Genomic DNA, 144179 nt, shown 5'->3' on the forward strand with positions numbered 1-144179 from the left:
GTTCATACAAATGGCGGTGTAGATATTTCCATGTTCATAGAGATGGCAGTGTAGATATTTCCAGGTTCATACAAATGGCGGTGTAGATATTTCCCTGTTCATAGAGATGGCGGTGTAGATATTTCCATGTTTATACAGATAGCAGTGTAGTTATTTCCATGTTTATAGAGATACCAGTGTGGATATTTCCATTGATATACAGACAGCTGTGTAGATATTTACATGTTCATACAGATAGCGGTGTAGATATTTCCATGTTCATGCAGATAGCGGTGTAGATATTTCCATGTTCATACAGATAGCGGAGTAGATATTTCCATGTTCATACAGATAGTGGTGTAGATATTTCCATGTTCATACAGATAGCGGAGTAGATATTTCCATGTTCATACAGATAGTGGTGTAGATATTTCCATGTTCATACAGATAGCGGTGTAGATATTTCCATGTTCATGCAGTTAGCAGTGTAGATATTTCCATGTTCATACAGATAGCGGTGTAGATATTTCCATTTTCTTACAGATAGCGGTGTAGGTATTTCCATGTTCATACAGTTAGCGGTGTAGATATTTCCATGTTCATACAGATGGCGGTTTAGATATTTACATGTTCATACAGATGGCGGTGTAAGTATTTCCAAGTTCTTACAGATGGTGGTGTAGATATTTCCATGTTCATTGAGATGGCGGTGTAGATATTTCCATGTTTATGCAGATAGCGGTGAAGATATTTCCATGTTTATACAGATAGCGGTATAGATATTTCCATGTTTATACACATAGCGGTGTTGATATTTCCATGTTTATAGAGATAGCGGTGTAGATAATTCCAATTTTATACAGATAGCAGTGTAGATATTTCCAAGTTCATACAGATAGCAGTGTAGATATTTCCACGTTTATAGAGATGGCTGTGTAGATATTTCCATGTTCATACAGATGACGGTGTAGATATTTCCATGTGTATAGAGATGGCGGTGTAGATATTTTCAGGTTTACACAGATGGCAGTGTAGATATTTCCATGTTTACACAGATACCGGTGTAGACATTTCCATGTTTACACAGATAGCGGTGTGGATATTTCCATGTTTATGCAGATAGCGGTGTAGATATTTCCATGTTCATACAGATAGCGGTGTAGATATTTCCATGTTCATACCAATAGCGGTGTAGATGTTTCCATGTTCATACAGTTAGCGGTATAGATATTTCCATGTTTATACAGATGGCGGTGTAGATATTTCCATGTTTATGCAGATGGCGGTATAGATATTTCCATGTTTATACAGATGGTGGTGTAGATATTTCCATGTTCATACAGATGGCGGAGTAGATATTTCGAAGTTTATAGAGATAGCGCTGTAGTTTTTTCTATATTTATATAGAAATCTGTGTAGATATTTCCATGTATATGCAGATAGCTGTGTAGATATTTCCATGTTCATGCAGATAGCGGTTTAGTTATTTACATGTTCATCCAGATGCCGTTGTAGATACATCCATGTTCCTAGAGATGGCGGTGAAGATATTTCCATGTTCATATATATTGCTGTGTAGATATTTCCATGTTCATACAGATAGCGGTGTAGATATTTCCACGTTTATAGAGATGGCGGTGTACATATTTCCATGTTCATACAGAGGACGGTGTAGATATTTCCATGTTTATAGGGATGGTGTAGATATTTTCATGTTTACACAGATGGCGATGTGGATATTTCCATGTTTATGCAGATAGCAGTGTAGATATTTCCATGTTTATACAGATAGAGGTGCGGATATTTCCATGTTTATTCAGATAGCGGTGCGGATATTTCCATGTTTATACAGATAGTTGGGCAGATATTTCCATGTTTATACAGATAGCGGTGTAGATATTTCCATCTTAATACAGATGGCGGTGTAGATATGTCCATGTTCGTACAGATGGCGGTGTAGATATTTCCATGTTCATACAGATGGCGGTGTTGATATTTCGAAGTTTGTAGAGATAGCACTGTAGTTATTTCCATATTTATAGAGAAATCTCTGTAGATATTTCCATGTATATTCAGATAGCTGTGTGGATATTTCCATGTTCATGCAGATAGCGGTGTAGATAATTCCATGTTCATCCAGATGCCGGTGTACATATATCCACGTTCATACAGATGGCGGTGAAGATATTTCCATGTTCATACAGATGGTGGTGTAGGTATTTCCATGTTCATACAAATGGCGGTGTAGATATTTCCATGTTCATAGAGATGGCGGTGTAGATATTTCCAGGTTCATACAAATGGCGGTGTAGATATTTCCCTGTTCATAGAGATGGCGGTGTAGATATTTCCATGTTTATACAGATAGCAGTGTAGTTATTTCCATGTTTATAGAGATACCAGTGTGGATATTTCCATTGATATACAGACAGCTGTGTAGATATTTACATGTTCATACAGATAGCGGTGTAGATATTTCCATGTTCATGCAGATAGCGGTGTAGATATTTCCATGTTCATACAGATAGCGGAGTAGATATTTCCATGTTCATACAGATAGTGGTGTAGATATTTCCATGTTCATACAGATAGCGGTGTAGATATTTCCATGTTCATACAGTTAGCAGTGTAGATATTTCCATGTTCATACAGATGGCGGTGTAGATATTTGCATGTTCATACAGATGGCGGTGTAGATATTTCCATGTTCATACAGATAGCGGTGTAGAGATTTCCATGTTCTTACAGATAGTGGTGTAGATATTTCCATGTTCATACAGATAGCGGTCTAGATATTTTCATTTCCATACCAATAGCGGTGTAGACATTTCCATGTTCATACAGTTAGCGGTGTAGATATTTCCATGTTCATACAGATGGCGGTGTAGATATTTACATGTTCATACAGATGGCGGTGTAGATATTTCCATGTTCGTACGGATGGCAGTGTAGATATTTCCATGTTTATACAGATAGCAGTGTATTTATTTCCATGTTTATAGACATAGCAGTGTAGATATTTCCATTGATATAGAGATAAATGTGTAGATATTTGCATGGTCATACAGATAGCGGTGTAGATATTTCCATGTTCATACAGATGGCGGTGTAGATATTTCCATGTTCATACAAATGGCGGTGTAGTTATTTCCATGTTCATAGAGATGGCGGTGTAGATATTTCCATGTTCATACAAATGGCGGTGTAGATATTTCCAAGTTCATAGAGATGGCGGAGTTGATATTTCCATATTTCTAGAGATAGCAGTGTAGTTATTTCCATGTTTATAGAGATAGCAGTGTAGATATTTCCATTGATATACAGATAGCTGTGTAGATATTTGCATGTTCATAGAGATAGCGGTGTAGATATTTCCATGTTCATACAGATAGCGGTGTAGATATTTCCATGTTCATATAGATAGCGGTGTAGATATTTCCATGTTCATACAGATAGCAGTGTAGATATTTCCATGTTCCTACAGTTAGCGGTGTAGATATTACCATGTTCATACAGATGGCGGTGTAGATATTTACATGTTCATACAGATGGCGTTGTAGATATTTACATGTTCATACAGATGGCGGTGTAGATGTTTCCATGTTCATACAGATAGCCGTGTAGATATTTCCATGTTCATACAGATAGCGGTGTAGATATTTCCATGTTCATACCAATAGCGGTGTAGACATTTCCATGTTCATATATTTAGCGGTGTAGATATTTCCATGTTCATACAGATGGCGGTGAAGATATTTCCATGTTCATACAGATAGCGGTGTAGGTATTTCCCTGTTCGCCCACTTAGCGGTGTAGATATTTCCATGTTAATACAGAAGGCAATGTAGTTATTTACATGTTCATACAGATGGCGGTGTAGATATTTCCATGTTCATACAAATGGCAGTGTAGATATTTCCATGTTCATAGAGAAGGCGGTGTAGATATTTCGATGTTCAAACAAATGGCGGTGTAGATATTTCCATGTTCATAGAGATGGCGGTGTAGATATTTCCATGTTTATACAGATAGCAGTGTAGTTATTTCCATGTTTATACAGATGGCAGTGTAGGTATTTTCATTGATATACAGATAGCTGTATAGATATTTGCATGTTCTTACAGATAGCCGTGTAGACATTTCCATCTTCATACACATAGCGGTGTAGATATTTCCATGTTCATACAGATAGCGGTGTAGATATTTCCATGTTCATACAGATAGCGGTGTAGATATTTCTTTGTTCATTCAGATAGCGGTGTAGATATTTCCATGTTCATACAGTTAGCGGTGTAGATATTTCCATGTTCATACAGATGGCGGTGTAGATATTTACATGTTCATACAGATGGCGGTGTAGATATTTCCATGTTCGTACGGATGGCAGTGTAGATATTTCCATGTTCATACAGGTGGCGGTGTATATATTTCCATGTTTATACTGATAGCAGTGTAGTTATTTCCATGTTTATAGAGATAGCAGTGTAGATATTTCCATTGATATACCGATAGCTGTCTAGATATTTCCATGTTCATACAGATAGCGGTGTAGATATTTCCATGTTCATACAGATAACGGTGTAGATATTTCCATGTTCATACAGATAGCGGTGTAGATATTTCCATGTTCATACAGTTAGGGGTGTAGATATTTCCATGTTCATTCAAATGGCGGTGTAGATATTTCCATGTTTATACAGATAGCAGTGTAGATATTTCTATGTTTATAGAGATAGCAGTGTAGATATTTCCATTGATATACAGATAGCTGTGTAGATATTTGCATGTTCATACACATAGCGGTGTACATATTTCCATGTTCATACAGATGTTGGTGAAGATATTTCCATGTTTATACAGATAGCGGTGCGGTTATTTCCATGTTTATACGGATTGTGGTGGAGATATTTCCATGTTTATACAGATAGCGGTGTAGATATTTCCATCTTATTACAGATGGCGGTGTAGATATGTCCATGTTCGTACAGATGGCGGTGTAGATTTTTCCATGTTCATACAGATGGCGGTGTAGATATTTCGAGGTTTATAGAGATAGCGCTGTAGATATTTCCATATTTATAGAGAAACCTGTGTAGATATTTCCACGTATATGCAGATAGCTGTGTAGATATTTCCATGTTCATACAGGTAGCGGTGTAGATATTTCCATGTTCATAGAGATAACGGTGTAGATATTTACATCTTCATACGGATAGCGGTACAGATATTTCCATGTTCATACAGTAAGCGGTGTAGATATTTCCATGTTCATACAGATGGCAGTGTAGATATTTACATGTTCATACAGATGTCGGTGTAGATATTTCCATGTTTATAGAGATAGTAGTGTAGTTATTTCGAAGTTTATAGAGACAGCGTTGCAGATATTTCCATGTTTATAGAGACAGCGTTGTAGATATTTCCATGTTTATAGAGATAGCGGTGAAGATATTTCCATGTTTATACAGATAGTGCTGTAGATATTTCCATGTTTATACAGATAGCGGTGTAGATATTTCCTTGTTGATAGAGATAGTGGTGTAGATATTTCCAATTTTATACAGATAGCAGTGTAGATATTTCCAAGTTCATACAGATAGCGGTGTAGATATTTCCATGTTTATAGAGATGGCGGTGTAGATATTTCCATGTTCATACAAATGGCGGTGTAGATATTTCCATGTTTATAGAGATGGCAGTGTAGATATTTTCATGTTTATACAGATGGCGGTGTAGATATTTCCATGTTTACACAGATAGCGGTGTAGACATTTCCATGTTTACACAGATAGCGGTGTGGATATTTCCATGTTTGTGCAGATAGCGGTGTAGATATTTCCATGTTTATACAGAAAGCGCTGCGGATATTTCCATGTTTATACAGATAGTGGTGCAGATATTTCCATGTTTATACAGATAGCGGTGTAGATATTTCCATCTTAATACAAATGGCGGTGTAGATATTTCTATGTTTATGCAGATAGAGGTATAGATATTTCCATGTTTATACAGATGGTGGTGTAGATATTTCCATGTTTATGCAGATGGCGGTATAGATATTTCCATGTTTATACAGATGGTGGTTTAGATATTTCCATGTTCATACAGATGGCGGTGTAGATATTTCGAAGTTTATAGGGATAGCGCTGTAGTTATTTCTATATTTACATAGAAATCTGTGTAGATATTTCCATGTATATGCAGATAGCTGTGTAGATATTTCCATGTTCATTCAGATAGCGGTGTAGTTATTTCCATGTTCATCCAGATGCCGGTGTAGATACATCCATGTTCATACAGATGGCGGTGAAGGTATTTCCATGTTCATACAGATGGCTGTGTAGATATTTCCATGTTCATAGAGATGGCAGTGTAGATATTTCCATGTTGATACAGATAGCAGTGTAGTTATTTCCATGTTTATAGAGATAGCAGTGTAGATATTTCCATTGATATACAGGTAGCGGTGTAGATATTTGCATGTTCATACAGATAGCGGTATAGATATTTCCATGTTCATACAGATAGCAGTGTAGATATTTCCATTTTCATACAGATAGCGGTGTAGGTGTTTCCATGTTCATACAGTTAGCGGTGTAGATATTTCCATGTTCATACAGATGGCGGTGTAGATATTTACATGTTCATACAGATGGCGGTGTAGATATTTCCATGTTCGTACGGATGGCAGTGTAGATATTTCCATGTTCATACAGGTGGCGGTGTAGATATTTCCATGTTTATACAGATAGCAGTATAGTTATTTCCATGTTTACAGAGATAGCAGTGTAGATATTTCCATTGACATACAGATAGCTGTGCAGATATTTGCATGTTCATACAGATAGCGGTGTAGATATTTCCATGTTCATACAGATAGCGGTGTAGATATTTCCATGTTCATACAGAGAGCGGTGTAGATATTTCCATGTTCATACCGATAGCGGTGTAGATATTTCCATTTTCTTACAGATAGCGGTGTAGGTATTTCCATGTTCATACAGTTAGCGGTGTAGATATTTCCATGTTCATACAGATGGCGGTGTAGATATTTACATGTTCATACAGATGGCGGTGTAAGTATTTCCAAGTTCTTACAGATGGCGGTGTAGATATTTCCATGTTCATTGAGATGGCGGTGTAGATATTTCCATGTTTATGCAGATAGCGGTGAAGATATTTCCATGTTTATACAGATAGCGGTATAGATATTTCCATGTTTATACACATAGCGGTGTTGATATTTCCATGTTTATAGAGATAGCGGTGTAGATAATTCCAATTTTATACAGATAGCAGTGTAGATATTTCCAAGTTCATACAGATAGCAGTGTAGATATTTCCACGTTTATAGAGATGGCTGTGTAGATATTTCCATGTTCATACAGATGGCGGTGTAGATATTTCCATGTGTATAGAGATGGCGGTGTAGATATTTTCAGGTTTACACAGATGGCAGTGTAGATATTTCCATGTTTACACAGATACCGGTGTAGACATTTCCATGTTTACACAGATAGCGGTGTGGATATTTCCATGTTTATGCAGATAGCGGTGTAGATATTTCCATGTTCATACAGATAGCGGTGGAGATATTTCCATGTTCATACCAATAGCGGTGTAGATATTTCCATGTTCATACAGTTAGCGGTATAGATATTTCCATGTTTATAGAGATAGAGGTGAAGATATTCCCATGTTTATACAGATAGCGGTGTAGATATTTCCATGTTTATACAGATGGTGGTGTAGATATTTCCATGTTCATACAGATGGCGGAGTAGATATTTCGAAGTTTATAGAGATAGCGCTGTAGTTATTTCTATATTTATATAGAAATCTGTGTAGATATTTCCATGTATATGCAGATAGCTGTGTAGATATTTCCATGTTCATGCAGATAGCGGTTTAGTTATTTACATGTTCATCCAGATGCCGGTGTAGATACATCCATGTTCATAGAGATGGCGGAGAAGATATTTCCATGTTCATATATATTGCTGTGTAGATATTTCCATGTTCATACAGATAGCGGTGTAGATATTTCCACGTTTATAGAGATGGCGGTGTACATATTTCCATGTTCATACAGAGGACGGTGTAGATATTTCCATGTTTATAGGGATGGCGGTGTAGATATTTTCATGTTTACACAGATGGCGATGTGGATATTTCCATGTTTATGCAGATAGCAGTTTAGATATTTCCATGTTTATACAGATAGAGGTGCGGATATTTCCATGTTTATTCAGATAGTGGTGCGGATATTTCCATGTTTATACAAATAGTTGGGCAGATATTTCCATGTTTATACAGATAGCGGTGTAGATATTTCCATCTTAATACAGATGGCGGTGTAGATATGTCCATGTTCGTACAAATGGCGGTGTAGATATTTCCATGTTCATACAGATGGCGGTGTTGATATTTCGAAGTTTATAGAGATAGCACTGTAGTTATTTCCATATTTATAGAGAAATCTCTGTAGATATTTCCATGTATATTCAGATAGCTGTGTGGATATTTCCATGTTCATGCAGATAGCGGTGTAGATAATTCCATGTTCATCCAGATGCCGGTGTACATATATCCACGTTCATACAGATGGCGGTGAAGATATTTCCATGTTCATACAGATGGTGGTGTAGGTATTTCCATGCTCATACAAATGGCGGTGTAGATATTTCCATGTTCATTGAGATGGCGGTGTAGATATTTCCAGGTTCATACAAATGGCGGTGTAGATATTTCCCTGTTCATAGAGAAGGCGTTGTAGATACTTCCATGTTTATACAGATAGCAGTGTAGTTATTTCCATGTTTATAGAGATATCAGTGTGGATATTTCCATTGATATACAGACAGCTGTGTAGATATTTACATGTTCATACAGATAGCGGTGTAGATATTTCCATGTTCATGCAGATAGCGGTGTAGATATTTCCATGTTCATACAGATAGCGGAGTAGATATTTCCATGTTCATACAGATAGTGGTGTAGATATTTCCATGTTCATACAGATAGCGGTGTAGATATTTCCATGTTCATACAGTTAGCAGTGTAGATATTTCCATCTTCATACAATTGGCGGTGTAGATATTTGCATGTTCATACAGATGGCGGTGTAGATATATCCATGTTCATACAGATAGCGGTGTAGAGATTTCCATGTTCATACAGATAGTGGTGTGGATATTTCCATGTTCATACAGATAGCGGTCTAGATATTTTCATTTTCATACCAATAGCGGTGTAGACATTTCCATGTTCATACAGTTAGCGGTGTAGATATTTCCATGTTCATACAGATGGCGGTGTAGATATTTACATGTTCATACAGATGGCGGTGTAGATATTTCCATGTTCGTACGGATGGCAGTGTAGATATTTCCATGTTTATACAGATAGCAGTGTATTTATTTCCATGTTTATAGACATAGCAGTGTAGATATTTCCATTGATATAGAGATAGCTGTGTAGATATTTGCATGGTCATACAGATAGCGGTGTAGATAATTCCATGTTCATACAGATGGCGGTGTAGATATTTCCATGTTCATACAGATAGCGGTGTAGATATTTCCATGTTCATACAGATAGCGGTGTAGATATTTCCATGTTCATACAGATAGCGGTGTAGATATTTACATGTTCATCCAGATGCCAGTGCACTTATATCCATGTTCATACAGATGGCGGTGAAGATATTTCCATGTTCATACAGATGGTGGTGTAGATATTTCCATGTTCATGCAAATGGCGGTGTAGTTATTTCCAGGTTCATACAAATGGCGGTGTAGATATTTCCATGTTCATACAAATGGCAGTGTAGATATTTCCATGTTCATAGAGATGGCGGTGTAGATATTTCCATATTTATACAGATAGCAGTGTAGTTATTTCCATGTTTATAGGGATAGCAGTGTAGATATTTTCATTGATATACAGATAGCTGTGTAGATATTTGCATGTTCATACAGATAGCGGTGTAGATATTTCCATGTTCATACAGATAGCGGTGTAGATATTTCCATGTTCATACCAATAGTGGTGTGGATATTTCCATCTTCATACAGTTAGCGGTGTAGATATTTCCATGTTCATACAGATGGCGGTGTAGATATTTCCATGTTCATACAGATGGCGGTGTAGATATTTTGAAGTTTATACAGATAGTGCTGTAGTTATTTCCATATTTATAGAGAAATCTGTGTAGATATTTCCATGTATATGCAGATAGCTGTGTAGATATTTCCATGTTCATACAGACAACGGTGTAGATATTTCCATGTTCATCCAGATGCCGGTGTAGATATTTGCATCTTCATACAGATAGCGGTGTAGATATTTCCATGTTCATACAGATAGCGGTGTAGATATTTCCATGTTCATACAGATAGAGGTGTAGGTATTTCCACGTTCTTACAGTTAGCGGTGTAGATATTTCCATGTTCATACAGATGGCGGTGAAGATATTTCCATGTTCATACAGATGGCAGTGTAGATATTTCCATGTACATACAGGTGGCGGTGTAGATATTTCCATGTTTATACAGATAGCAGTGTAGTTATTTCCATGTTTATAGAGATAGCAGTGTAGATATTTCCATTGATATACTGATAGCTGTGTAGATATTTGCATGTCCATACAGGTAACGGTGTAGATATTTCCATGTTCATACAGATAGCGGTGTAGATATTTCCATGTTTATACAGATAGTGGTGCGGATATTTCCATGTTTATACAGATAGTTGGGCAGATATTTCCATGTTTATACAGATAGCGGTGTAGATATTTCCATCTTAATACAGATGGCGGTGTAGATGTGTCCATGTTCGTACAGATGGCATTGTACATATTTCCATGTTCATACAGATGGCGGTGTAGATATTTTGAAGTTTATAGAGATAGCGCTGTAGTTATTTCCATATTTATTGAGAAATCTGTGTAGATATTTCCATGTATATGCAGATAGCTGTGTAGATATTCCCATTTTCATGCAGATAGCGGTGTAGATATTTCCATGTTCATCCAGATGCCGGTGTAGATATATCCATGTTCATACAGATGGGTGTGAAGATATTTCCATGTTCATTCAGATGGCGGTGTAGATATTTCCATGTTCATGCAAATGGCGGTGTAGTTATTTCCATGTTCATAGAGATGGCGGTGTAGATATTTCCATGTACATACAAATGGCGGTGTAGATATTCCCATGTTCGTACAGATGGCGGTGCAGATATTTCCATGTTCTTACAGTTAGCCGTGTAGATATTTACATGTTCATACAGATGGCGGTGTAGATATTTCCATGTTCGTATGGATGGCATTGTAGATATTTCCATGTTCATACTGGTGGCGGTGTAGATATTTCCATGTTCATACAGATAGCGGTGTAGATATTTCCATGTTCATACAGATAGAGGTGTAGGTATTTCCACGTTCTTACAGTTAGCGGTGTAGATATTTCCATGTTCATACAGATGGCGGTGTAGATATTTCCATGTTCATACAGATGGCAGTGTAGATATTTCCATGTACATACAGGTGGCGGTGTAGATATTTCCATGTTTATACAGATAGCAGTGTAGTTATTTCCATGTTTATAGAGACAGCAGTGTAGATATTTCCATTGATATACAGATAGCTGTGTAGATATTTGCATGTTTATACAGATAGCGGTGTAGATATTTCCATGTTCATACAGATAGCGGTGTAGACATTTCCATGTTCATACAGATAGCGGTGTAGATATTTCCATGTTCGTACAGATAGCGGTGTGGATATTTCCATGTTCATACAGATAGCAGTGAAGATATTTCCATGTTCATACACTTAGCGGTGTAGATATTTCCATGTTTATAGAGATACTGGTGTAGTTATTTCCAAGTTTATAGAGACAGCGGTGTAGATATTTCCATGTTTATACAGATAGCGGTGAAGATATTTCCATGTTTATACAGATAGCGGTGTACATATTTCCATGTTTATACAGATAACAGTGTAGATATTTCCATGTTTATAGAGATAGTGGTGTAGAGAATTTGAATTTTATACAGATAGCAGTGTAGATATTTCCAAGTTCATACCGATAGCGGTGTAGATATTTTCACGTTTATAGAGATGGCGGTGTAGATATTTCCATGTTCATACAGATAGCGGTGTAGATATTTCCATGTTCATACAGATAGCTGTGCAGATATTTCCATGTTCATACAGATAGCGGTGTAGATATTTCCATGTTCATACAGGTAGCGGTGTAGATATTTCCATGTTCATACAGGTGGCGGTGTAGATATTTACATGTTCATACAGATGGCCGTGTAGATATCTCCATGTTCGTTCGAATGGCAGTGTAGATACTTCCATGTTCATTCAGGAGGCGGTGTAGATATTTCCATGCTTATACAGATAGCGGTGTAGTTATTTCCATGTTTATAGAGATAGCAGTGTAGATATTTCCATTGATATACAGATAGCTGTGTAGATATTTGCGTGTTCATACAGATAGCGGTGTAGGTATTTCCATGTTCATACAGATAGCGGTGTAGATATTTCCATGTTCATACAGATAGCGGTGTAGATATTTCCATGTTCATACAGATAACGGTGTAGATATTTCCATGTTCATACAGATAGCGGTGTAGATATTTCCATGTTCATACAGTTAGCGGTGTAGATATTTCCATGTTCATACAGATGGCGGTGTAGATATTTACATGTTCATACAGATGGCGATGTAGATATTTCCATGTTCGTACTGATGGCGGTGTAGATATTTCCATGTTCATAGAGATGGCGGTGTAGATATTTCCATGTTTATGCAGATAGCGGTATAGATATTTCCATGTTTATACAGATGGTGGTGTAGATATTTCCATGTTTATAGAGATGGCGGTCTAGATATTTCCATGTTTATAGAGATAGTGGTGTAGTTATTTCCAAGTTTATAGAGACAGCGTTGTAGATGTTTCCATGTTTATACAGATAGCGGTGAAGATATTTCCAGGTTTATACAGATAGCGGTGTAGATATTTCAATGTTTATACAGATAACAGTGTAGATATTTCCATGTGTGTAGAGATAGTGGTGTAGATAATTTCAATTTTATACAGATAGCAGTGTAGATATTTCCAAGTTCGTATACATAGCAGTGTAGATATTTCCACGTTTATAGAGATGGCGGTGTAGATATTTCCATGTTCATACAGATGGCGGTGTAGATATTTCCATGTTGATAGGGATGGCGGTGTAGATATTTTCATCTTTACACAGATGGCGGTGTAGATATTTCCATGTTTACACAGATAACGGTGTAGACATTTCCATGTTTACACAGATAGCGGTGTGGATATTTCCATGTTTATGCAGATAGCGGTGTAGATATTTCCATGTTTATACAGATAGCGGTTCGGATATTTCCATGTTTATGCAGATAGCGGTGTAGATATTTCCATGTTTATACAGATAGCAGTGCGGGTATTTCCATGTTTATACAGATAGTGGTGCAGATATTTCCATGTTTATAAAGATAGCTGTGTAGATATTTCCATCTTAATACAGATGGCGGTGTAGATATGTCCATGTTCGTTCAGATGGCGGTGTAGATATTTCCATGTTCATACATATGGCGGTGTAGATATTTCGAAGTTTATAGAGATAGCGCTGTAGTTATTTCCATATTTGTAGAGACATCTGTGTAGATATTTCCATGTATATGCAGATAGCTGTGTAGATATTTCCATGTTCATGTAGATAGCGGTGTAGATATATCCATTTTCATCCAGATGCCGGTGTAGATATTTGCATGTTCATAGAGATAGCGGTGTAGATATTTCCATGTTCATACAGATAGCGGTGTAGCTATTTCCATGTTCATACAGAGAGCGGTGTAGATATTTCCATGTTCATGCAGATAGCGGTGTAGATATTTCCATATTCATCCAGATGCCGGTGTAGATATTTGCATGTTCATAGAGATAGCGGTGTAGATATTTCCATGTTCATACAGATAGCGGTGTAGCTATTTCCATGTTCATACCGAGAGCGGTGTAGATATTTCCATGTTCATACAGATAGCGGTGTAGATATTTCCATATTCATACAGATAGCGGTGTAGGTCTTTCCATGTTTATAGAGATAGCAGTGTAGATATTTCCATTGATATACTTATAGCTGTGTAGATATTTGCATGTCCATACAGATAGCGGTGTAGACATTTCCAGGTTCATACAGATAGCGGTGTAGATATTTGCATGTTTATACAGATAGCGGTGTAGATATTTCCATGTTCATACAGATAGCGGTGTAGATATTTCCATTTTCATACAGACAGCGTTGTAGATATTTCCATGTTTATACAGATAGCGGTGAAGATATTTCCATGTTTATACAGATAGCGGTGTACATATTTCCATGTTTATACAGATAACAGTGTAGATATTTCCATGTTTATAGAGATACTGATGTAGATAATTTGAAATTTATACAGATAGCAGTGTAGATATTTCCAAGTTCATACCGATAGCGGTGTAGATATTTTCACGTTTATAGAGATGGCGGTGTAGATATTTCCATGTTCATACAGATAGCGGTGTAGATATTTCCATGTTCATACAGATAGCTGTGCAGATATTTCCATGTTCATACAGATAGCGGTGTAGATATTTCCATGTTCATACAGGTAGCGGTGTAGATATTTCCATGTTCATACAGGTGGCGGTGTAGATATTTACATGTTCACACAGATGGCCGTGTAGATATTTCCATGTTCGTTCGAATGGCAGTGTAGATATTTCCATGTTCATACAGATAGCGGTGTAGAGATTTCCATGTTCATACAGATAGTGGTGTAGATATTTACATGTTCATACAGATAGCGGTCTAGATATTTTCATTTTCATACCAATAGCGGTGTAGACATTTCCATGTTCATACAGTTAGCGGTGTAGATATTTCCATGTTCATACAGATGGTGGTGTAGATATTTACATGTTCATACAGATGGTGGTGTAGATATTTCCATGTTCGTACGGATGGCAGTGTAGATATTTCCATTTTTATACAGATAGCAGTGTATTGATTTCCATGTTTATAGACATAGCAGTGTAGATATTTCCATTGATATAGAGATAGCTGTGTAGATATTTGCATGGTCATACAGATAGCGGTGTAGATATTTCCATGTTCATACAGATGGCGGTGTAGATATTTCCATGTTCATACAAATGGCGGTGTAGTTATTTCCATGTTCATAGAGATGGCGGTGTAGATATTTCCATGTTCATACAAATGGCGGTGTAGATATTTCCATGTTCATAGAGATGGCGGAGTTGATATTTCCGTATTTATAGAGATAGCAGTGTAGTTATTTCCATGTTTATAGAGATAGCAGTGTAGATATTTCCATTGATATACAGATAGCTGTGTAGATATTTGCATGTTCATAGAGATAGCGGTGTAGATATTTCCATGTTCATACAGATAGCGGTGTAGATATTTCCATGTTCATATAGATAGCGGTGTAGATATTTCCATGTTCATACAGATAGCAGTGTAGATATTTCCATGTTCATACAGTTAGCGGTGTAGATATTTCCATGTTCATACAGATGGCGGTGTAGATATTTACATGTTCATACAGATGGCGGTGTAGATATTTACATGTTCATACAGATGGCGGTGTAGATATTTCCATGTTCATACAGATGGCGGTGTAGATATTTCCATGTTCATACCAATAGCGGTGTAGACATTTCCATGTTCATATATTTAGCGGTGTAGATATTTCCATGTTCATACAGATGGCGGTGAAGATATTTCCATGTTCATACAGATGGTGGTGTAGATATTTCCATGTTTGTTCGGATGGCAATGTAGATATTTCCATGTTCATACAGGTGGCGGTGTAGATATTTCCATGTTTATACAGATAGCAGTGTAGTTATTTCCATGTTAATAGAGATAGCTGTGTAGATATTTCCATTGATATACTGATAGCTGTGTAGATATTTGCATGTCCATACAGATAGCGGTGTAGATATTTCCATGTTCATACAGATGGCGATGTAGATATTTCCATGTTCGTACAGATGGCGGTGTAGATATTTCCATGTTCATAGAGAGGGCGGTGTAGATATTTCCATGTTTATGCAGATAGCGGTATAGATATTTCCATGTTTATACAGATGGTGGTGTAGATATTTCCATGTTTATAGAGATGGCGGTCTAGATATTTCCATGGTAACAGAGATAGTGGTGTAGTTATTTCCAAGTTTATAGAGACAGCGTTGTAGATATTTCCATGTTTATAAAGATAGCGGTGAAGATATTTCCATGTTTATACAGATAGCGGTATAGATATTTCCATGTTTATACAGATAGCAGTGTAGTTATTTCCATGTTTATAGAGATAGCAGTGTAGATATTTCCATTGATATACTGATAGCTGTGTAGATATTTGCATGTCCATACAGATAGCGGTGTAGATATTTCCATGTTCATACAGACAGCGGTGTAGATATTTCCATGTTTATACAGATAGTGTTGCGGATATTTCCATGTTTATAGAGATAGTTGGGCCGATATTTCCATGTTTATACAGATAGTGGTGTAGATATTTCCATCTTAATACAGATGGCGGTGTAGATATGTCCATGTTCGTACAGATGGCGTTGTACATATTTCCATGTTCATACAGATGGGGGTGTAGATATTTTGAAGTTTATAGAGATAGCACTGTAGTTATTTCCATATTTATTGAGAAATCTGTGTAGATATTTCCATGTATATGCAGATAGCTGTGTAGATATTCCCATTTTCATGCAGATAGCGGTGTAGATACTTCCATTTTCATCCAGATGCCGGTGTAGATATATCCATGTTCATACAGATGGGGGTGAAGATATTTCCATGTTCATACAGATGGCGGTGTAGATATTTCCATGTTCATGCAAATGGCGGTGTAGATATTTCCATGTTCATAGAGATGGCGGTGTAGATATTTCCATGTACATACAAATGGCGGTGTAGATATTTCCATGTTCGTACAGATGGCGGTGCAGATATTCCCATGTTAATACAGTTAGCCGTGTAGATATTTCCATGTTCATTCAGAGGGCGGTGTAGATATTTCCATGTTCATACAGATGGAGGTGTAGATATTTCCATGTTCGTATGGATGGCAGTGTAGATATTTCCATGTTCATACAGGTGGCGGTGTAGATATTTCCATGTTTATACAGATAGCAGTGTAGTTATTTCCTTGTTTATAGAGAAAGCAGGGCAGATATTTCCATTGATAAACAGATAGCTGTGTAGATATTTGCATGTTCATACAGATAGCGGTATAGATATTTCCATGTTTACACAGATAGCGGTGTAGATATTTCCATGTTCATACAGATGGCGGTGTAGATATTTACATGTTCATAGAGATGGCGGTGTAGATATTTCCATGTTTATGAAGATAGCGGTATAGATATTTCCATGTTTATACAGATGGTGGTGTAGAAATTTCCATGTTTATGAAGATAGCGGTATAGATATTTCCATGTTTATACAGATAGCGGTGAAGATATTTCCATGTTTATACAGATGGTGGTGTAGTTATTTCCAAGTTTATAGAGACAGCGTTGTAGATATTTCCATGTTTATACAGATAGCGGTGAAGATATTTCCATGTTTATACAGATAGCGGTGTACATATTTCCATGTTTATACAGATAGCGGTGTAGATATTTCCATGTTTATAGAGATAGTGGTGTAGATAAATCCAATTTTATACAGATAGCAGTGTAGATATTTCCAAGTTCATACAGATAGCGGTGTAGATATTTCCACGTTTATAGAGATGGCGGTGTAGATATTTCCATGTTCATACAGACGGCGGTGTAGATATTTCCATGTTTATAGGGATGGCGGTGTAGATATTTTCATGTTTATACAGATGGCAGTGTAGATATTTCCATGTTTACACAGATAGCGGTGTAGACATTTCCATGTTTACACAGATAGCGGTGTGGATATTTCCATTTTAATACAGATGGCGGTGTAGATATGTCCATGTTTGTACAGATGGCGGTGTAGACATTTCCATGTTCATACAGATGGCGGTGTAGATATTTCGAAGTTTATAGAGATAGCGCTGTAGTTATTTCCATATTTATAGAGAAATCTCTGTAGATATTTCCATGTATATTCAGATAGCTGTGTAGATATTTCCATGTTCATGCAGATAGCGGTGTAGATATTTCCATGTTCATCCAGATGCCGGTGTACATATATCCATGTTCATACAGATGGCGGTGAAGATATTTCCATGTTCATACAGATGGTGGTGTAGATATTTCCATGTTCATACAAATGACGGTGTAAATATTTCCATGTTCATAGAGATGGCGGTGTAGATATTTCCATGTTCATACAAATGGCAGTGTAGATATTTCCATGTTCATAGAGATGGCGGTGTAGATATTTCCATATTTATACAGATAGCAGTGTAGTTATTTCCATGTTTATAGGGATAGCAGTGTAGATATTTTCATTGATATACAGATAGCTGTGTAGATATTTGCATGTTCATACAGATAGCGGTGTAGATATTTCCATGTTCATACAGATAGCGGTGTAGATATTTCCATGTTCATACCAATAGTGGTGTAGATATTTTCATGTTCATACAGTTAGCGGTGTAGATATTTCCATGTTCATACAGATGGCGGTGTAGATATTTCCATGTTCATACAGATGGCGGTGTAGATATTTTGAAGTTTATACAAATAGCGCTGTAGTTATTTCCATATTTATAGTGAAATCTGTGTAGATATTTCCATGTATATGCAGATAGCTGTGTAGATATTTCCATGTTCATACAGACAACGGTGTAGATATTTCCATGTTCATCCAGATGCCGGTGTAGATATTTGCATCTTCATACAGATAGCAGTGTAGATATTTCCATGTTCATACAGATAGCGGTGTAGATATTTCCATGTTCATACAGAGAGCAGTGTAGATATTTCCATGTTCATACAGATAGCGGTGTAGATATTTCCATGTTCATACAGATAGAGGAGTAGGTATTTCCACGTTCTTACAGTTAGCGGTGTAGATATTTCCATGTTCATACAGATGGCGGTGTAGATATTTCCATGTTCATACAGATGGCTGTGTAGATATTTCCATGTACATACAGGTGGCGGTGTAGATATTTCCATGTTTATACAGATAGCAGTGTAGTTATTTCCATGTTTATAGAGATAGCAGTGTAGATATTTCCATTGATATACTGATAGCTGTGTAGATATTTGCATGTCCTTACAGGTAACGGTGTAGATATTTCCATGTTCATACAGATAGCGGTGTAGATATTTCCATGTTTATACAGATAGTGGTGCGGATATTTCCATGTTTATACAGATAGTTGGGCAGATATTTCCATGTTTATACAAATAGCGGTGTAGATATTTCCATCTTAATACAGATGGCGGTGTAGATATGTCCATGTTCGTACAGATGGCATTGTACATATTTCCATGTTCATACAGATGGCGGTGTAGATATTTAGAAGTTTATAGAGATAGCGCTGTAGTTATTTCCATATTTATTGAGAAATCTGTGTAGATATTTCCATGTATATGCAGATAGCTGTGTAGATATTCCCATTTTCATGCAGATAGCGGTGTAGATATTTCCATGTTCATCCAGATGCCGGTGTAGATATATCCATGTTCATACAGATGGGGGTGAAGATATTTCCATGTTCATACAGATGGCGGTGTAGATATTTCCATGTTCATGCAAATGGCGGTGTAGATATTTCCATGTTCGTACAGATGGCGGTGCAGATATTTCCATGTTCATACAGTTAGCCGTGTAGATATTTGCATGTTCATACTGATAGCGGTGTAGATATTTACATGGTCATACAGATGGCGGTGTAGATATTTCCATGTTCGTATGGATGGCAGTGTAGATATTTCCATGTTCATACTGGTGGCGGTGTAGATATTTCCATGTTCATACAGATAGCGGTGTAGATATTTCCATGTTCATACAGATAGAGGTGTAGGTATTTCCACGTTCTTACAGTTAGCGGTGTAGATATTTCCATGTTCATACAGATGGCGGTGTAGATATTTCCATGTTCATACAGATGACAGTGTAGATATTTCCATGTACATACAGGTGGCGGTGTAGATATTTCCATGTTTATACAGATAGCAGTGTAGTTATTTCCATGTTTACAGAGATAGCAATGTAGATATTTCCATTGATATACAGATAGCTGTGTAGATATTTGCATGTTCATACAGATAGCGGTGTAGATATTTCCACGTTCGTACAGATAGCGGTGTAGATATTTCCATGTTCATACAGATAGCGGTGTAGATATTTCCATGTTCATACAGTTAGCGGTGTAGGTATTTCCATGTTCATACAGATGGCGGTGTAGATATTTACGTGTTCATACAGATGGCGGTGTAGATATTTCCATGTTCGTACAGATGGCGATGTAGATATTTCCATGCTCATAGAGGTGGCGGTGTAGATATTTCCATGTTTATGCAGATAGCGGTATAGATATTTCCATGTTTATACAGACGGTGGTGTAGATATTTCCATGTTCATGGGGATGGCGGTGTAGATATTTTCATGTTTACACAGATGGCGGTGTAGATATTTCCATGTTTACACAGATAGCGCTGTAGACATTTCCATGTTTACACAGATAGCGGTGTGGATATTTCCATGTTTATGCAGAAAGCAGTGTAGATAGTTCCATGTTTATAAAGATAGCGGTGCGGATATTTCCATTTTTATACAGATAGTTGGGCAGATATTTCCATGTTTATACAGATAGCGGTGTAGATATTTCCATCTTAATACAGATGGCAGTGTAGATATGTCCATGATTGTACAGATGGCAGTGTAGATATTTCCATGTTCATACAGGTGGCGGTGTAGATATTTCCATGTTCATAGAGATGGCGGTGTAGATATTTTCATGTTCACACAAATGGCGGTGTCGATATTTCCATGTTCATAGAGATGGCGGTGTAGATATTTCCATGTTTATACAGATAGCAGTGTAGTTATTTCCATGTTTATAGAGATAGCAGTGTAGATATTTCCATTGATATACAGATAGCTGTGTAGATATTTGCATGTTTATACAGATAGCGGTGTAGATATTTCTATGTTCATACAGATAGCGGTGTAGACATTTCCATGTTCATACAGATAGCGGTGTAGATATTTCCATGTTCATACAGATAGCGGTGTTTATATTTCCATGTTCATACAGATGGCAGTGAAGATATTTCCATGTTCATACACTTAGCGGTGTAGATATTTCCATGTTTATAGAGATACTGGTGTAGTTATTTCCAAGTTTATAGAGACAGCGTTGTAGATATTTCCATGTTTATACAGATAGCGGTGAAGATATTTCCATGTTTATACAGATAGCGGTGTACATATTTCCATGTTTATACAGATAACAGTGTAGATATTTCCATGTTTATAGAGATAGTGGTGCAGATAATTTGAATTTTATACAGATAGCAGTGTAGATATTTCCAAGTTCATACCGATAGCGGTGTAGATATTTTCACGTTTATAGAGATGGCGGTGTAGATATTTCCATGTTCATACAGATAGCGGTGTAGATATTTCCATGTTCATACAGATAGCTGTGCAGATATTTCCATGTTCATACAGATAGCGGTGTAGATATTTCCATGTTCATACCGGTAGCGGTGTAGATATTTCCATGTTCATACAGGTGGCGGTGTAGATATTTACATGTTCATACAGATGGCCGTGTAGATATCTCCATGTTCGTTCGAATGGCAGTGTAGATATTTCCATGTTCATACAGGAGGCGGTGTAGATATTTCCATGCTTATACAGATAGCGGTGTAGTTATTTCCATGTTTATAGAGATAGCAGTGTAGATATTTCCATTGATATACAGATAGCTGTGTAGATATTTGCATGTTCATACAGATAGCAGTGTAGGTATTTCCATGTTCATACAGATAGCGGTGTGGATATTTCCATGTTCATACAGATAACGGTGTAGATATTTCCATGTTCATACAGATAACGGTGTAGATATTTCCATGTTCATACAGATAACGGTGTAGATATTTCCATGTTCATACAGTTAGCGGTGTAGATATTTCCATGTTCATACAGATGGCGGTGTAGATATTTACATGTTCATACAGATGGCGATGTAGATATTTCCATGTTCGTACTGATGGCGGTGTAGATATTTCCATGTTCATAGAGATGGCGGTGTAGATATTTCCATGTTTATGCAGATAGCGGTATAGATATTTCCATGTTTATACAGATGGTGGTGTAGATATTTCCATGTTTATAGAGATGGTGGTCTAGATATTTCCATGTTTATAGAGATAGTGGTGTAGTTATTTCCAAGTTTATAGAGACAGCGCTGTAGATGTTTCCATGTTTATACAGATAGCGGTGAAGATATTTCCAGGTTTATACAGATAGCGGTGTAGATATTTCAATGTTTATACAGATAACAGTGTAGATATTTCCATGTGTGTAGAGATAGTGGTGTAGATAATTTCAATTTTATACAGATAGCAGTGTAGATATTTCCAAGTTCATATACATAGCAGTGTAGATATTTCCACGTTTATAGAGATGGCGGTGTAGATATTTCCATGTTCATACAGATAGCGGTGTAGATATTTCCATGTTCATACAGATAGCTGTGCAGATATTTCCATGTTCATACAGATAGCAGTGTAGATATTTCCATGTTCATACAGGTAGCGGTGTAGATATTTCCATGTTCATACAGGTGGCGGTGTAGATATTTACATGTTCATACAGATGGCCGTGTAGATATCTCCATGTTCGTTCGAATGGCAGTGTAGATACTTCCATGTTCATACAGGAGGCGGTGTAGATATTTCCATGCTTATACAGATAGCGGTGTAGTTATTTCCATGTTTATAGAGATAGCAGTGTAGATATTTCCATTGATATACAGATAGCTGTGTAGATATTTGCGTGTTCATACAGATAGCGGTGTAGGTATTTCCATGTTCATACAGATAGCGGTGTAGATATTTCCATGTTCATACAGATAGCGGTGTAGATATTTCCATGTTCATACAGATAACGGTGTAGATATTTCCATGTTCATACAGATAGCGGTGTAGATATTTCCATGTTCATACAGTTAGCGGTGTAGATATTTCCATGTTCATACAGATGGCGGTGTAGATATTTACATGTTCATACAGATGGCGATGTAGATATTTCCATGTTCGTACTGATGGCGGTGTAGATATTTCCATGTTCATAGAGATGGCGGTGTAGATATTTCCATGTTTATGCAGATAGCGGTATAGATATTTCCATGTTTATACAGATGGTGGTGTAGATATTTCCATGTTTATAGAGATGGTGGTCTAGATATTTCCATGTTTATAGAGATAGTGGTGTAGTTATTTCCAAGTTTATAGAGACAGCGTTGTAGATGTTTCCATGTTTATACAGATAGCGGTGAAGATATTTCCAGGTTTATACAGATAGCGGTGTAGATATTTCAATGTTTATACAGATAACAGTGTAGATATTTCCATGTGTGTAGAGATAGTGGTGTAGATAATTTCAATTTTATACAGATAGCAGTGTAGATATTTCCAAGTTCGTATACATAGCAGTGTAGATATTTCCACGTTTATAGAGATGGCGGTGTAGATATTTCCATGTTCATACAGATGGCGGTGTAGATATTTCCATGTTGATAGGGATGGCGGTGTAGATATTTTCATCTTTACACAGATGGCGGTGTAGATATTTCCATGTTTACACAGATAACGGTGTAGACATTTCCATGTTTACACAGATAGCGGTGTGGATATTTCCATGTTTATGCAGATAGCGGTGTAGATATTTCCATGTTTATACAGATAGCGGTTCGGATATTTCCATGTTTATGCAGATAGCGGTGTAGATATTTCCATGTTTATACAGATAGCAGTGCGGGTATTTCCATGTTTATACAGATAGTGGTGCAGATATTTCCATGTTTATAAAGATAGCTGTGTAGATATTTCCATCTTAATACAGATGGCGGTGTAGATATGTCCATGTTCGTTCAGATGGCGGTGTAGATATTTCCATGTTCATACATATGGCGGTGTAGATATTTCGAAGTTTATAGAGATAGCGCTGTAGTTATTTCCATATTTGTAGAGACATCTGTGTAGATATTTCCATGTATATGCAGATAGCTGTGTAGATATTTCCATGTTCATGTAGATAGCGGTGTAGATATTTCCATTTTCATCCAGATGCCGGTGTAGATATTTGCATGTTCATAGAGATAGCGGTGTAGATATTTCCATGTTCATACAGATAGCGGTGTAGCTATTTCCATGTTCATACAGAGAGCGGTGTAGATATTTCCATGTTCATGCAGATAGCGGTGTAGATATTTCCATATTCATCCAGATGCCGGTGTAGATATTTGCATGTTCATAGAGATAGCGGTGTAGATATTTCCATGTTCATACAGATAGCGGTGTAGCTATTTCCATGTTCATACCGAGAGCGGTGTAGATATTTCCATGTTCATACAGATAGCGGTGTAGATATTTCCATATTCATACAGATAGCGGTGTAGGTCTTTCCATGTTTATAGAGATAGCAGTGTAGATATTTCCATTGATATACTTATAGCTGTGTAGATATTTGCATGTCCATACAGATAGCGGTGTAGACATTTCCAGGTTCATACAGATAGCGGTGTAGATATTTGCATGTTTATACAGATAGCGGTGTAGATATTTCCATGTTCATACAGATAGCGGTGTAGATATTTCCATTTTCATACAGACAGCGTTGTAGATATTTCCATGTTTATACAGATAGCGGTGAAGATATTTCCATGTTTATACAGATAGCGGTGTACATATTTCCATGTTTATACAGATAACAGTGTAGATATTTCCATGTTTATAGAGATACTGATGTAGATAATTTGAAATTTATACAGATAGCAGTGTAGATATTTCCAAGTTCATACCGATAGCGGTGTAGATATTTTCACGTTTATAGAGATGGCGGTGTAGATATTTCCATGTTCATACAGATAGCGGTGTAGATATTTCCATGTTCATACAGATAGCTGTGCAGATATTTCCATGTTCATACAGATAGCGGTGTAGATATTTCCATGTTCATACAGGTAGCGGTGTAGATATTTCCATGTTCATACAGGTGGCGGTGTAGATATTTACATGTTCATACAGATGGCCGTGTAGATATTTCCATGTTCGTTCGAATGGCAGTGTAGATATTTCCATGTTCATACAGGAGGCGGTGTAGATATTTCCATGCTTATACAGATAGCGGTGTAGTTATTTCCATGTTTATAGAGATAGCAGTGTAGATATTTCCATTGATATACAGATAGCTGCGTAGATATTTGCATGTTCATACAGATAGCGGTGTAGGTATTTCCATGTTCATACAGATAGCGGTGTAGATATTTCCATGTTCATACAGATAGCGGTGTAGATATTTCCATGTTCATACAGATAACGGTGTAGATATTTCCATGTTCATACAGATAGCGCTGTAGATATTTCCATGTTCATACAGTTAGCGGTGTAGATATTTCCATGTTCATACAGATGGCGGTGTAGATATTTACATGTTCATACAGGTGGCGGTGTAGATATTACCATGTTCGTACTGATGGCGGTGTAGATATTTCCATCTTCATAGAGATGGCGGTGTAGATATTTCCATGTTTATGCAGATAGCGGTATAGATATTTCCATGTTTATACAGATGGTGGTGTAGATATTTCCATGTTTATAGAGATGGCGGTCTAGATATTTCCATGTTCATGTAGATAGCGGTGTAGTTATTTCCATGTTCATCCAGATGCCGGTGTAGATACATCCATGTTCATACAGATGGCGGTGAAGGTATTTCCATGTTCATACAGATGGCTGTGTAGATATTTCCATGTTCATAGAGATGGCAGTGTAGATATTTCCATGTTGATACAGATAGCAGTGTAGTTATTTCCATGTTTATAGAGATAGCAGTGTAGATATTTCCATTGATATACAGATAGCGGTGTAGATATTTGCATGTTCATACAGATAGCGGTATAGATATTTCCATGTTCATACAGATAGCAGTGTAGATATTTCCATTTTAATACAGATATCGGTGTAGATATTTCCATGTTCCTACAGTTAGCGGTGTAGATATTTCCATGTTCATACAGATGGCGGTGTAGATATTTGCATGTTCATACAGATGGCGGTGTAGATATTTCCATGTTCGTACGGATGGCAGTGTAGATATTTCCATGTTCATACAGGTGGCGGTGTAGATATTTCCATGTTCATACAAATGGCGGTGTAGATATTTCCATGTTCATAGAGATGGCGGTGTAGATATTTCCATGTTCATACAAATGGCGGTGTAGATATTTCCATGTTCATAGAGATGGCGGTGTAGATATTTCCATGTTTATACAGATAGCAGGATAGTTATTTCCATGTTTACAGAGATAGCAGTGTAGATATTTCCATTGATATACAGATAGCTGTATAGATATTTGCATGTTCATACAGATAGCGGTGTAGATATTTCCATGTTCATACAGATAGCGGTGTAAATATTTCCATGTTCATACAGAGAGCGGTGTAGATATTTCCATGTTCATACAGATAGCGGTGTAGATATTTCCATTTTCTTACAGATAGCGGCGTAGGTATTTCCATGTTCATACAGTTAGCGGTGTAGATATTTCCATGTTCATACAGATGGCGGTTTAGATATTTACATGTTCATACAGATGGCGGTGTAAGTATTTCCAAGTTCTTACAGATGGCGGTGTAGATATTTCCATGTTCATTGACATGGCGGTGTAGATATTTCCATGTTTATGCAGATAGCGGTGAAGATATTTCCATGTTTATACAGATAGCGGTATAGATATTTCCATGTTTATACACATAGCGGTGTTGATATTTCCATGTTTATAGAGATTGCGGTGTATTTAATTCCAATTTTATACAGATAGCAGTGTAGATATTTCCAAGTTCATACAGATAGCAGTGTAGATATTTCCACGTTTATAGAGATGGCTGTGTAGATATTTCCATGTTCATACAGATGGCGGTGTAGATATTTCCATGTGTATAGAGATGGCGGTGTAGATATTTTCAGGTTTACACAGATGGCAGTGTAGATATTTCCATGTTTACACAGATACCGGTGTAGACATTTCCATGTTTACACAGATAGCGGTGTGGATATTTCCATGTTTATGCAGATAGCGGTGTAGATATTTCCATGTTCATACAGATAGCGGTGTAGATATTTCCATGTTCATACCAATAGCGGTGTAGATATTTCCATGTTCATACAGTTAGCGGTATAGATATTTCCATGTTTATACAGATGGCGGTGTAGATATTTCCATGTTTATGCAGATGGCGCTATAGATATTTCCATCTTTATACAGATGGTGGTGTAGATATTTCCATGTTCATACAGATGGCGGAGTAGATATTTCGAAGTTTATAGAGATAGCGCTGTACTTATTTCTATATTTATATAGAAATCTGTGTAGATATTTCCATGTATATGCAGATAGCTGTGTAGATATTTCCATGTTCATGCAGATAGCGGTTTAGTTATTTACATGTTCATCCAGATGCCGGTGTAGATACATCCATGTTCATAGAGATGGCGGTGAAGATATTTCCATGTTCATATATATTGCTGTGTAGATATTTCCATGTTCATACAGATAGCGGTGTAGATATTTCCACGTTTATAGAGATGGCGGTGTACATATTTCCATGTTCATACAGAGGACGGTGTAGATATTTCCATGTTTATAGGGATGGCGGTGTAGATATTTTCATGTTTACACAGATGGCGATGTGGATATTTCCATGTTTATGCAGATAGCAGTGTAGATATTTCCATGTTTATACAGATAGAGGTGCGGATATTTCCATGTTTATTCAGATAGCGGTGTGGATATTTCCATGTTTATACAGATAGTTGGGCAGATATTTCCATGTTTATACAGATAGCAGTGTAGATATTTCCATCTTAATACAGATGGCGGTGTAGATATGTCCATGTTCGTACAGATGGCGGTGTAGATATTTCCATGTTCATACAGATGGCGGTGTTGATATTTCGAAGTTTATAGAGATAGCACTGTAGTTATTTCCATATTTATAGAGAAATCTCTGTAGATATTTCCATGTATATTCAGATAGCTGTGTGGATATTTCCATGTTCATGCAGATAGCGGAGTAGATAATTCCATGTTCATCCAGATGCCGGTGTACATATATCCGCGTTCATACAGATGGCGGTGAAGATATTTCCATGTTCATACAGATGGTGGTGTAGGTATTTCCATGTTCATACAAATGGCGGTGTAGATATTTCCATGTTCATAGAGATGGCAGTGTAGATATTTCCAGGTTCATACAAATGGCGGTGTAGATATTTCCCTGTTCATAGAGATGGCGGTGTAGATATTTCCATGTTTATACAGATAGCAGTGTAGTTATTTCCATGTTTATAGAGATACCAGTGTGGATATTTCCATTGATATACAGACAGCTGTGTAGATATTTACATGTTCATACAGATAGCGGTGTAGATATTTCCATGTTCATGCAGATAGCGGTGTAGATATTTCCATGTTCATACAGATAGCGGAGTAGATATTTCCATGTTCATACAGATAGTGGTGTAGATATTTCCATGTTCATACAGATAGCGGAGTAGATATTTCCATGTTCATACAGATAGTGGTGTAGATATTTCCATGTTCATACAGATAGCGGTGTAGATATTTCCATGTTCATGCAGTTAGCAGTGTAGATATTTCCATGTTCATACAGATAGCGGTGTAGATATTTCCATTTTCTTACAGATAGCGGTGTAGGTATTTCCATGTTCATACAGTTAGCGGTGTAGATATTTCCATGTTCATACAGATGGCGGTTTAGATATTTACATGTTCATACAGATGGCGGTGTAAGTATTTCCAAGTTCTTACAGATGGTGGTGTAGATATTTCCATGTTCATTGAGATGGCGGTGTAGATATTTCCATGTTTATGCAGATAGCGGTGAAGATATTTCCATGTTTATACAGATAGCGGTATAGATATTTCCATGTTTATACACATAGCGGTGTTGATATTTCCATGTTTATAGAGATAGCGGTGTAGATAATTCCAATTTTATACAGATAGCAGTGTAGATATTTCCAAGTTCATACAGATAGCAGTGTAGATATTTCCACGTTTATAGAGATGGCTGTGTAGATATTTCCATGTTCATACAGATGACGGTGTAGATATTTCCATGTGTATAGAGATGGCGGTGTAGATATTTTCAGGTTTACACAGATGGCAGTGTAGATATTTCCATGTTTACACAGATACCGGTGTAGACATTTCCATGTTTACACAGATAGCGGTGTGGATATTTCCATGTTTATGCAGATAGCGGTGTAGATATTTCCATGTTCATACAGATAGCGGTGTAGATATTTCCATGTTCATACCAATAGCGGTGTAGATGTTTCCATGTTCATACAGTTAGCGGTATAGATATTTCCATGTTTATACAGATGGCGGTGTAGATATTTCCATGTTTATGCAGATGGCGGTATAGATATTTCCATGTTTATACAGATGGTGGTGTAGATATTTCCATGTTCATACAGATGGCGGAGTAGATATTTCGAAGTTTATAGAGATAGCGCTGTAGTTTTTTCTATATTTATATAGAAATCTGTGTAGATATTTCCATGTATATGCAGATAGCTGTGTAGATATTTCCATGTTCATGCAGATAGCGGTTTAGTTATTTACATGTTCATCCAGATGCCGTTGTAGATACATCCATGTTCCTAGAGATGGCGGTGAAGATATTTCCATGTTCATATATATTGCTGTGTAGATATTTCCATGTTCATACAGATAGCGGTGTAGATATTTCCACGTTTATAGAGATGGCGGTGTACATATTTCCATGTTCATACAGAGGACGGTGTAGATATTTCCATGTTTATAGGGATGGTGTAGATATTTTCATGTTTACACAGATGGCGATGTGGATATTTCCATGTTTATGCAGATAGCAGTGTAGATATTTCCATGTTTATACAGATAGAGGTGCGGATATTTCCATGTTTATTCAGATAGCGGTGCGGATATTTCCATGTTTATACAGATAGTTGGGCAGATATTTCCATGTTTATACAGATAGCGGTGTAGATATTTCCATCTTAATACAGATGGCGGTGTAGATATGTCCATGTTCGTACAGATGGCGGTGTAGATATTTCCATGTTCATACAGATGGCGGTGTTGATATTTCGAAGTTTGTAGAGATAGCACTGTAGTTATTTCCATATTTATAGAGAAATCTCTGTAGATATTTCCATGTATATTCAGATAGCTGTGTGGATATTTCCATGTTCATGCAGATAGCGGTGTAGATAATTCCATGTTCATCCAGATGCCGGTGTACATATATCCACGTTCATACAGATGGCGGTGAAGATATTTCCATGTTCATACAGATGGTGGTGTAGGTATTTCCATGTTCATACAAATGGCGGTGTAGATATTTCCATGTTCATAGAGATGGCGGTGTAGATATTTCCAGGTTCATACAAATGGCGGTGTAGATATTTCCCTGTTCATAGAGATGGCGGTGTAGATATTTCCATGTTTATACAGATAGCAGTGTAGTTATTTCCATGTTTATAGAGATACCAGTGTGGATATTTCCATTGATATACAGACAGCTGTGTAGATATTTACATGTTCATACAGATAGCGGTGTAGATATTTCCATGTTCATGCAGATAGCGGTGTAGATATTTCCATGTTCATACAGATAGCGGAGTAGATATTTCCATGTTCATACAGATAGTGGTGTAGATATTTCCATGTTCATACAGATAGCGGTGTAGATATTTCCATGTTCATACAGTTAGCAGTGTAGATATTTCCATGTTCATACAGATGGCGGTGTAGATATTTGCATGTTCATACAGATGGCGGTGTAGATATTTCCATGTTCATACAGATAGCGGTGTAGAGATTTCCATGTTCTTACAGATAGTGGTGTAGATATTTCCATGTTCATACAGATAGCGGTCTAGATATTTTCATTTCCATACCAATAGCGGTGTAGACATTTCCATGTTCATACAGTTAGCGGTGTAGATATTTCCATGTTCATACAGATGGCGGTGTAGATATTTACATGTTCATACAGATGGCGGTGTAGATATTTCCATGTTCGTACGGATGGCAGTGTAGATATTTCCATGTTTATACAGATAGCAGTGTATTTATTTCCATGTTTATAGACATAGCAGTGTAGATATTTCCATTGATATAGAGATAAATGTGTAGATATTTGCATGGTCATACAGATAGCGGTGTAGATATTTCCATGTTCATACAGATGGCGGTGTAGATATTTCCATGTTCATACAAATGGCGGTGTAGTTATTTCCATGTTCATAGAGATGGCGGTGTAGATATTTCCATGTTCATACAAATGGCGGTGTAGATATTTCCAAGTTCATAGAGATGGCGGAGTTGATATTTCCATATTTCTAGAGATAGCAGTGTAGTTATTTCCATGTTTATAGAGATAGCAGTGTAGATATTTCCATTGATATACAGATAGCTGTGTAGATATTTGCATGTTCATAGAGATAGCGGTGTAGATATTTCCATGTTCATACAGATAGCGGTGTAGATATTTCCATGTTCATATAGATAGCGGTGTAGATATTTCCATGTTCATACAGATAGCAGTGTAGATATTTCCATGTTCCTACAGTTAGCGGTGTAGATATTACCATGTTCATACAGATGGCGGTGTAGATATTTACATGTTCATACAGATGGCGTTGTAGATATTTACATGTTCATACAGATGGCGGTGTAGATGTTTCCATGTTCATACAGATAGCCGTGTAGATATTTCCATGTTCATACAGATAGCGGTGTAGATATTTCCATGTTCATACCAATAGCGGTGTAGACATTTCCATGTTCATATATTTAGCGGTGTAGATATTTCCATGTTCATACAGATGGCGGTGAAGATATTTCCATGTTCATACAGATAGCGGTGTAGGTATTTCCCTGTTCGCCCACTTAGCGGTGTAGATATTTCCATGTTAATACAGAAGGCAATGTAGTTATTTACATGTTCATACAGATGGCGGTGTAGATATTTCCATGTTCATACAAATGGCAGTGTAGATATTTCCATGTTCATAGAGAAGGCGGTGTAGATATTTCGATGTTCAAACAAATGGCGGTGTAGATATTTCCATGTTCATAGAGATGGCGGTGTAGATATTTCCATGTTTATACAGATAGCAGTGTAGTTATTTCCATGTTTATACAGATGGCAGTGTAGGTATTTTCATTGATATACAGATAGCTGTATAGATATTTGCATGTTCTTACAGATAGCCGTGTAGACATTTCCATCTTCATACACATAGCGGTGTAGATATTTCCATGTTCATACAGATAGCGGTGTAGATATTTCCATGTTCATACAGATAGCGGTGTAGATATTTCTTTGTTCATTCAGATAGCGGTGTAGATATTTCCATGTTCATACAGTTAGCGGTGTAGATATTTCCATGTTCATACAGATGGCGGTGTAGATATTTACATGTTCATACAGATGGCGGTGTAGATATTTCCATGTTCGTACGGATGGCAGTGTAGATATTTCCATGTTCATACAGGTGGCGGTGTATATATTTCCATGTTTATACTGATAGCAGTGTAGTTATTTCCATGTTTATAGAGATAGCAGTGTAGATATTTCCATTGATATACAGATAGCTGTCTAGATATTTCCATGTTCATACAGATAGCGGTGTAGATATTTCCATGTTCATACAGATAACGGTGTAGATATTTCCATGTTCATACAGATAGCGGTGTAGATATTTCCATGTTCATACAGTTAGGGGTGTAGATATTTCCATGTTCATTCAAATGGCGGTGTAGATATTTCCATGTTTATACAGATAGCAGTGTAGATATTTCTATGTTTATAGAGATAGCAGTGTAGATATTTCCATTGATATACAGATAGCTGTGTAGATATTTGCATGTTCATACACATAGCGGTGTACATATTTCCATGTTCATACAGATGTTGGTGAAGATATTTCCATGTTTATACAGATAGCGGTGCGGTTATTTCCATGTTTATACGGATTGTGGTGGAGATATTTCCATGTTTATACAGATAGCGGTGTAGATATTTCCATCTTATTACAGATGGCGGTGTAGATATGTCCATGTTCGTACAGATGGCGGTGTAGATTTTTCCATGTTCATACAGATGGCGGTGTAGATATTTCGAGGTTTATAGAGATAGCGCTGTAGATATTTCCATATTTATAGAGAAACCTGTGTAGATATTTCCACGTATATGCAGATAGCTGTGTAGATATTTCCATGTTCATACAGGTAGCGGTGTAGATATTTCCATGTTCATAGAGATAACGGTGTAGATATTTACATCTTCATACGGATAGCGGTACAGATATTTCCATGTTCATACAGTAAGCGGTGTAGATATTTCCATGTTCATACAGATGGCAGTGTAGATATTTACATGTTCATACAGATGTCGGTGTAGATATTTCCATGTTTATAGAGATAGTAGTGTAGTTATTTCGAAGTTTATAGAGACAGCGTTGCAGATATTTCCATGTTTATAGAGACAGCGTTGTAGATATTTCCATGTTTATAGAGATAGCGGTGAAGATATTTCCATGTTTATACAGATAGTGCTGTAGATATTTCCATGTTTATACAGATAGCGGTGTAGATATTTCCTTGTTGATAGAGATAGTGGTGTAGATATTTCCAATTTTATACAGATAGCAGTGTAGATATTTCCAAGTTCATACAGATAGCGGTGTAGATATTTCCATGTTTATAGAGATGGCGGTGTAGATATTTCCATGTTCATACAAATGGCGGTGTAGATATTTCCATGTTTATAGAGATGGCAGTGTAGATATTTTCATGTTTATACAGATGGCGGTGTAGATATTTCCATGTTTACACAGATAGCGGTGTAGACATTTCCATGTTTACACAGATAGCGGTGTGGATATTTCCATGTTTGTGCAGATAGCGGTGTAGATATTTCCATGTTTATACAGAAAGCGCTGCGGATATTTCCATGTTTATACAGATAGTGGTGCAGATATTTCCATGTTTATACAGATAGCGGTGTAGATATTTCCATCTTAATACAAATGGCGGTGTAGATATTTCTATGTTTATGCAGATAGAGGTATAGATATTTCCATGTTTATACAGATGGTGGTGTAGATATTTCCATGTTTATGCAGATGGCGGTATAGATATTTCCATGTTTATACAGATGGTGGTTTAGATATTTCCATGTTCATACAGATGGCGGTGTAGATATTTCGAAGTTTATAGGGATAGCGCTGTAGTTATTTCTATATTTACATAGAAATCTGTGTAGATATTTCCATGTATATGCAGATAGCTGTGTAGATATTTCCATGTTCATTCAGATAGCGGTGTAGTTATTTCCATGTTCATCCAGATGCCGGTGTAGATACATCCATGTTCATACAGATGGCGGTGAAGGTATTTCCATGTTCATACAGATGGCTGTGTAGATATTTCCATGTTCATAGAGATGGCAGTGTAGATATTTCCATGTTGATACAGATAGCAGTGTAGTTATTTCCATGTTTATAGAGATAGCAGTGTAGATATTTCCATTGATATACAGGTAGCGGTGTAGATATTTGCATGTTCATACAGATAGCGGTATAGATATTTCCATGTTCATACAGATAGCAGTGTAGATATTTCCATTTTCATACAGATAGCGGTGTAGGTGTTTCCATGTTCATACAGTTAGCGGTGTAGATATTTCCATGTTCATACAGATGGCGGTGTAGATATTTACATGTTCATACAGATGGCGGTGTAGATATTTCCATGTTCGTACGGATGGCAGTGTAGATATTTCCATGTTCATACAGGTGGCGGTGTAGATATTTCCATGTTTATACAGATAGCAGTATAGTTATTTCCATGTTTACAGAGATAGCAGTGTAGATATTTCCATTGACATACAGATAGCTGTGCAGATATTTGCATGTTCATACAGATAGCGGTGTAGATATTTCCATGTTCATACAGATAGCGGTGTAGATATTTCCATGTTCATACAGAGAGCGGTGTAGATATTTCCATGTTCATACCGATAGCGGTGTAGATATTTCCATTTTCTTACAGATAGCGGTGTAGGTATTTCCATGTTCATACAGTTAGCGGTGTAGATATTTCCATGTTCATACAGATGGCGGTGTAGATATTTACATGTTCATACAGATGGCGGTGTAAGTATTTCCAAGTTCTTACAGATGGCGGTGTAGATATTTCCATGTTCATTGAGATGGCGGTGTAGATATTTCCATGTTTATGCAGATAGCGGTGAAGATATTTCCATGTTTATACAGATAGCGGTATAGATATTTCCATGTTTATACACATAGCGGTGTTGATATTTCCATGTTTATAGAGATAGCGGTGTAGATAATTCCAATTTTATACAGATAGCAGTGTAGATATTTCCAAGTTCATACAGATAGCAGTGTAGATATTTCCACGTTTATAGAGATGGCTGTGTAGATATTTCCATGTTCATACAGATGGCGGTGTAGATATTTCCATGTGTATAGAGATGGCGGTGTAGATATTTTCAGGTTTACACAGATGGCAGTGTAGATATTTCCATGTTTACACAGATACCGGTGTAGACATTTCCATGTTTACACAGATAGCGGTGTGGATATTTCCATGTTTATGCAGATAGCGGTGTAGATATTTCCATGTTCATACAGATAGCGGTGGAGATATTTCCATGTTCATACCAATAGCGGTGTAGATATTTCCATGTTCATACAGTTAGCGGTATAGATATTTCCATGTTTATAGAGATAGAGGTGAAGATATTCCCATGTTTATACAGATAGCGGTGTAGATATTTCCATGTTTATACAGATGGTGGTGTAGATATTTCCATGTTCATACAGATGGCGGAGTAGATATTTCGAAGTTTATAGAGATAGCGCTGTAGTTATTTCTATATTTATATAGAAATCTGTGTAGATATTTCCATGTATATGCAGATAGCTGTGTAGATATTTCCATGTTCATGCAGATAGCGGTTTAGTTATTTACATGTTCATCCAGATGCCGGTGTAGATACATCCATGTTCATAGAGATGGCGGAGAAGATATTTCCATGTTCATATATATTGCTGTGTAGATATTTCCATGTTCATACAGATAGCGGTGTAGATATTTCCACGTTTATAGAGATGGCGGTGTACATATTTCCATGTTCATACAGAGGACGGTGTAGATATTTCCATGTTTATAGGGATGGCGGTGTAGATATTTTCATGTTTACACAGATGGCGATGTGGATATTTCCATGTTTATGCAGATAGCAGTTTAGATATTTCCATGTTTATACAGATAGAGGTGCGGATATTTCCATGTTTATTCAGATAGTGGTGCGGATATTTCCATGTTTATACAAATAGTTGGGCAGATATTTCCATGTTTATACAGATAGCGGTGTAGATATTTCCATCTTAATACAGATGGCGGTGTAGATATGTCCATGTTCGTACAAATGGCGGTGTAGATATTTCCATGTTCATACAGATGGCGGTGTTGATATTTCGAAGTTTATAGAGATAGCACTGTAGTTATTTCCATATTTATAGAGAAATCTCTGTAGATATTTCCATGTATATTCAGATAGCTGTGTGGATATTTCCATGTTCATGCAGATAGCGGTGTAGATAATTCCATGTTCATCCAGATGCCGGTGTACATATATCCACGTTCATACAGATGGCGGTGAAGATATTTCCATGTTCATACAGATGGTGGTGTAGGTATTTCCATGCTCATACAAATGGCGGTGTAGATATTTCCATGTTCATTGAGATGGCGGTGTAGATATTTCCAGGTTCATACAAATGGCGGTGTAGATATTTCCCTGTTCATAGAGAAGGCGTTGTAGATACTTCCATGTTTATACAGATAGCAGTGTAGTTATTTCCATGTTTATAGAGATATCAGTGTGGATATTTCCATTGATATACAGACAGCTGTGTAGATATTTACATGTTCATACAGATAGCGGTGTAGATATTTCCATGTTCATGCAGATAGCGGTGTAGATATTTCCATGTTCATACAGATAGCGGAGTAGATATTTCCATGTTCATACAGATAGTGGTGTAGATATTTCCATGTTCATACAGATAGCGGTGTAGATATTTCCATGTTCATACAGTTAGCAGTGTAGATATTTCCATCTTCATACAATTGGCGGTGTAGATATTTGCATGTTCATACAGATGGCGGTGTAGATATATCCATGTTCATACAGATAGCGGTGTAGAGATTTCCATGTTCATACAGATAGTGGTGTGGATATTTCCATGTTCATACAGATAGCGGTCTAGATATTTTCATTTTCATACCAATAGCGGTGTAGACATTTCCATGTTCATACAGTTAGCGGTGTAGATATTTCCATGTTCATACAGATGGCGGTGTAGATATTTACATGTTCATACAGATGGCGGTGTAGATATTTCCATGTTCGTACGGATGGCAGTGTAGATATTTCCATGTTTATACAGATAGCAGTGTATTTATTTCCATGTTTATAGACATAGCAGTGTAGATATTTCCATTGATATAGAGATAGCTGTGTAGATATTTGCATGGTCATACAGATAGCGGTGTAGATAATTCCATGTTCATACAGATGGCGGTGTAGATATTTCCATGTTCATACAGATAGCGGTGTAGATATTTCCATGTTCATACAGATAGCGGTGTAGATATTTCCATGTTCATACAGATAGCGGTGTAGATATTTACATGTTCATCCAGATGCCAGTGCACTTATATCCATGTTCATACAGATGGCGGTGAAGATATTTCCATGTTCATACAGATGGTGGTGTAGATATTTCCATGTTCATGCAAATGGCGGTGTAGTTATTTCCAGGTTCATACAAATGGCGGTGTAGATATTTCCATGTTCATACAAATGGCAGTGTAGATATTTCCATGTTCATAGAGATGGCGGTGTAGATATTTCCATATTTATACAGATAGCAGTGTAGTTATTTCCATGTTTATAGGGATAGCAGTGTAGATATTTTCATTGATATACAGATAGCTGTGTAGATATTTGCATGTTCATACAGATAGCGGTGTAGATATTTCCATGTTCATACAGATAGCGGTGTAGATATTTCCATGTTCATACCAATAGTGGTGTGGATATTTCCATCTTCATACAGTTAGCGGTGTAGATATTTCCATGTTCATACAGATGGCGGTGTAGATATTTCCATGTTCATACAGATGGCGGTGTAGATATTTTGAAGTTTATACAGATAGTGCTGTAGTTATTTCCATATTTATAGAGAAATCTGTGTAGATATTTCCATGTATATGCAGATAGCTGTGTAGATATTTCCATGTTCATACAGACAACGGTGTAGATATTTCCATGTTCATCCAGATGCCGGTGTAGATATTTGCATCTTCATACAGATAGCGGTGTAGATATTTCCATGTTCATACAGATAGCGGTGTAGATATTTCCATGTTCATACAGATAGAGGTGTAGGTATTTCCACGTTCTTACAGTTAGCGGTGTAGATATTTCCATGTTCATACAGATGGCGGTGAAGATATTTCCATGTTCATACAGATGGCAGTGTAGATATTTCCATGTACATACAGGTGGCGGTGTAGATATTTCCATGTTTATACAGATAGCAGTGTAGTTATTTCCATGTTTATAGAGATAGCAGTGTAGATATTTCCATTGATATACTGATAGCTGTGTAGATATTTGCATGTCCATACAGGTAACGGTGTAGATATTTCCATGTTCATACAGATAGCGGTGTAGATATTTCCATGTTTATACAGATAGTGGTGCGGATATTTCCATGTTTATACAGATAGTTGGGCAGATATTTCCATGTTTATACAGATAGCGGTGTAGATATTTCCATCTTAATACAGATGGCGGTGTAGATGTGTCCATGTTCGTACAGATGGCATTGTACATATTTCCATGTTCATACAGATGGCGGTGTAGATATTTTGAAGTTTATAGAGATAGCGCTGTAGTTATTTCCATATTTATTGAGAAATCTGTGTAGATATTTCCATGTATATGCAGATAGCTGTGTAGATATTCCCATTTTCATGCAGATAGCGGTGTAGATATTTCCATGTTCATCCAGATGCCGGTGTAGATATATCCATGTTCATACAGATGGGTGTGAAGATATTTCCATGTTCATTCAGATGGCGGTGTAGATATTTCCATGTTCATGCAAATGGCGGTGTAGTTATTTCCATGTTCATAGAGATGGCGGTGTAGATATTTCCATGTACATACAAATGGCGGTGTAGATATTCCCATGTTCGTACAGATGGCGGTGCAGATATTTCCATGTTCTTACAGTTAGCCGTGTAGATATTTACATGTTCATACAGATGGCGGTGTAGATATTTCCATGTTCGTATGGATGGCATTGTAGATATTTCCATGTTCATACTGGTGGCGGTGTAGATATTTCCATGTTCATACAGATAGCGGTGTAGATATTTCCATGTTCATACAGATAGAGGTGTAGGTATTTCCACGTTCTTACAGTTAGCGGTGTAGATATTTCCATGTTCATACAGATGGCGGTGTAGATATTTCCATGTTCATACAGATGGCAGTGTAGATATTTCCATGTACATACAGGTGGCGGTGTAGATATTTCCATGTTTATACAGATAGCAGTGTAGTTATTTCCATGTTTATAGAGACAGCAGTGTAGATATTTCCATTGATATACAGATAGCTGTGTAGATATTTGCATGTTTATACAGATAGCGGTGTAGATATTTCCATGTTCATACAGATAGCGGTGTAGACATTTCCATGTTCATACAGATAGCGGTGTAGATATTTCCATGTTCGTACAGATAGCGGTGTGGATATTTCCATGTTCATACAGATAGCAGTGAAGATATTTCCATGTTCATACACTTAGCGGTGTAGATATTTCCATGTTTATAGAGATACTGGTGTAGTTATTTCCAAGTTTATAGAGACAGCAGTGTAGATATTTCCATGTTTATACAGATAGCGGTGAAGATATTTCCATGTTTATACAGATAGCGGTGTACATATTTCCATGTTTATACAGATAACAGTGTAGATATTTCCATGTTTATAGAGATAGTGGTGTAGAGAATTTGAATTTTATACAGATAGCAGTGTAGATATTTCCAAGTTCATACCGATAGCGGTGTAGATATTTTCACGTTTATAGAGATGGCGGTGTAGATATTTCCATGTTCATACAGATAGCGGTGTAGATATTTCCATGTTCATACAGATAGCTGTGCAGATATTTCCATGTTCATACAGATAGCGGTGTAGATATTTCCATGTTCATACAGGTAGCGGTGTAGATATTTCCATGTTCATACAGGTGGCGGTGTAGATATTTACATGTTCATACAGATGGCCGTGTAGATATCTCCATGTTCGTTCGAATGGCAGTGTAGATACTTCCATGTTCATTCAGGAGGCGGTGTAGATATTTCCATGCTTATACAGATAGCGGTGTAGTTATTTCCATGTTTATAGAGATAGCAGTGTAGATATTTCCATTGATATACAGATAGCTGTGTAGATATTTGCGTGTTCATACAGATAGCGGTGTAGGTATTTCCATGTTCATACAGATAGCGGTGTAGATATTTCCATGTTCATACAGATAGCGGTGTAGATATTTCCATGTTCATACAGATAACGGTGTAGATATTTCCATGTTCATACAGATAGCGGTGTAGATATTTCCATGTTCATACAGTTAGCGGTGTAGATATTTCCATGTTCATACAGATGGCGGTGTAGATATTTACATGTTCATACAGATGGCGATGTAGATATTTCCATGTTCGTACTGATGGCGGTGTAGATATTTCCATGTTCATAGAGATGGCGGTGTAGATATTTCCATGTTTATGCAGATAGCGGTATAGATATTTCCATGTTTATACAGATGGTGGTGTAGATATTTCCATGTTTATAGAGATGGCGGTCTAGATATTTCCATGTTTATAGAGATAGTGGTGTAGTTATTTCCAAGTTTATAGAGACAGCGTTGTAGATGTTTCCATGTTTATACAGATAGCGGTGAAGATATTTCCAGGTTTATACAGATAGCGGTGTAGATATTTCAATGTTTATACAGATAACAGTGTAGATATTTCCATGTGTGTAGAGATAGTGGTGTAGATAATTTCAATTTTATACAGATAGCAGTGTAGATATTTCCAAGTTCGTATACATAGCAGTGTAGATATTTCCACGTTTATAGAGATGGCGGTGTAGATATTTCCATGTTCATACAGATGGCGGTGTAGATATTTCCATGTTGATAGGGATGGCGGTGTAGATATTTTCATCTTTACACAGATGGCGGTGTAGATATTTCCATGTTTACACAGATAACGGTGTAGACATTTCCATGTTTACACAGATAGCGGTGTGGATATTTCCATGTTTATGCAGATAGCGGTGTAGATATTTCCATGTTTATACAGATAGCGGTTCGGATATTTCCATGTTTATGCAGATAGCGGTGTAGATATTTCCATGTTTATACAGATAGCAGTGCGGGTATTTCCATGTTTATACAGATAGTGGTGCAGATATTTCCATGTTTATAAAGATAGCTGTGTAGATATTTCCATCTTAATACAGATGGCGGTGTAGATATGTCCATGTTCGTTCAGATGGCGGTGTAGATATTTCCATGTTCATACATATGGCGGTGTAGATATTTCGAAGTTTATAGAGATAGCGCTGTAGTTATTTCCATATTTGTAGAGACATCTGTGTAGATATTTCCATGTATATGCAGATAGCTGTGTAGATATTTCCATGTTCATGTAGATAGCGGTGTAGATATATCCATTTTCATCCAGATGCCGGTGTAGATATTTGCATGTTCATAGAGATAGCGGTGTAGATATTTCCATGTTCATACAGATAGCGGTGTAGCTATTTCCATGTTCATACAGAGAGCGGTGTAGATATTTCCATGTTCATGCAGATAGCGGTGTAGATATTTCCATATTCATCCAGATGCCGGTGTAGATATTTGCATGTTCATAGAGATAGCGGTGTAGATATTTCCATGTTCATACAGATAGCGGTGTAGCTATTTCCATGTTCATACCGAGAGCGGTGTAGATATTTCCATGTTCATACAGATAGCGGTGTAGATATTTCCATATTCATACAGATAGCGGTGTAGGTCTTTCCATGTTTATAGAGATAGCAGTGTAGATATTTCCATTGATATACTTATAGCTGTGTAGATATTTGCATGTCCATACAGATAGCGGTGTAGACATTTCCAGGTTCATACAGATAGCGGTGTAGATATTTGCATGTTTATACAGATAGCGGTGTAGATATTTCCATGTTCATACAGATAGCGGTGTAGATATTTCCATTTTCATACAGACAGCGTTGTAGATATTTCCATGTTTATACAGATAGCGGTGAAGATATTTCCATGTTTATACAGATAGCGGTGTACATATTTCCATGTTTATACAGATAACAGTGTAGATATTTCCATGTTTATAGAGATACTGATGTAGATAATTTGAAATTTATACAGATAGCAGTGTAGATATTTCCAAGTTCATACCGATAGCGGTGTAGATATTTTCACGTTTATAGAGATGGCGGTGTAGATATTTCCATGTTCATACAGATAGCGGTGTAGATATTTCCATGTTCATACAGATAGCTGTGCAGATATTTCCATGTTCATACAGATAGCGGTGTAGATATTTCCATGTTCATACAGGTAGCGGTGTAGATATTTCCATGTTCATACAGGTGGCGGTGTAGATATTTACATGTTCACACAGATGGCCGTGTAGATATTTCCATGTTCGTTCGAATGGCAGTGTAGATATTTCCATGTTCATACAGATAGCGGTGTAGAGATTTCCATGTTCATACAGATAGTGGTGTAGATATTTACATGTTCATACAGATAGCGGTCTAGATATTTTCATTTTCATACCAATAGCGGTGTAGACATTTCCATGTTCATACAGTTAGCGGTGTAGATATTTCCATGTTCATACAGATGGTGGTGTAGATATTTACATGTTCATACAGATGGTGGTGTAGATATTTCCATGTTCGTACGGATGGCAGTGTAGATATTTCCATTTTTATACAGATAGCAGTGTATTGATTTCCATGTTTATAGACATAGCAGTGTAGATATTTCCATTGATATAGAGATAGCTGTGTAGATATTTGCATGGTCATACAGATAGCGGTGTAGATATTTCCATGTTCATACAGATGGCGGTGTAGATATTTCCATGTTCATACAAATGGCGGTGTAGTTATTTCCATGTTCATAGAGATGGCGGTGTAGATATTTCCATGTTCATACAAATGGCGGTGTAGATATTTCCATGTTCATAGAGATGGCGGAGTTGATATTTCCGTATTTATAGAGATAGCAGTGTAGTTATTTCCATGTTTATAGAGATAGCAGTGTAGATATTTCCATTGATATACAGATAGCTGTGTAGATATTTGCATGTTCATAGAGATAGCGGTGTAGATATTTCCATGTTCATACAGATAGCGGTGTAGATATTTCCATGTTCATATAGATAGCGGTGTAGATATTTCCATGTTCATACAGATAGCAGTGTAGATATTTCCATGTTCATACAGTTAGCGGTGTAGATATTTCCATGTTCATACAGATGGCGGTGTAGATATTTACATGTTCATACAGATGGCGGTGTAGATATTTACATGTTCATACAGATGGCGGTGTAGATATTTCCATGTTCATACAGATGGCGGTGTAGATATTTCCATGTTCATACCAATAGCGGTGTAGACATTTCCATGTTCATATATTTAGCGGTGTAGATATTTCCATGTTCATACAGATGGCGGTGAAGATATTTCCATGTTCATACAGATGGTGGTGTAGATATTTCCATGTTTGTTCGGATGGCAATGTAGATATTTCCATGTTCATACAGGTGGCGGTGTAGATATTTCCATGTTTATACAGATAGCAGTGTAGTTATTTCCATGTTAATAGAGATAGCTGTGTAGATATTTCCATTGATATACTGATAGCTGTGTAGATATTTGCATGTCCATACAGATAGCGGTGTAGATATTTCCATGTTCATACAGATGGCGATGTAGATATTTCCATGTTCGTACAGATGGCGGTGTAGATATTTCCATGTTCATAGAGAGGGCGGTGTAGATATTTCCATGTTTATGCAGATAGCGGTATAGATATTTCCATGTTTATACAGATGGTGGTGTAGATATTTCCATGTTTATAGAGATGGCGGTCTAGATATTTCCATGGTAACAGAGATAGTGGTGTAGTTATTTCCAAGTTTATAGAGACAGCGTTGTAGATATTTCCATGTTTATAAAGATAGCGGTGAAGATATTTCCATGTTTATACAGATAGCGGTATAGATATTTCCATGTTTATACAGATAGCAGTGTAGTTATTTCCATGTTTATAGAGATAGCAGTGTAGATATTTCCATTGATATACTGATAGCTGTGTAGATATTTGCATGTCCATACAGATAGCGGTGTAGATATTTCCATGTTCATACAGACAGCGGTGTAGATATTTCCATGTTTATACAGATAGTGTTGCGGATATTTCCATGTTTATAGAGATAGTTGGGCCGATATTTCCATGTTTATACAGATAGTGGTGTAGATATTTCCATCTTAATACAGATGGCGGTGTAGATATGTCCATGTTCGTACAGATGGCGTTGTACATATTTCCATGTTCATACAGATGGGGGTGTAGATATTTTGAAGTTTATAGAGATAGCACTGTAGTTATTTCCATATTTATTGAGAAATCTGTGTAGATATTTCCATGTATATGCAGATAGCTGTGTAGATATTCCCATTTTCATGCAGATAGCGGTGTAGATACTTCCATTTTCATCCAGATGCCGGTGTAGATATATCCATGTTCATACAGATGGGGGTGAAGATATTTCCATGTTCATACAGATGGCGGTGTAGATATTTCCATGTTCATGCAAATGGCGGTGTAGATATTTCCATGTTCATAGAGATGGCGGTGTAGATATTTCCATGTACATACAAATGGCGGTGTAGATATTTCCATGTTCGTACAGATGGCGGTGCAGATATTCCCATGTTAATACAGTTAGCCGTGTAGATATTTCCATGTTCATTCAGAGGGCGGTGTAGATATTTCCATGTTCATACAGATGGAGGTGTAGATATTTCCATGTTCGTATGGATGGCAGTGTAGATATTTCCATGTTCATACAGGTGGCGGTGTAGATATTTCCATGTTTATACAGATAGCAGTGTAGTTATTTCCTTGTTTATAGAGAAAGCAGGGCAGATATTTCCATTGATAAACAGATAGCTGTGTAGATATTTGCATGTTCATACAGATAGCGGTATAGATATTTCCATGTTTACACAGATAGCGGTGTAGATATTTCCATGTTCATACAGATGGCGGTGTAGATATTTACATGTTCATAGAGATGGCGGTGTAGATATTTCCATGTTTATGAAGATAGCGGTATAGATATTTCCATGTTTATACAGATGGTGGTGTAGAAATTTCCATGTTTATGAAGATAGCGGTATAGATATTTCCATGTTTATACAGATAGCGGTGAAGATATTTCCATGTTTATACAGATGGTGGTGTAGTTATTTCCAAGTTTATAGAGACAGCGTTGTAGATATTTCCATGTTTATACAGATAGCGGTGAAGATATTTCCATGTTTATACAGATAGCGGTGTACATATTTCCATGTTTATACAGATAGCGGTGTAGATATTTCCATGTTTATAGAGATAGTGGTGTAGATAAATCCAATTTTATACAGATAGCAGTGTAGATATTTCCAAGTTCATACAGATAGCGGTGTAGATATTTCCACGTTTATAGAGATGGCGGTGTAGATATTTCCATGTTCATACAGACGGCGGTGTAGATATTTCCATGTTTATAGGGATGGCGGTGTAGATATTTTCATGTTTATACAGATGGCAGTGTAGATATTTCCATGTTTACACAGATAGCGGTGTAGACATTTCCATGTTTACACAGATAGCGGTGTGGATATTTCCATTTTAATACAGATGGCGGTGTAGATATGTCCATGTTTGTACAGATGGCGGTGTAGACATTTCCATGTTCATACAGATGGCGGTGTAGATATTTCGAAGTTTATAGAGATAGCGCTGTAGTTATTTCCATATTTATAGAGAAATCTCTGTAGATATTTCCATGTATATTCAGATAGCTGTGTAGATATTTCCATGTTCATGCAGATAGCGGTGTAGATATTTCCATGTTCATCCAGATGCCGGTGTACATATATCCATGTTCATACAGATGGCGGTGAAGATATTTCCATGTTCATACAGATGGTGGTGTAGATATTTCCATGTTCATACAAATGACGGTGTAAATATTTCCATGTTCATAGAGATGGCGGTGTAGATATTTCCATGTTCATACAAATGGCAGTGTAGATATTTCCATGTTCATAGAGATGGCGGTGTAGATATTTCCATATTTATACAGATAGCAGTGTAGTTATTTCCATGTTTATAGGGATAGCAGTGTAGATATTTTCATTGATATACAGATAGCTGTGTAGATATTTGCATGTTCATACAGATAGCGGTGTAGATATTTCCATGTTCATACAGATAGCGGTGTAGATATTTCCATGTTCATACCAATAGTGGTGTAGATATTTTCATGTTCATACAGTTAGCGGTGTAGATATTTCCATGTTCATACAGATGGCGGTGTAGATATTTCCATGTTCATACAGATGGCGGTGTAGATATTTTGAAGTTTATACAAATAGCGCTGTAGTTATTTCCATATTTATAGTGAAATCTGTGTAGATATTTCCATGTATATGCAGATAGCTGTGTAGATATTTCCATGTTCATACAGACAACGGTGTAGATATTTCCATGTTCATCCAGATGCCGGTGTAGATATTTGCATCTTCATACAGATAGCAGTGTAGATATTTCCATGTTCATACAGATAGCGGTGTAGATATTTCCATGTTCATACAGAGAGCAGTGTAGATATTTCCATGTTCATACAGATAGCGGTGTAGATATTTCCATGTTCATACAGATAGAGGAGTAGGTATTTCCACGTTCTTACAGTTAGCGGTGTAGATATTTCCATGTTCATACAGATGGCGGTGTAGATATTTCCATGTTCATACAGATGGCTGTGTAGATATTTCCATGTACATACAGGTGGCGGTGTAGATATTTCCATGTTTATACAGATAGCAGTGTAGTTATTTCCATGTTTATAGAGATAGCAGTGTAGATATTTCCATTGATATACTGATAGCTGTGTAGATATTTGCATGTCCTTACAGGTAACGGTGTAGATATTTCCATGTTCATACAGATAGCGGTGTAGATATTTCCATGTTTATACAGATAGTGGTGCGGATATTTCCATGTTTATACAGATAGTTGGGCAGATATTTCCATGTTTATACAAATAGCGGTGTAGATATTTCCATCTTAATACAGATGGCGGTGTAGATATGTCCATGTTCGTACAGATGGCATTGTACATATTTCCATGTTCATACAGATGGCGGTGTAGATATTTAGAAGTTTATAGAGATAGCGCTGTAGTTATTTCCATATTTATTGAGAAATCTGTGTAGATATTTCCATGTATATGCAGATAGCTGTGTAGATATTCCCATTTTCATGCAGATAGCGGTGTAGATATTTCCATGTTCATCCAGATGCCGGTGTAGATATATCCATGTTCATACAGATGGGGGTGAAGATATTTCCATGTTCATACAGATGGCGGTGTAGATATTTCCATGTTCATGCAAATGGCGGTGTAGATATTTCCATGTTCGTACAGATGGCGGTGCAGATATTTCCATGTTCATACAGTTAGCCGTGTAGATATTTGCATGTTCATACTGATAGCGGTGTAGATATTTACATGGTCATACAGATGGCGGTGTAGATATTTCCATGTTCGTATGGATGGCAGTGTAGATATTTCCATGTTCATACTGGTGGCGGTGTAGATATTTCCATGTTCATACAGAGAGCGGTGTAGATATTTCCATGTTCATACAGATAGAGGTGTAGGTATTTCCACGTTCTTACAGTTAGCGGTGTAGATATTTCCATGTTCATACAGATGGCGGTGTAGATATTTCCATGTTCATACAGATGACAGTGTAGATATTTCCATGTACATACAGGTGGCGGTGTAGATATTTCCATGTTTATACAGATAGCAGTGTAGTTATTTCCATGTTTACAGAGATAGCAATGTAGATATTTCCATTGATATACAGATAGCTGTGTAGATATTTGCATGTTCATACAGATAGCGGTGTAGATATTTCCACGTTCGTACAGATAGCGGTGTAGATATTTCCATGTTCATACAGATAGCGGTGTAGATATTTCCATGTTCATACAGTTAGCGGTGTAGGTATTTCCATGTTCATACAGATGGCGGTGTAGATATTTACGTGTTCATACAGATGGCGGTGTAGATATTTCCATGTTCGTACAGATGGCGATGTAGATATTTCCATGCTCATAGAGGTGGCGGTGTAGATATTTCCATGTTTATGCAGATAGCGGTATAGATATTTCCATGTTTATACAGACGGTGGTGTAGATATTTCCATGTTCATGGGGATGGCGGTGTAGATATTTTCATGTTTACACAGATGGCGGTGTAGATATTTCCATGTTTACACAGATAGCGCTGTAGACATTTCCATGTTTACACAGATAGCGGTGTGGATATTTCCATGTTTATGCAGAAAGCAGTGTAGATAGTTCCATGTTTATAAAGATAGCGGTGCGGATATTTCCATTTTTATACAGATAGTTGGGCAGATATTTCCATGTTTATACAGATAGCGGTGTAGATATTTCCATCTTAATACAGATGGCAGTGTAGATATGTCCATGATTGTACAGATGGCAGTGTAGATATTTCCATGTTCATACAGGTGGCGGTGTAGATATTTCCATGTTCATAGAGATGGCGGTGTAGATATTTTCATGTTCACACAAATGGCGGTGTCGATATTTCCATGTTCATAGAGATGGCGGTGTAGATATTTCCATGTTTATACAGATAGCAGTGTAGTTATTTCCATGTTTATAGAGATAGCAGTGTAGATATTTCCATTGATATACAGATAGCTGTGTAGATATTTGCATGTTTATACAGATAGCGGTGTAGATATTTCTATGTTCATACAGATAGCGGTGTAGACATTTCCATGTTCATACAGATAGCGGTGTAGATATTTCCATGTTCATACAGATAGCGGTGTTTATATTTCCATGTTCATACAGATGGCAGTGAAGATATTTCCATGTTCATACACTTAGCGGTGTAGATATTTCCATGTTTATAGAGATACTGGTGTAGTTATTTCCAAGTTTATAGAGACAGCGTTGTAGATATTTCCATGTTTATACAGATAGCGGTGAAGATATTTCCATGTTTATACAGATAGCGGTGTACATATTTCCATGTTTATACAGATAACAGTGTAGATATTTCCATGTTTATAGAGATAGTGGTGCAGATAATTTGAATTTTATATAGATAGCAGTGTAGATATTTCCAAGTTCATACCGATAGCGGTGTAGATATTTTCACGTTTATAGAGATGGCGGTGTAGATATTTCCATGTTCATACAGATAGCGGTGTAGATATTTCCATGTTCATACAGATAGCTGTGCAGATATTTCCATGTTCATACAGATAGCGGTGTAGATATTTCCATGTTCATACCGGTAGCGGTGTAGATATTTCCATGTTCATACAGGTGGCGGTGTAGATATTTACATGTTCATACAGATGGCCGTGTAGATATCTCCATGTTCGTTCGAATGGCAGTGTAGATATTTCCATGTTCATACAGGAGGCGGTGTAGATATTTCCATGCTTATACAGATAGCGGTGTAGTTATTTCCATGTTTATAGAGATAGCAGTGTAGATATTTCCATTGATATACAGATAGCTGTGTAGATATTTGCATGTTCATACAGATAGCAGTGTAGGTATTTCCATGTTCATACAGATAGCGGTGTGGATATTTCCATGTTCATACAGATAACGGTGTAGATATTTCCATGTTCATACAGATAACGGTGTAGATATTTCCATGTTCATACAGATAACGGTGTAGATATTTCCATGTTCATACAGTTAGCGGTGTAGATATTTCCATGTTCATACAGATGGCGGTGTAGATATTTACATGTTCATACAGATGGCGATGTAGATATTTCCATGTTCGTACTGATGGCGGTGTAGATATTTCCATGTTCATAGAGATGGCGGTGTAGATATTTCCATGTTTATGCAGATAGCGGTATAGATATTTCCATGTTTATACAGATGGTGGTGTAGATATTTCCATGTTTATAGAGATGGTGGTCTAGATATTTCCATGTTTATAGAGATAGTGGTGTAGTTATTTCCAAGTTTATAGAGACAGCGCTGTAGATGTTTCCATGTTTATACAGATAGCGGTGAAGATATTTCCAGGTTTATACAGATAGCGGTGTAGATATTTCAATGTTTATACAGATAACAGTGTAGATATTTCCATGTGTGTAGAGATAGTGGTGTAGATAATTTCAATTTTATACAGATAGCAGTGTAGATATTTCCAAGTTCATATACATAGCAGTGTAGATATTTCCACGTTTATAGAGATGGCGGTGTAGATATTTCCATGTTCATACAGATAGCGGTGTAGATATTTCCATGTTCATACAGATAGCTGTGCAGATATTTCCATGTTCATACAGATAGCAGTGTAGATATTTCCATGTTCATACAGGTAGCGGTGTAGATATTTCCATGTTCATACAGGTGGCGGTGTAGATATTTACATGTTCATACAGATGGCCGTGTAGATATCTCCATGTTCGTTCGAATGGCAGTGTAGATACTTCCATGTTCATACAGGAGGCGGTGTAGATATTTCCATGCTTATACAGATAGCGGTGTAGTTATTTCCATGTTTATAGAGATAGCAGTGTAGATATTTCCATTGATATACAGATAGCTGTGTAGATATTTGCGTGTTCATACAGATAGCGGTGTAGGTATTTCCATGTTCATACAGATAGCGGTGTAGATATTTCCATGTTCATACAGATAGCGGTGTAGATATTTCCATGTTCATACAGATAACGGTGTAGATATTTCCATGTTCATACAGATAGCGGTGTAGATATTTCCATGTTCATACAGTTAGCGGTGTAGATATTTCCATGTTCATACAGATGGCGGTGTAGATATTTACATGTTCATACAGATGGCGATGTAGATATTTCCATGTTCGTACTGATGGCGGTGTAGATATTTCCATGTTCATAGAGATGGCGGTGTAGATATTTCCATGTTTATGCAGATAGCGGTATAGATATTTCCATGTTTATACAGATGGTGGTGTAGATATTTCCATGTTTATAGAGATGGTGGTCTAGATATTTCCATGTTTATAGAGATAGTGGTGTAGTTATTTCCAAGTTTATAGAGACAGCGTTGTAGATGTTTCCATGTTTATACAGATAGCGGTGAAGATATTTCCAGGTTTATACAGATAGCGGTGTAGATATTTCAATGTTTATACAGATAACAGTGTAGATATTTCCATGTGTGTAGAGATAGTGGTGTAGATAATTTCAATTTTATACAGATAGCAGTGTAGATATTTCCAAGTTCGTATACATAGCAGTGTAGATATTTCCACGTTTATAGAGATGGCGGTGTAGATATTTCCATGTTCATACAGATGGCGGTGTAGATATTTCCATGTTGATAGGGATGGCAGTGTAGATATTTTCATCTTTACACAGATGGCGGTGTAGATATTTCCATGTTTACACAGATAACGGTGTAGACATTTCCATGTTTACACAGATAGCGGTGTGGATATTTCCATGTTTATGCAGATAGCGGTGTAGATATTTCCATGTTTATACAGATAGCGGTTCGGATATTTCCATGTTTATGCAGATAGCGGTGTAGATATTTCCATGTTTATACAGATAGCAGTGCGGGTATTTCCATGTTTATACAGATAGTGGTGCAGATATTTCCATGTTTATAAAGATAGCTGTGTAGATATTTCCATCTTAATACAGATGGCGGTGTAGATATGTCCATGTTCGTTCAGATGGCGGTGTAGATATTTCCATGTTCATACATATGGCGGTGTAGATATTTCGAAGTTTATAGAGATAGCGCTGTAGTTATTTCCATATTTGTAGAGACATCTGTGTAGATATTTCCATGTATATGCAGATAGCTGTGTAGATATTTCCATGTTCATGTAGATAGCGGTGTAGATATTTCCATTTTCATCCAGATGCCGGTGTAGATATTTGCATGTTCATAGAGATAGCGGTGTAGATATTTCCATGTTCATACAGATAGCGGTGTAGCTATTTCCATGTTCATACAGAGAGCGGTGTAGATATTTCCATGTTCATGCAGATAGCGGTGTAGATATTTCCATATTCATCCAGATGCCGGTGTAGATATTTGCATGTTCATAGAGATAGCGGTGTAGATATTTCCATGTTCATACAGATAGCGGTGTAGCTATTTCCATGTTCATACCGAGAGCGGTGTAGATATTTCCATGTTCATACAGATAGCGGTGTAGATATTTCCATATTCATACAGATAGCGGTGTAGGTCTTTCCATGTTTATAGAGATAGCAGTGTAGATATTTCCATTGATATACTTATAGCTGTGTAGATATTTGCATGTCCATACAGATAGCGGTGTAGACATTTCCAGGTTCATACAGATAGCGGTGTAGATATTTGCATGTTTATACAGATAGCGGTGTAGATATTTCCATGTTCATACAGATAGCGGTGTAGATATTTCCATTTTCATACAGACAGCGTTGTAGATATTTCCATGTTTATACAGATAGCGGTGAAGATATTTCCATGTTTATACAGATAGCGGTGTACATATTTCCATGTTTATACAGATAACAGTGTAGATATTTCCATGTTTATAGAGATACTGATGTAGATAATTTGAAATTTATACAGATAGCAGTGTAGATATTTCCAAGTTCATACCGATAGCGGTGTAGATATTTTCACGTTTATAGAGATGGCGGTGTAGATATTTCCATGTTCATACAGATAGCGGTGTAGATATTTCCATGTTCATACAGATAGCTGTGCAGATATTTCCATGTTCATACAGATAGCGGTGTAGATATTTCCATGTTCATACAGGTAGCGGTGTAGATATTTCCATGTTCATACAGGTGGCGGTGTAGATATTTACATGTTCATACAGATGGCCGTGTAGATATTTCCATGTTCGTTCGAATGGCAGTGTAGATATTTCCATGTTCATACAGGAGGCGGTGTAGATATTTCCATGCTTATACAGATAGCGGTGTAGTTATTTCCATGTTTATAGAGATAGCAGTGTAGATATTTCCATTGATATACAGATAGCTGCGTAGATATTTGCATGTTCATACAGATAGCGGTGTAGGTATTTCCATGTTCATACAGATAGCGGTGTAGATATTTCCATGTTCATACAGATAGCGGTGTAGATATTTCCATGTTCATACAGATAACGGTGTAGATATTTCCATGTTCATACAGATAGCGCTGTAGATATTTCCATGTTCATACAGTTAGCGGTGTAGATATTTCCATGTTCATACAGATGGCGGTGTAGATATTTACATGTTCATACAGGTGGCGGTGTAGATATTACCATGTTCGTACTGATGGCGGTGTAGATATTTCCATCTTCATAGAGATGGCGGTGTAGATATTTCCATGTTTATGCAGATAGCGGTATAGATATTTCCATGTTTATACAGATGGTGGTGTAGATATTTCCATGTTTATAGAGATGGCGGTCTAGATATTTCCATGTTCATGTAGATAGCGGTGTAGTTATTTCCATGTTCATCCAGATGCCGGTGTAGATACATCCATGTTCATACAGATGGCGGTGAAGGTATTTCCATGTTCATACAGATGGCTGTGTAGATATTTCCATGTTCATAGAGATGGCAGTGTAGATATTTCCATGTTGATACAGATAGCAGTGTAGTTATTTCCATGTTTATAGAGATAGCAGTGTAGATATTTCCATTGATATACAGATAGCGGTGTAGATATTTGCATGTTCATACAGATAGCGGTATAGATATTTCCATGTTCATACAGATAGCAGTGTAGATATTTCCATTTTAATACAGATATCGGTGTAGATATTTCCATGTTCCTACAGTTAGCGGTGTAGATATTTCCATGTTCATACAGATGGCGGTGTAGATATTTGCATGTTCATACAGATGGCGGTGTAGATATTTCCATGTTCGTACGGATGGCAGTGTAGATATTTCCATGTTCATACAGGTGGCGGTGTAGATATTTCCATGTTCATACAAATGGCGGTGTAGATATTTCCATGTTCATAGAGATGGCGGTGTAGATATTTCCATGTTCATACAAATGGCGGTGTAGATATTTCCATGTTCATAGAGATGGCGGTGTAGATATTTCCATGTTTATACAGATAGCAGGATAGTTATTTCCATGTTTACAGAGATAGCAGTGTAGATATTTCCATTGATATACAGATAGCTGTATAGATATTTGCATGTTCATACAGATAGCGGTGTAGATATTTCCATGTTCATACAGATAGCGGTGTAAATATTTCCATGTTCATACAGAGAGCGGTGTAGATATTTCCATGTTCATACAGATAGCGGTGTAGATATTTCCATTTTCTTACAGATAGCGGCGTAGGTATTTCCATGTTCATACAGTTAGCGGTGTAGATATTTCCATGTTCATACAGATGGCGGTTTAGATATTTACATGTTCATACAGATGGCGGTGTAAGTATTTCCAAGTTCTTACAGATGGCGGTGTAGATATTTCCATGTTCATTGACATGGCGGTGTAGATATTTCCATGTTTATGCAGATAGCGGTGAAGATATTTCCATGTTTATACAGATAGCGGTATAGATATTTCCATGTTTATACACATAGCGGTGTTGATATTTCCATGTTTATAGAGATTGCGGTGTATTTAATTCCAATTTTATACAGATAGCAGTGTAGATATTTCCAAGTTCATACAGATAGCAGTGTAGATATTTCCACGTTTATAGAGATGGCTGTGTAGATATTTCCATGTTCATACAGATGGCGGTGTAGATATTTCCATGTGTATAGAGATGGCGGTGTAGATATTTTCAGGTTTACACAGATGGCAGTGTAGATATTTCCATGTTTACACAGATACCGGTGTAGACATTTCCATGTTTACACAGATAGCGGTGTGGATATTTCCATGTTTATGCAGATAGCGGTGTAGATATTTCCATGTTCATACAGATAGCGGTGTAGATATTTCCATGTTCATACCAATAGCGGTGTAGATATTTCCATGTTCATACAGTTAGCGGTATAGATATTTCCATGTTTATACAGATGGCGGTGTAGATATTTCCATGTTTATGCAGATGGCGCTATAGATATTTCCATCTTTATACAGATGGTGGTGTAGATATTTCCATGTTCATACAGATGGCGGAGTAGATATTTCGAAGTTTATAGAGATAGCGCTGTACTTATTTCTATATTTATATAGAAATCTGTGTAGATATTTCCATGTATATGCAGATAGCTGTGTAGATATTTCCATGTTCATGCAGATAGCGGTTTAGTTATTTACATGTTCATCCAGATGCCGGTGTAGATACATCCATGTTCATAGAGATGGCGGTGAAGATATTTCCATGTTCATATATATTGCTGTGTAGATATTTCCATGTTCATACAGATAGCGGTGTAGATATTTCCACGTTTATAGAGATGGCGGTGTACATATTTCCATGTTCATACAGAGGACGGTGTAGATATTTCCATGTTTATAGGGATGGCGGTGTAGATATTTTCATGTTTACACAGATGGCGATGTGGATATTTCCATGTTTATGCAGATAGCAGTGTAGATATTTCCATGTTTATACAGATAGAGGTGCGGATATTTCCATGTTTATTCAGATAGCGGTGCGGATATTTCCATGTTTATACAAATAGTTGGGCAGATATTTCCATGTTTATAGAGATAGCGGTGTAGATATTTCCATCTTAATACAGATGGCGGTGTAGATATGTCCATGTTCGTACAGATGGCGGTGTAGATATTTCCATGTTCATACAGATGGCGGTGTTGATATTTCGAAGTTTATAGAGATAGCACTGTAGTTATTTCCATATTTATAGAGAAATCTCTGTAGATATTTCCATGTATATTCAGATAGCTGTGTGGATATTTCCATGTTCATGCAGATAGCGGTGTAGATAATTCCATGTTCATCCAGATGCCGGTGTACATATATCCACGTTCATACAGATGGCGGTGAAGATATTTCCATGCTCATACAGATGGTGGTGTAGGTATTTCCATGTTCATACAAATGGCGGTGTAGATATTTCCATGTTCATAGAGATGGCGGTGTAGATATTTCCAGGTTCATACAAATGGCGGTGTAGATATTTCCCTGTTCATAGAGATGGCGGTGTAGATATTTCCATGTTTATACAGATAGCAGTGTAGTTATTTCCATGTTTATAGAGATACCAGTGTGGATATTTCCATTGATATACAGACAGCTGTGTAGATATTTACATGTTCATACAGATAGCGGTGTGGATATTTCCATGTTCATGCCGATAGCGGTGTAGATATTTCCATGTTCATACAGATAGCGGAGTAGATATTTCCATGTTCATACAGATAGTGGTGTAGATATTTCCATGTTCATACAGATAGCGGTGTAGATATTTCCATGTTCATACAGTTAGCAGTGTAGATATTTCCATGTTCATACAGATGGCGGTGTAGATATTTCCATGTTCATACAGATGGCGGTGTAGATATTTCCATGTTCATACAGATAGCGGTGTAGAGATTTCCATGTTCATACAGATAGTGGTGTAGATATTTACATGTTCATACAGATAGCGGTCTAGATATTTTCATTTTCATACCAATAGCGGTGTAGACATTTCCATGTTCATACAGTTAGCGGTGTAGATATTTCCATGTTCATACAGATGGTGGTGTAGATATTTACATGTTCATACAGATGGTGGTGTAGATATTTCCATGTTCGTACGGATGGCAGTGTAGATATTTCCATTTTTATACAGATAGCAGTGTATTGATTTCCATGTTTATAGACATAGCAGTGTAGATATTTCCATTGATATAGAGATAGCTGTGTAGATATTTGCATGGTCATACAGATAGCGGTGTAGATATTTCCATGTTCATACAGATGGCGGTGTAGATATTTCCATGTTCATACAAATGGCGGTGTAGTTATTTCCATGTTCATAGAGATGGCGGTGTAGATATTTCCATGTTCATACAAATGGCGGTGTAGATATTTCCATGTTCATAGAGATGGCGGAGTTGATATTTCCGTATTTATAGAGATAGCAGTGTAGTTATTTCCATGTTTATAGAGATAGCAGTGTAGATATTTCCATTGATATACAGATAGCTGTGTAGATATTTGCATGTTCATAGAGATAGCGGTGTAGATATTTCCATGTTCATACAGATAGCGGTGTAGATATTTCCATGTTCATATAGATAGCGGTGTAGATATTTCCATGTTCATACAGACAGCAGTGTAGATATTTCCATGTTCATACAGTTAGCGGTGTAGATATTTCCATGTTCATACAGATGGCGGTGTAGATATTTACATGTTCATACAGATGGCGGTGTAGATATTTACATGTTCATACAGATGGCGGTGTAGATATTTCCATGTTCATACAGATGGCGGTGTAGATATTTCCATGTTCATACCAATAGCGGTGTAGACATTTCCATGTTCATATATATAGCGGTGTAGATATTTCCATGTTCATACAGATGGCGGTGAAGATATTTCCATGTTCATACAGATGGTGGTGTAGATATTTCCATGTTTGTTCGGATGGCAATGTAGATATTTCCATGTTCATACAGGTGGCGGTGTAGATATTTCCATGTTTATACAGATAGCAGTGTAGTTATTTCCATGTTAATAGAGATAGCTGTGTAGATATTTCCATTGATATACTGATAGCTGTGTAGATATTTGCATGTCCATACAGATAGCGGTGTAGATATTTCCATGTTCATACAGATGGCGATGTAGATATTTCCATGTTCGTACAGATGGCGGTGTAGATATTTCCATGTTCATAGAGAGGGCGGTGTAGATATTTTCAGGTTTACACAGATGGCAGTGTAGATATTTCCATGTTTACACAGATACCGGTGTAGACATTTCCATGTTTACACAGATAGCGGTGTGGATATTTCCATGTTTATGCAGATAGCGGTGTAGATATTTCCATGTTCATACAGATAGCGGTGTAGATATTTCCATGTTCATACCAATAGCGGTGTAGATATTTCCATGTTCATACAGTTAGCGGTATAGATATTTCCATGTTTATACAGATGGCGGTGTAGATATTTCCATGTTTATGCAGATGGCGCTATAGATATTTCCATCTTTATACAGATGGTGGTGTAGATATTTCCATGTTCATACAGATGGCGGAGTAGATATTTCGAAGTTTATAGAGATAGCGCTGTAGTTATTTCTATATTTATATAGAAATCTGTGTAGATATTTCCATGTATATGCAGATAGCTGTGTAGATATTTCCATGTTCATGCAGATAGCGGTTTAGTTATTTACATGTTCATCCAGATGCCGGTGTAGATACATCCATGTTCATAGAGATGGCGGTGAAGATATTTCCATGTTCATATATATTGCTGTGTAGATATTTCCATGTTCATACAGATAGCGGTGTAGATATTTCCACGTTTATAGAGATGGCGGTGTACATATTTCCATGTTCATACAGAGGACGGTGTAGATATTTCCATGTTTATAGGGATGGCGGTGTAGATATTTTCATGTTTACACAGATGGCGATGTGGATATTTCCATGTTTATGCAGATAGCAGTGTAGATATTTCCATGTTTATACAGATAGAGGTGCGGATATTTCCATGTTTATTCAGATAGCGGTGCGGATATTTCCATGTTTATACAAATAGTTGGGCAGATATTTCCATGTTTATACAGATAGCGGTGTAGATATTTCCATCTTAATACAGATGGCGGTGTAGATATGTCCATGTTCGTACAGATGGCGGTGTAGATATTTCCATGTTCATACAGTTAGCGGTGTAGATATTTCCATGTTCATACAGATGGTGGTGTAGATATTTACATGTTCATACAGATGGTGGTGTAGATATTTCCATGTTCGTACGGATGGCAGTGTAGATATTTCCATTTTTATACAGATAGCAGTGTATTGATTTCCATGTTTATAGACATAGCAGTGTAGATATTTCCATTGATATAGAGATAGCTGTGTAGATATTTGCATGGTCATACAGATAGCGGTGTAGATATTTCCATGTTCATACAGATGGCGGTGTAGATATTTCCATGTTCATACAAATGGCGGTGTAGTTATTTCCATGTTCATAGAGATGGCGGTGTAGATATTTCCATGTTCATACAAATGGCGGTGTAGATATTTCCATGTTCATAGAGATGGCGGAGTTGATATTTCCGTATTTATAGAGATAGCAGTGTAGTTATTTCCATGTTTATAGAGATAGCAGTGTAGATATTTCCATTGATATACAGATAGCTGTGTAGATATTTGCATGTTCATAGAGATAGCGGTGTAGATATTTCCATGTTCATACAGATAGCGGTGTAGATATTTCCATGTTCATATAGATAGCGGTGTAGATATTTCCATGTTCATACAGATAGCAGTGTAGATATTTCCATGTTCATACAGTTAGCGGTGTAGATATTTCCATGTTCATACAGATGGCGGTGTAGATATTTACATGTTCATACAGATGGCGGTGTAGATATTTACATGTTCATACAGATGGCGGTGTAGATATTTCCATGTTCATACAGATGGCGGTGTAGATATTTCCATGTTCATACCAATAGCGGTGTAGACATTTCCATGTTCATATATTTAGCGGTGTAGATATTTCCATGTTCATACAGATGGCGGTGAAGATATTTCCATGTTCATACAGATGGTGGTGTAGATATTTCCATGTTTGTTCGGATGGCAATGTAGATATTTCCATGTTCATACAGGTGGCGGTGTAGATATTTCCATGTTTATACAGATAGCAGTGTAGTTATTTCCATGTTAATAGAGATAGCTGTGTAGATATTTCCATTGATATACTGATAGCTGTGTAGATATTTGCATGTCCATACAGATAGCGGTGTAGATATTTCCATGTTCATACAGATGGCGATGTAGATATTTCCATGTTCGTACAGATGGCGGTGTAGATATTTCCATGTTCATAGAGAGGGCGGTGTAGATATTTCCATGTTTACGCAGATAGCGGTATAGATATTTCCATGTTTATACAGATGGTGGTGTAGATATTTCCATGTTTATAGAGATGGCGGTCTAGATATTTCCATGGTAACAGAGATAGTGGTGTAGTTATTTCCAAGTTTATAGAGACAGCGTTGTAGATATTTCCATGTTTATAAAGATAGCGGTGAAGATATTTCCATGTTTATACAGATAGCGGTATAGATATTTCCATGTTTATACAGATAGCAGTGTAGTTATTTCCATGTTTATAGAGATAGCAGTGTAGATATTTCCATTGATATACTGATAGCTGTGTAGATATTTGCATGTCCATACAGATAGCGGTGTAGATATTTCCATGTTCATACAGACAGCGGTGTAGATATTTCCATGTTTATACAGATAGTGTTGCGGATATTTCCATGTTTATAGAGATAGTTGGGCCGATATTTCCATTTTTATACAGATAGCGGTGTAGATATTTCCATCTTAATACAGATGGCGGTGTAGATATGTCCATGTTCGTACAGATGGCGTTGTACATATTTCCATGTTCATACAGATGGGGGTGTAGATATTTTGAAGTTTATAGAGATAGCACTGTAGTTATTTCCATATTTATTGAGAAATCTGTGTAGATATTTCCATGTATATGCAGATAGCTGTGTAGATATTCCCATTTTCATGCAGATAGCGGTGTAGATACTTCCATTTTCATCCAGATGCCGGTGTAGATATATCCATGTTCATACAGATGGGGGTGAAGATATTTCCATGTTCATACAGATGGCGGTGTAGATATTTCCATGTTCATGCAAATGGCGGTGTAGATATTTCCATGTTCATAGAGATGGCGGTGTAGATATTTCCATGTACATACAAATGGCGGTGTAGATATTTCCATGTTCGTACAGATGGCGGTGCAGATATTCCCATGTTAATACAGTTAGCCGTGTAGATATTTCCATGTTCATTCAGAGGGCGGTGTAGATATTTCCATGTTCATACAGATGGAGGTGTAGATATTTCCATGTTCGTATGGATGGCAGTGTAGATATTTCCATGTTCATACAGGTGGCGGTGTAGATATTTCCATGTTTATACAGATAGCAGTGTAGTTATTTCCTTGTTTATAGAGAAAGCAGGGCAGATATTTCCATTGATAAACAGATAGCTGTGTAGATATTTGCATGTTCATACAGATAGCGGTATAGATATTTCCATGTTTACACAGATAGCGGTGTAGATATTTCCATGTTCATACAGATGGCGGTGTAGATATTTACATGTTCATAGAGATGGCGGTGTAGATATTTCCATGTTTATGAAGATAGCGGTATAGATATTTCCATGTTTATACAGATAGTGGTGTAGAAATTTCCATGTTTATGAAGATAGCGGTATAGATATTTCCATGTTTATACAGATAGCGGTGAAGATATTTCCATGTTTATACAGATGGTGGTGTAGTTATTTCCAAGTTTATAGAGACAGCGTTGTAGATATTTCCATGTTTATACAGATAGCGGTGAAGATATTTCCATGTTTATACAGATAGCGGTGTACATATTTCCATGTTTATACAGATAGCGGTGTAGATATTTCCATGTTTATAGAGATAGTGGTGTAGATAAATCCAATTTTATACAGATAGCAGTGTAGATATTTCCAAGTTCATACAGATAGCGGTGTAGATATTTCCACGTTTATAGAGATGGCGGTGTAGATATTTCCATGTTCATACAGACGGCGGTGTAGATATTTCCATGTTTATAGGGATGGCGGTGTAGATATTTTCATGTTTATACAGATGGCAGTGTAGATATTTCCATGTTTACACAGATAGCGGTGTAGACATTTCCATGTTTACACAGATAGCGGTGTGAATATTTCCATTTTAATACAGATGGCGGTGTAGATATGTCCATGTTTGTACAGATGGCGGTGTAGACATTTCCATGTTCATACAGATGGCGGTGTAGATATTTCGAAGTTTATAGAGATAGCGCTGTAGTTATTTCCATATTTATAGAGAAATCTCTGTAGATATTTCCATGTATATTCAGATAGCTGTGTAGATATTTCCATGTTCATGCAGATAGCGGTGTAGATATTTCCATGTTCATCCAGATGCCGGTGTACATATATCCATGTTCATACAGAAGGCGGTGAAGATATTTCCATGTTCATACAGATGGTGGTGTAGATATTTCCATGTTCATACAAATGACGGTGTAAATATTTCCATGTTCATAGAGATGGCGGTGTAGATATTTCCATGTTCATACAAATGGCAGTGTAGATATTTCCATGTTCATAGAGATGGCGGTGTAGATATTTCCATATTTATACAGATAGCAGTGTAGTTATTTCCATGTTTATAGGGATAGCAGTGTAGATATTTTCATTGATATACAGATAGCTGTGTAGATATTTGCATGTTCATACAGATAGCGGTGTAGATATTTCCATGTTCATACAGATAGCGGTGTAGATATTTCCATGTTCATACCAATAGTGGTGTAGATATTTTCATGTTCATACAGTTAGCGGTGTAGATATTTCCATGTTCATACAGATGGCGGTGTAGATATTTCCATGTTCATACAGATGGCGGTGTAGATATTTTGAAGTTTATACAAATAGCGCTGTAGTTATTTCCATATTTATAGTGAAATCTGTGTAGATATTTCCATGTATATGCAGATAGCTGTGTAGATATTTCCATGTTCATACAGACAACGGTGTAGATATTTCCATGTTCATCCAGATGCCGGTGTAGATATTTGCATCTTCATACAGATAGCAGTGTAGATATTTCCATGTTCATACAGATAGCGGTGTAGATATTTCCATGTTCATACAGAGAGCAGTGTAGATATTTCCATGTTCATACAGATAGCGGTGTAGATATTTCCATGTTCATACAGATAGAGGAGTAGGTATTTCCACGTTCTTACAGTTAGCGGTGTAGATATTTCCATGTTCATACAGATGGCGGTGTAGATATTTCCATGTTCATACAGATGGCTGTGTAGATATTTCCATGTACATACAGGTGGCGGTGTAGATATTTCCATGTTTATACAGATAGCAGTGTAGTTATTTCCATGTTTATAGAGATAGCAGTGTAGATATTTCCATTGATATACTGATAGCTGTGTAGATATTTGCATGTCCTTACAGGTAACGGTGTAGATATTTCCATGTTCATACAGATAGCGGTGTAGATATTTCCATGTTTATACAGATAGTGGTGCGGATATTTCCATGTTTATACAGATAGTTGGGCAGATATTTCCATGTTTATACAAATAGCGGTGTAGATATTTCCATCTTAATACATATGGCGGTGTAGATATGTCCATGTTCGTACAGATGGCATTGTACATATTTCCATGTTCATACAGATGGCGGTGTAGATATTTAGAAGTTTATAGAGATAGCGCTGTAGTTATTTCCATATTTATTGAGAAATCTGTGTAGATATTTCCATGAATATGCAGATAGCTGTGTAGATATTCCCATTTTCATGCAGATAGCGGTGTAGATATTTCCATGTTCATCCAGATGCCGGTGTAGATATATCCATGTTCATACAGATGGGGGTGAAGATATTTCCATGTTCATACAGATGGCGGTGTAGATATTTCCATGTTCATGCAAATGGCGGTGTAGATATTTCCATGTTCATAGAGATGGCGGTGTAGATATTTCCATGTACATACAAATGGCGGTGTAGATATTTCCATGTTCGTACAGATGGCGGTGCAGATATTCCCATGTTAATACAGTTAGCCGTGTAGATATTTCCATGTTCATTCAGAGGGCGGTGTAGATATTTCCATGTTCATACAGATGGAGGTGTAGATATTTCCATGTTCGTATGGATGGCAGTGTAGATATTTCCATGTTCATACAGGTGGCGGTGTAGATATTTCCATGTTTATACAGATAGCAGTGTAGTTATTTCCTTGTTTATAGAGAAAGCAGGGCAGATATTTCCATTGATAAACAGATAGCTGTGTAGATATTTGCATGTTCATACAGATAGCGGTATAGATATTTCCATGTTTACACAGATAGCGGTGTAGATATTTCCATGTTCATACAGATGGCGGTGTAGATATTTACATGTTCATAGAGATGGCGGTGTAGATATTTCCATGTTTATGAAGATAGCGGTATAGATATTTCCATGTTTATACAGATAGTGGTGTAGAAATTTCCATGTTTATGAAGATAGCGGTATAGATATTTCCATGTTTATACAGATAGCGGTGAAGATATTTCCATGTTTATACAGATGGTGGTGTAGTTATTTCCAAGTTTATAGAGACAGCGTTGTAGATATTTCCATGTTTATACAGATAGCGGTGAAGATATTTCCATGTTTATACAGATAGCGGTGTACATATTTCCATGTTTATACAGATAGCGGTGTAGATATTTCCATGTTTATAGAGATAGTGGTGTAGATAAATCCAATTTTATACAGATAGCAGTGTAGATATTTCCAAGTTCATACAGATAGCGGTGTAGATATTTCCACGTTTATAGAGATGGCGGTGTAGATATTTCCATGTTCATACAGACGGCGGTGTAGATATTTCCATGTTTATAGGGATGGCGGTGTAGATATTTTCATGTTTATACAGATGGCAGTGTAGATATTTCCATGTTTACACAGATAGCGGTGTAGACATTTCCATGTTTACACAGATAGCGGTGTGGATATTTCCATTTTAATACAGATGGCGGTGTAGATATGTCCATGTTTGTACAGATGGCGGTGTAGACATTTCCATGTTCATACAGATGGCGGTGTAGATATTTCGAAGTTTATAGAGATAGCGCTGTAGTTATTTCCATATTTATAGAGAAATCTCTGTAGATATTTCCATGTATATTCAGATAGCTGTGTAGATATTTCCATGTTCATGCAGATAGCGGTGTAGATATTTCCATGTTCATCCAGATGCCGGTGTACATATATCCATGTTCATACAGATGGCGGTGAAGATATTTCCATGTTCATACAGATGGTGGTGTAGATATTTCCATGTTCATACAAATGACGGTGTAAATATTTCCATGTTCATAGAGATGGCGGTGTAGATATTTCCATGTTCATACAAATGGCAGTGTAGATATTTCCATGTTCATAGAGATGGCGGTGTAGATATTTCCATATTTATACAGATAGCAGTGTAGTTATTTCCATGTTTATAGGGATAGCAGTGTAGATATTTTCATTGATATACAGATAGCTGTGTAGATATTTGCATGTTCATACAGATAGCGGTGTAGATATTTCCATGTTCATACAGATAGCGGTGTAGATATTTCCATGTTCATACCAATAGTGGTGTAGATATTTTCATGTTCATACAGTTAGCGGTGTAGATATTTCCATGTTCATACAGATGGCGGTGTAGATATTTCCATGTTCATACAGATGGCGGTGTAGATATTTTGAAGTTTATACAAATAGCGCTGTAGTTATTTCCATATTTATAGTGAAATCTGTGTAGATATTTCCATGTATATGCAGATAGCTGTGTAGATATTTCCATGTTCATACAGACAACGGTGTAGATATTTCCATGTTCATCCAGATGCCGGTGTAGATATTTGCATCTTCATACAGATAGCAGTGTAGATATTTCCATGTTCATACAGATAGCGGTGTAGATATTTCCATGTTCATACAGAGAGCAGTGTAGATATTTCCATGTTCATACAGATAGCGGTGTAGATATTTCCATGTTCATACAGATAGAGGAGTAGGTATTTCCACGTTCTTACAGTTAGCGGTGTAGATATTTCCATGTTCATACAGATGGCGGTGTAGATATTTCCATGTTCATACAGATGGCTGTGTAGATATTTCCATGTACATACAGGTGGCGGTGTAGATATTTCCATGTTTATACAGATAGCAGTGTAGTTATTTCCATGTTTATAGAGATAGCAGTGTAGATATTTCCATTGATATACTGATAGCTGTGTAGATATTTGCATGTCCTTACAGGTAACGGTGTAGATATTTCCATGTTCATACAGATAGCGGTGTAGATATTTCCATGTTTATACAGATAGTGGTGCGGATATTTCCATGTTTATACAGATAGTTGGGCAGATATTTCCATGTTTATACAAATAGCGGTGTAGATATTTCCATCTTAATACAGATGGCTGTGTAGATATGTCCATGTTCGTACAGATGGCATTGTACATATTTCCATGTTCATACAGATGGCGGTGTAGATATTTAGAAGTTTATAGAGATAGCGCTGTAGTTATTTCCATATTTATTGAGAAATCTGTGTAGATATTTCCATGAATATGCAGATAGCTGTGTAGATATTCCCATTTTCATGCAGATAGCGGTGTAGATATTTCCATGTTCATCCAGATGCCGGTGTAGATATATCCATGTTCATACAGATGGGGGTGAAGATATTTCCATGTTCATACAGATGGCGGTGTAGATATTTCCATGTTCATGCAAATGGCGGTGTAGATATTTCCATGTTCGTACAGATGGCGGTGCAGATATTTCCATGTTCATACAGTTAGCCGTGTAGATATTTGCATGTTCATACTGATAGCGGTGTAGATATTTACATGGTCATACAGATGGCGGTGTAGATATTTCCATGTTCGTATGGATGGCAGTGTAGATATTTCCATGTTCATACTGGTGGCGGTGTAGATATTTCCATGTTCATACAGATAGCGGTGTAGATATTTCCATGTTCATACAGATAGAGGTGTAGGTATTTCCACGTTCTTACAGTTAGCGGTGTAGATATTTCCATGTTCATACAGATGGCGGTGTAGATATTTCCATGTTCATACAGATGACAGTGTAGATATTTCCATGTACATACAGGTGGCGGTGTAGATATTTCCATGTTTATACAGATAGCAGTGTAGTTATTTCCATGTTTACAGAGATAGCAATGTAGATATTTCCATTGATATACAGATAGCTGTGTAGATATTTGCATGTTCATACAGATAGCGGTGTAGATATTTCCACGTTCGTACAGATAGCGGTGTAGATATTTCCATGTTCATACAGATAGCGGTGTAGATATTTCCATGTTCATACAGTTAGCGGTGTAGGTATTTCCATGTTCATACAGATGGCGGTGTAGATATTTACGTGTTCATACAGATGGCGGTGTAGATATTTCCATGTTCGTACAGATGGCGATGTAGATATTTCCATGCTCATAGAGGTGGCGGTGTAGATATTTCCATGTTTATGCAGATAGCGGTATAGATATTTCCATGTTTATACAGACGGTGGTGTAGATATTTCCATGTTCATGGGGATGGCGGTGTAGATATTTTCATGTTTACACAGATGGCGGTGTAGATATTTCCATGTTTACACAGATAGCGCTGTAGACATTTCCATGTTTACACAGATAGCGGTGTGGATATTTCCATGTTTATGCAGAAAGCAGTGTAGATAGTTCCATGTTTATAAAGATAGCGGTGCGGATATTTCCATTTTTATACAGATAGTTGGGCAGATATTTCCATGTTTATACAGATAGCGGTGTAGATATTTCCATCTTAATACAGATGGCAGTGTAGATATGTCCATGATTGTACAGATGGCAGTGTAGATATTTCCATGTTCATACAGGTGGCGGTGTAGATATTTCCATGTTCATAGAGATGGCGGTGTAGATATTTTCATGTTCACACAAATGGCGGTGTCGATATTTCCATGTTCATAGAGATGGCGGTGTAGATATTTCCATGTTTATACAGATAGCAGTGTAGTTATTTCCATGTTTATAGAGATAGCAGTGTAGATATTTCCATTGATATACAGATAGCTGTGTAGATATTTGCATGTTTATACAGATAGCGGTGTAGATATTTCTATGTTCATACAGATAGCGGTGTAGACATTTCCATGTTCATACAGATAGCGGTGTAGATATTTCCATGTTCGTACAGATAGCGGTGTTTATATTTCCATGTTCATACAGATGGCAGTGAAGATATTTCCATGTTCATACACTTAGCGGTGTAGATATTTCCATGTTTATAGAGATACTGGTGTAGTTATTTCCAAGTTTATAGAGACAGCGTTGTAGATATTTCCATGTTTATACAGATAGCGGTGAAGATATTTCCATGTTTATACAGATAGCGGTGTACATATTTCCATGTTTATACAGATAACAGTGTAGATATTTCCATGTTTATAGAGATAGTGGTGCAGATAATTTGAATTTTATACAGATAGCAGTGTAGATATTTCCAAGTTCATACCGATAGCGGTGTAGATATTTTCACGTTTATAGAGATGGCGGTGTAGATATTTCCATGTTCATACAGATAGCGGTGTAGATATTTCCATGTTCATACAGATAGCTGTGCAGATATTTCCATGTTCATACAGATAGCGGTGTAGATATTTCCATGTTCATACCGGTAGCGGTGTAGATATTTCCATGTTCATACAGGTGGCGGTGTAGATATTTACATGTTCATACAGATGGCCGTGTAGATATCTCCATGTTCGTTCGAATGGCAGTGTAGATATTTCCATGTTCATACAGGAGGCGGTGTAGATATTTCCATGCTTATACAGATAGCGGTGTAGTTATTTCCATGTTTATAGAGATAGCAGTGTAGATATTTCCATTGATATACAGATAGCTGTGTAGATATTTGCATGTTCATACAGATAGCGGTGTAGGTATTTCCATGTTCATACAGATAGCGGTGTGGATATTTCCATGTTCATACAGATAACGGTGTAGATATTTCCATGTTCATACAGATAACGGTGTAGATATTTCCATGTTCATACAGATAACGGTGTAGATATTTCCATGTTCATACAGTTAGCGGTGTAGATATTTCCATGTTCATACAGATGGCGGTGTAGATATTTACATGTTCATACAGATGGCGATGTAGATATTTCCATGTTCGTACTGATGGCGGTGTAGATATTTCCATGTTCATAGAGATGGCGGTGTAGATATTTCCATGTTTATGCAGATAGCGGTATAGATATTTCCATGTTTATACAGATGGTGGTGTAGATATTTCCATGTTTATAGAGATGGTGGTCTAGATATTTCCATGTTTATAGAGATAGTGGTGTAGTTATTTCCAAGTTTATAGAGACAGCGTTGTAGATGTTTCCATGTTTATACAGATAGCGGTGAAGATATTTCCAGGTTTATACAGATAGCGGTGTAGATATTTCAATGTTTATACAGATAACAGTGTAGATATTTCCATGTGTGTAGAGATAGTGGTGTAGATAATTTCAATTTTATACAGATAGCAGTGTAGATATTTCCAAGTTCATATACATAGCAGTGTAGATATTTCCACGTTTATAGAGATGGCGGTGTAGATATTTCCATGTTCATACAGATGGCGGTGTAGATATTTCCATGTTGATAGGGATGGCGGTGTAGATATTTTCATCTTTGCACAGATGGCGGTGTAGATATTTCCATGTTTACGCAGATAACGGTGTAGACATTTCCATGTTTACACAGATAGCGGTGTGGATATTTCCATGTTTATGCAGATAGCGGTGTAGATATTTCCATGTTTATACAGATAGCGGTGCGGATATTTCCATGTTTATGCAGATAGCGTTGTAGATATTTCCATGTTTATACAGATAGCAGTGCGGGTATTTCCATGTTTATACAGATAGTGGTGCAGATATTTCCATGTTTATAAAGATAGCTGTGTAGATATTTCCATCTTAATACAGATGGCGGTGTAGATATGTCCATGTTCGTTCAGATGGCGGTGTAGATATTTCCATGTTCATACATATGGCGGTGTAGATATTTCGAAGTTTATAGAGATCGCGCTCTAGTTATTTCCATATTTATAGAGACATCTGTGTAGATATTTCCATGTATATGCAGATAGCTGTGTAGATATTTCCATGTTCATGTAGATAGCGGTGTAGATATTTCCATTTTCATCCAGATGCCGGTGTAGATATTTGCATGTTCATAGAGATAGTGGTGTAGATATTTCCATGTTCATACAGATAGCGGTGTAGCTATTTCCATGTTCATACAGAGAGCGGTGTAGATATTTCCATGTTCATGCAGATAGCGGTGTAGATATTTCCATATTCATCCAGATGCCGGTGTAGATATTTGCATGTTCATAGAGATAGCGGTGTAGATATTTCCATGTTCATACAGATAGCGGTGTAGCTATTTCCATGTTCATACCGAGAGCGGTGTAGATATTTCCATGTTCATACAGATAGCGGTGTAGATATTTCCATATTCATACAGATAGCGGTGTAGGTCTTTCCATGTTTATAGAGATAGCAGTGTAGATATTTCCATTGATATACTTATAGCTGTGTAGATATTTGCATGTCCATACAGATAGCGGTGTAGATATTTCCAGGTTCATACAGATAGCGGTGTAGATATTTGCATGTTTATACAGATAGCGGTGTAGATATTTCCATGTTCATACAGATAGCGGTGTAGATATTTCCATTTTCATACAGACAGCGTTGTAGATATTTCCATGTTTATACAGATAGCGGTGAAGATATTTCCATGTTTATACAGATAGCGGTGTACATATTTCCATGTTTATACAGATAACAGTGTAGATATTTCCATGTTTATAGAGATAGTGGTGTAGATAATTTGAATTTTATACAGATAGCAGTGTAGATATTTCCAAGTTCATACCGATAGCGGTGTAGATATTTTCACGTTTATAGAGATGGCGGTGTAGATATTTCCATGTTCATACAGATAGCGGTGTAGATATTTCCATGTTCATACAGATAGCTGTGCAGATATTTCCATGTTCATACAGATAGCGGTGTAGATATTTCCATGTTCATACAGGTAGCGGTGTAGATATTTCCATGTTCATACAGGTGGCGGTGTAGATATTTACATGCTCATACAGATGGCCGTGTAGATATTTCCATGTTCGTTCGAATGGCAGTGTAGATATTTCCATGTTCATACAGGAGGCGGTGTAGATATTTCCATGCTTATACAGATAGCGGTGTAGTTATTTCCATGTTTATAGAGATAGCAGTGTAGATATTTCCATTGATATACAGATAGCTGCGTAGATATTTGCATGTTCATACAGATAGCGGTGTAGGTATTTCCATGTTCATACAGATAGCGGTGTAGATATTTCCATGTTCATACAGATAGCGGTGTAGATATTTCCATGTTCATACAGATAGCTGTGCAGATATTTCCATGTTCATACAGATAGCGGTGTAGATATTTCCATGTTCATACAGGTAGCGGTGTAGATATTTCCATGTTCATACAGGTGGCGGTGTAGATATTTACATGTTCATACAGATGGCCGTGTAGATATCTCCATGTTCGTTCGAATGGCAGTGTAGATATTTCCATGTTCATACAGGAGGCGGTGTAGATATTTCCATGCTTATACAGATAGCGGTGTAGTTATTTCCATGTTTATAGAGATAGCAGTGTAGATATTTCCATTGATATACAGATAGCTGTGTAGATATTTGCATGTTCATACAGATAGCGGTGTAGGTATTTCCATGTTCATACAGATAGCGGTGTGGATATTTCCATGTTCATACAGATAACGGTGTAGATATTTCCATGTTCATACAGATAACGGTGTAGATATTTCCATGTTCATACAGATAGCGGTGTAGATATTTCCATGTTCATACAGTTAGCGGTGTAGATATTTCCATGTTCATACAGATGGCGGTGTAGATATTTACATGTTCATACAGATGGCGATGTAGATATTTCCATGTTCGTACTGATGGCGGTGTAGATATTTCCATGTTCATAGAGATGGCGGTGTAGATATTTCCATGTTTATGCAGATAGCGGTATAGATATTTCCATGTTTATACAGATGGTGGTGTAGATATTTCCATGTTTATAGAGATGGTGGTCTAGATATTTCCATGTTTATAGAGATAGTGGTGTAGTTATTTCCTAGTTTATAGAGACAGCGTTGTAGATGTTTCCATGTTTATACAGATAGCGGTGAAGATATTTCCAGGTTTATACAGATAGCGGTGTAGATATTTCAATGTTTATACAGATAACAGTGTAGATATTTCCATGTGTGTAGAGATAGTGGTGTAGATAATTTCAATTTTATACAGATAGCAGTGTAGATATTTCCAAGTTCACATACATAGCAGTGTAGATATTTCCAAGTTTATAGAGATGGCGGTGTAGATATTTCCATGTTCATACAGATGGCGGTGTAGATATTTCCATGTTGATAGGGATGGCGGTGTAGATATTTTCATCTTTACACAGATGGCGGTGTAGATATTTCCATGTTTACGCAGATAACGGTGTAGACATTTCCATGTTTACACAGATAGCGGTGTGGATATTTCCATGTTTATGCAGATAGCGGTGTAGATATTTCCATGTTTATACAGATAGAGGTGCGGATATTTCCATGTTTATGCAGATAGCGTTGTAGATATTTCCATGTTTATACAGATAGCAGTGCGGGTATTTCCATGTTTATACAGATAGTGGTGCAGATATTTCCATGTTTATAAAGATAGCTGTGTAGATATTTCCATCTTAATACAGATGGCGGTGTAGATATGTCCATGTTCGTTCAGATGGCGGTGTAGATATTTCCATGTTCATACATATGGCGGTGTAGATATTTCGAAGTTTATAGAGATCGCGCTCTAGTTATTTCCATATTTATAGAGACATCTGTGTAGATATTTCCATGTATATGCAGATAGCTGTGTAGATATTTCCATGTTCATGTAGATAGCCGTGTAGATATTTCCATTTTCATCCAGATGCCGGTGTAGATATTTGCATGTTCATAGAGATAGTGGTGTAGATATTTCCATGTTCATACAGATAGCGGTGTAGCTATTTCCATGTTCATACAGAGAGCGGTGTAGATATTTCCATGTTCATGCAGATAGCGGTGTAGATATTTCCATATTCATCCAGATGCCGGTGTAGATATTTGCATGTTCATAGAGATAGCGGTGTAGATATTTCCATGTTCATACAGATAGCGGTGTAGCTATTTCCATGTTCATACCGAGAGCGGTGTAGATATTTCCATGTTCATACAGATAGCGGTGTAGATATTTCCATATTCATACAGATAGCGGTGTAGGTCTTTCCATGTTTATAGAGATAGCAGTGTAGATATTTCCATTGATATACTTATAGCTGTGTAGATATTTGCATGTCCATACAGATAGCGGTGTAGATATTTCCAGGTTCATACAGATAGCGGTGTAGATATTTGCATGTTTATACAGATAGCGGTGTAGATATTTCCATGTTCATACAGATAGCGGTGTAGATATTTCCATTTTCATACAGACAGCGTTGTAGATATTTCCATGTTTATACAGATAGCGGTGTACATATTTCCATGTTTATACAGATAACAGTGTAGATATTTCCATGTTTATAGAGATAGTGGTGTAGATAATTTGAATTTTATACAGATAGCAGTGTAGATATTTCCAAGTTCATACCGATAGCGGTGTAGATATTTTCACGTTTATAGAGATGGCGGTGTAGATATTTCCATGTTCATACAGATAGCGGTGTAGATATTTCCATGTTCATACAGATAGCTGTGCAGATATTTCCATGTTCATACAGATAGCGGTGTAGATATTTCCATGTTCATACAGGTAGCGGTGTAGATATTTCCATGTTCATACAGGTGGCGGTGTAGATATTTACATGCTCATACAGATGGCCGTGTAGATATTTCCATGTTCGTTCGAATGGCAGTGTAGATATTTCCATGTTCATACAGGAGGCGGTGTAGATATTTCCATGCTTATACAGATAGCGGTGTAGTTATTTCCATGTTTATAGAGATAGCAGTGTAGATATTTCCATTGATATACAGATAGCTGCGTAGATATTTGCATGTTCATACAGATAGCGGTGTAGGTATTTCCATGTTCATACAGATAGCGGTGTAGATATTTCCATGTTCATACAGATAGCGGTGTAGATATTTCCATGTTCATACAGATAACGGTGTAGATATTTCCATGTTCATACAGATAGCGGTGTAGATATTTCCATGTTCATACAGTTAGCGGTGTAGATATTTCCATGTTCATACAGATGGCGGTGTAGATATTTACATGTTCATACAGGTGGCGGTGTAGATATTACCATGTTCGTACTGATGGCGGTGTAGATATTTCCATCTTCATAGAGATGGCGGTGTAGATATTTCCATGTTTATGCAGATAGCGGTATAGATATTTCCATGTTTATACAGATGGTGGTGTAGATATTTCCATGTTTATAGAGATGGCTGTCTAGATATTTCCATGTTTATAGAGATAGTGGTGTAGTTATTTCCAAGTTTATAGAGACAGCGTTGTAGATGTTTCCATGTTTATACAGATAGCGGTGAAGATATTTCCAGGTTTATACAGATAGCGGTGTAGATATTTCAATGTTTATACAGATAGCAGTGTAGATATTTCCATGTGTATAGAGATAGTGGTGTAGATAATTTCAATTTTATACAGATAGCAGTGTAGATATTTCCAAGTTCATATAGATAGTAGTGTAGATATTTCCACGTTTATAGAGATGGCGGTGTAGATATTTCCATGTTCATACAGATGGCGGTGTAGATATTTCCATGTTTATACAGATAGCAGTATAGTTATTTCCATGTTTACAGAGATAGCAGTGTAGATATTTCCATTGATATACAGATAGCTGTGCAGATATTTGCATGTTCATACAGATAGCGGTGTAGATATTTCCATGTTCATACAGATAGCGGTGTAGATATTTCCATGTTCATACAGAGAGCGGTGTAGATATTTCCATGTTCATACAGATAGCGGTGTAGATATTTCCATTTTCTTACAGATAGCGGCGTAGGTATTTCCATGTTCATACAGTTAGCGGTGTAGATATTTCCATGTTCATACAGGTAGCGGTATAGATATTTCCATCTTTATACAGATGGTGGTGTAGATATTTCCATGTTCATACAGATGGCGGAGTAGATATTTCGAAGTTTATAGAGATAGCGCTGTAGCTATTTCTATATTTATATAGAAATCTGTGTAGATATTTCCATGTATATGCAGATAGCTGTGTAGATATTTCCATGTTCATGCAGATAGCGGTTTAGTTATTTACATGTTCATACAGATGCCGGTGTAGATACATCCATGTTCATAGAGATGGCGGTGAAGATATTTCCATGTTCATATATATTGCTGTGTAGATATTTCCATGTTCATACAGATAGCGGTGTAGATATTTCCACGTTTATAGAGATGGCGGTGTACATATTTCCATGTTCATACAGAGGACGGTGTAGATATTTCCATGTTTATAGGGATGGCGGTGTAGATATTTTCATGTTTACACAGATGGCGATGTGGATATTTCCATGTTTATGCAGATAGCAGTGTAGATATTTCCATGTTTATACAGATAGAGGTGCGGATATTTCCATGTTTATTCAGATAGCGGTGCGGATATTTCCATGTTTATACAGATAGTTGGGCAGATATTTCCATGTTTATACATATAGCGGTGTAGATATTTCCATCTTAATACAGATGGCGGTGTAGATATGTCCATGTTCGTACAGATGGCGGTGTAGATATTTCCATGTTCATACAGATGGCGGTGTTGATATTTCGAAGTTTATAGAGATAGCACTGTAGTTATTTCCATATTTATAGAGAAATCTCTGTAGATATTTCCATGTATATTCAGATAGCTGTGTGGATATTTCCATGTTCATGCAGATAGCGGTGTAGATAATTCCATGTTCATCCAGATGCCGGTGTACATATATCCACGTTCATACAGATGGCGGTGAAGATATTTCCATGTTCATACAGATGGTGGTGTAGGTATTTCCATGTTCATACAAATGGCGGTGTAGATATTTCCATGTTCATAGAGATGGCGGTGTAGATATTTCCAGGCTCATACAAATGGCGGTGTAGATATTTCCCTGTTCATAGAGATGGCGGTGTAGATATTTCCATGTTTATACAGATAGCAGTGTAGTTATTTCCATGTTTATAGAGATACCAGTGTGGATATTTCCATTGATATACAGACAGCTGTGTAGATATTTACATGTTCATACAGATAGCGGTGTAGATATTTCCATGTTCATGCAGATAGCGGTGTAGATATTTCCATGTTCATACAGATAGCGGAGTAGATATTTCCATGTTCATACAGATAGTGGTGTAGATATTTCCATGTTCATACAGATAGCGGTGTAGATATTTCCATGTTCATACAGTTAGCAGTGTAGATATTTCCATGTTCATACAGGTGGCGGTGTAGATATTTGCATGTTCATACAGATGGCGGTGTAGATATTTCCATGTTCATACAGATAGCGGTGTAGAGATTTCCATGTTCATACAGATAGTGGTGTAGATATTTCCATGTTCATACAGATAGCGGTCTAGATATTTTCATTTTCATACCAATAGCGGTGTAGACATTTCCATGTTCATACAGTTAGCGGTGTAGATATTTCCATGTTCATACAGATGGCGGTGTATTTACATGTTCATACAGATGGCGGTGTAGATATTTCCATGTTCGTACGGATGGCAGTGTAGATATTTCCATGTTTATACAGATAGCAGTGTATTTATTTCCATGTTTATAGACATAGCAGTGTAGATATTTCCATTGATATAGAGATAGCTGTGTAGATATTTGCATGGTCATACAGATAGCGGTGTAGATATTTCCATGTTCATACAGATGGCGGTGTAGATATTTCCATGTTCATACAAATGGCGGTGTAGTTATTTCCATGTTCATAGAGATGGCGGTGTAGATATTTCCATGTTCATACAAATGGCGGTGTAGATATTTCCATGTTCATAGAGATGGCGGAGTTGATATTTCCATATTTATAGAGATAGCAGTGTAGTTATTTCCATGTTTATAGAGATAGCAGTGTAGATATTTCCATTGATATACAGATAGCTGTGTAGATATTTGCATGTTCATAGAGATAGCGGTGTAGATATTTCCATGTTCATACAGATAGCGGTGTAGATATTTCCATGTTCATACAGATAGCTGTGCAGATATTTCCATGTTCATACAGATAGCGGTGTAGATATTTCCATGTTCATACAGGTAGCGGTGTAGATATTTCCATGTTCATACAGGTGGCGGTGTAGATATTTACATGTTCATACAGATGGCCGTGTAGATATCTCCATGTTCGTTCGAATGGCAGTGTAGATATTTCCATGTTCATACAGGAGGCGGTGTAGATATTTCCATGCTTATACAGATAGCGGTGTAGTTATTTCCATGTTTATAGAGATAGCAGTGTAGATATTTCCATTGATATACAGATAGCTGTGTAGATATTTGCATGTTCATACAGATAGCGGTGTAGGTATTTCCATGTTCATACAGATAGCGGTGTGGATATTTCCATGTTCATACAGATAACGGTGTAGATATTTCCATGTTCATACAGATAACGGTGTAGATATTTCCATGTTCATACAGATAGCGGTGTAGATATTTCCATGTTCATACAGTTAGCGGTGTAGATATTTCCATGTTCATACAGATGGCGGTGTAGATATTTACATGTTCATACAGATGGCGATGTAGATATTTCCATGTTCGTACTGATGGCGGTGTAGATATTTCCATGTTCATAGAGATGGCGGTGTAGATATTTCCATGTTTATGCAGATAGCGGTATAGATATTTCCATGTTTATACAGATGGTGGTGTAGATATTTCCATGTTTATAGAGATGGTGGTCTAGATATTTCCATGTTTATAGAGATAGTGGTGTAGTTATTTCCAAGTTTATAGAGACAGCGTTGTAGATGTTTCCATGTTTATACAGATAGCGGTGAAGATATTTCCAGGTTTATACAGATAGCGGTGTAGATATTTCAATGTTTATACAGATAACAGTGTAGATATTTCCATGTGTGTAGAGATAGTGGTGTAGATAATTTCAATTTTATACAGATAGCAGTGTAGATATTTCCAAGTTCACATACATAGCAGTGTAGATATTTCCAAGTTTATAGAGATGGCGGTGTAGATATTTCCATGTTCATACAGATGGCGGTGTAGATATTTCCATGTTGATAGGGATGGCGGTGTAGATATTTTCATCTTTACACAGATGGCGGTGTAGATATTTCCATGTTTACGCAGATAACGGTGTAGACATTTCCATGTTTACACAGATAGCGGTGTGGATATTTCCATGTTTATGCAGATAGCGGTGTAGATATTTCCATGTTTATACAGATAGCGGTGCGGATATTTCCATGTTTATGCAGATAGCGTTGTAGATATTTCCATGTTTATACAGATAGCAGTGCGGGTATTTCCATGTTTATACAGATAGTGGTGCAGATATTTCCATGTTTATAAAGATAGCTGTGTAGATATTTCCATCTTAATACAGATGGCGGTGTAGATATGTCCATGTTCGTTCAGATGGCGGTGTAGATATTTCCATGTTCATACATATGGCGGTGTAGATATTTCGAAGTTTATAGAGATCGCGCTCTAGTTATTTCCATATTTATAGAGACATCTGTGTAGATATTTCCATGTATATGCAGATAGCTGTGTAGATATTTCCATGTTCATGTAGATAGCCGTGTAGATATTTCCATTTTCATCCAGATGCCGGTGTAGATATTTGCATGTTCATAGAGATAGTGGTGTAGATATTTCCATGTTCATACAGATAGCGGTGTAGCTATTTCCATGTTCATACAGAGAGCGGTGTAGATATTTCCATGTTCATGCAGATAGCGGTGTAGATATTTCCATATTCATACAGATAGCGGTGTAGGTCTTTCCATGTTTATAGAGATAGCAGTGTAGATATTTCCATTGATATACTTATCGCTGTGTAGATATTTGCATGTCCATACAGATAGCGGTGTAGATATTTCCAGGTTCATACAGATAGCGGTGTAGATATTTGCATGTTTATACAGATAGCGGTGTAGATATTTCCATGTTCATACAGATAGCGGTGTAGATATTTCCATTTTCATACAGACAGCGTTGTAGATATTTCCATGTTTATACAGATAGCGGTGAAGATATTTCCATGTTTATACAGATAGCGGTGTACATATTTCCATGTTTATACAGATAACAGTGTAGATATTTCCATGTTTATAGAGATAGTGGTGTAGATAATTTGAATTTTATACAGATAGCAGTGTAGATATTTCCAAGTTCATACCGATAGCGGTGTAGATATTTTCACGTTTATAGAGATGGCGGTGTAGATATTTCCATGTTCATACAGATAGCGGTGTAGATATTTCCATGTTCATACAGATAGCTGTGCAGATATTTCCATGTTCATACAGATAGCGGTGTAGATATTTCCATGTTCATACAGGTAGCGGTGTAGATATTTCCATGTTCATACAGGTGGCGGTGTAGATATTTACATGCTCATACAGATGGCCGTGTAGATATTTCCATGTTCGTTCGAATGGCAGTGTAGATATTTCCATGTTCATACAGGAGGCGGTGTAGATATTTCCATGCTTATACAGATAGCGGTGTAGTTATTTCCATGTTTATAGAGATAGCAGTGTAGATATTTCCATTGATATACAGATAGCTGCGTAGATATTTGCATGTTCATACAGATAGCGGTGTAGGTATTTCCATGTTCATACAGATAGCGGTGTAGATATTTCCATGTTCATACAGATAGCGGTGTAGATATTTCCATGTTCATACAGATAGCGGTGTAGATATTTCCATGTTCATACAGATAGCGGTGTAGATATTTCCATGTTCATACAGTTAGCGGTGTAGATATTTCCATGTTCATACAGATGGCGGTGTAGATATTTACATGTTCATACAGGTGGCGGTGTAGATATTACCATGTTCGTACTGATGGCGGTGTAGATATTTCCATCTTCATAGAGATGGCGGTGTAGATATTTCCATGTTTATGCAGATAGCGGTATAGATATTTCCATGTTTATACAGATGGTGGTGTAGATATTTCCATGTTTATAGAGATGGCGGTCTAGATATTTCCATGTTTATAGAGATAGTGGTGTAGTTATTTCCAAGTTTATAGAGACAGCGTTGTAGATGTTTCCATGTTTATACAGATAGCGGTGAAGATATTTCCAGGTTTATACAGATAGCGGTGTAGATATTTCAATGTTTATACAGATAGCAGTGTAGATATTTCCATGTGTATAGAGATAGTGGTGTAGATAATTTCAATTTTATACAGATAGCAGTGTAGATATTTCCAAGTTCATATAGATAGTAGTGTAGATATTTCCACGTTTATAGAGATGGCGGTGTAGATATTTCCATGTTCATACAGATGGCGGTGTAGATATTTCCATGTTTATACAGATAGCAGTATAGTTATTTCCATGTTTACAGAGATAGCAGTGTAGATATTTCCATTGATATACAGATAGCTGTGCAGATATTTGCATGTTCATACAGATAGCGGTGTAGATATTTCCATGTTCATACAGATAGCGGTGTAGATATTTCCATGTTCATACAGAGAGCGGTGTAGATATTTCCATGTTCATACAGATAGTGGTGTAGATATTTCCATTTTCTTACAGATAGCGGCGTAGGTATTTCCATGTTCATACAGTTAGCGGTGTAGATATTTCCATGTTCATACAGGTAGCGGTATAGATATTTCCATCTTTATACAGATGGTGGTGTAGATATTTCCATGTTCATACAGATGGCGGAGTAGATATTTCGAAGTTTATAGAGATAGCGCTGTAGCTATTTCTATATTTATATAGAAATCTGTGTAGATATTTCCATGTATATGCAGATAGCTGTGTAGATATTTCCATGTTCATGCAGATAGCGGTTTAGTTATTTACATGTTCATACAGATGCCGGTGTAGATACATCCATGTTCATAGAGATGGCGGTGAAGATATTTCCATGTTCATATATATTGCTGTGTAGATATTTCCATGTTCATACAGATAGCGGTGTAGATATTTCCACGTTTATAGAGATGGCGGTGTACATATTTCCATGTTCATACAGAGGACGGTGTAGATATTTCCATGTTTATAGGGATGGCGGTGTAGATATTTTCATGTTTACACAGATGGCGATGTGGATATTTCCATGTTTATGCAGATAGCAGTGTAGATATTTCCATGTTTATACAGATAGAGGTGCGGATATTTCCATGTTTATTCAGATAGCGGTGCGGATATTTCCATGTTTATACAGATAGTTGGGCAGATATTTCCATGTTTATACAGATAGCGGTGTAGATATTTCCATCTTAATACAGATGGCGGTGTAGATATGTCCATGTTCGTACAGATGGCGGTGTAGATATTTCCATGTTCATACAGATGGCGGTGTTGATATTTCGAAGTTTATAGAGATAGCACTGTAGTTATTTCCATATTTATAGAGAAATCTCTGTAGATATTTCCATGTATATTCAGATAGCTGTGTGGATATTTCCATGTTCATGCAGATAGCGGTGTAGATAATTCCATGTTCATCCAGATGCCGGTGTACATATATCCACGTTCATACAGATGGCGGTGAAGATATTTCCATGTTCATACAGATGGTGGTGTAGGTATTTCCATGTTCATACAAATGGCGGTGTAGATATTTCCATGTTCATAGAGATGGCGGTGTAGATATTTCCAGGCTCATACAAATGGCGGTGTAGATATTTCCCTGTTCATAGAGATGGCGGTGTAGATATTTCCATGTTTATACAGATAGCAGTGTAGTTATTTCCATGTTTATAGAGATACCAGTGTGGATATTTCCATTGATATACAGACAGCTGTGTAGATATTTACATGTTCATACAGATAGCGGTGTAGATATTTCCATGTTCATGCAGATAGCGGTGTAGATATTTCCATGTTCATACAGATAGCGGAGTAGATATTTCCATGTTCATACAGATAGTGGTGTAGATATTTCCATGTTCATACAGATAGCGGTGTAGATATTTCCATGTTCATACAGTTAGCAGTGTAGATATTTCCATGTTCATACAGGTGGCGGTGTAGATATTTGCATGTTCATACAGATGGCGGTGTAGATATTTCCATGTTCATACAGATAGCGGTGTAGAGATTTCCATGTTCATACAGATAGTGGTGTAGATATTTCCATGTTCATACAGATAGCGGTCTAGATATTTTCATTTTCATACCAATAGCGGTGTAGACATTTCCATGTTCATACAGTTAGCGGTGTAGATATTTCCATGTTCATACAGATGGCGGTGTATTTACATGTTCATACAGATGGCGGTGTAGATATTTCCATGTTCGTACGGATGGCAGTGTAGATATTTCCATGTTTATACAGATAGCAGTGTATTTATTTCCATGTTTATAGACATAGCAGTGTAGATATTTCCATTGATATAGAGATAGCTGTGTAGATATTTGCATGGTCATACAGATAGCGGTGTAGATATTTCCATGTTCATACAGATGGCGGTGTAGATATTTCCATGTTCATACAAATGGCGGTGTAGTTATTTCCATGTTCATAGAGATGGCGGTGTAGATATTTCCATGTTCATACAAATGGCGGTGTAGATATTTCCATGTTCATAGAGATGGCGGAGTTGATATTTCCATATTTATAGAGATAGCAGTGTAGTTATTTCCATGTTTATAGAGATAGCAGTGTAGATATTTCCATTGATATACAGATAGCTGTGTAGATATTTGCATGTTCATAGAGATAGCGGTGTAGATATTTCCATGTTCATACAGATAGCGGTGTAGATATTTCCATGTTCATATAGATAGCGTTGTAGGTATTTCCATGTTCATACAGATAGCAGTGTAGATATTTCCATGTTCATACAGATAGCGGTGTAGATATTACCATGTTCATACAGATGGCGGTGTAGATATTTACATGTTCATACAGATGGCGTTGTAGATATTTACATGTTCATACAGATGGCGGTGTAGATATTTCCATGTTCATACAGATAGCCGTGTAGATATTTCCATGTTCATACAGATAGCGGTGTAGATATTTCCATGTTCATACAGATAGCGGTGTAGGTATTTCCCTGTTCGTACACTTAGCGGTGTAGATATTTCCATGTTCATACAGAAGGCAGTGTAGATATTTACATGTTCATACAGATGGCGGTGTAGATATTTCCTTGTTCGCACGGATGGCAGTGTAGATATTTCCATGTTCATACTGGTGGCGGTGTAGATATTTCCGTGTTAATACAGATAGCAGTGTAGTTATTTCCATGTTTATAGAGATAGCAGTGTAGATATTTCCATTGATATACAGATAGCTGTGTAGATATTTGCATGTTCATACAGATAGCGGTGTAGATATTTCCATGTTCATACAGATGGCGGTGTAGATATTTACATGTTCGTACAGATGGTGGTGTAAATATTTCCATGTTCATACAGATGGCAGTGTAGATATTTCCATGTTCATAGAGATGGCAGTGTAGATATTTCCATATTTATGCAGATAGCGGTATAGATATTTCCATGTTTATACAGATGGTGTTGTAGATATTTCCATGTTTATAGAGATGGCAGTCTAGATATTTCCATCTTTATAGAGACACTGGTGTAGTTATTTCCAAGTTTATAGAGACAGCGTTGCAGATATTTCCATGTTTATAGAGACAGCGTTGTAGATATTTCCATGTTTATAGAGATAGCGGTGAAGATATTTCCATGTTTATACAGATAGTGCTGTAGATATTTCCATGTTTATACAGATAGCGGTGTAGATATTTCCATTTTCATACAGATAGCGGTGTAGATATTTCCATGTTCCTACAGTTAGCGGTGTAGATATTTCCATGTTCATACAGATGGCGGTGTAGATATTTACATGTTCATACAGATGGCGGTGTAGATATTTCCATGTTCGTACGGATGGCAGTGTAGATATTTCCATGTTCATACAGGTGGCGGTGTAGATATTTCCATGTTTATACAGATAGCAGGATAGTTATTTCCATGTTTACATAGATAGCAGTGTAGATATTTCCATTGATATACAGATAGCTGTGTAGATATTTGCATGTTCATACAGATAGCGGTGTAGATATTTCCATGTTCATACAGATAGCGGTTTAGATATTTCCATGTTCATACAGAGAGCGGTGTAGATATTTCCATGTTCATACAGATAGCGGTGTAGATATTTCCATCTTAATACAGATGGCGGTGTAGATATGTCGATGTTTTTACAGATGGCGGTGTAGTTATTTCCATGTTCATACAGATGGCGGTGTAGATATTTCGAAGTTTATAGAGATAGCGCTGTAGTTATTTCCATATTTATATAGAAATCTGTGTAGATATTTCCATGTATATGCAGATAGCTGTGTAGATATTTCCATGTTCATGCAGATAGCGGTTTAGTTATTTACATGTTCATACAGATGCCGGTGTAGATACATCCATGTTCATAGAGATGGCGGTGAAGATATTTCCATGTTCATATATATTGCTGTGTAGATATTTCCATGTTCATACAGATAGCGGTGTAGATATTTCCACGTTTATAGAGATGGCGGTGTACATATTTCCATGTTCATACAGAGGACGGTGTAGATATTTCCATGTTTATAGGGATGGCGGTGTAGATATTTTCATGTTTACACAGATGGCGATGTGGATATTTCCATGTTTATGCAGATAGCAGTGTAGATATTTCCATGTTTATACAGATAGAGGTGCGGATATTTCCATGTTTATTCAGATAGCGGTGCGGATATTTCCATGTTTATACAGATAGTTGGGCAGATATTTCCATGTTTATACAGATAGCGGTGTAGATATTTCCATCTTAATACAGATGGCGGTGTAGATATGTCCATGTTCGTACAGATGGCGGTGTAGATATTTCCATGTTCATACAGATGGCGGTGTTGATATTTCGAAGTTTATAGAGATAGCACTGTAGTTATTTCCATATTTATAGAGAAATCTCTGTAGTTATTTCCATGTATATTCAGATAGCTGTGTGGATATTTCCATGTTCATGCAGATAGCGGTGTAGATAATTCCATGTTCATCCAGATGTCGGTGTACATATATCCACGTTCATACAGATGGCGGTGAAGATATTTCCATGTTCATACAGATGGTGGTGTAGGTATTTCCATGTTCATACAAATGGCGGTGTAGATATTTCCATGTTCATAGAGATGGCGGTGTAGATATTTCCAGGCTCATACAAATGGCGGTGTAGATATTTCCCTGTTCATAGAGATGGCGGTGTAGATATTTCCATGTTTATACAGATAGCAGTGTAGTTATTTCCATGTTTATAGAGATACCAGTGTGGATATTTCCATTGATATACAGACAGCTGTGTAGATATTTACATGTTCATACAGATAGCGGTGTAGATATTTCCATGTTCATGCAGATAGCGGTGTAGATATTTCCATGTTCATACAGATAGCGGAGTAGATATTTCCATGTTCATACAGATAGTGGTGTAGATATTTCCATGTTCATACAGATAGCGGTGTAGATATTTCCATGTTCATTCAGTTAGCAGTGTAGATATTTCCATGTTCATACAGGTGGCGGTGTAGATATTTGCATGTTCATACAGATGGCGGTGTAGATATTTCCATGTTCATACAGATAGCGGTGTAGAGATTTCCATGTTCATACAGATAGTGGTGTAGATATTTCCATGTTCATACAGATAGCGGTCTAGATATTTTCATTTTCATACCAATAGCGGTGTAGACATTTCCATGTTCATACAGTTAGCGGTGTAGATATTTCCATGTTCATACAGATGGCGGTGTATTTACATGTTCATACAGATGGCGGTGTAGATATTTCCATGTTCGTACGGATGGCAGTGTAGATATTTCCATGTTTATACAGATAGCAGTGTATTTATTTCCATGTTTATAGACATAGCAGTGTAGATATTTCCATTGATATAGAGATAGCTGTGTAGATATTTGCATGGTCATACAGATAGCGGTGTAGATATTTCCATGTTCATACAGATGGCGGTGTAGATATTTCCATGTTCATACAAATGGCGGTGTAGTTATTTCCATGTTCATAGAGATGGCGGTGTAGATATTTCCATGTTCATACAAATGGCGGTGTAGATATTTCCATGTTCATAGAGATGGCGGAGTTGATATTTCCATATTTATAGAGATAGCAGTGTAGTTATTTCCATGTTTATAGAGATAGCAGTGTAGATATTTCCATTGATATACAGATAGCTGTGTAGATATTTGCATGTTCATAGAGATAGCGGTGTAGATATTTCCATGTACTTACAGATAGCGGTGTAGATATTTCCATGTTCATATAGATAGCGTTGTAGATATTTCCATGTTCATACAGATAGCAGTGTAGATATTTGCATGTTCATACAGATAGCGGTGTAGATATTACCATGTTCATACAGATGGCGGTGTAGATATTTACATGTTCATACAGATGGCGTTGTAGATATTTACATGTTCATACAGATGGCGGTGTAGATATTTCCATGTTCATAGAGATAGCCGTGTAGATATTTCCATGTTCATACAGATAGCGGTGTAGATATTTCCATGTTCATACAGATAGCGGTGTAGGTATTTCCCTGTTCGTACACTTAGCGGTGTAGATATTTCCATGTTCATACAGAAGGCAGTGTAGATATTTACATGTTCATACAGATGGCGGTGTAGATATTTCCATGTTCGTACGGATGGCAGTGTAGATATTTCCATGTTCATACTGGTGGCGGTGTAGATATTTCCGTGTTAATACAGATAGCAGTGTAGTTATTTCCATGTTTATAGAGATAGCAGTGTAGATATTTCCATTGATATACAGATAGCTGTGTAGATATTTGCATGTTCATACAGATAGCGGTGTAGATATTTCCATGTTCATACAGATGGCGGTGTAGATATTTACATGTTCGTACAGATGGTGGTGTAAATATTTCCATGTTCATACAGATGGCAGTGTAGATATTTCCATGTTCATAGAGATGGCAGTGTAGATATTTCCATATTTATGCAGATAGCGGTATAGATATTTCCATGTTTATACAGATGGTGTTGTAGATATTTCCATGTTTATAGAGATGGCAGTCTAGATATTTCCATCTTTATAGAGACACTGGTGTAGTTATTTCCAAGTTTATAGAGACAGCGTTGCAGATATTTCCATGTTTATAGAGACAGCGTTGTAGATATTTCCATGTTTATAGAGATAGCGGTGAAGATATTTCCATGTTTATACAGATAGTGCTGTAGATATTTCCATGTTTATACAGATAGCGGTGTAGATATTTCCATTTTCATACAGATAGCGGTGTAGATATTTCCATGTTCCTACAGTTAGCGGTGTAGATATTTCCATGTTCATACAGATGGCGGTGTAGATATTTACATGTTCATACAGATGGCGGTGTAGATATTTCCATGTTCGTACGGATGGCAGTGTAGATATTTCCATGTTCATACAGGTGGCGGTGTAGATATTTCCATGTTTATACAGATAGCAGGATAGTTATTTCCATGTTTACATAGATAGCAGTGTAGATATTTCCATTGATATACAGATAGCTGTGTAGATATTTGCATGTTCATACAGATAGCGGTGTAGATATTTCCATGTTCATACAGATAGCGGTTTAGATATTTCCATGTTCATACAGAGAGCGGTGTAGATATTTCCATGTTCATACAGATAGCGGTGTAGATATTTCCATCTTAATACAGATGGCGGTGTAGATATGTCGATGTTTTTACAGATGGCGGTGTAGTTATTTCCATGTTCATACAGATGGCGGTGTAGATATTTCGAAGTTTATAGAGATAGCGCTGTAATTATTTCCATATTTATAGAGAAATCTCTGTAGATATTTCCATGTATATTCAGATAGCTGTGTAGATATTTCCATGCTCATGCAGATAGCGGTGTAGATATTTCCGTGTTCTTCCAGATGCTGGTGTACATGTATCCATGTTCATACAGATGGCGGTGAAGATATTTCCATGTTCATACAGATGGTGGTGTAGATATTTCCATGATCATACAGTTAGCGGTGTAGATATTTCCATGTTCATACAGATGGCGGTGTAGATATTTCCATGTTCATAGAGATGGCGGTTTAGATATTTCCATATTTATACAGATAGCAGTGTAGTTATTTCCATGTTTATAGAGATAGCAGTGTAGATATTTCCCTTTATATACAGATAGCTGTGTAGATATTTGCATGGTCATACAGATAGCGGTGTAGATATTTCCATGTTCGTACAGGTAGCGGTGTAGATATTTCCATGTTCATACAGTAAGCGGTGTAGATATTTCCATGTTCAAACAGATGGCGGTGTAGATATTTCCATGTTCATACAGATGGCGGTATAGATATTTCCATGTTTGTACAGATGGCGTTGTAGATATTTCCATGTTCATAGAGATGGCGGTGTAGATATTTCCATGTTTATGCAGATAGCGGTATAGATATTTCCATGTTTATACAGATGGTGGTGTAGATATTTCCATGTTTATAGAGACTGCGGTGTAGGTATTTCCATGTTCATACTGATGGCGGTGTAAATATTTCCACGTTTATAGGGATGGCGGTGTAGATATTTTCATGTTCACACAGATGACGGTGTAGATATTTCCATGTTTACACAGATAGCGGTGTAGTCATTTCCATGTTTACACAGATAGCGGTATGTATATTTCCATTTTTATGCAGATAGCAGTGTAGATATTTCCATGTTTATACAGATAGCGGTGCGGATATTTCCATGTTTATACAGATAGTTGGGCATATATTTCCATGTTTATACAGATAGCGGTGTAGATATTTCCATCTTAATACAGATGGCGGTGTAGATATGTCCATGTTTGTACAGATGGCGGTGTAGATATTTCCATGTTCATACAGATGGCGGTGTAGATATTTCGAAGTTTATAGAGATAGCTCTGTAGTTATTTCCATATTTATAGAGAAATCTGTGTAGATATTTCCATGTATACTCAGATAGCTGTGTAGATGTTTCCATGTTCATGCAGATAGCGGTGTATATATTTCCATGTTCATCCAGATGCTGGTGTACATATATCCATGTTCATACAGATGGCGGTGATGATATTTCCATGTTCATACAGATGGTGGTGTAGATATTTCCATGTTCATACAAATGGCGGTGTAGATATTTCCATGTTCATAGAGATGGCGGTGTAGATATTTCCATGTTCATACAAATGGTGGTGTAGATATTTCCATGTTCATAGAGATGGAGGTGTAGATATTTCCATATTTATACAGATAGCAGTGTAGTTATTTCCATGTTTATGGGGATAGCAATGTAGATATTTTCATTGATATACAGATAGCTGTGTAGATATTTGCATGTTCATACAGATAGCGGTGTAGATATTTCCATGTTCATACGGATAGCGGTGTAGATATTTACATGTTCATACAGATAGCGGTGTAGATATTTCCATGTTCATACAGATAGCGGTGTAGATATTTCCATGTTCATACAGATAGCGGTGTAGATATTTCCATGTTCATACACTTAGCGGTGTAGATATTTCCATGTTCATACAGATGGCGGTGTAGATATTTACATGTTCATACAGATGGCGGTGTAGATATTTCCATGTTCATACAGATAGCGGTGAAGATATTTCCATGTTCATACAGACAACGGTGTAGATATTTCCATGTTCATACAGATAGCGGTGTAGATATTTCCATGTTCATACAGTTAGCAGTGTAGATATTTCCATGTTCATACAGATGGCGGTGTAGATATTTACGTGTTCATACAGATGGCTGTATAGATATTTCCATGTTCGTACAGATGGCTGTGTAGATATTTCCATGTTCATAGAGATGGCGGTGTAGATATTTCCATGTTTATGCAGATAGCGGTATAGATATTTCCTTGTTTATGCAGATGGTGGTGTAGATATTTCCATGTTTATAGAGATTGCGGTCTAGATATTTCCATGTTTACAGAGATAGTGGTGCAGTTATTTCCAATTTTGTAGAGACAGCGTTGTAGATATTTCCATGTTTATACAGACAGCGGTGAAGATATTTCCATGTTTACACAGATAGCGGTGTAGATATTTCCATGTTTATACAGATAGCAGTGTAGATATTTCCATGTTTATAGAGATAGTGTTGTACTTAATTTCAATTTCATTCAGAGAGCAGTGTAGATATTTCCAAGTTCATACAGATAGCGGTGTAGATATTTCCACATTTATAGAGATGGCGGTGTAGATATTTCCATGTTCATACATTGGACGGTGTAGATATTTGCATGTTTATAGGGATGGCGGTGTAGATATTTTCATGTTTACACAGATGGCGGTGTAGATATTTCCATGTTGACACAGATAGCGGTATAGACAATTCCATGTTTACACAGATTGCGGTGTGGATATTTCCATGTTTATGCAGATAGCAGTGTAGATATTTCCATGTTTATACAGATAGTGGTGCGGATATTTCCATGTTTATACAGATAGGTAGATATTTCCATGTTTATATGGATAGCGGTGTAGATATTTCCATCTTAATACAGATGGCGGTGTAGATATGTCCATTTTGATAGAGATGGCGGTGTAGATATTTCCATGTTTATGCAGATAGCAGTATAGATATTTCCATGTTTATACAGATGGTGGTGTAGATATTTCCATGTTTATAGAGATGGCGTTCTAGATATTTCCATGTTTACAGAGATAGTGGTGTAGTTATTTCCAAGTTTATAGAGACAGCGGTGTAGATATTTCCATGTTCATACAGATAGCGGTGTAGTTATTTCCATGTTCATACAGATAACGGTGTAGATATTTCCATGTTCATACAGACCGCGGTGTAGATATTTCCATGTTCATACAGATTGCGGTGTAGATATTTACATGTTCATACAGATGGCGGTGTAGATATTTCCATGTTCGTGCGGATGGCAGTGTAGATATTTCCATGTTCATACAGGCAGCCGTGTAGATATTTCCATGTTTATACAGATAGCAGTGTAGTTATTTCCATGTTTATAGAGATAGCAGTGTAGATATTTCCATTGATATACAGAGAGCTGAGTAGATATCTGCATGTACATACAGATAGCGGTGTAGATATTTCCATGTTCATACAGATAGCGGTGTAGATATTTCCATGTTCATACAGTTAGCGGTGTAGATATTTACATGTGCATATAGATGGCGGTGTAGATATTTACATGTTCATGCAGATGGCGGTGTAGATATTTCCATGTTCGTACAGATGGCGGTGTAGATATTTCCATGTTCATAGAGATGGCGGTGTAGATATTTCCATGTTTATAGAGATAGTGGTGTAGTTATTTCCAATTTTATAGAGACAGCTTTGTGGATGTTTCCATGTTTATACAGATAGCGGTGAAGATATTTCCATGTTTATACAGATAGCAGTGTAGATATTTCCATGTTTATAGAGATAGTGGTGTAGATAATTTCAATTTTATACAGATAGCAGTGTAGATATTTCCAAGTTCATACAGATAGCAGTGCAGATATTTCCACGTTTATAGAGATGGCTGTGTAGATATTTCCATGTTCATACAGATAGCGGTGTAGATATTTCCATGTTCATAAAGATAACGGTGTAGATATTTCCATGTTTATACAGATAGCGGTGCGGGTATTTCCATGTTTATACAGATAGTGGTGCAGATATTTCCATGTTTATAAAGGTAGCGGTGTAGATATTTCCATCTTAATACAGATGGCGGTGTAGATATGTCTATTTTCGTACACATGGCGGTGTAGATATTTCCATGTTCATACAGATGGCGGTGTAGATATTTCGAAGTTTATAGAGATAGCGCTGTAGATATTTCCATATTAATAGAGAAATCTTTGTAGATATTTCCATGTATATGCAGATAGCTGTGTAGATATTTCCATGTTCATGCAGATAGCGGTGTAGATATTTCCATGTGCATCCAGATGCCGGTGTAGATATTTCCATGTTCATACAGATGGCGGTGTAGATATTTTCATGTTCATACAGATGGTGGTGTAGATATTTACATGTTCGTACAGATGGCGGTGTAGATATTTCCATGTTCATAGAGATGGCGGTGTAGATATTTCCATGTTTATGCAGATAGGGGTATAGATATTTCCATGTTTATACAGATGGTGGTGTAGATATTTCCATGTTTATAGAGATGGCGGTCTAGATATTTCCATGTTTATACAGATAGCGGTGAAGATATTTCCATTTTTATACAGATAGCGGTGTAGATATTTCCATGTTTATACAGATAGAACTGTAGTTATTTCCATGTTTATAGAGATAGTGGTGTAGATAATTTCAATTTTATATGGAGAGCAGTGTAGATATTTCCAAGTTCATACAGATAGCGATGTAGATATTTCCACGTTTATAGAGATGGCGGTGTAGATATTTCCATGTACATTCTGATGGCGGTGTAGATATATCCATGTTCATACACATGGTGGTGTAGATATTTCCATGTTCATAGAGATGGCGTTGTAGATATTTCCATGTTCATACAAATGGCAGTGTAGGTATTTCCATGTTCATAGAGATGGCGGTGTAGATATTCCCATGTTTATACAGATAGCAGTGTAGTTATTTCCATGTTTATAGAGATAGCAGTGTAGATATTTCCATTGATATACACATAGCTGTGTAGATATTTGCATGTTCATACAGATAGCGGTGTAGATATTTCCATGTTCATACAGATGGCGGTGTAGATATTTACATGTTCGTACAGATGGTGGTGTAAATATTTCCATGTTCATACAGATGGCAGTGTAGATATTTCCATGTTCATAGAGATGGCAGTGTAGATATTTCCATATTTATGCAGATAGCGGTATAGATATTTCCATGTTTATACAGATGGTGTTGTAGATATTTCCATGTTTATAGAGATGGCAGTCTAGATATTTCCATCTTTATAGAGACACTGGTGTAGTTATTTCCAAGTTTATAGAGACAGCGTTGCAGATATTTCCATGTTTATAGAGACAGCGTTGTTGATATTTCCATGTTTATAGAGATAGCGGTGAAGATATTTCCATGTTTATACAGATAGTGCTGTAGATATTTCCATGTTTATACAGATAGCGGTGTAGATATTTCCATTTTCATACAGATAGCGGTGTAGATATTTCCATGTTCCTACAGTTAGCGGTGTAGATATTTCCATGTTCATACAGATGGCGGTGTAGATATTTACATGTTCATACAGATGGCGGTGTAGATATTTCCATGTTCGTACGGATGGCAGTGTAGATATTTCCATGTTCATACAGGTGGCGGTGTAGATATTTCCATGTTTATACAGATAGCAGGATAGTTATTTCCATGTTTACATAGATAGCAGTGTAGATATTTCCATTGATATACAGATAGCTGTGTAGATATTTGCATGTTCATACAGATAGCGGTGTAGATATTTCCATGTTCATACAGATAGCGGTTTAGATATTTCCATGTTCATACAGAGAGCGGAGTAGATATTTCCATGTTCATACAGATAGCGGTGTAGATATTTCCATCTTAATACAGATGGCGGTGTAGATATGTCGATGTTTTTACAGATGGCGGTGTAGTTATTTCCATGTTCATACAGATGGCGGTGTAGATATTTCGAAGTTTATAGAGATAGCGCTGTAATTATTTCCATATTTATAGAGAAATCTCTGTAGATATTTCCATGTATATTCAGATAGCTGTGTAGATATTTCCATGCTCATGCAGATAGCGGTGTAGATATTTCCGTGTTCTTCCAGATGCTGGTGTACATGTATCCATGTTCATACAGATGGCGGTGAAGATATTTCCATGTTCATACAGATGGTGGTGTAGATATTTCCATGATCATACAGTTAGCGGTGTAGATATTTCCATGTTCATACAGATGGCGGTGTAGATATTTCCATGTTCATAGAGATGGCGGTTTAGATATTTCCATATTTATACAGATAGCAGTGTAGTTATTTCCATGTTTATAGAGATAGCAGTGTAGATATTTCCCTTTATATACAGATAGCTGTGTAGATATTTGCATGGTCATACAGATAGCGGTGTAGATATTTCCATGTTCGTACAGGTAGCGGTGTAGATATTTCCATGTTCATACAGTAAGCGGTATAGATATTTCCATGTTTGTACAGATGGCGTTGTAGATATTTCCATGTTCATAGAGATGGCGGTGTAGATATTTCCATGTTTATGCAGATAGCGGTATAGATATTTCCATGTTTATACAGATGGTGGTGTAGATATTTCCATGTTTATAGAGACTGCGGTGTAGGTATTTCCATGTTCATACTGATGGCGGTGTAAATATTTCCACGTTTATAGGGATGGCGGTGTAGATATTTTCATGTTCACACAGATGACGGTGTAGATATTTCCATGTTTACACAGATAGCGGTATGGATATTTCCATTTTTATGCAGATAGCAGTGTAGATATTTCCATGTTTATACAGATAGCGGTGCGGATATTTCCATGTTTATACAGATAGTTGGGCATATATTTCCATGTTTATACAGATAGCGGTGTAGATATTTCCATCTTAATACAGATGGCGGTGTAGATATGTCCATGTTTGTACAGATGGCGGTGTAGATATTTCCATGTTCATACAGATGGCGGTGTAGATATTTCGAAGTTTATAGAGATAGCTCTGTAGTTATTTCCATATTTATAGAGAAATCTGTGTAGATATTTCCATGTATACTCAGATAGCTGTGTAGATGTTTCCATGTTCATGCAGATAGCGGTGTATATATTTCCATGTTCATCCAGATGCTGGTGTACATATATCCATGTTCATACAGATGGCGGTGATGATATTTCCATGTTCATACAGATGGTGGTGTAGATATTTCCATGTTCATACAAATGGCGGTGTAGATATTTCCATGTTCATAGAGATGGCGGTGTAGATATTTCCATGTTCATACAAATGGTGGTGTAGATATTTCCATGTTCATAGAGATGGAGGTGTAGATATTTCCATATTTATACAGATAGCAGTGTAGTTATTTCCATGTTTATGGGGATAGCAATGTAGATATTTTCATTGATATACAGATAGCTGTGTAGATATTTGCATGTTCATACAGATAGCGGTGTAGATATTTCCATGTTCATACGGATAGCGGTGTAGATATTTACATGTTCATACAGATAGCGGTGTAGATATTTCCATGTTCATACAGATAGCGGTGTAGATATTTCCATGTTCATACAGATAGCGGTGTAGATATTTCCATGTTCATACACTTAGCGGTGTAGATATTTCCATGTTCATACAGATGGCGGTGTAGATATTTACATGTTCATACAGATGGCGGTGTAGATATTTCCATGTTCATACAGATAGCGGTGAAGGTATTTCCATGTTCATACAGACAACGGTGTAGATATTTCCATGTTCATACAGATAGCGGTGTAGATATTTCCATGTTCATACAGTTAGCAGTGTAGATATTTCCATGTTCATACAGATGGCGGTGTAGATATTTACGTGTTCATACAGATGGCTGTATAGATATTTCCATGTTCGTACAGATGGCTGTGTAGATATTTCCATGTTCATAGAGATGGCGGTGTAGATATTTCCATGTTTATGCAGATAGCGGTATAGATATTTCCTTGTTTATGCAGATGGTGGTGTAGATATTTCCATGTTTATAGAGATTGCGGTCTAGATATTTCCATGTTTACAGAGATAGTGGTGCAGTTATTTCCAATTTTGTAGAGACAGCGTTGTAGATATTTCCATGTTTATACAGACAGCGGTGAAGATATTTCCATGTTTACACAGATAGCGGTGTAGATATTTCCATGTTTATACAGATAGCAGTGTAGATATTTCCATGTTTATAGAGATAGTGTTGTACTTAATTTCAATTTCATTCAGAGAGCAGTGTAGATATTTCCAAGTTCATACAGATAGCGGTGTAGATATTTCCACATTTATAGAGATGGCGGTGTAGATATTTCCATGTTCATACATTGGACGGTGTAGATATTTGCATGTTTATAGGGATGGCGGTGTAGATATTTTCATGTTTACACAGATGGCGGTGTAGATATTTCCATGTTGACACAGATAGCGGTATAGACAATTCCATGTTTACACAGATTGCGGTGTGGATATTTCCATGTTTATGCAGATAGCAGTGTAGATATTTCCATGTTTATACAGATAGTGGTGCGGATATTTCCATGTTTATACAGATAGGTAGATATTTCCATGTTTATATGGATAGCGGTGTAGATATTTCCATCTTAATACAGATGGCGGTGTAGATATGTCCATTTTGATAGAGATGGCGGTGTAGATATTTCCATGTTTATGCAGATAGCAGTATAGATATTTCCATGTTTATACAGATGGTGGTGTAGATATTTCCATGTTTATAGAGATGGCGTTCTAGATATTTCCATGTTTACAGAGATAGTGGTGTAGTTATTTCCAAGTTTATAGAGACAGCGGTGTAGATATTTCCATGTTCATACAGATAGCGGTGTAGTTATTTCCATGTTCATACAGATAACGGTGTAGATATTTCCATGTTCATACAGACAGCGGTGTAGATATTTCCATGTTCATACAGATTGCGGTGTAGATATTTACATGTTCATACAGATGGCGGTGTAGATATTTCCATGTTCGTGCGGATGGCAGTGTAGATATTTCCATGTTCATACAGGCAGCCGTGTAGATATTTCCATGTTTATACAGATAGCAGTGTAGTTATTTCCATGTTTATAGAGATAGCAGTGTAGATATTTCCATTGATATACAGAGAGCTGAGTAGATATCTGCATGTACATACAGATAGCGGTGTAGATATTTCCATGTTCATACAGATAGCGGTGTAGATATTTCCATGTTCATACAGTTAGCGGTGTAGATATTTACATGTGCATATAGATGGCGGTGTAGATATTTACATGTTCATGCAGATGGCGGTGTAGATATTTCCATGTTCGTACAGATGGCGGTGTAGATATTTCCATGTTCATAGAGATGGCGGTGTAGATATTTCCATGTTTATAGAGATAGTGGTGTAGTTATTTCCAATTTTATAGAGACAGCTTTGTGGATGTTTCCATGTTTATACAGATAGCGGTGAAGATATTTCCATGTTTATACAGATAGCAGTGTAGATATTTCCATGTTTATAGAGATAGTGGTGTAGATAATTTCAATTTTATACAGATAGCAGTGTAGATATTTCCAAGTTCATACAGATAGCAGTGCAGATATTTCCACGTTTATAGAGATGGCTGTGTAGATATTTCCATGTTCATACAGATAGCGGTGTAGATATTTCCATGTTCATAAAGATAACGGTGTAGATATTTCCATGTTTATACAGATAGCGGTGCGGGTATTTCCATGTTTATACAGATAGTGGTGCAGATATTTCCATGTTTATAAAGGTAGCGGTGTAGATATTTCCATCTTAATACAGATGGCGGTGTAGATATGTCTATTTTCGTACACATGGCGGTGTAGATATTTCCATGTTCATACAGATGGCGGTGTAGATATTTCGAAGTTTATAGAGATAGCGCTGTAGATATTTCCATATTAATAGAGAAATCTTTGTAGATATTTCCATGTATATGCAGATAGCTGTGTAGATATTTCCATGTTCATGCAGATAGCGGTGTAGATATTTCCATGTGCATCCAGATGCCGGTGTAGATATTTCCATGTTCATACAGATGGCGGTGTAGATATTTTCATGTTCATACAGATGGTGGTGTAGATATTTACATGTTCGTACAGATGGCGGTGTAGATATTTCCATGTTCATAGAGATGGCGGTGTAGATATTTCCATGTTTATGCAGATAGGGGTATAGATATTTCCATGTTTATACAGATGGTGGTGTAGATATTTCCATGTTTATAGAGATGGCGGTCTAGATATTTCCATGTTTATACAGATAGCGGTGAAGATATTTCCATTTTTATACAGATAGCGGTGTAGATATTTCCATGTTTATACAGATAGAACTATAGTTATTTCCATGTTTATAGAGATAGTGGTGTAGATAATTTCAATTTTATATGGAGAGCAGTGTAGATATTTCCAAGTTCATACAGATAGCGATGTAGATATTTCCACGTTTATAGAGATGGCGGTGTAGATATTTCCATGTACATTCTGATGGCGGTGTAGATATATCCATGTTCATACACATGGTGGTGTAGATATTTCCATGTTCATAGAGATGACGTTGTAGATATTTCCATGTTCATACAAATGGCAGTGTAGGTATTTCCATGTTCATAGAGATGGCGGTGTAGATATTTCCATGTTTATACAGATAGCAGTGAAGTTATTTCCATGTTTATAGAGATAGCAGTGTAGATATTTCCATTGATATACACATAGCTGTGTAGATATTTTCATGTTCATACAGATAGCGGTGTAGATATTTCCATCTTCATACAGATAGCGGTGTAGATATTTCCGTGTTCATACAGATAGCGGTGTAGATATTTCCATGTTCATACATATAACGTTGTAGATATTTCCATGTTCATACAGATAGCGGTGTAGATATTTCCATGGTCATACAGTTAGCGGTGTAGATATTTCCATGTTCATACAGATGGCGGTGTAGATATTTACAAGTTCATACGGATGGCGGTGTAGATATTTCCATGTTCGTACAGATGGCCGTGCAGATATTTCCATGTTCATACAGATGGTGGTGTAGATATTTCCATGTTAATAGAGATGGCGGTGTAGATATTTCCATATTTACACAGATGGCGGTGTAGATATTTCCCTGTTTACACAGATAGCGGTGAAGACATTTCCATGTTTACACAGATAGCGGTGTGGATATTTCCATGTTTATGCAGATATCAGTGTAGATATTTCCATGTTTATACAGATAGCGGTGCGGATATTTCCATGTTTATAGAGATAGTTGGGCAGATATTTCCAAGTTTATACAGATACCGGTGTAGATATTTCCATCTTAATACAGATGGCGGTGCAGATATGTCCATGTTCGTACAGATGGCGGTGTAGATATTTCCATGTTCTTAGAGATGGCGGTGTAGATATTTCGAAGTTTATAGAGATAGCGCTCTAGATATTTCCATAGTTATAGAGAAATCTGTGTAGTTATTTCCATGTATATGCAGATAGCTTTGTAGATATTTCCATGTTCATGCAGATAGCGGTGTAGATATTTCCATGTTCATCCAGATGCCGGTGTAGATACATCCATACTCATACAGATGGCGGTGAAGATATTTCCATGTTCATGCAGATGGCGGTGTAGATATTTCCATGTTCATACAAATGGCGGTGTAGATATTTCCATGTTCATAGAGATGGCGGTGTAGATATTTCCATGTTCATACAAATGGCGGTGTAGATATTTCCATGTTCATAGAGATGGCGGTGTAGATATTTCCATGTTTATACAGATAGCAGTGTAGTTATTTCCATGTTTATAGAGATAGTAGTGTAGATATTTCCATCGATATACAGATAGCTCTGTAGATATTTGCATGTTCATACAGATAGCGGTGTAGATATTTCCATCTTCATACAGAGGGCGGTGTAGATATTTCCATGTTCATACAGATAGCGGTGTAGATATTTCCATGTTCATACAGATAGCGGTGTAGATATTTCCATGTTCATGCAGATAGCGGTGTAGATATTTCCATGTTCATACAATTAGCGGTGTAGATATTTCCATGTTCATACAGATGGCGGTGTAGATATTTACATGTTCATACAGATGGCGGTGTAGATATTTCCATGTTCGTGCGGATGGCAGTGTAGATATTTCCATGTTCATACAGGCAGCGGTATAGATATTTCCATGTTTATACACATAGCGGTGTTGATATTTCCATGTTTATAGAGATAGCGGTGTAGATAATTCCAATTTTATACAGATAGCAGTGTAGATATTTCCAAGTTCATACAGATAGCAGTGTAGATATTTCCACGTTTATAGAGATGGCTGTGTAGATATTTCCATGTTCATACAGATGACGGTGTAGATATTTCCATATTTATAGAGATGGCGGTGTAGATATTTTCAGGTTTACACAGATGGCAGTGTAGATATTTCCATGTTTACACAGATACCGGTGTAGACATTTCCATGTTTACACAGATAGCGGTGTGGATATTTCCATGTTTATGCAGATAGCGGTGTAGATATTTCCATGTTCATACAGATAGCGGTGTAGATATTTCCATGTTCATACCAATAGCGGTGTAGATATTTCCATGTTCATACAGTTAGCGGTATAGATATTTCCATGTTTATACAGATGGCGGTGTAGATATTTCCATGTTTATGCAGATGGCGCTATAGATATTTCCATCTTTATACAGATGGTGGTGTAGATATTTCCATGTTCATACAGATGGCGGAGTAGATATTTCGAAGTTTATAGAGATAGCGCTGTAGTTATTTCTATATTTATATAGAAATCTGTGTAGATATTTCCATGTATATGCAGATAGCTGTGTAGATATTTCCATGTTCATGCAGATAGCGGTTTAGTTATTTACATGTTCATCCAGATGCCGGTGTAGATACATCCATGTTCATAGAGATGGCGGTGAAGATATTTCCATGTTCATATATATTGCTGTGTAGATATTTCCATGTTCATACAGATAGCGGTGTAGATATTTCCACATTTATAGAGATGGCGGTGTACATATTTCCATGTTCATACAGAGGACGGTGTAGATATTTCCATGTTTATAGGGATGGCGGTGTAGATATTTTCATGTTTACACAGATGGCGATGTGGATATTTCCATGTTTATGCAGATAGCAGTGTAGATATTTCCATGTTTATACAGAAAGAGGTGCGGATATTTCCATGTTTATTCAGATAGCGGTGCGGATATTTCCATGTTTATACAGATTGTTGGGCAGATATTTCCATGTTTATTCAGATAGCGGTGTAGATATTTCCATCTTAATACAGATGGCAGTGTAGATATGTCCATGTTCGTACAGATGGCGGTGTAGATATTTCCATGTTCATACAGATGGCGGTGTTGATATTTCGAAGTTTATAGAGATAGCACTGTAGTTATTTCCATATTTATAGAGAAATCTCTGTAGATATTTCCATGTATATTCAGATAGCTGTGTGGATATTTCCATATTCATGCAGATAGCGGTGTAGATAACTCCATGTTCATCCAGATGCCGGTGTACATATATCCACGTTCATACAGATGGCGGTGAAGATATTTCCATGTTCATACAGATGGCGGTGTAGATATTTCCATGTTCATACAGATAGTGGTGTAGATATTTCCATGTTCATTCAGATAGCGGTGTAGATATTTCCATGTTCATACAGATAGTGGTGTAGATATTTCCATGTTCATGCAGATGCCGGTGTACATATATCCATGTTCATACAGATGGCTGTGAAGATATTTCCATGTTCATACAGATGGCGGTGTAGATATTTCCATGTTCATACAAATGGCGGTGTAGATATTTTCATGTTCATAGAGATGGCGGTGTAGATATTTCCAGGTTCATACAAATGGCGGTGTATATATTTCCATGTTCATAGAGATGGCGGTGTAGATATTTCCATGTTTATACAGATAGCATTGTAGTTATTTCCATGTTTATAGAGATAGCAGTGTGGATATTTCCATTGATATACAGATAGCTGTGTAGATATTTGCGTGTTCATAGAGATAGCGGTGTAGATATTTCCATCTTCATACACATAGCGGTGTAGATATTTCCATGTTCATACAGATAGCGGTGTAGATATTTCCATGTTCATACAGATAGCGGTGTAGATATTTCCATGTTGATACAGATGGCGGTGTAGATATTTCCATGTTCATACAGATGGCGGTGTAGATATTTCCATCTTCATACAGACGGCTGTGTAGATATTTCCATGTTCATACAGTTAGCGGTGTAGATATTTCCATGTTCATACAGTTAGCGGTGTAGATATTCCCATGTTCATACAGATGGCGGTGTAGATATTTCCATGTTCATAGAGATGGTGGTGTAGATATTTCCATGTTCATACAGATAGCGGTGTAGATATTTCCATGTTCATAGAGATGGCGGTATAGATATTTCCATGTTCATACAGATAGCGGTGTAGATATTTCCATGTTCATACAGATAGCAGTGTAGATATTTCCATGTTGATACAGATGGCGGTGTAGATATTTCCATGTTCATACAGATGGCGGTGTAGATATTTCCATCTTCATACAGATGGCTGTGTAGATATTTCCATGTTCATACAGATGGCGGTGTAGATATTTCCATCTTCATACAGATGGCTGTGTAGATATTTCCATGTTCATACAGTTAGCAGTGTAGATATTTCCATGCTCATACAGATGGCGGTGTAGATATTTCCATGTTCATACAGATGGCGATATAGATATTTCCATGTTCGTACAGATGGCGTTGTAGATATTTCCATGTTCATAGAGATGGCGGTGTAGATATTTCCATGTTTATACAGATAGCAGTGTAGATATTTCCATGTTTATAGAGATAGTGGTGTAGATAATTTCAATTTTATACAGAGAGCTGTGTAGATATTTCCAAGTTCTTACAGATAGCGGTGTAGATATTTCCACGTTTATAGAGATGGCGGTGTAGATATTTCCATGTTCATACAGATGGCGTTTTAGATATTTCCAAGTTTATAGGGATGGCGGTGTAGATATTTTCATGTTTACACAGATGGCGGTGTAGATATTTCCATGTTTACAGAGATAGCGGTGTAGAGATTTCCATGTTTACACAGATAGCGGTGTGGATATTTCCATGTTTATGCAGATAGCAGTGTAGATATTTCCATGTTAATACAGATAGCGGTGCAGATATTTCCATGTTTATACAGATAGTTGGGCAGATATTTCCATGTTTATACAGATAGCGGTGTAGATATTTCCATCTTAGTACAGATGACGGTGTAGATATGTCCATGTTCGTACAGATGGCGGTGTAGATATTTCCATGTTCATACAGAAGGCGGTGTAGATATTTCGAAGTTTATAGAGATAGCGCTGTAGTTATTTCCATATTTATAGAGAAATCTTTGTTGATATTTCCATGTATATTCAGATAGCTGTGTAGATATTTCCATGTTCATTCAGATAGCTGTGTAGATATTTCCATGTTCATCCAGATGCCGGTGTACATATATCCATGTTCATACAGATGGTGGTGAAGATATTTCCATGTTCATACAGATGGCGGTGTAGATATTTCCATGTTCATACAAATGGCGGTGTAGATATTTCCATGTTCATAGAGATGGCGGTGTAGATATTTCCATGTTCATACAAATGGCAGTGTAGATATTTCCATGTTCATAGAGATGGCGGTGTAGATATTTCCATGTTTATACAGATAGCGGTGCGGTTATTTCCATGTTTATACAGATAGTGGTGGAGATATTTCCATGTTTATACAGAGAGCGGTGTAGATATTTCCATCTTATTACAGATGGCGGTGTAGATATGTCCATGTTCGTACAGATGGCGGTGTAGATATGTCCATGTTCGTACAGATGGCGGTGTAGATATTTCCATGTTCATACAGATGGCGGTGTAGATATATCGAAGTTTATAGAGATAGCGCTGTAGTTATTTCCATATTTATAGAGAAATCTGTGTAGATATTTCCATGTATATTCAGATAGCTGTGTAGCTATTTCCATGTTCATGCATATAGCGGTGTAGATATTTCCATGTTCTTACGAATGGCGGTGGAGATATTTCCATGTTCATAGAGATGGCGGTGTAGATATTTCCATGTTCATACAAATGGTGGTGTAGATATTTCCATGTTCATAGAGATGGCGGTGTAGATATTTCCATGTTTATACAGATAGCAGTGTAGTTATTTCCATGTTTATAGAGATAGCAGGGTAGATATTTCCATTGATATACAGATAGCTGTGTAGATATTTGCATGTACATACAGATAGCGGTGTAGATATTTCCATGTTCATACAGATAGTGGTGTAGATATTTCCATGTTCATTCAGATAGCGGTGTAGATATTTCCATGTTCATACAGATAGTGGTGTAGATATTTCCATGTTCATGCAGATGCCGGTGTACATATATCCATGTTCATACAGATGGCGGTGAAGATATTTCCATGTTCATACAGATGGCGGTGTAGATATTTCCATGTTCATACAAATGGCGGTGTAGATATTTTCATGTTCATAGAGATGGCGGTGTAGATATTTCCAGGTTCATACAAATGGCGGTGTATATATTTCCATGTTCATAGAGATGGCGGTGTAGATATTTCCATGTTTATACAGATAGCATTGTAGTTATTTCCATGTTTATAGAGATAGCAGTGTGGATATTTCCATTGATATACAGATAGCTGTGTAGATATTTGCATGTTCATAGAGATAGCGGTGTAGATATTTCCATGTTCATACAGATAGCGGTGTAGATATTTCCATGTTCATACAGATAGCAGTGTAGTTATTTCCATGTTCATACAGATAGCGGTGTAGATATTTCCATGTTCATACAGATAGCGGTGTAGATATTTCCATGTTCATACAGTTAGCGGTGTAGATATTCCCATGTTCATACAGATGGCCGTGTAGATATTTCCATGTTCATAGAGATGGCGGTGTAGATATTTCCATGTTTATGCCGATAGCGGTATAGGTATTTCCAAGTTCATACAGATAGCGGTGTAGATATTTCCATGTTCATACAGATGGCAGTGTAGATATTTCCATGTTCATACAGATGGCGGTGTAGATATTTCCATGTTCATACAGATAGCGGTGTAGATATTTCGAAGATTATAGAGATAGCGCTGTAGTGATTTCCATATTTATAGAGAAATCTGTGTAGATATTTCCATGTATATTCAGATAGCTGTGTAGATATTTCCATGTTCATGCAGATAGCGGTGTAGATATTTCCATGTTCATCCAGATGCCGGTGTACATATATCCATGTTCATACAGATGGAGGTGAAGTTATTTCCATGTTCATAGAGATGGCGGTGTAGATATTTCCATGTTCATACGAATGGCGATTTAGATATATCCATGTTCATAGAGACGGCGGTGTAGATATTTCCATGTTCATACAAATGGTGGTGTAGATATTTCCATGTTCATAGAGATGGCGGTGTAGTTATTTCCATGTTTATACAGATAGCAGTGTAGTTATTTCCATGTTTATAGAGATAGCAGTGTATAGATATTTCCATTCATATACAGATAGCTGTGTAGATATTTGCATGTACGTACAGATAGCGGTGTAGATATTTCCATGTTCATACAGATAGCGGTGTAGTTATTTCCATGTTCATACAGATAGCGGTGTAGATATTTCCATGTCCATACAGATAGCGGTGTAGATATTTCCATGTTCATGCAGATGCCGGTGTACATATATCCATGTTCATACAGATGGCAGTGAAGATATTTCCATGTTCATACAGATGGCGGTGTAGATATTTCCATGTTCATACACATGGCGGTGTAGATATTTTCCTGTTCATTGAGATGGTGGTGTAGATATTTCCAGGTTCATACAAATGGCGGTGTAGGTATTTCCATGTTCATAGACATGGCAGTGTAGATATTTCCATGTTTATACAGATAGCAGTGTAGTTATTTCCATGTTTATAGAGATAGCAGTGTGGATATTTCCATTGATACACAGATAGCTGTGTACATATTTGCATGTTCATACAGATAGCGGTGTAGATATTTCCATGTTCATACAGATAGCGGTGTAGATATTTCCATGTTCATACAGATAGTGGTGTAGATATTTCCATGTTCATACAGACAGCGGTGTAGATATTTCCATGTTCATACAGTAAGCGGTGTAGATATTTCCATGTTCATACAGATGGCGGTGTAGATATTTACATGTTCATACAGAGAGCGGTATAGATATTTCCATGTTCGTACAGATGGCGGTGTAGATATTTCCATGTTCATAGAAATGGCGGTGTAGGTATTTCCATGTTTATTCAGATAGCGGTATAGATATTTCCAAGTTCATACAGATAGCGGTGTAGATATTTCCATGTTCATACAGATGGCGGTGTAGATATTTCCATGTTCATACAGATGGCGGTGTAGATATTTCCATGTTCATACAGATGGCGATGTAGATATTTCGAAGTTTATAGAGATAGCGCTGTAGTTATTTCCATATTTATAGAGAAATCTGTGTGGATATTTCCATGTATATTCAGATATCTGTGTAGATATTTTCATATTCATGCAGATAGCGGTGTAGATATTTCCATGTTCATCCAGATGCCGGTGTACATATATCCATGTTCATACAGATGGCGGTGAAGGTATTTCCATGTTCATACAGATGGCGGTGTAGATATTTCCATGTTCATACGAAATGCGGTGGAGATATTTCCATGTTCATAGAGATGGAGGGGTAGATATTTCCATGTTCATACAAATGGTGGTGTAGATATTTCCATGTTCATAGAGATGGCGGTGTAGATATTTCCATGTTTATACAGATAGCATTGTAGTTATTTCCATGTCTATAGAGATAGCAGGGTAGATATTTCCATTGATATACAGATAGCTTTGTTGATATTTGCATGTACATACAGATAGCGGTGTAGATATTTCCATGTTCATACAGATAGCGGTGTAGATATTTCCATGTTCATGCAGATAGCGGTGTAGATATTTCCATGTTCATACAGATATCGTTGTAGATATTTCCATGTTCATGCAGATGCCGGTGTACATATATCCATGTTCATACAGATGGCGGTGAAGATATTTCCATGTTCATGCAGATGGCGGTGTAGATATTTCCATGTTCTTACAAATGGCGGTGTAGATATTTTCATGTTCATTGAGATGGCTGTGTAGATATTTCCAGGTTCATACAAATGGCGGTGTAGATATTTCCATGTTCATAGAGATGGCGGTGTAGATATTTCCATGTTTATACAGATAGCAGTGTAGTTATTTCCATGTTTATAGAGATAGCAGTGTGGATATTTCCATTGATATACAGATAGCTGTGTAGATATTTGCATATTCATACAGATAGCGGTGTAGATATTTCCATGTTCATACAGATAGCGGTGTAGATATTTCCATGTTCATACAGATAGCGGTGTAGTTATTTCCATGTTCATACAGATAGCGGTGTAGATATTTCCATGTTCATACAGATAGCAGTGTAGATATTTCCATGTTCATACAGTTAGCGGTGTAGATATTTCCATGTTCATACACATGGCGGTGTAGATACTTACATGTTCGTACAGATGGCGGTGTAGATATTTCCATGTTCATACAGATAGCGGTGAAGATATTTCCATGTTCAAACAGATAGCGGTGTAGATATTTCCATGTTCATAGAGATAGCGGTGTAGATATTTCCATCTTCATACCCATAGCAGTGTAGACATTTCCATGTTCATACACTTAGCGGTGTAGATATTTCCATGTTCTTACAGATGGCGGTGAAGATATTTACATGTTCATACAGATGGCGGTGTAGATATTTCCATGTTTGTACGGATGGCAGTGTAGATATTTCCATGTTCATACAGGTGGCGGTGTAGATATTTCCATGTTTATGCAGATACCAGTGTAGTTATTTCCATGTTAATAGAGATAGCTGTGTAGATATTTCCATTGATATACTGATAGCTGTGTAGATATTTGCATGTTCATACGGATAGCGGTGTAGATATTTCCATGTTCGTACAGATAGCGGTGTAGATATTTACATGTTCATACAGATAACGGTGTAGATATTTCCATGTCCATACAGACAGCGGTGTACATATTTCCATGTTCATACAGTTAGCGGTGTAGATATTTCCATGTTCAGATGGTGGTGTAGATATTTACATGTTCATACAGAGGGCGGTATAGATATTTAAATGTTCATACAGATGGCGGTGTAGATATTTCCATGTTCATAGAGATGGCGGTGTAGATATTTCCATGTTTATGCATATAGCGGTATAGATATTTCCAAGTTCATACAGATAGCGGTGTAGATATTTCCATGTTCATACAGATGGCGGTGTAGATATTTCCATGTTCATACAGATGGCGATGTATATTTTTCCATGTTCATACAGATGGCGGTGTAGATATTTCGAAGTTTATAGAGATAGCGCTGTAGTTATTTCCATATTTATAGAGAAATCAGTGTAGATATTTCCATGTATATTCAGATAGCTGTGTAGCTGTTTCCATGTTCATGCATATAGCGGTGTAGATATTTCCATGTTCATCCAGATGCCGGTGTACATATATCCATGTTAATACAGATGGCGGTGAAGATATTTCCATGTTCATACAGATGGTGGTGTAGATATTTCCATGTTCATACGAATGGCAGTGGAGATATTTCCATGTTCATAGAGATGGCGGTGTAGATAATTCCATGTTCATACAAATGGTGGTGTAGATATTTCCATGTTCATAGAGATGGCTTTGTAGATATTTCCGTGTTTATACAGATAGCAGTGTAGATATTTCCATGTTTATAGAGATAGCAGTGTAGATATTTCCATTGATATACAGATAGCTGTATAGATATTTGCATGTACATACAGGTAGCGGTGTAGATATTTCCATGTTCATACAGATAGTAATTTAGATATTTCCATGTTCATGCAGATGCCGGTGTACATATAACCATGTTCATACAGATGGCGGTGAAGATATTTCCATGTTCATACAGATGGCGGTGTAGATATTTCCATGTTCATACAAATGGCGGTGTAGTTATTTTCATGTTCATTGAGATGGCGGTGTAGATATTTCCAGCTTCACACAAATGGCGGTGTAGATATTTCCATGTTCATAGAGATGGCGGTGTAGATATTTCCATGTTTATACAGATAGCAGTGTAGTTATTTTCATGTTTATAGAGATAGCAGTGTGGATATTTCCATTTATATACAGATAGCTGTGTAGATATTTGCATGTTCATACAGATAGCGGTGTAGATATTTCCATGTTCATACAGATAGCGGTGTAGATATTTCCATGTTCATAGCTATATCGGTGTAGATATTCCCATGTTCATACAGATAGCGGTGTAGATATTTCCATGTTCATACAGATAGTGGTGTAGATATTTCCATGTTCATACAGATAGCGGTGTAGATATTTCCATGTTCATACAGATGGCGGTGTAGATATTTACATGTTCATACAGAAGGCGGTGTAGATATTTCCATGTTCATACAGATAGTGGTGTAGATATTTCCATGTTCAAACAGATAGCGGTGTAGATATTTCCATGTTCATACAGATAGCGGTGTAGATATTTCCATGTTCATACCCATAGCGGTGTAGACATTTCCATGTTCATACATTTAGCGGTGTAGATATTTCCATTTTCTTACACGTCGGTGAAGATATTTACATGTTCATACAGATGGCAGTGTAGATATTTCCATGATTGTACGGATGGCAGTGTAGATATTTCCATGTTCATACAGGTGGCGGTGTAGATATTTCTATGTTTATACAAATAGCAGTGTAGTTATTTCCATGTTAATAGAGATAGCTGTGTAGATATTTCCATTGATATACTGATAGCAGTGTAGATATTTGCATGTTCATACAGATATCGGTGTAGATATTTCCATGTTCGTACAGATAGCGGTGTATATATTTCCATGTTCATACAGATAGCGGTGTAGATATTTCCATGTTCATACAGATAACGGTGTAGATATTTCCAAGTTCATACAGACAGCGGTGTAGATATTTCCAAGTTCATACAGTTAGCGGTGTAGATATTTCCATGTTCATACAGATGGCGGTGTAGATATTTACATGTTCATACAGAGGGCGGTATAGTTATTTCCATGTTCATACAGATGGCGGTGTAGATATTTCCATGTTCATATAGATAGCGGTGTAGATATTTCCATGTTTATGCAGATAGCGGTATAGATATTTCCAAGTTCATTCAGATAGCGGTGTAGATATTTCCATGTTCATACAGATGGCGGTGTAGATATTTCCATGTTCATACAGATGGCGGTGTAGATATTTCGAAGTTTATAGAGATAGCGCTGTAGTTATTTCCATATTTATAGAGAAATCTGTGTAGATATTTCCAGGTATATTCAGATACCTGTGTAGATATTTCCATGTTCATGCAGATAGCGGTGTAGATATTTCCATGTTCATCCAGATGCCGGTGTACATATATCCATGTTCATACAGATGGCGGTGAAGATATTTCCATGTTCACACAGATGGCGGTGTAGATATTTCCATGTTCATACGAATGGCGGTGGAGATATTTCTAAGTTCATAGAGATGGCGGTGTAGATATTTCCATGTTTATACAGATAGCAGTGTAGTTATTTCCATGTTTATAGAGATAGCAGGGTAGATATTTCCATTGATATACAGATAGCTGTGTAGGTATTTGCATGTACATACAGATAGTGGTGTAGATATTTCCATGTTCATACAGATAGTGGTGTAGATATTTCCATGTTCATTAAGATAGCGGTGTAGATATTTCCATGTTCATATAGATAGTGGTGTAGATATTTCCATGTTCATGCAGATGCCGGTGTACATATATCCATGTTCATACAGATGGCGGTGAAGATATTTCCATGTTCATACTGATGGCGGTGAAGATATTTCCATGTTCATACAGATGGCGGTGTAGATATTTCCATGTTCATTCAAATGGCGGTGTAGATATTTTCATGTTCATAGAGATGGCGGTGAAGATATTTCCATCTTCATACAAATGGCGGTGTAGATATTTCCATGTTCATAGAGATGTCGGTGTAGATACTTCCATGTTTATACAGATAGCAGTGTATTTATTTCTATGTTTATAGAGATACTGGTGTAGATAATTTCATTTTTATACAGATAGATGTGTAGATATTTTCATGTTCATACAGATAGTGTTGTAGATATTTCCATGTTCTTACAGATAGCGGTGTAGATATTTCCATGTTTACAGATAGCAGTGTAGTTATTTCCATGTTTATAGAGATAGCAGTGTAGATATTTCCATTGATATACAGATAGCTGTGTAGATATTTACCTGTTCATACAGATAGCGGTGTAGATATTTCCATGTTCGTACTGGTAGCAGTGTAGATATTTCCATGTTCAAAGAGATGGCGGTGTAGATATTTCCATGTTTATACAGATAGCAGTGTAGTTATTTCCATATTTATAGAGATAGTGGTGTAGATAATTTCAATTTTATACAGATAGCTGTGTAGATATTTGCATGTTCATACAGATAGCGGTGTAGATATTTCCATGTGCATACAGATAGCGGTGTAGATATTTCCATGTTCATACAGATAGCGGTGTAGATATTTCCATGTTCATGCAGATAGCGGTGTAGATATTTCCATGTTCATCCAGATGCCGGTGTAGATAAATCCATGTTCATACAGATGGCGGTGAAGATATTTCCATGTTCATACAGATGGAGGTGTAGATATTTCCATGTTCATACAGATGGCGGTGTAGATATTTCCATGTTCATAGAGATGGCGGTGTAGATATTTCCATGTTCATACAGATGGCGGTGTAGATATTTCCATGTTCATAGAGATGGCGGTGTAGATATTTCCACGTTTATACAGATAGCAGTGTAGTTATTTCCATGTTTATAGAGATAGCGGTTTAGATAATTTCAATTTTATACAGATAGCTGTGTAGATATTTGCATGTTCATACAGATAGCGGTGTAGATATTTCCATGTTCATACAGATAGCGGTGTAGATATTTCCATGTTCATACACAGAGCGGTGTAGATATTTCCATGTTCATACAGATAGCGGTGTAGATATTTCCATGTTCATACCAATAGTGGTGTAGATATTTCCATGTCCATACAGTTAGCGGTGTAGATATTTCCATGTTCATACAGATGGCGGTGTATAGATTTACATGTTCGTACAGATGGCGGTGTAGATATTTCCATGTTCATAGAGATGGCGGTGTAGATATTTCCATGTTTATGCAGATAGCGGTATAGATATTTCCATGTTTATACAGATGGTGGTGTAGGTATTTCCATGTTTATAGAGATGGCGGTCTAGATATTTCCATGTTTATAGAGATAGTGGTGTAGTTATTTCCAAGTTTATAGAGACAGCATTGTAGATATTTCCATGTTTATACAGATAGCGGTAAAGATATTTCCATGTTTATACAGATAGCGGTGTAGATATTTCCGATTTATACAGATAACAGTGTAGATATTTCCATGTATATAGAGATAGTGGTGTAGATAATTTCAATTTTATACAGATAGCAGTGTAGATATTTCCAAGTTCATACAGATAGCGGTGTAGATATTTCCACGTTTATAGAGATGGCGGTGTAGATATTTCCATGTTCATACCGATGGCGGTGTAGATATTTCCATGTTTATAGAGATGGCGGTGTAGATATTTTCATGTTTATACAGATGGCGGTGTAGATATTTCCATGGTTACACAGATAGCAGTGTAGACATTTCCATGTTTACACAGATAGCGGTGTGGATATTTCCATGTTTATGCAGATAGCGGTGTAGAGATTTCCATGTTTATACATCTAGCTGTTCGGATATTTCCATGTTTCTACAGATAGGCAGATATTTCCATGTTTATACAGATAGCTTTGTAGATATTTCCATCTCAATACAGATGGCGGTGTAGATATGTCCATGTTCGTACAGATGGCGGTGTAGATATTTCCATGTTCATACAGATGGCGGTGTAGATATTTCGAAGTTTATAGAGATAGCGCTGCAGTTATTTCCATATTTATAGAGAAATATGTGTAGATATTTCCAGGTATATGCAGATAGCTGTGTAGATATTTCCATGTTCATGGAGATAGCGGTGTAGATATATCCATGTACATCCAGATGCCGGTGTAGATATATCCATGTTCATACAGATGGCGGTGAAGATATTTCCATGTTCATACAGATGGCGGTGTAGATAATTCCAGGTTCACACAAATGGCGGTGTAGATATTTCCATGTTCATAGAGATGGCCGTGAAGATATTTCCATCTTCATACAAATGGCGGTGTAGATATCTCCATGTTCATAGGGATGGCGGTGTAGATACTTCCATGTTTAAACAGATAGCAGTGTATTTATTTCTATGTTTATAGAGATACTGGTGTAGATAATTTCAATTTTATACAGATAGATGTGTAGATATTTGCATGTTCATATAGATAGTGTTGCAGATATTTCCATGTTCTTACAGATAGCGGTGTAGATATTTCCATGTTTACAGATAGCAGTGTAGTTATTTCCATGTTTATAGAGATAGCAGTGTAGATATTTCCATTGATATACAGATAGCTGTGTAGATATTTGCATGTTCATACAGATAGCGGTGTAGATATTTCCATGTTCGTACAGATATCAGTGTAGATATTTCCATATTCATGCAGATAGCGGTGTAGATATTTCGATGTTTATACAGATAGCGGTGTAGATATTTCCATGTTTATAGAGATAGTGGTGTAGATAATTTCAATTTTATACCGAGAGCAGTGTAGATATTTACAAGTTCATACAGATAGCGGTGTGGATATTTCCACGTTAATAGAGATGGCGGTGTAGATATTTCCATGTTCATACAGATGGCGGTGTAGATATTTCCATGTATATAGAGATGGCGGTGTAGATATTTCCATGTTTACACAGATAGCGGTGTAGACATTTCCATGTTTACAGAGATAGCGGTGTGGATATTTCCATGTTTATGCAGATAGCGGTGTAGATATTTCCATGTTTATACAGATAGCGGTGAGGATATTTCCATATTCATACAGATAGTTGGGCAGATATTTCCATGTTTATACAGATAGCAGTGTAGATATTTCCATCTTAATATAGATGGCTTTGTAGATATGTCCATGTTTGTACAGATGGCGATGTAGATATTTCCATGTTCATACACATGGTGGTGTAGACATTTCGAAGTTTATAGAGATAGCGCTGTAGTTATTTCCATATTTATAGAGAAATCCCTGAAGATATTTCCATGTATATGCAGGTAGCTGTGTAGATATTTCCATGTTCATGCAGATAGCGGTGTAGATATTTCCATGTTCATCCAGATGCCGGTGTAGATATATCCATGTTCATACAGATGGCGGTGAAGATATTTCCATGTTCATACAGATGGCGGTGTAGATATTTCCATGTTCATACAGATGGCGGTGTAGATATTTCCATGTTTATACAGATAGCAGTGTAGTTATTTCCAACTTTATAGAGATAGTGGTGTAGATAATTTCAATTTTATACAGATAGCTGTGTAGATATTTGCATGTTCATACAGATAGCGGTGTAGATATTTCCATGTGCATACAGATAGCGGTGTAGATATTTCCATGTTCATACAGATAGCGGTGTAGATATTTCCATGTTCATGCAGATAGCGGTGTAGATATTTCCATGTTCATCCAGATGCCGGTGTAGATAATTCCAGGTTCACACAAATGGCGGTGTAGATATTTCCATGTTCATAGAGATGGCCGTGAAGATATTTCCATCTTCATACAAATGGCAGTGTAGATATTTCCATGTTCATAGAGATGGTGGTGTAGATACTTCCATGTTTAAACAGATAGCAGTGTATTTATTTCTATGTTTATAGAGATACTGGTGTAGATAATTTCAATTTTATACAGATAAATGTGTAGATATTTGCATGTTCATATAGATAGTGTTGCAGATATTTCCATGTTCTTACAGATAGCGGTGTAGATATTTCCATGTTTACAGATAGCAGTGTAGTTATTTCCATGTTTATAGAGATAGCAGTGTAGATATTTCCATTGATATACAGATAGCTGTGTAGATATTTGCATGTTCATACAGATAGCGGTGTAGATATTTCCATGTTCGTACAGATATCAGTGTAGATATTTCCATGTTCATGCAGATAGCGGTGTAGATATTTCGATGTTTATACAGATAGCGGTGTAGATATTTCCATGTTTATAGAGATAGTGGTGTAGATAATTTCAATTTTATACCGAGAGCAGTGTAGATATTAACAAGTTCATACAGATAGCGGTGTGGATATTTCCACGTTAATAGAGATGGCGGTGTAGATATTTCCATGTTCATACAGATGGCGGTGTAGATATTTCCATGTATATAGAGATGGCGGTGTAGATATTTTCATGTTTACACAGATGGCGGTGTAGATATTTCCATGTTTATGCAGATAGCAGTGTAGATATTTCCATGTTTATACAGATAGCGGTGAGGATATTTCCATATTCATACAGATAGTTGGGCAGTTATTTCCATGTTTATACAGATAGCAGTGTAGATATTTCCATCTTAATATAGATGGCTTTGTAGATATGTCCATGTTTGTACAGATGGCGATGTAGATATTTCCATGTTCATACAGATGGTGGTGCAGACATTTCGAAGTTTATAGAGATAGCGCTGTAGTTATTTCCATATTTATAGAGAAATCTCTGAAGATATTTGCATGTATATGCAGGTAGCTGTGTAGATATTTTCATGTTCATGCAGATAGCGGTGTAGATATTTCCATGTTCATCCAGATGCCGGTGTAGATATATCCATGTTCATACAGATGGCGGTGAAGATATTTCCATGTTCATACAGATGGCGGTGTAGATATTTCCATGTTCATACAGATGGCGGTGTAGATATTTCCGTGTTCATACAAATGGAGGTGTAGATATTTCCATGTTCATAGAGATGGGGGTGTAGATATTTCCATGTTTATACAGATAGCAATGTAGTTATTTCCATGTTTATAGAGATAGCGGTGTAGATATTTCCATTGATATACAGATATCTCTGTAGATATGTGCATGTTCATACAGATAGCGGTGTAGATATTTCCATGTTCGTACAGATAGCGGTGTAGATATTTCCATGTTCATACAGATAGCAGTGTAGATATTTCCATGTTCATACAGATAACGGTGTAGATATTTCCATGTTCATACAGATAGCGGTGTAGATACTTCCATGTTCATACAATTAGCGGTGTAGATATTTCCATGTTCATACAGATGGCGGTGTAGATATTTACATGTTCATACAGATGGCGGTATAGATATTTCCATGTTCGTACAGATGGCTGTGTAGATATTTCCATGTTCATAGAGATGGCGGTGTAGATATTTCCATGTTCATGCAGATAGCGGTGTAGGTATTTCCAAGTTCATACAGATAGCGGTGTAGATATTTCCATATTCATACAGAGAGCGGTGTAAATATTTCCACGTTCATACAGTTAGCAGTGTAGATATTTCCATGTTCATACAGATGGCGGTGTAGATATTTCCATGTTCATACAGATGGCGGTGAAGGTATTTACATGTTCAAACAGATGTCGGTGTAGATATTTCCATGTTCATAGAGATGGCGGTGTAGATATTTCCATGCTCATAGACATGGCGGTGTAGATATTTCCTTGTTCATACAGATGGCGGTGAAGATATTTACATGTTCAAACAGATGGCGGTGTAGATATTTCCATGATCATAGAGATGGCGGTCTAGATATTTCCATTTTTACAGAGATAGTGGTGTAGTTATTTCCAAGTTTATAGAGAGAGCGGTGTAGATATATCCATGTTTATACAGATAGCGGTGTAGTTATTTTCATGTTTATAAAGATAGCAGTGTAGATATTTCCATTGATATACAGATATCTGTGTACATATTTCCATGTTCATACAGATGGCTGTGTAGATATTTCCATGTTCCTACAGATGGCGGTGTAGATATTTCCGTGTTCATACAGATAGCGGTGTAGTTATTTCCACGTTTATAGAGAAAGCTGTGTAGATATTTCCATGTATATGCATATAGCTGTGTAGATATTTCCGTGTTCATACAGACAGCGGTGTAGATATTTCCATGTTCATACTGATGGCGGTGTAGATATATCCATGTTCAAACAGAGGGCAGTGAAGATATTTCCATGTTCATACAGAAAGCGGTGTTGTTATTTCCATGTTTATAGAGAAAGCTGTGTAGATATTTCCATGTATATGCAGATAGCTGTGTAGATATTTCCATGTTCCTTCCAATGGCGGTGTAGATATTTCCATGTTCATACAGATGGCGGTGTAGATATTTCCATGTTCATACTGTTAGCGGTGTAGATATTTCCATGTTCATACAGATGGGGTGAAGATATTTCCATGTTCATAGAGATGGCGGTGTAGATATTTCCATGTTCATACAGATGGCGGTGTAGATATTCCCATGTTCCTACAGATGGCGGTGTAGATATTTCCATGTTCATACAAATGTCGGTGTAGATATTTCCATGTTCATAGAGATGGCGGTGTGGATATTTCCCTGTTTATACCGATAGCGGTGTAGTTATTTCCATGTTTATAGAGATAGCAGTGTAGATATTTCCATTGACATACAGATAGCTGTGTAGATATATCCATCTTCGTACAGATAGCGGTGTAGATATTTCCATGTTTATACAGATAGCGGTGTAGATATTTCCATGTTCATACAGATAGCGGTGTAGATATTTCCATGTTCATACAAATAGCGGTGTAGATATTTCCATGTTCAAACAGATAGCGGTGTAGATATTTCCATGTTCATACAGTTAGCGGTGTAGATATTTCCATGTTCATACAGAAGGCGGTGTAGATATTTCCATGTTCATATAGATGGCGGTGAAGATATTTCCATGTTCAAACAGATGGCGGTGTAGATATTTCCATGTTCATAGAAACGGCGGTGCAGATATTACCATGCTCATAGAGATGGCGGTGTAGATATTTCCATGTTCCTACAGATGGCGGTGTAGGTATTTCCATGTTCATTCAGATAGCGGTGTAGATGTTTCCATGTTCATACAGATGGCAGTGAATATATTTACATGTTGAAACAGATGGCGGTGTAGATATTTCCATGTTCCTACAGATGGCGTTGTAGGCATTTCCATGTTCATACAGACAGCGGTGTAGATATTTCCATGTTCATTCAGATAGCGGTGTAGATATTCCCATGTTCATATAGATAGCGCTGTAGATATTTCCATCTTCATACAGATAGGGATGTAGATATTTCCATGTTCATACAGATGGCGGTGAAGATATTTCCATGTTCAAACTGATGGCGGTGTAGATATTTCCATGTTCCTACAGATGGCGGTGTAGTTATTTCCATGTTCATACAGATAGCGGTGTAGATATTTCCATGTATATAGAGAAAGCTCTGTAGATATTTCCATGTATATGCAGATAGCTGTGTTGATATTTCAATGTTCATTCAGATAGCGGTGTAGATATTTCCATGTTCATCCAGATGACGGTGTAGATATATCCATGTTCATACAGATGGCGGTGTAGATATTCCCATGTTCCTACAGATGGCGGTGTAGATATTTCCATGTTCATACAAATGTCGGTGTAGATATTTCCATGTTCATAGAGATGGCGGTGTGGATATTTCCCTGTTTATACCGATAGCGGTGTAGTTATTTCCATGTTTATAGAGATAGCAGTGTAGATATTTCCATTGACATACAGATAGCTGTGTAGATATATCCATCTTCGTACAGATAGCGGTGTAGATATTTCCATGTTTATACAGATAGCGGTGTAGATATTTCCATGTTCATACAGATAGCGGTGTAGATATTTCCATGTTCATACAAATAGCGGTGTAGATATTTCCATGTTCAAACAGATAGCGGTGTAGATATTTCCATGTTCATACAGTTAGCGGTGTAGATATTTCCATGTTCATACAGAAGGCGGTGTAGATATTTCCATGTTCATATAGATGGCGGTGAAGATATTTCCATGTTCAAACAGATGGCGGTGTAGATATTTCCATGTTCATAGAAACGGCGGTGCAGATATTACCATGCTCATAGAGATGGCGGTGTAGATATTTCCATGTTCCTACAGATGGCGGTGTAGGTATTTCCATGTTCATTCAGATAGCGGTGTAGATGTTTCCATGTTCATACAGATGGCAGTGAATATATTTACATGTTGAAACAGATGGCGGTGTAGATATTTCCATGTTCCTACAGATGGCGTTGTAGGCATTTCCATGTTCATACAGACAGCGGTGTAGATATTTCCATGTTCATTCAGATAGCGGTGTAGATATTCCCATGTTCATATAGATAGCGCTGTAGATATTTCCATCTTCATACAGATAGGGATGTAGATATTTCCATGTTCATACAGATGGCGGTGAAGATATTTCCATGTTCAAACTGATGGCGGTGTAGATATTTCCATGTTCCTACAGATGGCGGTGTAGTTATTTCCATGTTCATACAGATAGCGGTGTAGATATTTCCATGTATATAGAGAAAGCTCTGTAGATATTTCCATGTATATGCAGATAGCTGTGTTGATATTTCAATGTTCATTCAGATAGCGGTGTAGATATTTCCATGTTCATCCAGATGACGGTGTAGATATATCCATGTTCATGCAGATGGCGGGGAAGATATTTCCATTTTCATACAGATGGCGGTGGAGATATTTCCATGTTCATTCAAATGGCGGTGTAGATATATCCATGTTCATAGAGATGGCGGTGCAGATATTTCCATGTTTATACAGATGGCAGTGTAGATATTTCCATGTTTATAGAGATAGCAAGTGTAGGTATTCCCATGTTCCTACAGATGGCGGTGTAGATGTTTCCATGTTCTTACAGATGACGGTGTAGATATTTCCATGTTCCTACAGATGGCGGTGTAGATATTTCCATGTTCACACAGATAGCGGTGTAGTTATTTCCAAGTTTATAGAGATAGCGGTGTAGTTATTTCCGTGTTTATAGAGAAAGCTGTGTAGATATTTCCATTTATATGCAGATAGCTGTGTAGATATTTCCATGTTCATACAGATAGCGGTGTAGATATTTCAATGTTCATTAAGATGGCGGAGTAGATATATCCATGTTCATACAGATGGCGGTGAAGATATTTCCATGTTTACAGAGATAGCGGTGTAGAAATTTCCATGTTTACACAGATAGCGGTGTGGATATTTCCATGTTTATGCAGATAGCAGTGTAGATATTTCCATGTTTATACAGATAGCGGTGCAGATATTTCCATGTTTATACAGATAGTTGGGCAGATATTTCCATGTTTATACAGATAGCGGTGTAGATATTTCCATCTTAGTACAGATGGCGGTGTAGATATGTCCATGTTCGTACAGATGGCGGTGTAGATATTTCCATGTTCATACAGATGGCGGTGTAGATATTTCGAAGTTTATAGAGATAGCGCTGTAGTTATTTCCATATTTATAGAGAAATCTGTGTACATATTTCCATGTATATTCAGATAGCTGTGTAGATATTTCCATGTTCATTCAGATAGCGGTGTAGATATTTCCATCTTATTACAGATGTCGGTGTAGATATGTCCATGTTCGTACAGATGGCGGTGTAGATATTTCCATGTTCATACAGATGGCGGTGTAGATATTTCGAAGTTTATAGAGATAGCGCTGTAGTTATTTCCATATTTATAGAGAAATCTGTGTAGATATTTCCATGTATATTCAGATAGCTGTGTAGCTATTTCCATGTTCATGCATATAGCGGTGTAGATATTTCCATGTTCTTACGAATGGCGGTGGAGATATTTCCATGTTCATAGAGATGGCGGTGTAGATATTTCCATGTTCATACAAATGGTGGTGTAGATATTTCCATGTTCATAGAGTTGGCGGTGTAGATATTTCCATGTTTATACAGATAGCAGTGTAGTTATTTCCATGTTTATAGAGATAGCAGGGTAGATATTTCCATTGATATACAGATAGCTGTGTAGATATTTGCATGTACATAGAGATAGCGGTGTAGATATTTCCATGTTCATACAGATAGTGGTGTAGGTATTTCCATGTTCCTTCAGATAGCGGTGTAGATATTTCCAAGTTCATACAGATAGCGGTGTAGATATTTCCACGTTTATAGAGATGGCGGTGTAAATATTTCCATGTTCATACAGATGGCGGTGTAGATATTTCCATGTTCATACAGGTGGCGGTGTAGATATTTCCATGTTTATACAGATAGCAGTGTAGTTATTTCCTTGTTTATAGAGATAGCAGTGTAGATATTTCCATTGATATACAGATATCTTTGTTGATATTTGCATGTTCATACAGATAGCGGTGTAGATATTTCCATGTTCATACAGAATGCGGTGTAGATATTTCCATGTTCATACAGATAGCTGGGTAGATATTTCCATGTTCATACAGATAACGGTGTAGATATTTCCAAGTTCATACAGATAGCGGTGTAGACATTTCCCTGTTCATACAGTAAGCGGAGTAGATATGTCCATGTTCATACAGATGGCGGAGTAGATGTTTACATGTTCATACAGATGGCGGTGTACATATTTCCATGTTCGTACAGATGGCGGTGTAGATATTTCCATGTTCATAGAGATGGCGGTGTACATTTTTCCATGTTTATGCAGATAGCGGTATAGATATTTCCATGTTTATACAGATGGTGGTGTAGGTATTTCCATGTTTATAGAGATGGCGGTCTAGATATTTCCATGTTTATAGAGATAGTGGTGTAGTTATTTCCAAGTTTATAGAGACAGCGTTGTAGATATTTCCATGTTTAAACAGATAGCGGTGAAGTTATTTCCATGTTTATACAGATAGCGGTGTAGATATTTCCATGTTTATACAGATAGCGGTGTAGATATTTCCATGTTTATAGCTATAGTGGTGTAGATAATTCCAATTTTATACAGATAGCAGTGCAGATATTTCCAAGTTCATACAGATAGCGGTGTAGATATTTCCACGTTTATAGAGATGGCGGTGTAGATATTTCCATGTTCATACAGATGGCGGTGTAGATATTTCCATGTTTATAGAGATGGCGGTGTAGATATTTTCATGTTTACACAGATGGCGGTGTTGATATTTCCATGTTTACACAGATAGCGGTGTAGACATTTCCATGTTTACACAGATAGCGGTGTGGATATTTCCATGTTTATGCAGATAGCGGTGTAGATATTTCCATGTTTATACAGATAGCGGTGCGGATATTTCCATCTTAATACAGATGGCGGTGTAGATATGTCCATGTTCGTACAGATGGCGGTGTAGATATTTCCATGTTCATTCAGATGGCGGTGTAGATATATCCATGTTCATACAGATGGCGGTGAAGATATTTCCATGTTCATACAGATGGCTGTGTAGATATTTCCATGTTCATACAAATGGCTGTGTAGATATTTCCATGTTCATAGAGATGGCGGTGTAGATATTTAAATGTTTATACAGATGGCGGTGTAGTTATTTCCATGTTTATGTAGATAGGGATGACGTTATTTCCATTGATATACAGATATCTGTCTAGATATATCCATGTTCATACAGATAGCGGTGTAGATATTTCCATGTTCATACAGATAGCGGTGTAGATATTTCCATGTTCCTACAGATAGCGGTGTAGGTATTTCCAAGTTCATACAGATAGCGGTGTAGATATTTCCATATTCATACAGAGAGCGGTGTAAATATTTCCACGTTCATACAGTTAGCAGTGTAGATATTTCCATGTTCATACAGATGGCGGTGTAGATATTTCCATGTTCATACAGATGGCGGTGAAGATATTTACATGTTCAAACAGATGTCGGTGTAGATATTTCCATGTTCATAGAGATGGCGGTGTAGATATTTCCATGCTCATAGACATGGCGGTGTAGATATTTCCTTGTTCATACAGATGGCGGTGAAGATATTTACATGTTCAAACAGATGGCGGTGTAGATATTTCCATGATCATAGAGATGGCGGTCTAGATATTTCCATTTTTACAGAGATAGTGGTGTAGTTATTTCCAAGTTTATAGAGAGAGCGGTGTAGATATATCCATGTTTATACAGATAACGGTGTAGTTATTTTCATGTTTATAAAGATAGCAGTGTAGATATTTCCATTGATATACAGATATCTGTGTACATATTTCCATGTTCATACAGATGGTTGTGTAGATATTTCCATGTTCCTACAGATGGCGGTGTAGATATTTCCGTGTTCATACAGATAGCGGTGTAGTTATTTCCACGTTTATAGAGAAAGCTGTGTAGATATTTCCATGTATATGCATATAGCTGTGTAGATATTTCCGTGTTCATACAGACAGCGGTGTAGATATTTCCATGTTCATACTGATGGCGGTGTAGATATATCCATGTTCAAACAGAGGGCAGTGAAGATATTTCCATGTTCATACAGAAAGCGGTGTTGTTATTTCCATGTTTATAGAGAAAGCTGTGTAGATATTTCCATGTATATGCAGATAGCTGTGTAGATATTTCCATGTTCCTTCCAATGGCGGTGTAGATATTTCCATGTTCATACAGATGGCGGTGTAGATATTTCCATGTTCATACTGTTAGCGGTGTAGATATTTCCATGTTCATACAGATGGGGTGAAGATATTTCCATGTTCATAGAGATGGCGGTGTAGATATTTCCATGTTCATACAGATGGCGGTGTAGATATTCCCATGTTCCTACAGATGGCGGTGTAGATATTTCCATGTTCATACAAATGTCGGTGTAGATATTTCCATGTTCATAGAGATGGCGGTGTGGATATTTCCCTGTTTATACCGATAGCGGTGTAGTTATTTCCATGTTTATAGAGATAGCAGTGTAGATATTTCCATTGACATACAGATAGCTGTGTAGATATATCCATCTTCGTACAGATAGCGGTGTAGATATTTCCATGTTTATACAGATAGCGGTGTAGATATTTCCATGTTCATACAGATAGCGGTGTAGATATTTCCATGTTCATACAAATAGCGGTGTAGATATTTCCATGTTCAAACAGATAGCGGTGTAGATATTTCCATGTTCATACAGTTAGCGGTGTAGATATTTCCATGTTCATACAGAAGGCGGTGTAGATATTTCCATGTTCATATAGATGGCGGTGAAGATATTTACATGTTCAAACAGATGGCGGTGTAGATATTTCCATGTTCATAGAAACGGCGGTGCAGATATTACCATGCTCATAGAGATGGCGGTGTAGATATTTCCATGTTCCTACAGATGGCGGTGTAGGTATTTCCATGTTCATTCAGATAGCGGTGTAGATGTTTCCATGTTCATACAGATGGCAGTGAATATATTTACATGTTGAAACAGATGGCGGTGTAGATATTTCCATGTTCCTACAGATGGCGTTGTAGGCATTTCCATGTTCATACAGACAGCGGTGTAGATATTTCCATGTTCATTCAGATAGCGGTGTAGATATTCCCATGTTCATATAGATAGCGCTGTAGATATTTCCATGTTCATACAGATAGGGATGTAGATATTTCCATGTTCATACAGATGGCGGTGAAGATATTTCCATGTTCAAACTGATGGCGTTGTAGATATTTCCATGTTCCTACAGATGGCGGTGTAGTTATTTCCATGTTCATACAGATAGCGGTGTAGATATTTCGATGTATATAGAGAAAGCTCTGTAGATATTTCCATGTATATGCAGATAGCTGTGTTGATATTTCAATGTTCATTCAGATAGCGGTGTAGATATTTCCATGTTCATCCAGATGACGGTGTAGATATATCCATGTTCATGCAGATGGCGGTGAAGATATTTCCATTTTCATACAGATGGCGGTGGAGATATTTCCATGTTCATTCAAATGGCGGTGTAGATATATCCATGTTCATAGAGATGGCGGTGCAGATATTTCCATGTTTATACAGATGGCAGTGTAGATATTTCCATGTTTATAGAGATAGCAAGTGTAGGTATTCCCATGTTCCTACAGATGGCGGTGTAGATGTTTCCATGTTCTTACAGATGACGGTGTAGATATTTCCATGTTCCTGCAGATGGCGGTGTAGATATTTCCATGTTCACACAGATAGCGGTGTAGTTATTTCCAAGTTTATAGAGATAGCGGTGTAGTTATTTCCATGTTTATAGAGAAAGCTGTGTGGATATTTCCATTTATATGCAGATAGCTGTGTAGATATTTCCATGTTCATACAGATAGCGGTGTAGATATTTCAATGTTCATTAAGATGGCGGTGTAGATATATCCATGTTCATACAGATGGCGGTGAAGATATTCCCATGTTTCTACAGATGGTGGTGTAGCTATATCCATGTTCATACAAATGGCTGTGTAGATATTTCCATGTTCATAGAGATGGCGGTATAGATATTTCCATGTTTATACAGATAGCGGTGTAGTTATTTCCATGTTTATATAGATAGGGGTGAAGATATTTCCATTAATATACAGATAGCTGTGTAGATGTATCCATGTTCATACAGATAGCGGTGTAGATATTTCCGTGTCCATACAGATAGCGGTGTAGATATTTCCATGTTCATACAGATAGTGGTGTAGATATTTCCATGTTCATACAGATAGCGGTGTAGATATTTCCATGTTCATACAGATAGCGGTGTAGATATTTCCATGTTCATACAGATAGCGGTGTAGATATTTCCATGTTCATACAGTTATCGGTGTAGATATTTCCATGTTCATACAGATGGCGGTGAAGATATTTCCATGTTCATTCACATAGCGGTGTAGATATTTCCATGTTTATACAGATGGCGGTGTAGATATTTCCATGTTCCTACACATGGCGGTGTAGATATTTCCATGTTCCTACAGATAGCGGTGTAGTTATTTCCATGTATATAGAGAAAGCTGTGTGGATATTTCCATGTATATGCAGATAGCTGTGTTGATATTTCGATGTTCATGCAGATAGCGTTGTAGATATTTGCATGTTCATCCTGCTGGCGGTTTAGAAATATCCATGTTCATACAGATAGCGGTATAGTTATTTCCATGTATATAGAGAAAGCTGTGTAGATATTTCCATGTATATGCAGATAGCTGTGTTGATATTTCAAAGTTCATATAGATAGTGGTGTAGATATTTCCATTTTCATCCAGATGGCGGTGTAGATATATCCATGTTCATACAGATGGCGGTGAAGATAATTCCATGTTCATACAGATGGCGGTGTTCATATTGCCATGTTCATACAAATGGCGGTGTAGATATATCCATGTTCATAGAGATGGCAGTGCAGACATTTCCATGTTTATACAGATGGCGGTGTAGATATTTCCATGTTAATAGAGATAGCGGTGTAGCTATTCCCATTTTCCTACAGATGGCGGTTTAGATGTTTCCATGTTCATACAGATTGCGGTGTAGATATTTCCATGTTCCTACAGATGGCTGTGTAGATATGTCCATGTTCATACAGATAGCGGTGTAGATATTTCCAAGTTTATAGAGATAGCGGTGTAGTTATTTCCATGTTTATAGAGAAATCTGTGTAGATATTTCCATTTATATGCAGATAGGTGTGTAGATATATCCATGTTCATACAGATAGCGTTGTAGATATTTCCATGTTTATACCGATAGCGGTGTTGTTATTTCCATGTTTATTGGGATAGAAGGGTAGATATTTCCATTGATATACAGATAGCTGTGTAAATATATACATGTTCATACAGATAGCGGTGTAGATATTTCCATGTTCAAACAGATAGCGGTGTAGATATTTCCATGTTCATACTGTTAGCTGTGTAGGTATTTCCATGTTCATATAAATGGCGGTGAAGTTATTTACATGTTCAAACAGATGGCGGAGTAGATATTTCCATGTTCATAGAAATGGCGGTGTAGATATTACCATGTTCATAGAGATGGTGGTGTAAGTATTTCCATGTTTCTACAGACGGCGGTGTAGGTATTTCCATGTTGTTAGAGATAGCGGTATAGATATTCCCATGTTCCTACAGATGGCGGTGTAGATGTTTCCATGTTCATACAGATGGCTGTGTAGATATTTCCATGTTCCTACAGATGGCGTTATAGATATTTCCATGTTCATACAGATAGCGGTGTAGATATTTCCAAGTTTATAGAGATAGCGGTGTAGTTATTTCCATGTTTACAGAGAAAGCTGTGTAGATACTTCTATGTATATGCAGATAGCTGTGTAGGTATTTCCATGTTCCTTTAGATGGTGGTGTAGATATTTCCATGTTCATACAGATGGCGGTGTAGATATTTCCATGTTCATACAGATGGCGGTGTATATATTTCCATGTTCATACAGTTACCGGTGTAGATATTTCCATGTTCATACAGATAGCGGTGTAGATATTTCCAAGTTTATAGAGATCGTGGTGTAGTTACTTAAATGTTTATAGAGAAAACTGAGTAGATATTTCCATGTATATGCCGATATCTGTTTAGATATTTCCATGTTCATACAGATAGCGGTGTAGATATTTCCGTGTTCATTCAGATGGCGTTGAAGATATATCCATGTTCATACAGATGGCGGTGAAGATATTTCCATGTTCATACAGATTGCGGTGTAGATATTTCCATGTTCATACAAATGGCTGTGTAGATATTTCCATGTTCATAGAGATGGCGGTGTAGATATTTCCATGTTTATACAGATAGCGGTGTAGTTATTTCCATGTTTATATAGATAGGGGTGCCGATATTTCCATTGATATACAGATAGCTGTGTAGATATATCCATGTTCTTACAGATAGCGGTGTAGATATTTCCAAGTTCATAGAGATAGCGGTGTAGATATTTCCAAGTTCATACAGATAGCGGTGGAGATATTTCCATGTTCATACAGATAGCGGTGTAAATATTTCCACGTTCATACAGTTAGCAGTGTAGATATTTCCATGTTCATACAGATGGCGGTGTAGATATTTCCAAATTCATACAGATGGCGGTGAAGTTATTTACATGTTCAAACAGATGGCGGTGTAGATATTTCCATGTTCATAGAGATGGCGGTGTAGATATTTCCATGCTCATAGAGATGGCGGTGTACATGTTTCCATGTTCTTACGGATGGCGGTGTAGATATTTCCATGTCTATACGGATGGCGGTGTAGATATTTCCATGTTTATACAGAGTTCGGTTTAGATATTTCCATGTTTACACAGATAGCGGTGTAGACATTTCCATCTTGATACACAAAGCGGTATTCATATTTCCTAGTTTATAGAGGTAGCGGTGTAGATATTTCCATGTTTATAGTGATAGCGTTGTAGATATTTCCATGTTTATACTGATAGCGGTATAGATATTTCCATGTTTATACAGATGGTGGTGTAGATATTTCCATGTTTATAGAGATGGCGGTCTAGATATTTCCACGTTTACAGACATAGTGGTGTAGTTATTTCCAAGTTTATAGAAAGAGCGGTGTACATATATCCATGTTTATACAGATAGCGGTGTAGTTATTTTCATGTTTATAAAGATAGCAGTGTAGATATTTCCATTGATATACAGATATCTGTGTAGATATTTCCATGTTCATACAGATGGCGGTGAAGATATTTCCATGTTCATAAAGATGGCTGTGACAATATTTCCATGTTCCTTCAGATGGCTGTGTAGATATTTCCATGTTCATACAGTTAGCGGTGTAGATATTTCCATGTTCATACAGATGGCGATGAAGATATTTCCATGTTCATATAGATGGCGGTGTAGACATTTCCATGATCATACAGATGGTGGTGTAGATATTTCCATGTTCCTTCAGATGGCGGTGTAGATATTTCCATGTTCATACAGATAGCGGAGTAGTTATTTCCATGTTTACAGAGAAAGCTGTGTAGATATTTCCATGTATATGCAGATAGCTGTGTTGATATTTCAATGTTCATACAGATAGCGGTGTAGACATTTCCATGTTCATCCAGATAGCGGTGTAGATATTTGCACGTTCATACAGTTAGCGGTGTAGATATTTCCATGTTCATACAGATGGCGGTGTAGATATTTCCATGTTCACACAGATGACGGTGAAGATATTTACATGTTCAAACAGATGGCGGTGTAGATATTTCCATGCTCATAGAGATGGCGGTGTAGATATTTCCATGCTCATAGAGATGGCGGTGTAGAAGTTTCCATGTTCATACAGATGGCGGTGTAGATATTTCCATGTCCATACGGATGGCGCTGTAGATATTTCCATGTTTATACAGAGTTTGGTTTAGATATTTCCATGTTTACACAGATAGCGGTGTAGATATTTCCATCTTGATACACAAAGCGGTGTAGATATTTCCAAGTTTATAGAGGTAGCGGTGTAGATATTTCCGTGTTTATAATGATAGCGTTGTAGATATTTCCATGTTAATACAGATAGCGGTGTAGATATTTCCATGTTCATACAGATAGCGGTGTAGATATTTCCATGTTCATACAGATAGCGGTGTAGATATTTCCATGTTCATACAGATGTCGGTGTAGATATTTCCATGTTCATACAGATGGTGGTGTAGATGTTTACATGTTCATACAGATGGCGGTGTAGATATTTCCATGTTCATACAGATGGCGGTGTAGATATTCCCATGTTCATACAGATAGCGGTGTAGATATTTCCATGTTCATACAGATAGCGGTGTAGATATTTCCATGTTCATACCCATAGCGGTGTAGATATTTCCATGTTCATACATTTAGCGGTGTAGATATTTCCATGTTCTTACAGATGGCGGTGAAGATATTTACATGTTCCTACAGATGGCGGTGTAGATATTTCCATGTTTGTACAGATGGCAGTGTAGATATTTCCATGTTCATACAGGTGGCGGTGAAGATATTTCCATGTTTATACAGATAGCAGTGTAGTTATTTCCATGTTAATAGAGATAGCTGTGTAGATATTTCCATTGATATACAGATAGCTGTGTAGATATTTGCATGTTCATACAGATAGCGGTGTAGATATTTCCATGTTCGTACAGAGAGCGGTGTAGATATTTCCATGTTCATATAGATAGCGGTGTATATATTTCCATGTTCATACAGATAACGGTGTAGATATTTCCATGTTCATAGAGATGACGGTGTAGATATTTCCATGTTTATACAGATAGCAGTGTAGTTATTTCCATGTTTAGAGAGATAGCAGTGTAGATATTTCCAATGATATACAGATAGCTGTGTAGATATTTGCATGTTCCTACAGATAGCGGTGTAGATATTTCCATGTTCATACAGTTAGCGGTGTAGATATTTCCATGTTCATACAGATAACGGTGTAGATATTTCCATGTTCATACTGTTAGCGGTGCAGATATTTCCATGTTCATACAGATGGCGGTGTAGATATTTACATGTTCATACAGATGGCGGTGTAGATATTTCCATGTTCATACAGATGGCGGTGTAGATATTTACATGTTCATACAGATGGCGGTGTAGATATTTCCATGTTCATACAGATGGCGGTGTAGATATTTCCATGTTCGTACAGATAGCGGTGTAGATATTTTCATGTTCATACAGATGGCGTTGTAGATATTTCCATGTTCATGCCAATAGCGGTGTAGATATTTACATGTTCATACAGTTAGCGGTGTAGATATTTCCATGTTCCTACAGATGGCGGTGTAGATATTTACATGTTCATACAGATGGCGTTGTAGATATTTCCATGTTCATACCATTAGCGGTGTAGATATTTCCATGTTCATACAGATGGCGGTGAAGATATTTCCACGTTTAAACAGATAGCGGTGCAGACATTTCCATGTTTACACTGATACCGGTGCGGATATTTCCATGTTTATGCAGATAGCGGTGTAGATATTTCCATGTTTATACAGATAGCGGTGCGGATATTTCCATGTTTATACAGATAGTGGTGCATATATTTCCATGTTTATACAGATAGCGGTGTAGATATTTCCATCTTAAAACAGATGGCGGTGTAGATATGTCCATGTTCGTACAGATGGCGGTGTAGATATTTCCATGTTCATACAGATGGCGGTGTAGATATTTCGAAGTTTATAGAGATAGCGCTGTAGTTATTTCCATGTTTATAGAGATAGCAGTGTAGATATTTCCATTGATATACAGATAGCTGTGTTGATATTTGCATGTTCATACAGATAGCGGTGTAGATATTTCCATGTTCGTACAGATAGCGGTGTAGATATTTCCATGTTCATCCAGATAGCGGTGTAGATATTTCCATGTTCATACAGATAGCAGTGTAGATATTTCCATGTTCATACAGTTAGCAGTGTAGATATTTCCATGTTCATACAGATGGCGGTGTAGATATTTACATGTTCCTACAGATGGCAGTGTAGATATTTCCATATTCATACAGATGGAGGTGTAGATATTTCCATGTTCATACAGATAGCGGTGTAGGTATTTCCATGTTCATACAGATAGCGGTGTAGACATTTCCATGTTCATACCATTAGCGGTGTAGATATTTCCATGTTCATACAGATGGCGGTGAAGATATTTCCACGTTTAAACAGATAGCGGTGCAGACATTTCCATGTTTACACTGATACCGGTGCGGATATTTCCATGTTTATGCAGATAGCGGTGTAGATATTTCCATGTTTATACAGATAGCGGTGCGGATATTTCCATGTTTATACAGATAGTGGTGCATATATTTCCATGTTTATACAGATAGCGGTGTAGATCTTTCCATCTTAAAACAGATGGCGGTGTAGATATGTCCATGTTCGTACAGATGGCGGTGTAGATATTTCCATGTTCATACAGATGGCGGTGTAGATATTTCGAAGTTTATAGAGATAGCGCTGTAGTTATTTCCATGTTTATAGAGATAGCAGTGTAGATATTTCCATTGATATAAAGATAGCTGTGTTGATATTTGCATGTTCATACAGATAGCGGTGTAGATATTTCCATGTTCGTACAGATAGCGGTGTAGATATTTCCATGTTCATCCAGATAGCGGTGTAGATATTTCCATGTTCATACAGAGAACGGTGTAGATATTTCCATGTTCATACAGATAGCAGTGTAGATATTTCCATGTTCATACAGTTAGCCGTGTAGATATTTCCATGTTCATACAGATGGCGGTGTAGATATTTACATGTTCATACAGATGGTCGTATAGATATTTCCATGTTCGTACAGATGGCGGTGTAGATAATTACATGTTCATGGAGATGGCGGTGTAGATATTTCCATGTTTATGCAGATAGCGGTATAGATATTTCCATGTTTATACAGATGGTGGTGTAGATATTTCCATGTTTATAGAGATGGCGGTCTAGATAATTCCATGTTTACAGAGATAGTGGTGTAGTTATTTCCAAGTTTATAGAGACAGCGTTGTAGATATTTCCATGTTTATACAGATAGCGGTGAAGATATTTCCATGTTTATACAGATAGCGGTGTAGATATTTCCATGTTTATACAGATAGCAGTGTAGATATTTCCATGTTTATAGAGATAGTGGTGTAGATAATTTCAATTTTATACAGAGAGCAGTGTAGATATTTCCAAGTTCATACAGATAACGGTGTAGATATTTCCACGTTTATACCGATGGCGGTGTAGATATTTCCATGTTCATACAGATGGCGGTGTAGATATTTCCATGTTTATACGGATGGCGGTGTAGATATTTTCATGTTTACACAGATGGCGGTGTAGATATTTCCATGTTTACACAGATAGCGGTGTAGACATTTCCATGTTTACACAGATAGCGGTGTGGATATTTCCATGTTTATACAGATAGTTGGACAGATATTTCCATGTTTATACGGATAGCGGTGTAGATATTTCCATCTTAATACAGATGGCGGTGTAGATATGTCCATATTCGTACAGACGGCTGTGTAGATATTTCCATGTTCATACAGATGGCGGTGTAGATATTTCGAAGTTTATAGAGATAGTGCTGTAGTTATTTCCATATTTATAGAGAAATCTGTGTAGATATTCCCATTTATATTCAGATAGCTGTGTAGATATTTCCATGTTCATGCAGATAGCGGTGTAGATATTTCCATGTTAATCCAGATGCCGGTGTACATATATCCAAGTTCATACAGATGGCGGTGAAGGTATTTCCATGTTCATACAGATGGCGGTGTAGATATTTCCATGTTCATACAAATGTCAGTGTAGATATTTCCGTGTTCGTAGAGATGGCGGTGTAGATATTTCCATGTTCATACAGATAGCAGTGTAGATATTTCCATGTTCATACAGTTAGCAGTGTAGATATTTCCATGTTCATACAGATGGCGGTGTAGATATTTACATGTTCCTACAGATGGCGGTGTAGATATTTCCATATTCATACAGATGGCGGTGTAGATATTTCCATGTTCATACAGATAGCGGTGTAGGTATTTCCATGTTCATACAGATAGCGGTGTAGATATTTCCATGTTCATACCATTAGCGGTGTAGATATTTAGATGTTCATACAGATGGCGGTGAAGATATTTCCACGTTTAAACAGATAGCGGTGCAGACATTTCCATGTTTACACTGATACCGGTGCGGATATTTCCATGTTTATGCAGATAGCGGTGTAGATATTTCCATGTTTATACAGATAGCGGTGCGGATATTTCCATGTTTATACAGATAGTGGTGCATATATTTCCATGTTTATACAGATAGCGGTGTAGATATTTCCATCTTAAAACAGATGGCGGTGTAGATATGTCCATGTTCGTACAGATGGCGGTGTAGGTATTTCCATGTTCATACAGATGGCGGTGTAGATATTTCGAAGTTTATAGAGATAGCGCTGTAGTTATTTCCATGTTTATAGAGATAGCAGTGTAGATATTTCCATTGATATACAGATAGCTGTGTTGATATTTGCATGTTCATACAGATAGCGGTGTAGATATTTCCATGTTCGTACAGATGGCAGTGTAGATATTTCCATGTTCATCCAGATAGCGGTGTAGATATTTCCATGTTCATACAGAGAACGGTGTAGATATTTCCATGTTCATAGAGTTAGCAGTGAAGATATTTCCATGTTCATACAGATGGCGGTGTAGATATTTACATGTTCATACAGATGGCGGTGTAGATATTTCCATGTTTATACAGATAGCAGTGTAGTTATTTCCATGTTTATAGAGATAGCAGTGTAGATATTTTCATTGATATACAGATAGCTGTGTAGATATTTGCATGTTCATACAGATAGCGGTGGAGATATTTCCATGTTCATAGAGATGCCGGTGTACATATATCCATGTTCATACAGATGGCGGTGAAGATATTTCCCTGTTCATACAGATGGTGGTGTAGATATTTCCATGTTCATAGAAATGGCGGTGTAGATATTTTCATGTTCAAGGAGATGGCAGTGTAGATATCTCCAGGTTCATACAAATGGCGGTGTAGATATTTCCATGTTTATAGAGATGGCGGTGTAGATATTTCCATGTTTATACAGATAGCAGTGTGGTTATTTCCATGTTTATAGAGATAGTAGTGTGGAGATTTCCATTGATGTACAGATAGCTGTGTAGATATTTGCATGATCATACAGATAGCGGTGTAGATATTTCCATGTTCATACAAATGGCGGTGTAGATATTTCCATGTTCATAGAGATGGCGGTGTAGATATTTCCATGTTTATACAGATAGCAGTGTACTTATTTCCATGTTTAAAGAGATAGCGGTGACGATATTTCCATTGATATGCAGATAGCTGTGTAGATATTTGCGTGTTCATACAGATAGCTGTGTAGATATTTCCATGTTCATGCAGATAGCAGTGTAGATATTTCCATGTTCATACAGATAGCGGTGTAGATATTTCCATGTTCATACAGATAGCAGTGTAGATATTTCCATGTTCATACAGTTAGCAGTGTAGATATTTCCATGTTCATACAGATGGCGGTGTAGATATTTACATGTTCCTACAGATGTCGGTGTAGATATTTCCATATTCATACAGATGGCGGTGTAGATATTCCCATGTTCATACAGATAGCGGTGTAGGTATTTCCATGTTCATACAGATAGCGGTGTAGATATTTCCATGTTCATACCATTAGCGGTGTAGATATTTCCATGTTCATACAGATGGCGGTGAAGATATTTCCATGTTTAAACAGATAGCGGTGCAGACATTTCCATGTTTACACTGATACCGGTGCGGATATTTCCATGTTTATGCAGATAGCGGTGTAGATATTTCCATGTTTATACAGATAGCGGTGCGGATATTTCCATGTTTATACAGATAGTGGTGCATATATTTCCATGTTTATACAGATAGCGGTGTAGATATTTCCATCTTAAAACAGATGGCGGTGTAGATATTCCATGTTCGTACAGATGGCGGTGTAGATATTTCCATGTTCATACAGATGGCGGTGTAGATATTTCGAAGTTTATAGAGATAGCGCTGTAGTTATTTCCATGTTTATAGAGATAGCAGTGTAGATATTTCCATTGATATACAGATAGCTGTGTTGATATTTGCATGTTCATACAGATAGCGGTGTAGATATTTCCATGTTCGTACAGATAGCGGTGTAGATATTTCCATGTTCTTCCAGATAGCGGTGTAGATATTTCCGTGTTCATACAGAGAACGGTGTAGATATTTCCATGTTCATACAGATAGCGGTGTAGATATTTCCATGTTCATACAGTTAGCCGTGTAGATATTTCCATGTTCATACAGATGGCGGTGTAGATATATACATGTTCATACAGATGGTGGTATAGATATTTCCATGTTCGTACAGATGGCGGTGTAGATAATTACATGTTCATGGAGATGGCGGTGTAGATATTTCCATGTTTATGCTGATAGCGGTATAGATATTTCCATGTTTATACAGATGGTGGTGTAGATATTTCCATGTTTATAGAGATGGCGGTCTAGGTAATTCCATGTTTACAGAGATAGTGGTGTAGTTATTTCCAAGTTTATAGAGACAGCGTTGTAGATATTTCCATGTTTATACAGATAGCGGTGAAGATATTTCCATGTTTATACAGATAGCGGTGTAGATATTTCCATGTTTATACAGATAGCAGTGTAGATATTTCCATGTTTATAGAGATAGTGGTGTAGATATTTTGAATTTTATACAGAGAGCAGTGTAGATATTTCCAAGTTCATACAGATAACGGTGTAGATATATACACGTTTATACCGATGGCGGTGTAGATATTTAAATGTTCATGCAGATGGCGGTGCAGATATTTCCATGTTCGTACAGATGGCGGTGTAGATATTTCCATGTTCATAGAGATGGCGGTGTAGATATTTCCATTTTTAAGCAGATAGCGGTATAGATATTTCCATGTTCATACAGATGGTGGTGTAGATATTTCGAAGTTTATAGAGATAGCGCTGTAGTTATTTCAGTATTTGTAGAGAAATCTGTGTAGATATTTCCATGCATATGCAGACAGCTGTGTAGATATTTACATGTTCATGCAGAAAGCGGTGTAGATATTTCCATGTTCATCCAGATGCCGGTGTAGATTAATCCATGTTCATACAGATGGCGGTGAAGATACTTCCATGTTCATACAGATGGCGGTGTAGATATTTCCATGTTCATACAAATTGCGGTGTAGATATTTCCATGTTCATAGAGATGGCGGTGTAGATATTTCCATGTTCATACAAATGGCGGTGTAGATAATTCCACGTTCATAGAGATGGCGGTGTAGATATTTCCATGTTTATACAGATAGCCGTGTAGTTATTTACATGTTCATAGAGATAGCGTTTTAGATAATTTCAATTTTATACAGATGGCGGTGTAGATATTTCCATGTTCATAGAGATGGCGGTGTAGATATTTCCATCTTTATGCAGATAGCGGTATAGATATTTCCATGTTTATACAGATGGTGGTGTAGGTATTTCCATGTTTATAGAGATGGCGGTCTAGATATTTCCATGTTTATAGAGATAGTGGTGTAGTTATTTCCAAGTTTATAGAGACAGCGTTGTAGATATTTCCATGTTTATACAGATAGCGGTGAAGATATTTCCATGTTTATACAGATAGCGGTGTAGATATTTCCATGTTTATACAGATAGCAGTGTGGATATTTCTATGTTTATAGAGATAGTGGTGTAGATAATTTCAATTTTATACAGAGAGCAGTGTAGATATTTCCAAGTTCGTACAAATAGCAGTGTTGATATTTCCACCTTTATAGAGATGGCAGTGTAGATATTTCCATGTTCATACTGATGGCGGTGTAGATATTTCCATGTTTATAGAGATGGCGGTGTAGATATTTTCATGTTTACTCAGATGGCGGTGTAGATATTTAAATGTTTACACAGATAGCGGTGTAGACATTTCCATGTTTACACAGATAGCGGTGTGGATATTTCCATGTTTATGCAGATAGCGGTGTGGATATTTCCATGTTTATACAGATAGTTGGGCAGATATTTCCATGTTTATACAGATAGCGGTGTAGATATTTCCATCTTAATACAGATGGCGGTGTAGATATGTCCATGTTCGTACAGATGGCAGTGTAGACATTTCCATGCTCATACAGATGGCGGTGTAGATATTTCGAAGTTTATAGAGATAGCGCTGTAGTTATTTCCATATTTATAGAGAAATCTCTGAAGATATTTCCAAGTATATGCAGATAGCTGTGTAGATATTTCCATGTTCATGCAGATAGCGGTGTAGATATTTCTATTTCCATCCAGATGCCGGTGTAGATATATCCATGTTCATACTGATGGCGGTGAAGATATTTCCATGTTCATACAGATGGCGGTGTAGATATTTCCATGTTCATACACATGGCGTTGTAGATATTTCCATGTTCACAGAGATGGCGGTGTAGATATTTCCATGTTCATACAAATGGCGGTGTAGGTATTTCCATGTTCATGGAGATGGCGGTGTAGATATTTCCATGTTTATACAGATAGCAATGTAGTTATTTCCATTTTTATAGAGATAGCAGTGTAGATATTTCCATTGATATACAGATAGCTGTGTAGATATTTGCATGTTCATACAGATAGCGGTGTAGATATTTCCATGTTCATGCTGATACCGGTGTAGATATTTCCATGTTCATACAGTTAGCGGTGTAGATATTTCCATGTTCATACAGATGGCGGTGTAGATATTTCCATGTTCATACAGATGGCGGTGTAGATATTTCCATGTTCGTACGGATGGCAGTGTATATATTTCCATGTTCATACCGGTGGCGGTGAAGATATTTCCATGTTTATACAGATAGCAATGTAGTTATTTCCATGTTTATAGAGATAGCGGTGTAGATATTTCCATTGATATACAGATAGCTCTGTAGATATGTGCATGTTCATACAGATAGCGGTGTAGATATTTCCATGTTCGTACACGTAGCGGTGTAGATATTTCCATGTTCATACAGATAGCAGTGTAGATATTTCCATGTTCATACAGATACCGGTGTAGATATTTCCATGTTCATACAGATAGCGGTGTAGATATTTCCATGTTCATACAGTTAGCGGTGTAGATATTTCCATGTTCATAGTGATGGCGGTGTAGATATTTCCATGTTTATGCAGATATCGGTATAGATATTTCCATGTTTATACAGATGGTGGTGTAGGTATTTCCATGTTTATAGAGATGGCGGTCTAGATATTTAAATGTTTATAGAGATAGTAGTGTAGTGATTTCCAAATTTAAAGAGACAGCGTTGTAGATATTTCCATGTTTAAACAGATAGCGGTGAACATATTTCCATGTTTATACAGATAGCGTTGTAGATATTTCCATGTTTATAGAGATAGCAGTGTAGATATTTCCATTGATATACAGATAGCTGTGTAGATATTTGCATATTCATACTGATATTGGTGTAGATATTTCCATGTTCATACAGATAGCGGTGTAGATATTTCCAGGTTCATACAGATAGCGGTGTAGATATTTCCATGTTCATACAGATAGCGGTGTAGATATTTTCATGTTCATACAGATAGCGGTGTAGACATTTCCTTGTTCATACAGTTAGCGGTGTAGATATTTCCAGGTTCATTCAGATGGCGGTGTAGATATTTACATGTTCATACAGATGGTGGTGTAGATATTTCCATGTTCATACAGATGGAAGTGTAGATATTTCCGTGTTCATAGAGATGGTGGTGTAGATATTTCCATGTTTATGCAGATAGCGGTATAGATATTTCCATGTTTATACAGATGGTGTTGTAGATATTTCCATGTTTATAGAGATGGCGGTCTAGATATTTCCGTGTTGATAGAGAGAGTGGTGTAGTTATTTCCAAGTTTCTAGAGACAGTGTTGTAGATATTTCCATGTTTATACAGATAGCGGTGAAGGTACTTCCATGTTTATACAGATAGCGGTGTAGATATTTCCATGTTTATACAGATGGTGGTGTAGATATTTCCATGTTCATACCAATAGCAGTGTAGATATTTCCATGTTCATACAGTTAGCAGTGTAGATATTTCCATGTTCATACAGATGGCGGTGTAGATATTTACATGTTCATACAGATGGCGGTGTAGATATTTCCATGTTCGTACAGATTGCGGTGTAGTTATTTCTATGTTCATAGAGATGGCGGTGTAGATATTTCAATGTTTATGCAGATAGCGGTATAGATATTTCCATGTATATACAGATGGTGGTGTAGATATTTCCATGTTTATAGAGATGGCGGTCTATATATTACCATGTTTACAGAGATAGTGGTGTAGTTATTTCCAAGTTTTTAGAGACAGCGTTGTAGATATCTCTATGTTTATACAGATAGCGGTGAAGATACTTCCATGTTTATACAGATAGCGGTGTAGATATTTCCATGTTTATACAGATAGCAGTGTAGATATTTCCATGTTTATAGAGATAATGGTGTAGATAATTTCAATTTTATACCGAGAGCAGTATAGATATTTACAAGTTCACACAGATAGCGGTGTAGATATTTCCACGTTTATAGAGATGGCGGTGTAGATATTTCCATGTTCATACAGATGGCCATGTAGATATTTCCACGTTCATACAAATGGCGGTGTAGATATTTCCATGTTCATAGAGATGGCGGTGTAGATATTTCCATGTTCATACAAATGGTGGTGTAGATATTTCCATGTTCATAGAGATGCCGGTGTAGATATTTCCGTGTTTATACAGATAGCAGTGTACTTATTTCCATGTTTATAGAGATAGCAGTGAAGATATTTCCATTGATATACAGATAGCTGTGTAGATATTTGCATGTTCATACAGATAGCGGTGTAGATATTTCCATGTTCATACAGATGGCGGTGTAGATATTTACATGTTCATACAGATGGCAGTGTAGATATTTCCATGTTCGTACGGATGGCAGTGTAGATATTTCCATGTTCATACAGGTGGCGGTGTAGATATTTCCATGTTTATACAGATAGCAGTGTAGTTATTTCCATGTTTATAGAGATAGCGGTGTGGATATTTCCACTGATATACAGATAGCTGTGTAGATATCTGCATGTTCATACAGATAGCGGTGTAGATATTTCCATGTTCGTACAGATAGCGGTGTAGATATTTCCATGTTCATACAGATAGCGGTGTAGATATTTCCATGTTCATACAGATAGCGGTGTAGATATTTCCATGTTCATAGAGATGGCGGTGTAGATATTTCCATGTTTATGCAGATAGCGGTGTAGATATTTCCATGTTTATACAGATGGTGCTGTAGATATTTCCATGTTTACAGAGATGGCAGTCTAGATATTTCCATGTTTATAGAGACAGTGGTGTAGTTATATCCAAGTATATAGAGACAGGGTTGTAGATATTTCCATGTTTATACAGATAGCGGTAAAGATATTTCCATGTTTATACAGATAGCGGTGTAGGTATTTCCATGTTTATACAGATAGCGGTGTAAATATTTCCATGTTTATAGAGATAGTGGTGTAGATATTTCCAATTTTATACAGATTGCAGTGTAGATATTTCTAAGTTCATACAGATAGCGGTGTAGATATTTCCATGTTCATACAGATGGCAGTGTAGATATTTCCATGTTTATAGAGATGGCGGTGTAGATATTTTCATGTTTACACAGATGGCAGTGTAGATATTTCCATGTTTACACAGATAGCGGTGTAGACATTTCCATGTTTACACTGATAGCGGTGTGGATATTTCCATGTTTATGCAGATAGCGGTGTAGATATTTCCATGTTTATACAGATAGTGGTGCGGTTATTTCCATGTTTATACAGATAGTGGTGGAGATATTTCCATGTTTATACAGATAGCGGTGTACATATTTCCATCTTATTACAGATGGCGGTGTAGATATGTCCACGTTCGTACAGATGGCGGTGTAGATATTTCCATGTTCATACAGATGGCGGTGTAGATATTTCGAAATTTATAGAGATAGCGCTGTAGTTATTTCCATATTTATTAAGAAATCTGTGTAGATATTTCCATGTTCATGCAGATAGCTGTGAAGATATTTCCATGTTCATCCAGATACCTGTGTAGATATATCCATGTTCATACAGATGGCAGTGAAGATATTTCCATGTTCATACTGATGGCGATCTAGGGATTTTCATGTTCATAGAGATGGCGGTGTAGCTATTTCCATGCTTATACAGGTTGCAGTGTAGTTATTTCCCTGTTTATATAGATAGCAGTGTAGATATTTCCGTTGATATACAGATAGCTTTGTAGATATTTGCATGTTCATACAGATAGCGGTGTAGATATTTCCATGTTCATACAGATAGCGGTGTAGATATTTCCATGTTCATACAGATAGCGGTGTAGATATTTCCATGTTCATAGAGATAACGGTGTAGATATTTACATCTTCGTACAGATAGCGGTACAGATATTTCCATGTTCGTACAGAAAGCGGTGTAGATATTTCCATGTTCATACAGATGGCGGTGTAGATATTTACATGTTCATACAGATGGCGGTGTAGATATTTCCATGTTCGTAAGATGGCGGTGTAGATATTTCCATGTTCATACAGATGGCAGTGTAGATATTTCCATGTTCATAGAGATGGTGGTGTAGATATTTCCATGTTTATGCAGATAGCGGTATAGATATTTCCATGTTTATACAGATGGTGGTGTAGATATTTCCATGTTTATAGAGATGGCGGTCTAGTTATTTCCATGTTTATAGAGATAGTAGTGTAGTTATTTCCAAGTTTATAGAGACAGCGTTGTAGATATTTCCATGTTTATAGAGACAGCTTTGTAGATATTTCCATGTTTATAGAGATAGCGGTGAAGATATTTCCAAGTTTATACAGATAGTGGTGTAGATATTTCCATGTTTATACAGAGAGCGGTGTAGATATTTCCATGTTGATAGAGATAGTGGTGAAGATAATTCCAATTTTATACAGATAGCAGTGTAGATATTTCCAAGTTCATACAGATAGCGGTGTAGATATTTCCACGTTTATAGAGATGGCGGTGTAGATATTTCCATGTTCATACAGATGGCGGTGTAGATATTTCCATGTTCATACAGATGGCAGTGTAGATATTCTCATGTTTACACAGATGGCGGTGAAGATATTTCCATGTTTAAACAGATAGCGGTGCAGACATTTCCATGTTTACACTGATACCGGTGCGGATATTTCCATGTTTATGCAGATAGCGGTGTAGATATTTCCATGTTTATACAGATAGCGGTGCGGATATTTCCATGTTTATACAGATAGTGGTGCATATATTTCCATGTTTATACAGATAGCGGTGTAGATATTTCCATCTTAATACAGATGGCGGTGTAGATATGTCCATGTTCGTACAGATGGCGGTGTAGATATTTCCATGTTCATACAGATGGCGGTGTAGATATTTCGAAGTTTATAGAGATAGCGCTGTAGTTATTTCCATATTTATAGAGAAATCTGTGTAGATATTTCCATGTATATGCAGATAGCTGTGTAGATATTTCCATGTTCATGCAGAAAGTGGTGTAGATATTTCCATGTTCATCCAGATGCCGGTGTAGATATATCCATGTTCATAGAGATGGCGGTGAAGATATTTCCATGTTCATACAGATGGCGGTGTAGATATTTCCATGTTTACACAGATAGCGGTGTAGATATTTCCATGTATATTCAGATAGCTGTGTAGATATTTCC

This window comes from Gorilla gorilla, chromosome 20, assembly GCF_029281585.2.
Source record: "Gorilla gorilla gorilla isolate KB3781 chromosome 20, NHGRI_mGorGor1-v2.1_pri, whole genome shotgun sequence".
Lineage (NCBI taxonomy): Eukaryota > Metazoa > Chordata > Mammalia > Primates > Hominidae > Gorilla > Gorilla gorilla.